This window comes from Drosophila ananassae, chromosome XR, assembly GCF_017639315.1.
Source record: "Drosophila ananassae strain 14024-0371.13 chromosome XR, ASM1763931v2, whole genome shotgun sequence".
In the NCBI taxonomy this organism is placed as follows: Eukaryota; Metazoa; Arthropoda; class Insecta; order Diptera; family Drosophilidae; genus Drosophila; species Drosophila ananassae.
The window spans coordinates 13,619,652-13,741,746 of NC_057932.1; the positions used below are offsets into that span (position 1 = coordinate 13,619,652).

General features: G+C 34.4%; 4 protein-coding genes across 11 annotated transcripts; 1 reads left to right on the forward strand and 3 right to left on the reverse strand.

Annotated features, from left to right (window-relative positions):
• Positions 1–14,852: 14,852 nt before the first annotated feature.
• On the reverse strand, positions 14,853–24,367 carry LOC116654472 (putative protein TPRXL). Of its 5 annotated transcripts, XM_044717538.1 has the most exons (7): positions 24,241–24,367; positions 21,000–21,260; positions 20,342–20,428; positions 19,056–19,273; positions 16,860–17,065; positions 16,125–16,595; positions 14,853–15,155 (listed from the first exon to the last, which is right to left on the reverse strand). In XM_044717538.1, exons 5-7 carry the CDS (start codon positions 16,910–16,912, stop codon positions 15,005–15,007), a joined length of 675 nt encoding a protein of 224 aa, XP_044573473.1. In that variant the 5' UTR covers positions 16,913–17,065; positions 19,056–19,273; positions 20,342–20,428; positions 21,000–21,260; positions 24,241–24,367; the 3' UTR covers positions 14,853–15,004. The 5 variants fall into 5 exon arrangements, 2 of the variants coding, with proteins under 2 accessions (XP_044573473.1, XP_044573472.1); XM_044717537.1 differs by lacking the exons at positions 19,056–19,273; positions 20,342–20,428; positions 21,000–21,260; positions 24,241–24,367 and adding an exon at positions 17,471–17,800 and having other exon boundaries at positions 16,860–16,873; positions 16,968–17,065; XR_006507789.1 differs by lacking the exons at positions 16,125–16,595; positions 16,860–17,065; positions 19,056–19,273 and having other exon boundaries at positions 15,093–15,155; positions 24,241–24,355.
• A 6,101-nt stretch (positions 24,368–30,468) lies between these two features.
• Positions 30,469–31,600, reverse strand: LOC6505289. Its single transcript, XM_001965664.4, has one exon. The coding sequence runs from the start codon at positions 31,419–31,421 to the stop codon at positions 31,185–31,187; it is 237 nt and encodes a 78-aa protein (XP_001965700.1). The 5' UTR covers positions 31,422–31,600; the 3' UTR covers positions 30,469–31,184.
• Positions 31,601–33,937: 2,337 nt separating this feature from the next.
• LOC6505288 (mannosyl-oligosaccharide alpha-1,2-mannosidase IA) lies at positions 33,938–114,104 on the reverse strand. 4 transcript variants are annotated; one of them, XM_001965663.4, is made up of 7 exons: positions 113,875–114,104; positions 111,979–112,769; positions 37,755–38,367; positions 37,047–37,271; positions 36,837–36,975; positions 36,509–36,770; positions 33,938–35,882 (listed from the first exon to the last, which is right to left on the reverse strand). In XM_001965663.4, exons 2-7 carry the CDS (start codon positions 112,603–112,605, stop codon positions 35,736–35,738), a joined length of 2,013 nt encoding a protein of 670 aa, XP_001965699.1. In that variant the 5' UTR covers positions 112,606–112,769; positions 113,875–114,104; the 3' UTR covers positions 33,938–35,735. The 4 variants fall into 4 exon arrangements, with proteins under 4 accessions (XP_001965699.1, XP_032307827.1, XP_032307826.1 ...); XM_032451936.2 differs by having other exon boundaries at positions 113,708–114,104; XM_032451935.2 differs by lacking the exons at positions 111,979–112,769; positions 113,875–114,104 and adding an exon at positions 86,029–87,335.
• A 378-nt stretch (positions 114,105–114,482) lies between these two features.
• Positions 114,483–116,694, forward strand: LOC6504976 (activating signal cointegrator 1). Its single transcript, XM_001965662.4, has 6 exons — positions 114,483–114,653; positions 114,707–115,328; positions 115,384–115,850; positions 115,901–116,022; positions 116,083–116,277; positions 116,335–116,694. Exons 1-6 carry the CDS (start codon positions 114,586–114,588, stop codon positions 116,403–116,405), a joined length of 1,545 nt encoding a protein of 514 aa, XP_001965698.1. The 5' UTR covers positions 114,483–114,585; the 3' UTR covers positions 116,406–116,694.
• Positions 116,695–122,095: the final 5,401 nt, after the last annotated feature.

The following is a 122,095-nucleotide window of genomic DNA, read 5'->3' on the forward strand; positions in this document are numbered from 1 at the left end:
TAGTTTACACAATAAGGCTGACACCTCTACAGGTAGCTAGAATCCAGGACGAGGGGCTTGTGGTGGGTGCATTACACTAGACAGCAAAACTTTGGAGAGGCCTAAGTTTAAGTCCAGTTACTTTTCAATATATTTTACATCTAATATTTAATTTTGACTGTTGATTTCTTAATAATGTAAAGTTATTCTTATATAAAATATATATGAATTATCTTTACTGCTTAATGGTTTAATGGTTTAATAAAAAATAACCAAATTATGTATGTTCAAGTCTTTGAAGAATGTAAAATAAAGATCAGGAAACTTAAATAGTTAAACTAAGTCAGGAATGCTTTAAAGTTATAAGAACTCAAAAATGCTTGACGAATCATTTATTTATTTAACTAATACATATAATACATATAAATAATATATAAATATCTATAGAAATCTTTATAAAACCATCATGTTCTTAGATAGAAAGTTAAAGCTCATACATTTTTTTGTAACTTTTAAACTTTTATTTTACTCAATACTTCATCTTTTAAATCTTAAAACATTTTTGTTAGGCTCAGTCATTTTCGTAAATCTGATGAAAATTACGAATTAATTTACAGTAGAAACAAACAAAATATTTTGTTGAAGCTAATGTATTTTTGGTGCGATAATTTTTAAAGAACCTAACCTTGACTATTCATTTCCTGATTAAAATATAAAGCAACAAAGATTTGTATGGTTTTCGTTTATTTTTTTAAAATCTTAGCAAATATAATTATTTTAGGATAACTTTTAAAAAATAAACTGAGAAAATGTTTACTATTGGACTACATTTGCTAGTGGGATCAATGGCCATTTTGATGCAAAGACTGCATCTCGGCCAAAAGTTTCGAGAGGCGGTTGTTGCAAACTTTTCCCAAACACAATGGATTCTAGGCCCTTTCTAGGCCAGGACGACAGTTGACTGAACAGCACATGCTTCTCCAAGTAAATATATACTTCGCTACACGAATATATAACGAGATACATAGCGAAATATTTATAAACAAGCAGGTGTCAGGGAACTCGAGGGACTGCGAACGGCAGCTAATCTAGAAATTAAACTTTTAGTCGTGGGCTGGCAGTCACTTTCCTGCCTTGCCACTTGCCTTATCCTCTATTATCCTTGTTATCCTTCCCTTGTCCTTGTCGCCCCTGATTATCCCACAAGTGGGCGGCGTGTGGGTGGGCGTGTTCGACATGCCTGGCAGATTATCAGGTCACACAAAAAACAAGCCAACCTGAACGCCTCCGACGCCTGACAAAAGGATAATCGGAGGTTACAGAAATCCTTAATCAACGAGCAATTGATTATGTGCTTGATTTGACAGCTACTTTGCGGGAGAACTACTTTTGCCTTTTGTTCGGCAGCCCGTTCAGGTCCCATTGAAATTTTTAAAAACTTTTCAAAAGTCGAATTTATTGACGGCAAGGACAACTTAATTATTCCTGGGTAACTATAGTTAAGAGCAATTTTTTCTTTTGTGTGAAACTTTAATAATCTTCGAAAAGGAACAAGTTGTATTCTTTCAATCTATATATAACCTAATTTTTATCAGACTCTATAGACTGTTTTTTTTAAACACAAATAAAAAGACTTTTTAAAGTAACTTTAACTCATCCAAAATATATTATATATTGTTATCTAATAAGATAAACAACCAAATAATAACATTTCAAGGTATTTTACTCAATACTGTGAATTAAGTGTGATACAGTAACGAGTTGTAAAAAAAATATTGTATTCTGTAACTCTCTTCATTTCTTCGTTTAATATAATATAATATAATATTATAATATAATCAAAGTATTATATATTATAATATAATCAATAAATATAATCAAAGTATCTTTAAGTCTATAAAGAATAATATTTAAACAAATATTATTTATAACTACAAAAAAATACCATAAAAATAAAATTACAAGTAACAGTTTAAGGGGAAAAAATACAGAAATAACAAATTTTGATACAAATGCTATCAATAAGTTTGTATAAGGAACGAATAACGATTTGTTGATAAAATTTTGTAAACTATCCAAAAAGGGTTATCTAGTTAACACTAGTTATCTAGTTATTTAGGTTTTCTTATCCTGATTTTACTTTACATTTTTTGAGGCAAATAAAAAAGGCCTGTTAACGTGAATCTAGTGAAATGCACTAAAAATATTTGGAAGATGATTTTGCTTTTTATTATCCAGACTTTGACTGTGTTTCAGATCAAGCTTCTACCACAGTAATTAAAGATAACGAGTAACGAAAGGAAAATTCAGAGTAACGAGTAACTAAATTGAATATTCCATGTCCTTGATCGAGTTCACGTTCGCATCTTTACTTCATCTTACAATTAAAGGTTAAGGAGACCCTAGAACGAGCTGGCCTTGAAAATAATCCTGCCAACTGAGTGCCGCTTAGACTAATTGCCTTTGCATTGATTTGGCTTGAAAGGTTTACCTTCCTGTAGCAGTTTGTGCCACACGTGTGTCAAATCAATTCATGACTTGCAATGCACTTGTCCCATTTGGCTAATTTCCTCGTTGCTGTTTCTCTTTGAATTGTCCGACTTCCCTTTGTTATTTTCCCCCCCCCCCCCCTTTTTTTTATTTTATCCCCTTTATTTTGTTTTTTCCCCTAACTGCTGCTGACACTTGCTGTCTGCACTTAAAATCGCATCATTGGCGATTATCTTTTCCTGCTCTTTCCCTGGCATTTGTTGTGTCGACCTTGACTCATGCACGAATTGGAAAATGTGTTTTCCTTATTTCCCTTCTACAGTTTTTTTTTTTTTTTGTGATTTTTTAGTGTTGTTTTTGTTTTGCAGATATTGCTGCTGGCAAAGGCCAGAAGGCGTCTAAGCTGTTTACAAGCTTATGGTACGAAAAAAAAAAAAAAAGAAAAATGGTTTATAGTGTCAGCCTCTGGTTTCCTAATTATGTGGCACAAAGGCAGGCTGGGGGACTGACGGAGGGGCAGGTGGCTTCAAGAAAAATCCAATTTAAGGCACTTGCCTGCTACTTTCTAGCTGCAACATCATCTAAAGCAACCTTGACTGTTGCAACTGCAACTGCAATTCGTTCGCCCTCTCCCTCTCCGCCGTTCGCTCTCTCTCTCTCTCTCTTTCTCTATTTTTTCCTCCTCGTTTTTGTTATCCTTTTCGGCCTGGCTGGCTCAAAGGACCTGCCATAGGCTGGTAGCCGCTTTTTTGGCTCAGCACGTAGCCAAAAAGTGCAAATAATAAAATAAATATATTATACACACATGTGCAGTGTGTGCGAGTGTGTGTCTGAGCACTGTATTTTCTGTTTCCTGTTTTTTTAGCTTGTATTTATTGTTGTATTGTATTTTATTTTTTTTTGTTGTATTTTTTTTAGGAACAACCGCAGCATGGCGTGACACCAACACCGGTCGATATGCCGCATTCCTCTCCGTCGTTCTCTCTATTTTTCCCACACACACACACACACACACCACTCACACCACACTCTCCTTCTCTCTCACTCTCTCGAGTGGGCGGATAAGGAGGAGGAGGCGTGGCTAGGGGGGGCCGTGACCCACTGACGCGCTGACCGGCCTACGGCTACACGGCTACGGTTACGGATACGGATACAGAGATACGCTTACGGATATAGATTTTACGGATTCTGGCTCTCCGGCCCGGGCTCTGACAATTTTCGGGCCTAAATGCACTCGTCCGTGCGAAGTTGAGGTCCTTCGATAATCGATTAACGAAAGAGTTAAGGGGCCGCCGGAAGTAGGGAAGCGGCGAACAGGCAAACAGGAAACCAGAAGCCCCAAAATCAGAGACCGGCAACCGGAAGCAGCCTACAGGATGCCGGATATATGCTACACACTTTAAAAGATTTGCAAATTAAAATAATAGTTCCTAGACAGTGAAGATAATTTTTACTTTAGTGTTTCAACTAAATAAACTTTATGTTTTTCTGGGGTAAGAGTAGTAGTATTTTAGTAGTATGATAGTAGGATAATTAGTAGTATTGTTAGGTAATTATCTATAAAGTACAATTCTTTTAAGAAACCATACTTATTTGAAAAAAATATATTTTTATTCTATTATTTTATATCACTGAACAATAAATGCAAAATTTTTTTTTTGAAAAAGCCAACTAAGAAAATAACTTCAATCTCTTAGAAATATTAGGCCTTTATAAAAATTTATATGCATTTATATGTACATAAATCTCGGAAATTGTAAATCAATAGTTAAAATTCTATAAAGACTTTTAAGTTGTAAAAATATCGAGATTGAAAAAATATATATAAAATAAATATGTATAAAATAAACGATTAGAAATTTTATTTTTGTTGAAGCACTAAATAAATCATTTAAAAAATAGTTCAGAGGTTATACTTCATTCTTATTGGTTTTCTCTACTAAAAAATTAATTTTTTAAGGGCGAAGGATACTTAACAATTATTATAATATAATAATTCAAAAAATAATAAGTGTACAAATGAAGAAATTCGCTTTTAGTAGCTTATTTAAAAAAATATGTTCGTACATCCCAGTCTTAACTCCTTGGAGAAATTATAAAAATGTATCAATTAAACCACAAATGGGAATATTAGAAAAGAAAAGTTCTTATCTCAATCTAATCAAGAACTCTTAAAACACTTTTAATTTAAATTACAAGAAATCAAATTGAAAATGCACTGCAATTAGCCTGAACTATAACTCATTTCAAGTGAATTCAATTCCCCAAATAGGCTTTTAAGTAATATCCATTACTTTGTTTATTTATTTCACAAGTCTTTGGGGGAACACAAAGTGGCAAGGATCAGGGCCAAGGGACAAGGGTACTGGGAGGGGGAGGGGGAGGGGGAGGGAGGTATCTATACAAAAAACTTATGCAATTGCCCATTTTTCTATATCCCGTATCAGCGGCCAGATCGAGTGACACGTGGCATGTCATATTGGAATTATATTTCTCACACGAATCCAAAGTCAAAGTCCCTCGTGGGGCCTTCCTGCCCCATGTCCTTACATTTTCTTTTTTTCTCCTTTCTTTCACTCAACACCCCCCTCCCCCTCCCCCTGGCCAGTACTCAAATCTTGGTTGCATTATATTCCCATCAGGGCCAGGGGGGCGGAGTTAAGTCGAGTCGAGTCGAATCAACAAGGTTATATTCGGGCCCAGGGGCAAGGCAAGGATATGCCCGGTCGGGATATACATGCACACACACACGAATACCCATACATGCACACTTATATGCACACCATTACAGGCAAACCGATTTACAGTAGAACATCAATAAAGAAAATATGAGGGATATCATATCGATTCTAGTGGATTATCTGAAAACTATTCTTCACTAAAATGGTCTTCATTTATCCTTTAGTCTTTGCAGATCTTAGATTGAAATAACTTATTTTCAACTCCATTATTAATTCCGACAAAATCTATGTTAATAGAAAAGAGCAATATAAACACTAAACTTATAAAAAAAAAGTATTTTTATTATTCAAAAATTGTAAAAAGATTGAATTCCTTTGTTATTAATCGATATTGTATTTTATATTTTTATTTGGATTTTATAAAAAAAATAATGTAAGCAAATTACAAAGAAAATGTTACTAGGATGAATGTCAATATAAAAAAATGTTGTAAATTCTATAGTCTATTATTATTACAGTTTATTTATTATTGTTAATTTCGTTACTTAATTACAAGAACAGGTTCTATTTTATATACTTTCCTATTCGAATGAAGAGTCCTTCTACATATTATTTCTATTAAAATTATTTTCCAAGCTTTCTAGCTTTAAATAAGTATATATCCCCCTTCATATAAAAACTTATGAAATTGTTTGAATTACCGAAGTTTGACTGTTATTATCGTTATTGTTGCGCTGGTGTTATTTTTTCTCAGATTTGGTCAGCCCGCCTGTGAACTTTGAGCCCCGATGGTGTGTGGCTGAGGCGGGTTTATCGATATTAGCCGCAGTACACACACTGGCACACTCAAGCCGACAAACACCCGCAAAACACACCAACAGACGGACTGAGAAATCACACTGTGGCGTGACTGGATAATTACTTACTAAACACAATTTTTTCCTGTTGCTGTTTCGGTTTCTTCCACTGAATCGAATGCAATTCACACGACATTAAAGTTCAGCACGCGGAGTTATTGAACCAATTTTTTTGTGGCTCTCTCGCCCATTTCCATATTTTCCCTCGCACACAATCACGCCATTTTTTCTCCCACTGTATGCGTTTGGTAACCATGTTTGGTTTTTGTGTATTTTTGAGTTTTCCCCAAAGAATTCCTCGGGACAAAAGGACAGCAGCGGAAATTAGAGCGTTGACACACATACACCTACAAGCCGCAAACACACAAACACGCAAACCCGACCAAACACACACATGGGAGCACGATTTTGGCACAGATGTTTGCCTCCTGCCTTTTGTTTATAATGATATCCTCCACTGAACTTGTAAGTGTGTGCGAGAGATGGAGAGGCGAACTAACCCAAATCTGCTTAAATTCAGAGTTGTCTTTGGAAAGATGCAATAGTTGTCCATGTTTATGTAAAAACTTGCACAAAAATAAGCAAGTTTTGTATAAAACAAGGTTTTGTTTTAGTTTTCTATACTAACTTCACCGGATTAGACTTTCAAATGATGGCTTTTCCCACAGACAGTCCTTTTAATATAAATTAAAAGCTTAAAACTATTGAAATCTTTAAATTGTATATTGAAAAAGCTTATGAAATTCTATTATAATTCTAATAGTATGGTAAAATTCATATTTAAAAATTTGTTAAGCTCATTTTAGATTGTTTAAAAAAATTAAATTAACATACAATAATTTTTGTTTAAACAAGTTATTTAATTAAATAACCAAGCTGGTATAAAATATCTATTATATTAAATATAAAAAACTATAAGAAAACCCCATTTTTCAGTTTATGTGTATTAATATTATATATTTATCCAGAACTTAAGCTTAGAAAGTTTGACTTTACTATTCAAGAATATTTTTAATAAGACATTAACTCAAAAAATATGTTACATTCATAAAACAACATAATAAATAAACATAAATAAACCCTTTACAGTTTCTGATAATTTCTAATTTACTAAAAAATATTTCACCAATTATTAAAGAGTTTAATAAATAACGAGAGAAAATAGATAGATAGATAGATAGATTCAATCATGAAACACATTTTCTGCTTTACCAATGAACCCACACTGCGTATACGTAACAAAAAAATCAAATATTCCCTTTAAAATTAAAATACATATTTCAAATCAGTTTTGAAATTTCAACAAGATATAACTGAATGCAAAATGCCTACTGCAAGCAAATATGCACACTTATCGCTTAAATCTGAACCCCACACTGCGTATACGTAATAAAATCAGATCATAAACGAAATATTCATCTAAAAATGCAATATAAGTATGAAATTATAACGTATAACGTTTAAATTGGCACTGAAGATCAAGAAAAACTATAGTTTGGACCAAAAGGCCCACACTGCGTATACGTAATGGAACTCGGATTTCACATAAGAAAGATTTCCTTAAATGTGCACTCTTTAAAAAAAAAAATTAAAAACAATTAAAATTCGTGCTGATGAGAAGAAAGCATCACACAAAGTTGCTGGTTAGCCGGAAGCCCACACTGCGTATACGTTATAAATTGGCCATTGGGCCAATGCACACATAACGCATAACGCATACGCACCGTTGCCGTATGTAACGGCAATGTTTACCCACGACAGCCAGCACATGTAATGGTACAACAGCCCCCGACCTTCGGCTGCCACGTCTTTCTCTTCTTCTTGTTTGACAGGCATGATTTATAAGCATATATTGTGTTTATGTGCCGCATTATATACATACGACTAGGTATATAGGTATATGCCATATGCTATATGCTCAGTGCTATATACATATGCAAATACATATAGCGGATACATTCTACATATCTCATATGCAGATATAGTATTTTTTATTTTTTGGCACCAAACAAAAACTAACAACAAAAACCACAAAAAAATTATGGACGAAAAATCAAATTCAAAAATTTCGAATTCGCACTGATTTCTTTTTTTTTGAAGGCTTTTGGCTTTGTTTCATTGATAATTGTGTTTTATATTTTGTATATGTTTTATGATTTGTTTTCTTATTTAATTTTGTTTTTTTTTTTATGTTTACAATTATTTATAAATTGTTATTAAATAATCTCGCCCAAATGGTCGCCGCCAACGAAGAACGCGCGCGACGCGTCCGTCTGACACGCGAAACACGTAACACCGCAATGAGGCCCAGAGCCAAAAACCCAGCCGCCTCTCGCTGTCAGCTCTTGCCACTTTCCACCCGGGCCCGCCATCCCTCCGCCTGGCTCTGGCTTGTGGCTCACTCGACTTTTTTCGGCCCGTTTGCCGAAATCGGAAAACGCAAACGGCGAACGCCCGAAACAGAAACAGTCAGGCTAAAATTGCAAGCAAAGCCAAATGGCGAAAAGCCGCTGACCAAGCGAAGGAGAGAAGCCTTTAAGCCAGAATAAGGAACTTAAAAAATAATGTTTTGTTTTAGTTGATTTTAATTTCAGCCAAAATTTCAGCCATTAACAAACATAATATTAGAATACCCTTCATCAGTCGATCCGGAAAAAGAGATATAATTTTTTGTTACTTTTTTGAAAGTAAAAAATATCCGAATTTTAAAGAATTTTTTAAATTTGGTGCAATAATACAATAACAATAATAAGAAATAGTCAACAAATAAAAAAAAAAAGTAGAATCCTAAAAAATATTGTAAGACTATGAATAAACATTATACTTTTTTATTTGGGATTAGCTTATTTTAAATTTAAAAACTAGTTATTATGAAAAAAAATTTTAGTATATATGCTTATTTAAAAAAAAATTAAAAACTAATGTAAATTAAAAATTTCTTATTTAATTAACATTTAATATTAATTCTCATAAATTGATTGATTAAATACAAATAAAGCAATTTTTTTTACTAATTTTATTTGAAAAATCAACAAAATTGTTGTTTTAAAAATATTAGAAAATTCAGAATTTTTTAGAGAGTTGGCAGCACTGGCGACAGCCGAAAAACTAGAAGCAACGGCGAAAGCTGAAACACGAAGAGAACCCGAACGAGCAGAACGAGAGGAAAGAGAACGAGACATGCAGAAAGTCGTGGGAAAACAGATGGCACTAGGAACTAGGCACTACGGCCGCCGTAACGGTAATCGGCCAATAAGGGGCCGGTGGGCCATGGAATGGGACGGAGCGGCAAGGAGCAGTTGCGGCAAAATGCACGTGTTATTCGCAGGCCGAGAAACAACAAAAACGAAAATAAAACATGAGACGAATTAAAAGTTCTTCAATTCAAACACATTTGGAATTTCATTTTAAGTTTTATATGCAAACATTATGCTTTTCCTATTTTAATATTATTTTTTTTTTAATATTTTAAACATTTTTTTAAGTTTGATACAAAAAATAATATATTTTACAAAAAAATGTTGTTTCAGAAAAAAATTTAAATTTTTATTCATTATTATTTTATAGAAAATATTGCATAAAAAAATATTATTTTTTTTTTTTTGTTCAAAAGAATAAAACTTAATATTTTTTTATTCCAAAAGAAAAGTGTTACATTGTATTTTTTTTTATATTTCTTCAAGAATATTGTGCAAGTATTTTATTCTTTTTTGCACTATATTCGGTTCTAATAAATTTTTTAGCCAAAGGGAGAATCTCTGGGCGAAAGAGAGAGAAATTAGAGAGAAATTTAGAGAAAGCAGCGTGCGCAATATAGAAGCGTGTGAGCTTTTTGTTCAGGGTGCTCTCTGTTTTTGTGGTGAGTTTCGAAAGCGGAGACGGAACCGAACGCACGTGTCCCTATTCGAACCACCATCCCACTCCCACTTCCCTCCATTTCTCGGACGAGCCCTCCCTTTCAATCTTTCACTCGCCGAGTGTCTTTCTCACTCGCTTGTCCCTATCGCTTCACTCTCTAACTCCCGCTAGAATTCTCCTTTTGCGGTTGCTTTTGGGCTGCAAATTGGCCCGGCATGTTTCTTTATTCTTCATGCGAGGGTGTACACTGAGAAAAAATCATACATTACTACATTACTACTTAGGTATCAGGTTTATTAAAATATTAAATTTTATCATTTAAATGTTAAGATCTTGCGTTTTTATAAATAGTACTTTTGAAACACAAGGAGCACTTTTTTTTAACCAATTCAAACTATATTTATTTATATAAACATTTATGAATAAATTTTATTATTTATAGTAGCTAAAATGCAACAGCTAAGCAGCTAAATTTTTATTAAAATATATTTTTCCCAACTTAAAATCTTCTTTCTACATTTTTTTTTACATTCTTATTTTTTCTAAAGCCTATCCTTTCCATATAAAAGTGGTGTTCTGTGTATTGCAATGACAATTCAACCGTGAATGTATGTATTACATGTGTGTGAGTGCCTGTGTGCTAGTGTGTGTAGTACTACAGATGGATGGCAGTGCGTGTTTTTTATGAGATTGCCTTTTCGGCTTATACTCTGGGGCCTACATGGCACTCCCATTCCCTATATTTTTTCACTTTTTTTGTGCCCCAGGATGAATGCAGACACTCACTCTCACACACTTATTTGTATGCAGCACACACACACACTGGCACACACACATATACATTTTACCTAAGATTGATCATTGCTAGTATTTTTGGCATCTTTAAAGTTGCCACAAGAAAGGCATCGGGGTCGAAACTCCGATATCTTTAGGAGCTGCGTTTTATGGCCGCCCCCATAAGTAGGCAATATAAATTCACTTCGAGTGCAATAAAATGCTTGCCGGAAACGGAAACTTCACGCGACAGCACTTTGTATCTCTCGAAGACCTTTAAGTCGTATTTAAGACACAAATTTTATCTTGTTTTTATGGATTAAAATATGTATATGTATTTAATATCCTGTCTTCTATACAACTTTTTTATGGGCTTTGAGTCAATTAATAAGAGAGTGTTTCAATAGCAATTCATTCTTTTCTTCCAAAATAAGTACTCATTTTCATTTGAGTTAATTTGGTTTTATCTTCTTTGTCAATTTTCATTGTCAAGTATTATGTTTAACTTTCTAATTTAATTAACGATGTTTTAAATGTTAAAATTAAAAGTTAATAAAGAGAATTTATAAAGAAAAAAACTTAAATAAAATTAAATTTAAAAAAAATTTAATCGTTCTTTACTTATTATAATTTTATAAAAATATTCTTTAAATTGGAATTTTCCCGAAAAATAAAACAAAAAATTTAAAATAATATAGAAAAATACAAATATCTTTAAAAATTTATCAATTTCAATCAAACTGAAAATTAATTGCTTTGGAAAATGTTTTGTAAAAACATATCCTAAGCTTTTAATTGTTTTTTTGTGTTTATTTATTATGTACAATTTATTTCATAAAATCCCTGTAAAATCATTGTTTCAGTCGCAGCCAAAAAGTAGCCAAAACATACAAAAATGAGTCAACGAAGAAGTCTCAGATTTAGCCTTCAGACTAAGAGGACGACAAAAAAATGAAAAATTAGTGGAGAGATATTTGGTTTTTGCTTTTATTTTTGCAGCAACGGCCCGGCCCCATTTGGAAAATGGCAATCAGCGCCTATGACCAGCAAGGCTAATGCATCGAGCCTGGGAAGCGGACTGGAACGGGTCCAAAAGTTGCACAAATGGCGCCGATGGGCAACGGCCCTGCCCCTGCCCCAGCCACTGCCCCTCTCTCAATAATAATGAATAATGGATAAATGCAAAGAAGTCATTTGCCAAAGGCCATTACAAATACCAGCATAAGAGCAGGCATACACACCTAATGCACATGCAAGTAATATTTAAGTACACAACATTAACACAGTTATGAATGCAGAAGCATACAGAACTACAGAAGAAACGCACTTATTGGAACATTAAAGAACACTTGGCGCGCTACTCTGACGACACTAATTCCCAGGGCCTCTTCAATTATAAGTCACTTACTCAGGCAATTGATACGGGCTTCTGCGTAAATATATTATTACTTATGTGTATGTGGGGATTGTACTTCGATCCGATTGCCGGCACTGTGGACTGCAGACTGCAGGCTGGGCACAAATCAAACACAATAGAGTCCTTTGGTCAAGGTGGAATCGAACGCAAATGCACTGCCCCCTAATGGGGACTTGGTCCTCATAAAAAATTAAACATCTTGGCTTGAGGCCATGCCAACAGCCTGTAATTTGCCAATTTAACAATTAAGTTAGAGGGCCTCGCTCTACCAACGAAAATGATTGATTCGATTGGTTGAAGAAGATACGCGGGCTAGTATACAAAATTACTATGATTTGGCTCCTTAAGGCTCACCCAAGTCCTATAATCAGCCCTCTCAGGAACAAAATAAGGTAACCTAAGAAGAATAAACAAAATTTTCAAAATATTCGACATAAATAAGTCTTAACTTTACTCGTTTACTTTAATGTTTCAACGTTCATAAGAGGGAGGACTTCTTGTTGGGCTTTAAAATTATATTTATGAAACATTTTGCGGATATGTTCGATACAAATATTCCTCCTTTAAATAATTATTTCTTAAGGTCAAAATAATCCAATAAGCCTCTATCGTCGCTTCCTCCAAATCTAAAAGCACATATTTTCTCATCTTTATTTCGTTTTTTATCCGGAATGTTGTCAAAATTTTAAAAATCTTTTTGCGAAAATCTATTCTTCACAAGTCTGCAAAATGCATGTGAAAACACTTTTTGAAGGGCTGCCTTTGAATGTATCTCTCGAATTTGGCTGTTAAAATGGTAAAGATTGTGTAAAATCAAGCTGCTGGTGATAGTTGAGTAAATACTACACCTTCTGGGATCCACAGTAAGGCATGTGCGTAAATTTGTTCTAGTTATATGACTTTTCCAGGTAATCTGAGGTACCTGTTAACTGTTTAAGAACCTAAAGCAGAAGGCGGGCTTACAGACAGAAGTCTACAAGTTCTCTAAGAATTATCCGATCGCTAAATTGTTGTTGAGATATAAATAATTTTGGCTGAAGTACAGACGGCTTAGATATCGTCTTGGCTGTTTATGATGATTAAGAAAATGTATTATGGGTTTAAGAATAAAATATATCTTTGTACTCTACGAGTACCGGGTGTAAATATTAACGTTGCTGACATTTTTTTTCTGAAACTACATATTTTATAAATTTTATAAAAATAACTAAGTTAAATTAATTTGATATCTCATTTGGATCTTGAGTATAAGACTTAAATATACCGGGTTCAGTAATATTTTCATTTTGTTGTGGTACTTTTTATATAGTTTTTATAACATTTTTTAAGCTCTCTATCTGCAATTTATAGATTTAAAGCTAAAATCCCTTTTACAAAAAAAATTCATTTATAGACTCTAGAAAACAACCATTTTTAATAAATTAAAAATTTATACATTTCCCAATGCATTTACATTCTGCATAAGTGCATGGCTGGCGCCATCTTTCAGCATGCAACCGCAACTGCAATCTGGGCCACATGGCGTATACGTGATTTTTGCATGTTATCTACATGCTTTCTACATTCCACCTGAATTTTTCATAGCATACATTTCAGAGCAAACCCGAATGCACTTCTCAGATTTACAGTTTTTCTTAGCTTGGCAAAAGCTTTACTGTTTACTTTTTTCAATTTTAATTTTTTTTTCTAGGGAAAGTTTTATATATTTTTTCCTTAAGGAGTATTTTTAAAAAAGCGGTCACACCTTGAATGCATTTTTTTAAGCTTTCCGCGATAAGAGAGCACTAGATATAGAGTGGGGAAGAGAGAGCAAAACCCAAAACATTGAGAGCACAAAATATGAAAATGGGAAATTCGGAAAATCACCGCTCACCCCAGGCCAAAGGTTGCTTAATTTAATGCTAACGAGCTCAGCTTCCACGATGTAAAGACAAGGGAACTTTTTGTTGAAGAAAAAAGAAGAAGTTGTCATATAAATTCAAGTTTATATTTTAGAAGAAAAATGGAAGCAGTTTAGTGTGGGTATATTAGGACATCAAAATAAAATCTACACTATGAATATTTAAGAAGCTCAAAAGTATATAATCCAAACTTCTATCATTTCTCCTAATTTAAGTAAAAAGGATCGGTTTTTAAGACATATTTAGAGATTTTCTCTTGTAATTTGTTAGGCTTTTAATTTATTAAGCTTTCAACTTAAATGTTGAAGTAAAAGATTTTATTTTAATAATGTTTTTGTTACCTGTTTTTATAGTTTGATTTCTTTTTTTATCTTTTATACATTTTCTAAAACTCATTTATGGTAATTATATCAGTAATAAATATTTAAATACTCCTATGAATATGAATATTTTAATAATATTAGCATTACCATAATTGTGATAAATTTAATTTATATTATTTCTTTATTTATTTGATGATTTATGACAGAAATCTTTATATCTAAATGCAGTTAGGCAGACACCATGACTTCAAATTTTAATTACCATTTCAATGACAACTATTTTTAGTCACATTTCCTTGTAATTTAAAAATTTAATTTAATTTATTTTTGTCAAGTTTATAAAGTTCGAAATTAGATGAATTCTTTAATTTTATTTCCTTATCCCCTTAAAATAAATTCACTTTAGGTAAACAAGAAAACCGAATAAATAAAATCTCTCCTAATCAATGTCACCCTAACCTTTAAACATAGACGTCTAATGTAATCTTAACCGGAAGTAATGCTTAGAGAGAAAATAAGAGCAGTACTCACATGATGCGATGGTAGGCATCCAGCTGGTGGTGCTGGTGGGCACATGCCACAGACTGATCGGATTCGGTGGAATCATCGCGCAGCGTGGCAACGCCGAGCGGCAAGATCGGGATAATGGCAGCTGTGGCAGCTGCGGCCGTTGCCGGCGGCCCCGCCAATGTCGTCGTCGTCGTTTGTCCCGCTCCAGTAACCGCTACTGCGGCTCCGCCCACTCCTCCTCCAGCCGCTGCTGCTGCTGCTGCCGCTGCCGCTGTCGCTGTTGCGGTCGCTGTTCTGCACGCTGCAACTGCGCTGCCGGGAAATGTCTGCTGCGTGGAGGATGATGATGTTGTGCTTTCGAGTTCCTGTTTCGTAATTCGTCAAATAAACAGGATAATTTATTAGGAAACCGTTATTTTTGGAGTTGAAGAAAAATCAATGACACAGTGATCGTTTGGATAATTTCAATTATAAATTACACAACATGGGGGCACAATTAAATCACATTTACAATAAATTTAAAATAGTTTATGACAATTAATATAAAAACAAACAAAAGTTATTTAACACAGTTTGTCCAAATTGCAATCTACATTAGTTTACATTTTTAAAGTAACATATTTTGAAGTTTTTTTTTAAAGAAATTTTTAGGAAAACCAGAAAAGAATAGCGACAGTAATTTGATTTATTTTTTATTTGCATTTCCATAAAAAATGCATAATTTGAAGTAAAAAAAAATAAAATTTATAAAGATATAAAAATCATCAAGCAGTATATTCCTATAAATTAAGTTTAACATAGAAAAATATCTAAATTTTTACACAGCTTATAAAATGCAACCACAAATCCTAATTTTTTATTTACAAAACATTTAGATATATTTACATGTAGAATATATATATTTAAATTTTAATAAATTAATAAATTTGTCACTCAAATAAATCAAGGAAAGCACATTACTTAAATTATATTTTGTAATAAGTCTCATGTAACATAAATTTAAAAAAATAAAAAAAACTCTTAAATATAATTAAGCCATAAAATAAAAAAAATGAGTAAAAATATTTTAATAAACTAAAAACTATAATAATCTTAATTCAAAAGATAATATCTATTACTATCCTATTAAGTTCAATGATCGTAAAATATAAAACTCGATCCAAGGGAAACTGTCAACGATTTTTCTCCACCTCATTTTAAAAAAGGAGCGGGGTGTGGATTGCAGATTGCATGTTGCAGGTTACAGGTTGCAGGTTGCAGGTTGCAGGTTGCAGGTGAGGGTGAGGGTGAGGGTGCAATGTGGAGGTCGTTGGTGGTGAGGGGTGGTGGGACACCTTGATCTCTCCGGGGTCCGGCTGGGAGAATCGCTTCCGTTCGTAGAGGATCTCCCGTTCGATGGAGCGACTCCGGAAGGCGGGCGGCAGCGAGCGATCGGGGGGCGGGGTCTGCAATTTGGGGGTGACGGGGGTGTTGCTGCTGCCGCTGCCCGTCGACTGTTGCTGCTGCTGCTGTTGCTGCTGCAGATGCTGTTGTTGGAGATGCAACTGCTGACGCTGCTGCTGGAGATGCAACTGATGCTGCTGCTGCTGCTGGGAGGTGGACGAGGAGGTGGTGGGCGGGCTCTTCTCGCTGGATTGCTGCTGCTGCTGGTGTTGCAGTTGCTGTTCGCGATGTTGCTGGTGCTGGTGCTCGCGATGCTGCTGGAGTTGCTGCTGCTGCTGGCGCTGCTGCTGCTGCTCGTCGCGCTTCTGCTGCCGGCGGATCTCAAAGTCCAGGAGGCGGGCCTCGCGTTGCTCCTTGTCGCGCTGTTTGCATGCAATTGTCGCAAAGTGCATTCTTACAATCAGGTTAATTGGTTATAACGTTATCGCATTGCCATCGTAATTCTTGTTGCATTTACAAAATCACTGTTGCATTTCTTATTTTTTTCCTGCTTTTTTTTTTTTTGATTTATTTGCTTTTTGTGTAATTTTTTTTTCTTTTTCTTTTTATACGAATTTAATTGCTAATTATTAATTTTTTACGCGCTTGATTTTGGAGGAGGAGGCACACAGACACACACAACATACCGAATTGAGCGCGACTTAGTTGGCAGAGTGACACAGTAGAGAGAGAGTGACATAGACAGAGAGAGAGAGAAAGAGACGGGGGATAGACGCACACACCCACACACTCACCTTGTAGTTAATGGCGTCCTGCTCTTCCTTTCTCGCCTCACGTTCGTTTCGCTGTCGATCGCGCTGCTTTTCCTCGTCCGTTTGCGAATTTTTACTATCTAAATATGGGGAATACATAGAACAGATTCAAAGAGATACAAAAGAAACAATTTTGTTTTTATCCGGCGCAAGAAAAGATAGAGAAACAAATAGAGAAGAGGCAGGGGAGAGAGAGAGAGAGAGACAGAAAAAGAGAGAGAGAGAGAGAGAGAAAGAGAAGGGAAGAAAACAAAGAAAGGTAAGCCGTTTCAATCGATTCTCAATGGGTTTTCAATTGCAATTTTCTCCATCAATTGGCATTTCATGCACCTGCTGGTTGGTGAAAAACGTGAAAAGTGCTAAATGGCAAATAGAAAACTAGCATCGCAGCATGCAACTACAGCACCACCCACACCCATACACCCACACTCACACACATACACACGCACTTCCTTTCAAGGCCACACACCCCCACGCCTACTTACGCTCCCCCTCACGCCCACGAACGGCCATCAAATAGCGACTTAGTCGTGGCGGTGACATTTTCCCGCTTTTCTTCCGTTTCCGTTTGGCTCTCGTTATTTGTTTGGAAAATGAAAAAACGGAAAAGCAACCCAACAAGCAACCTCGAGGACCCAAGCAACACTGACACTGAAAACAGAAGTGAAACTAAAACTATATCCGAAACACTGACCACGGCCCAATTAGTCGGTCGGTCGCGTCTTCGCCGCTCTCATTTTGCAGGTCGCGAATTTCCCATCAGGTGTTAAAGCTCATTTATTTGTGGCAACCAGAGGTGTGACAACAACAACAATTAGACAAGGAAAACAAAAAAAAAAATTATATATATATATTAGTGGGACCATAGTTGGGGAAATTATAGAGAGGTGGTCACACTGGAAAAGGCTTGGTTATCTATATTTGTTTGGAAAACATTTCTCTAAACAAATCTATTAAATATTAACAAATTTAGCTCTAAAACAAAAAAAATATACATATAAGTGTGACCAACGTTTAATAATTTTATATCAATACTAAAATAAAACAGAATGAGGACATGGTAGGGACTAATATTACTAAAAACTTTAAAGAGCTGTTTTTTTTCAATTTTAAAGTAATTTAAAGATAGCTCTTATTCTTAGTTAAATCAGCACTTTTATTAAGACTTAAAACCTTTCAGATTTTACCGGAATAAAGTTTTCTTTCCTGTGCATTTTTGGTTAACGAGCTTTGAGCTTTGGCCTTGGCTTCTCCTACATATTTGACACATGTCAAACGGTTGTCTCCTTAACCGTTTTCTCACAAACTTTCAAAATACAGTCAGTTTTCCTTTTATCATTTCCTGAGATCCTTGAGCTGTCCCAAATGTTGGGCTTAAATTGCATTTTATGGTTTTAATATTGTATTCTCATTTCCTTTAACCTTTGAACCAGCCACAATTATCCCATTGAAGAGCCCTTACGCTTCAGATGTTTGCTCCCATTTGCCGCACCCCCTTGGTCGCCCCGTTTCGCAATAGAATTTCAAAGGATATCACACAGTGGCAGACCGTGGAGGCGGTAAGTTTACGCACACGATGAGTGCACTTTGCTTTCCTTTGACCCCATTCCATTCATACATCATTCACCTGTTCTGTGCACATCAGGGACACCGTCATTATCACCATCATCGCTATTATATTCGCTATATCATCATCATCATCATCATCATCATTGCCAAACTCAAAGCGCTACAAATGAAAATGTTGAAACAGAAGCGAAAAAAACGGAACAGAAAACGTAAAACTAAGGGAACAACTGAGAGCGAAACAACGAACATTGGAACGAAACGAACTACATGGAACGGAACGAATGGAACGGAACTAATCGAATGGAGTTGATCAAAACTTCACTAAGCATGGTGGGTCTGGTGTTCGGGGCGGGTAGGGGGTCTATACTATAGTTTACCCAAAACTACAAGACCAGAATGAAACAGACAGAGAGAGAGAGAGAGAGAGAGGTAGAGAGAGTGAGAGATGGCGGAATGTGTGTGTGTGGGAAAGTGAAAGCGAGAAAGAGTTATAATCCTTACCTCAAAGTGTTTCTGATGTTGTAGTAGCTGTTGTAATGATGTTGTTGTTGTTGTTGTTATTGTAGTTTTCGTGTCGATTAAATTTCGATTTTTTTCTTTTCGATTTTATTTGGATAATTTCGATAGTTTGGAACACGCGATCACGGCACGTACCGAACCGATTGGAATTGGAATCCGTTGGAAGTACCGTTGGGTGAGTGCGGAGTGTTTGTGTGTGTCTTTTTGGGAAAGAGATAGAGACAGAGAAGGAGACAGCGAGAGACCAAGATAGAGAGATAGACAAAGAGAGATAGAGAGAGAGAGAGAGAGGAAAGGATCTCAATCTCAGGATGTTTATTAAATTTGTTTTTTCAATTTATGTTTTCAGATATTATCTTTGTTTGTTTTTCGTATTTGTTATGCTTTATTCCTTATGCGCTCGAAACTGGCTACAATACATGTTTTATTGCAGTGTACAAAATAGAAGAGAATACAATCAAAGAAGAGCAAAGAAGGGAATGACAAAAAACCAATCTAGAATTATTAGCACTTTAATGGAAATAAAATCTGCGGATCGTATTTTATTTTTAAAAAGGATAGCCAAAAAAAATTGAAATATTGTCTATTCCTACTTTTAAATTTTATTAAATAGTAAAATTTGAAGTTCCTATCTCTAACTACTCTCGAAGATTCCAATATCCTAGAACTCAAAATAAATATCTCTCTGCTTCTGGCTCTAGATTGTTGTTGTTTTTGGTCTGATCTACATAATGGTATAACTATATGGCATATTTTACTAGGACTCAGTAATATTAACAACAGAAGGAAACGGAAATCATCGGTTACACAATATAAGATACTTTAAGGATATAGATACATACATATGTAATGCTTACAGATCTAGGTTTGTATATGAGGAGAGGAATCACTTGTTAACAAACGTTCCACATACAGACATATATATATAGAGGATACATATATACGATTATAAATTACAAATAGATGTACAGAGAGAGGACTCACAGGATGGCCTAGGTCATACCAGGAAAATATTATATATATATATATTTATATACGAATAGAACAAAAAATACTCGCACTTCCTATGGACTATGGTTATATTCGATCGGTTTCGATTATATTCGATCAATCAGATTATATAGACACCGAAGGGAGAACAACACAAATGGGATCGATATATTTGGAAGGGGGATTACGGATTACGGATTACGGATTACGATTCCCGGGCTATATATGTAAAATATTTGAAATGATATTCCCAGCATGCGGAAAACCGTAAGACTCACTTGAGGAACCGCCGCCAGCGCCCGGTGGCGGGTAGGAGAACCAAAATTGATGGGCCAGTTTGGATCAAGTCCCAACCGATGGGCTGCCTGCGCAAAAACAAATTAAATCAATTAAATCTGGACGTGTTCGTGGGTGCAAGCGAGTGGAAACTGCGATTAAAAGGCCAAATCGAGTCTAAAATGGCCAATTTGGAAATAGGAAATCAATGAATTGAATAATTAAATATTCTCAATAGATACAATAGGAAACAAAAGGTCAAATATGATCATTTAAAATATATAAATATTAAAATAAAATATAAATACAAACTGTTGATTAACACTTTTATTAAAATAGAATTAATTTAACCAAAATGTCTACACTTTTGAAAAATATAGCACAATATTTCATTTATTTTTTTTTAATTTTAATGTAAAAATTCAAAATTTCTAATTTTCATAAAACATAAAACAAAATAAGTTTTAATCCATTTAGAATTTATTTAAAATAAGACTTTAAAAACTTTATTTATAATTTAAAATATTTATAGTATAAATGTATACTATATATAAAAAATTATTTTCAATATTAAATTTGAAAATATTGCATCCTTTTTTATTTAAATAAAAACCGCTGAATCACTCGCTAATTTTTAAAACAATTTCAATAAATACTCACCGTTATTCAAGTCGTTTTTCCTGCAATTGGAAGCGTTTTTTTTTGTTTTTATTCGAAGGTCCTAGTGGCTTTGAGTTATCCTAGTATCCTGTTGTTCTTAGTCCATGCCCAAGCACGTGCGATAAACGAGTTTTTACAAAGATAAAGTGAGGTTAGGTCCGAGTGGGAAACACCGGGGAATTCAGTTGTCCATTCCAGCGACTTGGGATTTGCCGAGCAACACGGTCATGCTGGTCACCCAGTGGGGCACCAATGGGTTAACTAATAGAAGCCGCAAAAAACAAACAAATTAGACTCGTACGCAAATTGAGGCCATTAACTTACTGACTTATCTTCGCTCATGTGGCAAGTAATCAACCAGTTCCACACACACACACACACACACTCACTCACTAACTTGCAGACTCACTTATTCGACATTTACATATTTGCACTGAGAGAAAATGGTGGGTGTTTAGCTTAAGATTCCAAAGAGGTTGTAACATTTTCACTTGCAGTTTACTTCTTTTGGGTTTTGTTAAAAATTTTATTTGAATAGAAATATTTTAATATACATATTTCAATTTTTGGTTTTCAACTCAAAGGTTGTAAACTCCAAAAATGGAAAAGAATGTGGCTTTTATTTTAATAGGGATTGCTTATTTTAGACGAAAAATGATTTCATTAAAATTATATTATACAAGCGCTTAGGGTTTTTAATTTCATATTTTAATATGGAGTTATTTTTGTTTCTTAAGAATGTTTATATTTCCATTCATTTTAAATTTAATTTAAATTATTTGAAATATTTCAACATATAAAATTGAAAAAATTTGAAAATCAAAGAAAAAATATGAAATTTAAAATAAAAGTTTAAAAATTATCGTGTATCAAGAATATTTTAAAACCAAAAACAAACATGGTTAAATATTTTAAATTGTAATTAGAATTCGAATTATTTCTTTAAATTTAAAACACAAAATTTGCACAGACAATTATCTGAATATTAAATGTAATTAAGAATAATAATTAATAACTTAAGATGATCGAATTTATACCTTTAGTTTCATATAAGAAACACATTTTATGTATTAAAGCCCTACCTTTTTAATTACCAATAAAAATATGAATTGATCATGTCAGGGATAATTGTTTCTCTCAGTGCAAGGACTAGACAAGGACTAGGAACCGCAAAATGCCGAATGGCTGTGGCAAGCAAATCTGGTTAACCATGGCAAATCAAATCGAATGGCATTACATCAGCGAGAGCCACTCGAGGGTTAAGTGGCTGCCATGGGTTAATGGGCAACAAGAGGAACACGACCCACCATAAGGAGCACATATGCACGAGGGCAGGCGAGGAGGGCGGGGAGGAGGATACAACAGGAGGAGGATATATCCTGGCAGCAGCTTCTATGCCATCTAAACATTTTGAACACTGGCTTTGGGCCCCCGACACCCGACACCCCGACACCCCGACACCCCGACACAGAATGCGAAAATGGGTCAAAAACGTGACTCTTTGGCGATAAGAAAAGTGGGAGGGGATCCCGAAGCGGGGGCGGCGAGTGGGCGGAGCTGGCCAAGTGGGCGGTGACTCTCTTTACCCCTCAACCACTATTCAGAAAAATAGAAATAAAAATATATAATGTGTCTCTGCAAAAATGACACATTCTAGAGTGTGTATTTTGTATTTTTTTTACAAGAGCTTGAAGTATTAATATTATTTAAGCAACTAAACTAAACTAAAATGTTTTTTGTAATTAATTATTTTTAAGCCATTTGCTACTTTTCTATCTAGTCTTTTTTCAAGTTTTAATGGCAACATATTAACATTTAATTTCATTTAATACTTTTAAATAAAATTCATTAATTGAACAATAATTTTTTTTTTTATTAACTCGAGCATCATTCATTTTAATATTTTAGTTGTTTATTTTTATTTAGTTTTTATTTATCAAAAATATAATTTAATATGAAATTTATTTTTAAACCAATTTCTTAGTTCTTTAGTAAAGAATTAATTTTTAAGAATGTATTTTTCTATTTAAAAATATTTAATTTATTTGAATTCATTTTTAAAAGTAATTACTGAACTTTTTAAATTATTTTCTTAGTTGTATTGGATAAAGTTTCTTGAAAAAATGTGGTTTCTTTTATTTGGGTCACTTTATCAGCGGAAGTTTCTCCATTTTTCTTGGGGCTTTTTAACTTCTTCTGGCTTTCCAAAAAAAAAGTAGCTTTCAAGCGATTTTTATCCACATTTATAATAAAATACATATATTTTTTTGGCTAAACATTGTTGTTTTTTTTTCTTTAATTAAAAGTACTTTTTTATGTTTTCGAAAAAGTGTTGTGGGGGGTGTGTGGGGCGGGAGGAGGGGCGGCAGAGGTGCTACAACAACCATTATGAAATTTTATTGCACACATAAACACACACTCGCACACACACTCAGATGCACGCATGTAACAGGAACAAAAACAACAACAACAACAACAGGGAACACTGCCTAAGGCAACCTTACACACCCATTTGCGAATACGTGTGACGTAGTTGAAGAGAGAGAGATGGGTGTTGAGGGAGAGGGAGTTGCAACGGGGGGTGGTGGGTGGGGATAAAGATAGAGATAGAGATAGAGAGAGGGGCGGCAGAGAGAGAGAGAGATGGCACCATGGGGGCCTGTTGCGACCCAAGTGGGAAAACAACCGTTAATTAAGGCAATTGTTAATTTTTTTTCTTCTGTTATTTGCTCCTTTTCGGTTTTTGTTTTTTTTTTGGCGCACTTTACCGAAAAAAAATCAAAAAAAAAAACTACTCTAACATCACTCACACACACACTCACACACTGGCAAAAAAATGTCAAATTAAAAATGAAAAAGAAAGCAACAGCAGCAGCTCTTTGGCATTTCAAATGTTAAATCAACAAAATAGAGAAAAGGAGAGTAATTCGCAAATATAGAAAGTGGAATTTGGCACACGCGTCGCACACTGCAATTTACCGTTGTAGTACCACCTACTGCTGCCGTTAGTAATTCTTCCTCTTATTCTTCTTCTTCTTCAGCTGCTGATGCTGATGCTGCTGCTGCTGCTGCTGATGCTTCAGTTTCTCTTTTTTATTCTATTATTATTATGTATTATTATTAGTATTATTATTTATTATTGTGGTGCGAAATCAGGACACGTTTCTAGTGCGTAAAAAGCGGAAACGGAGAAAGGCGGAGAAATGCGGAGAAAGCAAATCAAGTCGAAGTAGAACTCAACTCGACGGAGGCGGCGCCCTTGCAACTGCTTGCTGCTCTGCTTGCGACTGCGGCTGCGACTGTGGCTGCTGCTTGCGATTTTCCGACTGCCACTGCCAATGCGGTGCCTACCGCCGACGCTGCTGCTGCTGCTGCCGCCTCTGCTGCGTCGTGTCCTCGCTGTCGTCGGCGCCTTTCGCGAGTCCCCGAATCTTCAGTGATGCCCCATTTTGGCTCTAGTCTAAAGCTAAAAAATGTTTGCTGATTTTAGTTAGTAATTAACGTCATACTTACTTTATGATACCCGCTACTTATACTGCTTCGAGCATATGCGGCTTTCAAAAATACGGCTTCGTTACAAAAAATTTATATTAATTTGTAAAAACTTTTGTAATTCCATGAAAAACTTTCACAACCCCTTGAAAGGATAATTCCCTGCGTATATTTCTGGATCACAAAAATGGTGTGGAGCACCTGGACTGCTTTTAAATTTATTTTTACCGAAAGTAGATTTAATTTTATTATTTTCTCTTTTAACAGAATAAAAAATTCTGAATATTTATTTTATAAACGTAGCTGGTATCTTATTTCTCCTATGGAAGTAGCTAAAAATATTTCATTGCCTACTTTTAGGAACGATCTTTTCGCAGGGATATGATGAATTCAATATTAATATTTTAAGATTGCCTAGAAAAACCATTTCATTACCATTTACACTTAAATGTATAATCTGATAATGCTACACCCCCAAACAGATCTAAAATCCCGCCTCTAAACTGCCATCACTGCGTCCCAATCCGATGCGATGCGTGCCGAGATGATGAAGAAGAAGAAGAAGCAGGAGGAGCAGAAACGGAGGCTGCGGCAACAGAGGTGCCAAGAAGCAGGAAGAGGAAGAGAAGCAGAGCATGGCACATGATTAAAAAGCTAACGGGTCGCAGCGACTCAGAGAGAGCCAACGCCGCCATGAGAGCCATAAAGGAAGCAGAGAGAAAGCTCTGGCAAAGTGCTGCCAAGTTAATTGAAAGGTTTCTTCCGGTCTTTGGCGCGAAAAATCCTTTCAAATATCTCATTACTTTGTTATCGTCAAATAATAGAAAACAATTTTTTAAAAAACAAGTACAGTTAAGTACAAAGTACAAAGAATCAAAGAGCAGTCATTTATTATTTACAAATTTCCAAAATCTTTAAATCTACGATATAAAATCCATTTTAAAAATGGCTCTGATTTAACCACGGGCGCTAAATTTAAATGATAAGCTTTCATAAAAAGCTGTATGTCAAAACTTCGGCTCTTTATATAATTAATTTAATATTTAACCCAAAGGCCTTTATCTTTTTATGATTTTTGCGTTATTTTTTGCATTTTTCCGAAACTCATGACAACAATACAGAAAATTGCACTTTCGTGATACAAATTTTACGAAAATTGGATAAGATTTTCGATATAGTCTTTTATGGAGAATGATTGCAATCAAAGAACCAAAATTTTGGACCTGCATTTGATCAGGGCCTATACTTAATATATACAGTAATATAAAAAATGATTTGCAATGTGACTTTATAATTTAATTTTTTTACAATGATATAAAGAAAATTTAGCCACATTAAAAATTAATTTGAGTTGGTATGATCGCTGAGATATAAGATATAAAATAGACTTCAGCCTAACGTTGGATTCACGAATATTATTCGTGAGAAACGTAACTATGGCACTGATGTGTCAGAATTTGTATATTTTTAATATTCCGAGCTGTAAAATTGGATGTTCTCTAAAAAAAAATGTTTAAGAATTATTGTTTCATAATAAAATTTAACAATAATTTATAACTTACATTATAGACAGCAACGAGCATTCCCTTCTGCCGAAATATGTTATTTTCTTGCATGTCCAAGTCACTTTGGATGTTCCTCGTTATTAGGAAGACATAACCAATTATTTCTCTAAGATTCATAAAAACAGTAGCCATTCTATCTAGACGCATTCTGTTCAGGGTCTAAAACCCGCGCCTCCAGTTCCATCCTTTCCCTTCCATTTTGGATATCTTCCAGAAGGAACTTGAACACGTTTCCAACTCGGCAGTTCGGTTTTGGGCAGCGTTTATTAGGGCTGGATCTGGAGATAAAACTCAGGCCTTATCGAACTCATTTGTAAGAAGGTTCCATCCGATATCCCGCAGCACAAGAGATTCAAAATGTTGGAGGAATGCGTTGAAGGTAAAATTGCCACTCTACTTTCAAAACAGCGCTAATGAAAGAAATCAAGTGGCCTATCATGGTTCGCTCCCTTATATTTATACACAAGCAGGGAAAAAGCTTGATTTTAATAATTAAAAATCATGGAAACTTGGAAATAGCATCTGACAATATTGATATCAAAAATACAACAGGAATTTTGATACAATCGCGACTTGGACATACATTTTTGGAGATTTTATATGCAGCTTTATAAGAAACGCAAACTCAATGTTATATTAAATGAAGATGTCACTAATCTCTATTAGCCTTTAACATCACAGCTCAAAGTTTCGCATAATTCTTCTGGTTACTTCTGCAATTAAATTGTTAAATATAAGGTGACCTTTATATCATTTCAATCATTCTATTGACATAAATAGATCAATTACAATGCACAATGCACATTTACAATAATGCACAACAATTTAACAATGCTCATTGTATATTCTTTAAGTCGACTTCTCTGTATAATTATTCAAATAATAGTAAAAAAAAAAAACCCAGAACAAATGGTATTTTTGCCAAAATCAATTAATTTTATTCAAAATCTCCTTCTGCTTCGATACAGAGTTTTACACGGTCCAATAGATTGTCGAACGAGTGTTTAAGATCGGTGGCCGGAATGGCCGACAGAATGCCATTTCAAGCCTTTTGAATGGCCTCTTTGTCTTCATAACGATTTCCTTTTATGGACAAATGCATTTTCGGAATAGGAAGAAGTCGCACACAGCCACATCAGGTGAATACGGGCCTTGTTGGCTTAATAGTTATAATTTTTGCGGAAAAAACCGTGCAGACACCTTCATTTGCTGATCTAATTTATTCAGACCTTTGACATCGTATCCATATTCATTTGATTTTTAAAAAAGTTTTTTTTAACGTTTTTATAGAAATGCACTTTTAACCCCAATTTCGTAAAAAGCCCTCCAATAAAGACTGATATTCTTATCAGAAACTTTCAAGCTCAAGCTAAAAGTTGGACCTTCTGACGACTTGATTGTTGAATCCGGTGAAGGAAAGAAAATTGCGACAGCTTTGTTCTTGGCAATGAAAGCGAAGGATATGTGGTGAAAAATATTGGAAAATTTACAGGACAGTCATGGCTGGGTATCAAGCATGGCACCCAATTTTGACGATGAAGAACCAGATCATAATTTGGAAGAGGAAGGACTGGTGTTGCTACAACTTATATGAAATAATAATTTTGAAGTTCTCTTTACCCGCCCTCTACGCCCCCTCCGGGATCTCTAGATAAAAAAAAAAAGATGCGAATAAAGGATTAAGGAACTGGACTTACTTTAATTTTTAATAAAATTTCAGAGACAAAACAGGAAAACAAAAACTGTATCTGAAATTTCAAAATTAGCTCCAAATCATTTCCGTTGGACGTTAAAAAAAAAAGTAACAAGGATGTAAAGCTGAAAACTGGTCCTACAAAGAGTTTGAAACATTAGTGCTTCATATTACCTTTTAAAGGAAGACTCAACCTAAAGGACACAACCAAAGGAGGATATCTTAAGTCAAAGGAGGAAGGCAATAGAGGGTATCCTTCCTCAAAGGATAGAAGGATGTGTGCCAAGTTCGAGTCAATGGATTTCAACTTGACCTGAAATACTACTTCGCATACTCACAGACACAAAAACGGACATTTCTATATTAGAGATAATTTGATGCTCGCACACTGCTTCTGAGGAAATGCACTGCTTACTGAAAGCAGTGCGGTGACGTCAGAGAATCATGACACTAACCACCATATTATATTTTATATGGGGGAAAGGTTATTATAGTTATTAGCAATTCCATAAGGGGGACAGACAGGCAACATAGACAAGTAGAGTTTATCTAAAGATGGAGGGTCTTGGCACGCAACATCTCTACTCACGCGAGCCCCCAAATCGTGACACGCAAATTCATAGACAATGATAGTTCTCGAACAGCTAAGATCAGAAAGATATATACTTTTCGATCGGACATTGAGGTACTATCCGATTTATGGAAAATAAAAATTCCTATCTTGAAAAGCCAGCTTTTTATTAAATATTTTGAAACTTTACATTTAAGCTTGATGTTTATTTAAATTGTTCTTTTCAGGATAAATGGAATTGGTTTTTTTTTATCTCCATGACTTCTATACCGGCTTGTTGAACCAATTTTGAAAATAATTTTAAATAAATGTTATTTCTCTTAATATTTGATGTTATTTATGTGTTTGTTTTCACTTTTATCTGCACTTTTTTCAGATTGCATATCTCGACTCGGGTATATCGGTATGGGTTTCAGTGTGTGTGATTTTTAGGGGGCACGTTGGCCAGACCCAGATACCCAGACCCAGATAATGCCTGTACCGGCCCAGAGATAAGCCAGTCCGAAATCGGCGGCCATAAAATTATTAATTAGAACACACAATGCCGATATGTGAGGTCCGACAATCGAAATCGATATGTGTCATTTCCAGTACGCTAATGTCACCAATCAGCCGATCCACCCGGCGAGAGTAACACGAACTAGTCGGCTGCTTGCTGCGATAGTATTCTACTCGTAGTATTTGCTCAATATCATTATTCGCACACGCATTCGCGAACTCACGCGATAAGGTTAAATATAGCACAGACACAGACATGTGTGCCCAGCATACCAGCCCCAGCACATCCTTACATAAATACATGCATACACTGTGCCAAAAGGGGGGCAACTTCCTTCTCTCTTTCAAAACTATGTCCAATAAAGTGTTTGAAATATAACTAATATAATATATTGATAGATCATACTTTAAAATTAGTCGTGTAATGTACAATAAAATATTTATATTTAAGTATATGCAAGAAAATATATGTAATATGTAAAATATATATGTAAAAAAAAAATAAAAATAAATATCAAATGAAAATAAGCGATAAACTTGCAATTTTAAATACTCATTTTACGATACGATATCCGATAAAAGCAAAAACATTGATTAATTCATTTTCACATTTATAATAAAAGTACAAATGTTATGTACTATTATTAAATAATATATACATAAGATATAAATAAGTTATATATGTAAATAATTCTCAAGCCACGATGTGTTTTTTAATACTTTATGATTACTAAATCAAAAAATGTAATCGATTTTTTGCCAAGACTTTTTAGTGGAGTTTCTTTGTCGATTTTTTTTTACGAAAACTAAAAATTGTAATGAATTGCCTTCAAAAATATTTATTGATAATTAAAAATAACAATTGGCTTTAAAATCTTCCATATAAAATAAAAGGAATTTAAATGAAATCTTTATTATTAAGAATTTTATCTTACTTATTATTTAAAAAAAAAAAGAATAATAGTTTATATTTAAATTTAAATTTATATATATAATATGTTTGCTAATTTTAAATTTTGTTAGCTATTTTTTAATTAAAATAATTAAATTAAATTATTTTATTTGTTACAAATGATTGGCGTTGAAAGATTTGTAAATTAATTCCAATTTTTTTTGAAAAATCAAAGAAAAACTTGTAGATGGAGTAACTGGCCCACACTTTCTGCCAGTGTAGGTGCATCTTTAGCATGCATATAAATGAACTCTCCGAGAATTGTGCTCAATTATTTTGCATGCGGCGAGCGAATGCAATTATTTCAACCCACCCATCTTCCGCCCAGCCCCTCCACCCTACACCCTCCACCCTTTTGCCCCCTTCCATCATCGGCTTTCGCTTTTAATTCGCCTCGCTTTAATTCCAACAGTTTGTTGAACTTTCTCACAAAATACTTGACACTTTTTAAAGTCGAATGAAAAGCGGACAGAACCGAACGTTCCTGATTTTTCCAAAAAATCAAATCTCAAGCCGCTCTTATCGCGTTTTCGGTCTGCGACCTTGAAAATAATTGATAAAAACAAAAACAAAACCAGAGGTAGGCAGAAAGAACGAAAATGAAAACAAAACCGAAAACAAACAACAAAGCCAGAGTTGATGTCCAAAAGAAAAAAAAAAAACTATATAACTCACACTACTAAAAAATCCAACATATGTATTCTATGGGTATATGAAGTATTTTTGTATTTGTGTAGAACTCGTTTTTTAAAATGCGTCGTGCGTTTATTAGCGCTTCTTATACAGATATTTATTTATATATGTATATAGGTTATATCAAAAAATATCATAAACTGTAGTCTTTAGCTCTAAATACAACTTAGATAGATACGTACAAAAAACTCTTAAATTAAGTATAGAGACGAAATTAAAACAAAAAACACTTGATCAAAAAAAATATTTAAAATGGAACATGTGCTTAAGTTAAATAATAACTAAGGGTTCTCTTTTTTTCACAAACAAAAAAATATATTTTTGGATTTTTAAATTCTTCTTCAGCTCTCATTTGAAAAAAATTAAGAACCATATTTAAGGTTTCTCATGCACAGAACAAAAAAAAAATGTCATAATTCTTGTTGAATTTTTTCTCATTTTTGTTTTAGTTTAAATATCATTAAATATTTTGTGTTTTTATTTTTATGTATTAATTTTTTTGTATTTGTTTTATTTTTTAAGCACTCGTGCGGGGAAAGCTAGTGATTCCATTGTCCTCTGGTAAGTGGATTGATTACAGGTGATGGCTGATTATTTCATTGATTACTTTGCTGATTACTTTCGGAGTACTCCAGTGCAATGTCACCTTTTCAACGGGTGGCTGTTGAGGGTGAAGTAGAGTGTTTTTGAGTTTGGGTGATTTTTCCCCATCTTCCAGTGTTCACTCCCGGTCGGAGGAGTTGCCGTTGGCCACCTCCTTGCCGGACGTCTTGCACTGCAGACAATATCGGTAGGAGACCGGCTCCGGCGGCTTGTTGTTGCCCTGGGACGCCTGGGCGGCGGCCGCTGCTCCGCCCACGGTATCGAAGGGATTCGGCTTGCTGTCCACCGGACTGATGGGGAAGTGCTGCCAGTGGGGGCAGGGCATTTGCTTGGGCGGATGGATGGGGAACGGCATTTTGCAACTGTATCTGCTGGACTTGTATCTCAATCTGGTCACTGGTTCCAGGTCCCTGGTATCCGTATCTGTAGCTCACACTCTATCTGAATCTCTATCTGGACTTGTATCTCTATCTGCAACTGCTGCCGCTCTGCTCGAAGTCTGGATGCGAACTGTGCGGACTGCTAGAAGCAACGCCGCAACGTCAACGACCAAAACAAAAAACACAAAAAAAAAACAAAGCACAAAGAAAGGCCATAGATCAGGTAGCCGACTAGAGGATGCCCTGGAAGATATATTTTTGAAAATTGAACTAGGTTATTCTAAAAAAAATGTGAGTTAAAAGTAAAAGTACTCTTTGGTCATAATTAAATTTACGAATTTTTATTAAAAATTTACTAAAATATTTACTTTACATCAAAGAGTTCGAATTCTGTTAAAAAAATATATTGACATTAAGATTAAATTTTTTGTACAAATAAATAAATAATACTTAGAAAATATTAAAAAATAAATATTTGAATTTTAACATTGGTCCAAAAAAAGGTTAGGATGATTTTTTAAAGCTTAAAGGTTAAAACACACAAAGATCAGTTAAAATATATTTCAATACTGTTGAAATGGTTAAGAGCAGTTCGAGTATGTAAATATTTTGTTAGCAAACCTTTTTTTGCAACCACCTGAAATACTTTTTTAGGAAAACTTAGGGTATGCCAGCGAGAGGCACACAGATACTCACGCACACCACCGCACAGCCGGTCTGGCGGGCTCGTCTAGTCAACAAAGAAACCAACAACAACGAGCGACAAAAGAGAACAACAACTTCCAGGGCAACAACAACAAACAGAAGCATTGTTGATCATTTAGCTTGCTTATCGCTATATTTAAGTATTTTATTAAAGAAAATAAAAAGGTTTTATTTTATTCACAAAGATTATTTATAATTTATTTTATTTTATTTTAGGAATCAATTTGTTAAGTCAACAACCATTAATTTTGATATTTAAATCTTTCTTTAATCTTTCTTTAAATAAAATTAATAAAATTAATAGAATGTTCTTGTTGTTTTAAAATAAAGTTCATGAAATTAAAAAAAATATTTGAAATTGTTATAACTTATAACTTATATAAATTGAAACTTAGTTTTCGAACATTTTTATGTATTACAAATTAACATATTTTAATAATTTTTACATCCTATATAAAATATTTTTAAAATCTAGCTATTTTTGGCTAATTTATGTTTTCAGATCCCCAGTAAAGCCATATCCAAAGAGAGAGAAACCGTGGACAAAGAGAGGCGGACGAGAGACCGGTCTGCGATACTCCGGATTCCAGGCTCTGGAACTGTCTCGTTCCTGGTTTCCCACTCCCTTGCTCACGTGCTGCACCCTCTCTTTGTGCGGCTCCCGGCAGTACTCTCTCTTTGTGAATCGAGTTGCAAATTGTGGGAGGCGAAAAGTGGGCGTTGGGGCTTTTAATGCAATCGTCGCTTGGCTCTCCTCCGTTTTATGGTTATGCTTTGTTCCCATTCGCCTTATTGCAGCCAGTTGGCAAGTTGGTGCACGCAGGGAGGGGATCTTATGCTCAAAGATTTCGGACTTTGCTCGCCGAAGAGCTTTTAACCCTAGAATGTCCCGGGGTTCTTTATTTACGGACTTAATTGCAGCGAAAAGAATTTCCAAAATACATACATATGTATTCCTTTATAATTCTATCACATATGTATTAATTTAATACTATCAAACACTAGATTAATAAATATATTATACAATATTATGTACTCCTTAAAATTAAAACCTTTTTATCTTCAAAAACAGGAAAGTATGGGCATTTTTTATTTATTAATATTTATTTATTTATATCTTATAGTCTACTGATCCCAACAATTTTAACTTTAAAATAGAGATACTAGTTTTGTGTGGAGCAGATTTGCGGACACACGGACAGGCGGACAGTCGGATCCGCCAACTCGGGGGTGATTTAGATCGAGTATATTTATATTCTGGATATATTTAAAGGTCCGAAGATCTCCTAAAAATTTTAAGAAAAAATAAAAATAGTTTCTCAAGAAAAATATAACTGATTTAAAAGGGTTAATCGTTGAGGGGTTGAGGGTGGTTGATTGGCTTTCCGTCTCGACGTACTGTCCCTTTCCTTTCCGGGTTCTCGAACCGCCGAATTGCTGAATCGCCGGAGAATGTTGTTAACCTCAGTTCTGTGCTTTGTGCTTGTTTGCCTTTTGTGCAAGTTTCTTCATTAAGTATACGCACAGTTGACACGCGCAGTTCAAGTGCTCATTAATTGAGATTCGAGTGCCTTATGTGGCAAGATACCTCTATCTGTATTTGGATCTAAATGCATCTGTATTAAAGTATTTGAAGGAGGAGTGCTTGTTGAAGTCATATAGCTATCAAGATAAATGCCCAAGATGTTTACAAAATAAAATTAAAATCAAACTGAATAAGTAGATATTCTCAGCTAAGAATTAATATTTGTTTTAGGCCCCTTTTAATTAAAAACACTTTTAAAACTTGTAAGTTAATTATTAGATCTTTATTAAACTTATGATTTAGGCAAAATACAATTGTCATCTTCAGCAGCTCAGGAACCGCAGTTGATGGATAATTAATGCATTTCCATTTGCTTTTTGTTTGTGTTTAATATCGTCAGATCAGAGCATCAGATACGTTCTATACCACATATATGCATGTATCTAGATACTTGTATTTGCCTCAATTCTAATTTGATCTAAACAAAAAAATATGTTTTGGTGTAAATTCTAAGTTAATGCTTAGTTCTCTTTGTTAATCATTTGAATGTTAATTAATCTGTTTGTTATTTAAGTTCTCTTTATTGATTTCAAATAAGTTGATCATTATTTAAGTTTTTGTGTTAAAATTTGTTTTTAAAATTCTCTTCTTGTTGTCACATTCATGCCTTAGCTGCTAGGTATTATTAATTTAATTTTACTGTTATTTAATCACTTTACACAGCCCTTGGGCTGTGCATGTTTTATTAATAGAAAAAAAAAAACAATTGCATAATTTCTAATGTTCATCTCCTTCCTCCTCATGCGATGTGTGTTGCCTTACGGACTATGGATTACACTTCTAATAGAATTATAAATATGATTATTATTGTTTTTTTCCGTTTTCTATTTTCTGTTTGCTGTTGCTTGTTGTATTATAAAAAAATCATTTACAACTACCACAATCGATCGAATGCTGATCAGCTGGGTGCCATTGTATAATTATTTTATTTTAACAATTGCCTACGATTCATTTGATTTAATTAAATACAAATACGAATACAAATATAGATTGATTTTCGTACATTTAAATATTTCATTCATTGATGTTTCGAATGCATCCTCCTCTCGATTCCCATCAAGTAAGCTAGACTCTAGATTTAGATTTAGTTTAGATTTATATTTAAATATTTAGACTACAAAGTAAACAATGTGTAAGAATATATGCATTTATATATTTGTATAAATATCAATTCGATTTTCTGCCGCCTTCATTTTGCGAGGAAAGTTGAGAAATTATTTACAAAACAAAGTGATCAAAGATTCGAATTGGAAGTCAGCAGAGTAGATCCAACTATCTATTCAAATGCCACCCGCACTCTGCTCTGAGATATAGTCAAAGATATAGTCGTAGATCGAGAATTGCTTGATAGAATGCTTCAGAGATAGTTACGTAGCTGGTTGCTGGTTGCTGGTTAGTTAGTTATTTAGTGAGAAAGTGCCTTGTGAATGCAAGGAAAATCATATTTAGAACACCTGAGTTTTACATTTACACATATATCCGTAATCCATATATATATATATATATATAATATATCATTATATTTTTAATATCAAGAGTGTTTCGCTAATGGAAATTGAGGTCACCGCCTTCGTCATTGTTCTCACCACACCTCTGTCACTATTTGGATTATTATATTTCAATAAAAAAATATTCAAAAAAAAATCGTATGTGGGAGAAACTTGTGCAGAGAGTTAAAAACTAAACTACGATATATCCGTTTGGTTTCCTACATATATGTGTATATATATCTATATATATATATGTATGTGCAAGCTTTATAAATATGTTACATCGAAAGGTTCTCGTGTGCCTCGGCTGAGATTACATTTTTTTTGTTGCGAACGCAGTTGTCATTGCATTACGCTAAGCTACCTACTAACGAAAAAAAAACCCTATTAAAACGAAACAAAGACACATAAAGGTCCTTCACACATATAAGTATGCAGATGTCCGGGAGCTAAGTAAGGTGCATCTTGGCCAGCAGCAGGAGGCCAACTAGCGGCCATCGGTGGCCCGCTTACGAGGCATTCGAGGCCGGGAGCGTCACGGGCGCCTGGCGGTAGAACGCGTTCGCCCCCTTGATGGGCAGCGGATGCGCCTCCGTGTTGAACACCCACTCGTCCAGGGGCAGCACCGAGTCGTCCGAGAACAGCAAGTACAGGTACTGAAAAGGAGTAGAATATTAGTCCAGAATCCGACATGGGGGGTTCTTAAAATATTAAGGGTATTAATAATCTTTTTGGGAGAAACAAAAAAAATTCCGCAACTATAAATATTTAAATTGTTCTCATTTTTTATAAAAAATATCAATTTAAAGCCTTTAAGCTAATTCTAAAAATATTTTTATATAAGCAAGGAAACATTGTTAAACGTCCATCAATGTCTATTTCTGAAGACATAAGTTGTATCAATAAGAGATCATCAATATATATTAGAATGAATATTTTAGAAAAACTATTTAAAATCTAACTCCATATTTTTACAAAATATCAATAAAGCAGCACTTTAAAATTGTTAGAAGATTTTTAGTTTCTCGAAAAATATACTGGAGTGACGCTGTCAATTAATGTACGGCTTACAGTGGGACTAGATTTGAAAGTGAGATTACAAAATCAAAATAAATATTTATCTTTCTATGAGTATTTAAGAATATAATAAAATACACTGATCATAGTTGGAAAATAATATAAAAAAAAGCAAATTCTCGAGACAAGTCTACGATGACTTAAAAAATATATATTAAAGCTATCTAGCTGGGCTCCCAACATCCTATTTGATCCTTTAGCTCACCTTGAGCGTTTCTGCGAGGAAGAAGCTCTGCTGGACATCGTCCTTTTGCGGCTCCTGCTGGTAGACATTTCGCAGGCCGCAGTAACCGTGCGCCGTGCGGCAGTGCTTCTCCAGGGCGAGTACCGCCTCCCAGCCCCAGTCCCTGTACTTCTGGTCGTGTGTGAGTCGCCACAGGACGAAGTAGCTCTCAAAGGTCTCCGGTCGCAGGATGTAGTACTTCTCCTGTGATCGCAGGGCACGTGCCTCCACGGCATCACTGAACCTGTTGGGTGAAAATTTTAAATTAGTTGAAGAATAATTTAGAAGATTTAAAAATTCCAGAACGCACCGGAAAGCCTCGGGACCCAGTTGAGTGGGCGTTCTCACGTAACTCTCGTGGCAAGTGTTTGTAATTCCCTTTCCCACTTCCATGTACTTGTTTGTGTGATCATTTTGACGCGTGGCGGCTCCCAGAGCAAATAGACCACCTAAAAGTATAATAAATAGTACATTTAAATACAAATAATTGTTCGAACTTGAGTAAACTTTCAAGACTCACCCGAAAAGCAGGCCAGATGATCCATTTTATGCTCCAACCGATCGAACTTCAGATCCGAGACATAGGTCAGTCCATTGGGACTGGTGCGTACCATCTTGTCCATTATGGCCAACATGGCCTCGTCGTACATTTCCCGGGCCTCTTCGTCGGTTTGTCCGGATTGGAGCCAGGCCTTCAGCAGATACTCGTAATAGCTGTCGCCCAAGGCGCCCAATGACATGTGCACTGAAAATTATTAAGATATAATTTATTTATAACTATAAATTATAAATTTAAGAACTTTGAAAGTTTTAAAATTTTAATCTATTATCTGTTTTTTATGTGTTTTTCGAGACAAAGCTATTGTGAGATTTTAAATAGATTTATGATACAATACCCGGTACTTTCTTTAACATAAATTAGATATGAAAAGATTTTCTTAATTTATTTATTAATAATAATGGTGATTATTAATATCCAGGGACCCAAAGAATCTGTATTATTTAAAATATCTTATTTGAAATAATTACCCGGTAGTTAAAGGGATTCTTTTCTTGTTGAAAGTTTTTAAAAGAACATATTTCGAACCATAAACCAAAAATTAATCATTTAAAATTTGTAATATAATTTACCTAAAATAATTAGAAAATTCATCTAGATTGCTAAATCTCACAAAAATATCTTCAAAAATCTCCCTAAAACTAGTATAAAAATACTTATGAAACTCACACTGTCCCCATTTGCCCGTCTTTGGGTTCAGGAAGTTGGGATAGAGTCCCTTTGGCTTCTCAATTTCCTTGAGCACCTGGCGAATGGTCTGGACGCGTTCGCGGTACAGTGGGTTTCCGGTAATGTCGCTCAGGTAGGCGAACTCCAGGTGCAGAGTGCCGAACTCCGACAGAATCGAGCTGCCGCCGGAGGCCCAACCGTAGTTTTTGGCCACGCCAGTCTTGGTGTTCACCAGGGCATAGGGTATGCCCGTGGGCGTTTGGAAGGCGGGCAGCAGCTTGTCGGCAATGTGCTGGGCCTTCTCCTTGTACAGCGGATCCCCCGTGAAGGCGTACAGGGTGAGCATGCCGCCCACAAATCGGATATTCGTCTCAAAGACACTCAACTCGGCACTGATATTATCCAGCGAGAATTTCCGTTCGATCCAGTCGCGACCCTCGCGGTACTCCTTCTCCAGACCCATAATGTACAGGGTATCCAGTCCGTCGACGATCGTGGCCCCCAGATCGTACGACCCAAAAATACTGCCCACATGAGCCCGTTGCGACAAGGGGCGCAGCTCGTTCTTGCCCCACGCGTACAGCTTGTAGTTGTGCCACGCGTGCTCCATCATCTGAAAAATAATTAAATAAAAAAACTTATTAAGATTCATCTCATATTATATAAATTTTTTTAAAAATTATTATATAAATCTCATACCGCATAAATTTTTATAATAAAATGTATAAAAAGGTTACTTGAATTGATCTTCCATTCAAAATACTTTAAAAATATAGTTTTTAAATTATTTTTATTTATTCCAGATTCAATGTTAATTTAAAAACCAAAACCTGATTATTTTAAAAAATATCAAAAATGTCAACGAAATCGTCAACGAATATAACTAAAGCTATATTATTAAAAATTTATACAAAAAGTTCCTGCAATTTTAAAAGGTTTCAAATTGCTTAAAAAAATTCTTTCCTGAGCCTAATAAAAAGGCATTTTCAGTATCAAAACATAACTTGTAGTTCTGAAACTATAAGAAACATATACACTGCGTTTCACTTGAATAGCACACTTTTATATGCAATTTCAAATCTTGAAATCTTTTAACCAAAAAGAAAACTCACTGATGTTTAAGTTTCTTTTTATAGTGTAATCAATTTTAAATATAAGAAAAGTAACAAAACCTAAATTAAATTAACAATTAATAAATGTTAACAAAAGAACTTAAAAACTTAAAAAGTTCCTCAACAATTTTGTTTCACATGAATAGCACATCTTGTTTTTAAAGTATATTTAACGAACTTAAACAATAGGAAATGTGTTTTTATTTAATAGTGAGTATTCTAATATATATTTTTGTTAATTTAATAATGGGTTATGCCCCCCTTATTCAATATAACCTCGTAGATTCTGTTGGGCACCGAATCATATAGACTTTTTATATAGTCTAGGGATATTGTAGCCCAGGCTGATCTGAATGGCTTCAATAAGATCTTCTTTGTTTTAAAATGGTTTGCCAGACTCATTAACCTTTCTGACCAGTCATCCCCAAACATTTTCAATTATATTCAGATCCGGCGAGTATGGTGGCCAATTCAGACTATCAACATTTTTATCTTTTAAACAAGAAAGGAAAGCTAACTTCGGGCGGAGCCGAAGTTGATATACCCTTGCAGTTCAGTCGCAGTCCGCTAGGTGGCGCCACGCATCTTATATTATTAAATATATAGCGGATCGTATATAGTCGGCCGATCCTTATGAAATTTGGCATATTGAATTATTTTGCCCAAAGAGTAATCTGTACCAAGTCCCATCTTTCTAACTTAAAAAACACCAAAGTTATGCCAATTTCGACCGTTCTATGACAGCTATAGGATATAGTCGGCCGATCCTTATGAAATTTAGTACATAAGATATTTTGGTCAAATATAACATGTGTGGAAAGTCCCAACCCTCTAACTTAAAAAACACCAAAGTTATGGCATTTCGGATCAATCAGTTATATGGCAGCTATAGGATATAGTCGACCGATCCCGGCCGTTCCGACTTATATACTACCTGCAAAGGAAAGAAGGGTGTGTGCAAAGTTTCAACTCGATAGCTCAAAAACTGAGAGACTAGTTTGCGTAGAAACCGACAGACAGACAGACGGACAGACGGACAGACGGACATGCTCATATCAACTCAGGAGGTGATCCTGATCAAGAATATATATACTTTATAGGGTCGGAGATGTCTCCTTCACTGCGTTGCACACTTTTGACCAAAATTATAATACCCTCTGCAAGGGTATAAAAAGATTTTACAATACGTGCAGTATAAATTGGGGTATTGCCGTGCTGGAATGTCTAACGCAAATTATTTAAAAAAATTTCCAATGGTGGAAAAGCTTTTTCCAGGACGTTTAGGTACGCTTTTGCGTGCATGTTTGAGGATAAGAATTGGAGTTCACAAGTCCCATAGTAAGATATGGCTCCCCAAACCATAAATCCGCCTACTCGACTATGTAAAAGCTCCAATTGATGCGTCCCTTTTCTCAGATCATGAAAGTAATAATTGTAGCCATCTGGCCCCTCCAAATTGAACTTTTCCATCAGAAAAATCTACGCGCTTCCACTCGTTACACCATGACATATTGACGCGGCAAAAGGTCAACCGTGCTTCCTTTCGATTGGGGTTAAGCGGTGGTTTTTTTGTTAAGTTTCAAACGCTTAAGATGTTTAGCTTTCAAAATAACTCGCCAAACAGTAGTTTTGCTCGCGTCAACACCTGCTTTTTCCCTTATCTTTCTCACGGAGTCATAAGAATTCGAGGCTTCCCGCAGAATCGCACCTTTATCTGTGCCGCTAAGGACATTACTTTTGCGACCTTTTATATTTTTTCCATAGTTTAATTTGTTGTTGATAAAATTGTATACGACTTTTCTGCTTCTTCTAGTTTTTTTCGCAATATTAGCTACAGAAAGGTCACAATCAATATAGCTTTGTATTTGGATCTGTTCTTTGTGACTTAGTGACGTTCCACGACCCCTAGTTGCACAAAACGATTAAACTATGTTTAAAATTCACAAACTAATCAAAAAACGTTTATGATTCAATCTCCTTGACCGCTGAAATGACACTAAATCTAAAATGTGCTATTTAAGTGAAATAAAAAAGGTGCCAGTTATTGAAGCAAGTTGAAAAGAAAATTATGGTAAATTTAAACGTTACATTTTCAGACTTCCAATTTTTGTTTAAAGAGAGTAGATAAGGATACGAATTAAAAAGAGCAACAATCATTGCATTAGATCAAGCAATTGTTGAGAGATGAACAAGTAATTATGAAAAATTGGGTGTGCTATTCAAGTGAAACGGAGTGTACTTATCCCTCAACACTTTAAAAATGGTACAATAATGACCTGAAAATAGAAAATAATTTAAGAGAAAGTTTTGAAGCTTGAAGTTTTTATTATAAAAACAAAGTATTTAAAAGTGCTTTATAATCCGTTTTAGATGAAAGTGGCTTAAGATTATTAAAATAATATTTTTCTGCTTATTATTAGAAAAAACTTTTTGTTTTTATTGAAAAAAGTTAATAAAGTGTAGAACAAATTACATTTTAAACATTTTAACTGCTGGACTCTTTAGAGTTCATGCTTAAACCAATTCAATTGAATTCAATTTCCATAAACTACACATTACTCTTTAATATTTTCAATTACACAAACGGCCGCCCATAAAATAAGGAAATAAATATCCGCACATTAAGAATTCATCTCTTTTTTGCAGGATTTCAGCAGTTTTTTCCTTTGAACCTATATTTACTCTGCTTAATGTTTGGCCTTTAGTAGAATTTATTTCATGTTTGGTTTCTCGCTTCCAATTCGGTTTGCAATGTTTGCAAACGTAAAAGTTGATTTTTCACCCATATTCTACCATTTTTTTTTTTCTGAAAATATGTGTGTGTTTTTTGTAGTTTTTGGTGCGGCTTCAATTGAATATCGCCCACTCACAGTCCGCGCACCTGAAAAGTCACGTAGTTTCGCGGTAGCCACAGAAATGTTAATGAAATGGACAGCGGAAAATCCTTTGCAACTGCAATACCCTAACATAGGGTATGAGGGATATTAGGACTTGAAGATATGGACAATTTATAGGCAGTACAAAAAAAATGGCATTTCATTAAAATGAAAAAGTAATTCATTTTAATATTTTCTGTAATATAATATGAAAATTAAATATAGAACACATTAGCTTTAAAATTTCTATAAATAATTCTTCAACGAAACTTTTTTAAAAAACCAGACAAACATAATATTCTGAAAAATCGAGATTTTTTTAGGAATAATGGTGTTTTAAGGAATAATAAAAGTGTAATAGTTAGGAATAACAATACAAGATTTGTATCATATTTTGTTTTGGTTTAAAATAACCCACATTTGAGTAAAATTTTGAAGAATATGTAAAATTCTTTTTTAATATAAAATCCCAAAATAAATACCACAAATTCCTAGGAAATTTTAATATTCGACTTTATACTTCACCCCTAAAAACATCAAGATTCATTTTAGTTTTTTTTTTAGCTTCCATTTGGTTTAGTGCAAGTATTTGGTTTTGCATTCGTGTGCGTGTTTTCACATGAGTGTGTGTGTGTGTTTTTTTGTGATGGGGTAGCCTCTGCTGCAGGCATTTGCATTTCGCCTTGTATTCACATCCGTTCGCACACTCACACCTGCACACATAGCATAATTTGGCATTGCATACTTTCGAGAGCCCCTCACGTTAAACTCTTGCCCACTCGCTCGCTCCCGCGCCTCCAGAGCCCACTTCCTGTTCCTGTCCCCCCTCCCTCCTCCTCGTTACGGTTTGGGTTTCATTTGGTGCAATTTTTTTTTCTCCATTTTTGCGCAAAAATTAAATTACGACCGCACTACAAAGCACACAGCACTTGAAAAATTAAGCCAACGAAAGGTTTGGGACTTAATTATGAAATTTTACTAATTATTTTTTAGGAATCTTAAAAACTAGTACTTTGGAAGACACAAAAGTTCAAAATTTATGCCAAGATATATAGCATAAATATTAAAATAATATTTTATTTTAAATCACCTATTTAACTTTAAATTACTATCTTAATTAAGAGCCTCTATAACCTCTATAAGTACCGGGTATCGTATAATGTTTATTTAAATTCCAAAATATATGTGTAAAAAATATAAATAATTAAATTTCAAAATATATTATTAATTAATTTATTCATAAACATTTATTTTGTATTTAATACTATTGAATAATATTATTTTCTCCTGTGTACTTTGTTCTACCTTTCTCTTCTCAGTTTCCCCACCATTCGCTTTCTCTCTTTCTTGATGTTTGCTTTTGTTTTTGGCAGAGAAGAGCAAAGGAAAGGGCTGAACAAATATTAACAATTTTCCCGGTAATTAATTAAAGTCCAACGCGTTGACATAACCTACTGAACGGCCCTCCACCCACTTAACCCACTCGGGCCAGCCCCTGCCAACCCTTTAACCCACCAGCTTAACGCCTTAAATCAGAGGCACTCCGGTCTCTTAAATTTTAAACCTTAAATTGGGTTTAGGTAGTATTTATAACTTTAATTATTTATTTCTCAAACTGAAAACTTTTAAGTCACTTGACTTTAAAGTCCCAAAATCTCTTATTATCGCTGCCCTCCATTAGCGTATTATTTTTATTTTCACCCCAAAAAGCTAATTAGCAGCTTTTTATTTGCGAATTAAACTCTTAGCCGAAAAAACATTTATTCGGGGACAGAACCGGGACCTCCCTGGGACCGACCACCGGATTCCGGAATCCGGCCGCAATTCTCCGGAAAACCTCAAAGCCGGTGGTCACCAAAAGAGATGGCTATACATCAAAAGACAAAGAGAGAATGATAGAGGGGCAGACTGGGGGACTGGAGAATGAAGAACCGCTGTCAGTGAATTAAAAGTCGAAATGTTTACAACCCGCAAAAACACTTTAAACGGATTACAACAGCTGTGTGCGGAAAAGTGTGAGAAAGGGGCTTAAAAACAGGACGAAACAGTGGCGGCCAAAGGACGAAGGACGAAGGGCACAGGTCAGTCATCAAGGCGGTCAAATGGAAGCAACTTTTCTGCTGCTTTCTCCACTTCTCCATTCTCCGCCCGCATTTCCTTCCCATTTCACCCTCCGCCGGCTGTTTGTTCTTAGCAGCTTCTGTTCTAGCAGATTTAATGAGCCGCAGAGCTCGGATTGATGGATGACATTCAGGAATGTCAAGTACGAGAGCAGAACAAATTTAAATGAAACCGAAAACGAAAACGAAACCCAAACTGAAACCGAAACGGAAATAAAATACAATTAAACGCCAGGTTAAAGTTCATAAAACAAAGATTATGTTTTGTTTGTGGTGATATGCAATTTTTAAATGAGCTTTTAGATTGGAATGGACTTTGAGTTATACTCTTAGAATGGGCAGACTTAGTTGAAGACAATACTTGTTATAAACTTCATAAATAAACTGTTTTAAATTTATTGGGGTTTTCACGATTGCACGATTATTTAATTAATTATTCATTATTAATTTATTATTATTATTTAATACCTAAAAGCATATATTCATACATTTTTTGAAAATATTTAGGAATTTTAAACAACCTTTCAAATTTAAAATAATAATAGTTAATTAAGTTTCTTTTTATATGAGGGACTACTTTGATTCCTGATTTTGAAGCAAAATAAATATTTTATTTACCAAGTAAATAAATAAAATAAAATAATAAATAATAAAAATATAGGGAAAAATCCTTTGAATGTCTTTAGATTTGTGTTTTAAAACCAGTTTCAAAACAAATAACACTTAAATTCTAAATTGACTTAAATAAGATTCAAATAAGAGAGAATTTTATGAATTAAAAGAATTCAAAATGACAAAATTATCTATAATCATAAACGAGAAAAGTTATATTTATTCAAAACCCTGATAAAATTATGTAATTAACTTACAGTTAAACCCCCTTCAAAATTTCCATTCTACAAATAGCAGATTATTTTAATTTAATAAACCCCAAAACCCCCCAAAAAAAAAAAAAAAAAGCACAACACGTCAAGGCGATACCCTTTTAAGGATTAAATCACAAAATCATCAGGTTGCCCAATTTACGGAAGCTGCTTGATGGATTTGACTGATTGATTGAGTAATTTTCGTATTTTTGTGGCATACTTTTAGGCAAACACACGGCACACCGAAGCATGCCTTGTGAATTTGTGTACTTTGGTGCTTGTTGTGTGTGCCACCGGGTGTGTGTGCGAGTGTGCGAGTGTGCCTGGATGTCTTCATTAAGCATCAAGTTATATCCTGGCAATGTGCAAACGTCGCACAAAACGTGCCACAGGCGCAGGAATGTCAGTTTCAAATGGCTGTGCGTGAGTGTGACATCCCAATGAAGGTACAGTGAATAAACCAATTGAACAAAATCAAGAAATCGTAGAAAATCCATTAATCTAATGGAAATTTAAGTAAAAAAATCACATTTAAAGATAATTACAGGCGTTTCAATAAAAGAAAAACAAAAAGCCACCACACTGTTTTAAATTTTTAGATTTAATTTCCATTCAAAATTTCCCCTTTGAGCATTAAATACTGTACTTGAACGTATATGTACTGGGTATTGGTATGTTGGAACATAATTTCCGCAATGGAATGTCCCAACATGGTAGCCGAAAGAGACAAGAACATTCAATAAGAGCGAGACAGAGCGAGAGACACTCGTCATATGTCACAATGTGTCCACATCCCAGGCGGCAGGTGGTACAAATACACTGCGAGAAATGTATTTAGAATTGAAAAATAAAACTAAATAACAAGAAAAACTATTATATATTTCAAAAGACTAATTAAGCTATTAATATAAAATTTAAAGCCGCAAAAAAAGTGTGAATTTTTATAAAATATCTAGGCTTAGTTCTGCACAATTTTTCAAGTGTCGAGCGGTGTCACATACCTCTAGTTTGAGGCATGCCACAGCTGAATGTTGGCACTCGCTGGAATTGTTTTTCGTCAGCCGCCGGCACGTGACTTTCGTCATTCACTTGATGGCATTTCATTTCAGTCGTGTTCTCATTTTAAAAGCATCCCTCTCTGTCTAATGCCCCTCGTGCCATCTCCCTCGGCTATCTCGGCACGGCTTCAAACTTTAATGCCATAGCCTCTTGAGAAATGAACGATTTACGAGCACAATCTTTACAGCCAGAGCCAAAAAGCCCGAAAGATATTGCACCAAAAACTCAAAAACCCGAAACCCGACTTTTGAGCGAAAGAGACAGGGTATAAATTGGCGAAAGAGATGGCAACACACCTCCTCCTATCCTATTCCCTGTGGCTGCATCTCTCTGGCTTCGCTTTGGCCATAATTGAATAATCCAAAATATTTTCAATGCAACTTCCCCGACCTTAACTTTTCGCACAAAGCTCAAAGTTTTCTTCCCCAAAACAAAAGGAGAACAAAGCCGGAGATAAAAAATTCAAAAAAAATAACACACAAAAATAAACTGCACAAAAAAGTTACAAATTGTTGTAAAAAAAACAAGAAAGGAAAGCTAACTTCGGGCGGAGCCGAAGTTGATATACCCTTGCAGTTCAGTCGCAGTCCGCTAGGTGGCGCCACCCATCTTATTTTATTAGATATATAGCGGATCGTTTATAGTCGGCCGATCCTTATGAAAATTGGCAGATCAGATTGTTTTCCCCAAAATAGAATCTGTACCAAATCCCATCTTTCTAACTTAAAAAACACCAAAGTTATGCCAATTTCGATCGTTCTATGACAGCTATAGGATATAGTCGGCCGATCCTTACGAAATTTTGTACATAAGATATTTTGGTCAAATATAACATGTGTAGAAACTCCCAACCCTCTAACTTAAAAAACACCAAAGTTATGGCATTTCCGATCAATCAGTTATATGGCAGCTATAGGATATAGTCGACCGATCCCGGCCGTTCCGACTTATATACTGCCTGCAAAGGAAAGAAGGGTGTGTGCAAAGTTTCAACTCGATAGCTTTAAAACTGAGAGACTAGTTTGCGTAGAAACAGACAGACGGACAGACGGACAGACGGACAGACGGACCGACGGACAGACGGACAGACGGACAGACGGACAGACGGACATGCTCATATCGACTCAGGAGGTGATCCTGATCAAGAATATATATACTTTATAGGGTCGGAGATGTCTCCTTCACTGCGTTGCACACTTTTGACCAAAATTATAATACCCTCTGCAAGGGTATAAATATGCAAAAAGACTTCCAAACACACACACACATAAACATCAACTTCCCTGGCAGTAGAAAAGTTTAACCAGAAACTCTCCTGCAAAGAAAATAATTTGCTTAAGGCCATAAAATAATGCAAAAGACGAGGGCCAGTAGCTATCCTCCCTCCTTTTTTAGCTTCTGTCTCACTCACTCTCCCATTTTGTCTCTGTCGCGTAATCTTCCGAACGTGTTTTGAGAAAATCACGGGGGACTCTACGGAATTTTTAAAGGATTTTATGAAACTATATATACCCACTAACTGACTTTGTTTAAAAAAAAACGAGATTTTATTTAAAAATTTTTATATTAAATATTATGGTTTATAGCTTAAAAAAGCGAAAGAATTTTTATAAATATGAATTTTATGGATTTTTATTAAGAGAAGAACCACCTATTTATGCAGATATAGTAACTGTGTCTATACATTTTGTAATTGTATCGAAAACAGAGACACATTTAAAATGTAACCCCATAGGGTATCTGCCAAAAAAACAAAAGAACAATCCAACTATTTGCATTAAGGTGCCAAAGGCTGCAGTGGCTGTGTGGGCGTGGCTGCATAACCAAATAACTTCCAAATTTTCTTCCAACAAAAAAATAAGTAGCAAGGAACAAAAAATGCTAAAGAAAATATCAAGAGAAACTATTAAAGAATTTATGAAAGCAGAAGCTCTGAAAAAAAGAAGCAAAAATATATTTAAAGACAACTTTGTTTCTTTGACAAGATAGAGAGTTTTCTGGTTTTGGTTCAAAACTTTTCAGTAATCCAGATTGAGTTCTAAGCATACATATTTCTGTTGAAATCTGTTTTTGAAATATTTCATTTTCTTAGTTGTCCCTAACGAGCTGCGTTAACCCTTTGGTGACCCCGTTCTATTGACAATGAAACTGGTCAGCACGGTCAAAATGCTCAAAACATGGCCAGCAAGTGCATCATCACAAGCCATTGGTCAAACACACACACACACACGTGTAGCAATGCCAATTTGGCTCACACAGACATCGATCCAATTGGAGGACATTGGATTCCGAGCTTCGAGCCAACTGATGACCATACAGTGGTCGCAAATCAGTAGAAAAGTGAAAAAAAATGGAATTATTTTAATTGGAAAAATATTGAAGTAAAAAAATGATTTATTTTTGATATATTTTTATACAAAAATTGTTTCTCTTTAAGGCCTAAATGAAATAAAATTTTAATTCAAAATGAATGAATGATATTTATACCCGGTACTTGTAGAATGTTCAAGTGGGAAAATAGCCAAGAGTAAGGCACATAAAGGCCTCACTTTAATATTTGTTTCTGGTACTATTCTTCACCAATTTAGAACTTCCAGAGCCCGAAACATCTTCTCTATCTTGTGGTTTTCTTTATCTTTCCTATCACCCATGTATGTATCTAATCAATAATAGAATTCCTAGGAACTGCATCAATTCGACATCAATAATGAGTCACTGGCAGTCATAAAGTGTCAATAAAAGCAAATATAACCTCTTACTTATCAGATTGTTTATAGTTGATAAAAAAAAAAATAGGGACATATCTAACTAACTATTCGCAAAAAATCAAAAGAACAGTCAAGGTTTCTGTTTAATTACTTTTCATGAATTGCGACCACTGTTCTGGTTCTCTGGTTCTCTGGTGTTCTGGTATTTGGGTATTTTCCCACTTGGCTTAGCCAGCTTTTGGCGGCCAGTTGAATTGGTCAATGCTACGCAGTCCTTTTTCCACAACCTCCCCCCTCCCTTCCTTCTTCTGGCCCTCTCCAGCAGTTTCCCCGCAGTTTTCCCAATTTCCCGCACCCGCTCCCCACTTACTTTCACCTTGAACAAGTGGCTCAGTTGTCTGCGTTTGGCTTTTCAATGCTCCCCGTTCGATTTATTCTGCGTTTTTCCTACTCTTTCCTCCCCTTTCTTCTCGGGCTTTTCTTTCTTTTCCAATTTTTTTTTTTTTTTTTTTTTTGTAATTTGCATGGTTGTGGGTGGGAAATTGTGGGTGGTCTAGATTAAACAAGGCAGGGCGGACAAATGGCTGAACACAATTCGATTATTAGCTGCCGACATGTGTAGAACACGAGAACCAAAACAAGACAGAACCAGAAAGGAAAAGAAAACAAGCCAAAGGTAAAGAAAGGCCCAAAAGAAAACACAAGACTCGGAAAATCGCCTTCAATGGAAATTCCCAGCCAAGGCTAAGGCTTCGCCAAGTCCGACTTCTGAACTTGAAACATAAGTAGCAGGGAAGGGCTTATTAGTTGGAGCAGAAAATTCAATAGAAACTGTACCACTAAACAAACATATCAGTTACTCAATAAATATTTATATTAGGATACTAGCTAATAATTTCCTATATATATTAAGGAAATATATATCAAAATAGTAGCAATAAACATTAGCCAACAGTTAAGACTAATTGGTATATTTTTTAGGTAATTCAAAAGAATAATTTGCTTTAGCTTTGGAATTATTTTCATATGTATATGAATACCTTAGGGAAGATCTCTTTCTAATATTATTTAAATTCATGATGCTTTAAACTTAGAAATATACATTTTGAAAAAGTTTTTTATGTTTTTTAATAAAATATTATAATAAGAGATTGCAAATAAATGTTGTGTTAAAACAAACTCCCATTTCTCCTTTTTCTTTCACCCTTTTCCTAAATACATAAACCTTTTCAAAGACATAGTAATATTTTTAAACTTTAAACAATTATTAATTAATAAAAATTGAAAAAAGCGAAAATTGATAATCAATTGGATTGATATTTTAGACATATTATTTTTATTTTATTATTTTTAATTGATATTCGGCAATTATATTATTTAATATTCGACTAAATAGTCTCATAAAGTATAGAAATTCGGAGATATTTTTTATAAATTTTTTTAACACTATTGGAATACTTTTTTCTTAAATTACTATCCCTAAAAGTTAAAAAAAAAGTTAAGTTGGCTGAAATATAACACCAACTTGTAGTACTTTCTCAGTAGTAGTTTAAATTGATTCACCAACTCTAATGGCCCGAATAAACAAGCGTAATGGCATACATACTTTAGTCGAGTCTTAAACAAAGTAAGAGGAACCTTGCATTAGCCATTGCAGGGGGGGTCGTCATCAATATCGAGTTAACTCACCTGAAATGGAAAATAATCGGAAGAGAACAATGAATAAAACATGGAAGGCAGGCAGGGCGCTGAAGTGAGTAAAGAAAAGTGAATTCCGAATAGATGGGAAGCAAGAGCAAGAAAGTTAAATTGCAACAGATTGTTTTTCCGCCCTCTCATTTTCCCAGGGCAGGGAGGAGAGTGCGAGGAAAGTGCCACCACCCCAGGATCGATGTGCATAAACAAATATCTCCATCTTTTATTCGATTTACCCCCTCGACTCGACCCGGCCACCACCACAAATGGTAATCGTAATCACACGAATGAATGTATTCACATTCACCTGCAATATTTGCACTCAATTTTTTCCCCCTCCTCCCTCACTCTCAACAAAGTGCGGCAAAATGGAATAGTTTCCCCTGATTCTGATTCTGATTTCGAGTCTGGGTCTGATTGAGGAATTACCTGCTTCAGTTGGTAAATGAAAATCCAATAGAAAAGTCGATGGAATGCAATTTGATTTCAGCCCCAAGACAAAGTTTCCCTTCCGTTCGTTTCGTTTACAATTTCAATTCAATTGATCAAGCTGCCAAGTGTCCTTCTTGTTCAATTATAAAATAATCCCTCACAGTTTAATCACCAATCTATGGTCCTATGGCCCTCTCTCTTGTCCCACAAATCGTTTATCTAATATTTCATTTAAAGCTTATGGTTTTCCCGTTTATTGTTTTCAATGAATAATACCTGTGTTGATGAATAAAATAGTTTTTGGCTTTTTCATTTTGGATTTTTAAATTATTCCAAAATTTAATTGGTTTCATGGCTAGAAGAACACTTGCAAAAATAGCTATACTTATAGACTAGGAGTAAAAATAGTAATATTTGAGGTAAACTATATAGGATTCCCTACCTAAAGTATTTTTCTCAATTACTGTTTCTTCCTAGAAACTTTGCTAAATATTTAATTCCATATGTTTAGCCTCTCTTGAAGAGTTTAAAGAAGTTTTATTGCCAAGTTACAGTGTAGTTTCGTAGTGCAGTTCTCGCCTCAAGGTCTCCCCTTTCGCCATCTATCTCTTGCCAGTTGTCACGGGCTTTTGAGCCGTAAAAGCGTAAAGAAATTGGCATAGGACACCCAAGTCCCTGCACCCCCCTTGCACTGCGCCCATGCTCAAAAGGGGGCGGCACCACCACCACCACTATGGCCAACCACGTAATGGCAATTGTATGGGAGAAGGAGCCAAGTGAGCGTAATAAACGCCAAGATTTAGATCACATTCACTGGCTTAGGGGGGGGGGGCTCTATGGCTCGTGTACTTGACACTTCTCCCAGTTGTTGTACATGTTCTTGATGTTGTTCTTGTTATTATTATTATTGTTGTTGTTGTTGTTGTTGTTGTTGTTGTTGTTGTTGCCACGTGCTTGTTTATACGGCTCAATATCAAGCCGGGTCCGTGTTTGCTGTTACTTGCCACACTCCTGTTCGAAATCCTTCAAGTGTCCACAAAAGTGGAAAACGGAGTTGAAAATGCCGGAGAAGGAAAAGAAAATAAAAGGCAAGAGGGGGGGAGGGAAGGAAATCAAAAGGAAAATTCTTATTTCGTTGGAAATATTTTTTCCTGGAATTTCCACCGAGATGATCTAGAAGTTGACGAGGACAATTAAATTGTCGAGAGTCCTGGACAAATTCTTGCCAATACAATTCCTTAGTTTTTGCTTCTCATGCAAATAAATTATGTTATCTTTTGTTTAAAATTTAAATATTTTAAATTACAATTAGATATGAATTTAACATAGAGAATACATATTTAAGACTTAGTTTTATATTTAAGTATTACACTAGTTTACAAATTTAAATGTAATCGAGTGAACCTTAAAATTGATGATTGTTTTATAGTAATTTGGGGTCGGAGAACACGAAAATGACATCCGTTTATTTTTCTTAAGAACCGTTTTTGAGATATTTTTGAAAATCGTGTTTTTGAGGTCCTTTTTCAGTTTTTTGGTAATATCTCATGAAAAAAACTGTTTACAAACAAAAAAAGGATATTGATTGACAGGTATTGAAGTAACGTTTACGTGGATATATAATATGTGCAGATTGAATCAAATCTCTGTAATGCACAAGCGAACAAAGTACAAAAATAGTGTCATTTTCGACCAATTTTGAAAATTTCAATTTTTCAGATCGATTTTTGCCAAAAAAAACAATTTTTTTTCTAAGGTTTCAATATTTGAGGGAAAAGATTTATTATTTACCAACAATTTAAGCCTAAGATTATCCAAATTGAGTAAGAAGTTTAAAAGTTATAGTAATATTAACATTTTGACACTTCATAAATTAGGTCGAAAAAAACATTTATCACTCAAATTTGTTCGTTTGTGATCAATTTTCTCTTCACGCACTTGCATCTTGCAAACATTTTATCTGAAATCCAAGACATCCAAGAAGAGAAAATTGATCACAAACGAAAAAATTTGAGTGATAAATGTTTTTTTCGACCTAATTTATGAAGTGTCAAAATGTTAATATTACTATAACTTTTAAATTTCTTACTCAATTTGGATAATCTTAGGCTTAAATTGTTGGTAAATAATAAATCTTTTCCCTCAAATATTGAAACCTTAGAAAAAAAATTGTTTTTTTTTTGGCAAAAATCGATCTGAAAAATTGAAATTTTCAAAATTGGTCGAAAATGACACTATTTTTGTACTTTGTTCGCTTGTGCATTACAGAGATTTGATTCAATCTGCACATATTATATATCCACGTAAACGTTACTTCAATACCTGTCAATCAATATCCTTTTTTTGTTTGTAAACAGTTTTTTTCATGAGATATTACCAAAAAACTGAAAAAGGACCTCAAAAACACGATTTTCAAAAATATCTCAAAAACGGTTCTTAAGAAAAATAAACGGATGTCATTTTCGTGTTCTCCGACCCCAAATTACTATAAAAAACACTTTTTTATGGAGGTTCATTTTTGGTGTAAACTAGTGTTATTGGTTAGTAATTTGGCAATTATATCTTATTAAAAAAATTATTGAATAAGTATACCCAATAAAATAAAAGAAATTTAACTAAAGTTGTTGGAAATAAACACAAGGACGAATGAGAATCAGACCGCTTTAAATCATAACTCAAATAGGAACTCCATAAATTTTATTTTTCCACATGTACATAGGAGCGTTAAATGGAAACTATTTATCTTGTTTTTCAATAAAAAAAAAATAATAATTTTTTGAGTTTTAAGCCAAAAGACAATTCTATTTCAACAAAAATAGAGGAAGTGCATTGATTCTTAATCGCATGAATAAAAATATATATGTACATGTTTTGAATTTTTAAATATTCATTGTAATTATTATTAAAAAATAATGTCATGATTATTTCTGAAATTACTAACAATTTTGATAAGAAAATCTTAAAATTCAAATAATTCTGAATAACAAGGCTTGCTATTAGCACTTTAAAAGTTTAAGGACTCCAAATGCTTGGATTAAATTAAATATTATTTTTTAAATAATTAATAACAAAAATACAAAAAAAAATAGTTTTGAAGAATAAAATAGAGCTATGAAAAGAAAAGCTTTATTTTTTGCTGATAAATTATGCTTTTTTATAGAGTATAATCCATAATAGTTATTTTTTATGAGAAATATAAAGAAAAGAAACTAAACGACTTTCTTAGTGCGTCCGAATTGCTGGCTCATTTGCGTGTCAGTTTGTTTCCGAAAAAAGGTCAAGAATTTGAAATGGATACTTGATGGGAGGCGAGGGTTAAGTTGCCACCTTAACCCGCTTGTCCCAGCCCTTAACCCTTGACTCACCTGGACGACGCGTTCTCGCTTCTCGTAATCAATCAATCCGGCGGAATCGTTGGACTTGACCCCGCCGAAGGGCAAGGGCGGGGAGTCCCCCGTGAAGGGCGAGAAAGTCGATGTGGAAGCCAGAGTCTGGCGCTCTCCCTCCCGCCCAGTTGGCAATTGATTTTGGCCAGGATTATCTTGGCTGAAAGGAACGCCAGGCAATTGCTCCTGCTCCCTTTGCATCTCCTCGTCGCCCGGCATCGCCCGGTCCTCCTGCATGTCCTTGCTGGCATTCAGCTTGGCGTATATGTTCCGCGGATGATTGTTCACGTAGTTGAGTTCCTTGATTTGATTCTCGTTGTTGGTAACACTGTCACTGGCCACCTTCTCGTTCAGCCGGATGATATTCGACAGATTGATGTTGTTGATCAGGGTTATCCCAGTGATGCCCACCAGGACGATCACAAAACAAATGCCGGCGATCAGTAGCAGCGGTGTGGTTTTCGACGTTTTCGGGCACATTTTTGTAATTTTATTTAAGACTTTAAATGTTTTTTAGATTCAATTTAACTGGGCATTGCTTTAGGCCTTTAATCCTATTTTTTCAAGTAGAATTAGCAACAGTTCTTAGGGTCTTCGATTTTTGAGAATATTTTTAAACTCTAAAATGTAATAATTCAAAGTAGAAACCCAACTATCACTATTCGTTTACCCCCCAAACTTGCGAAATTGTACAAGAAATGCAGACAATTTTCATTCCTATTTATATAAATATATATATATTTTTATTGCTTTCCAAGATTGCATTTTTGCCCCCTTTCTCGCTAAGGATACCTTTAATTCCCCCTCGTATTTACACCACTTAAGGGAATCTTCTTGCCCGATTTTTCTTTTCCTAAGTACTTCACCAGCGGAGCAATATAAAAGTTGACAAGGTTTTATTGCATTCCTTCTTCTTTACTTTTTTTTTTTTTTAACAAAAACCAAAAGGACATCCCAACCAACACACACACACACACACACAGAGACACACAAGCAGACACTGTCAGTTAAAGTAAAAGAATTTCCTCAAGTAACAAAACGAAAAGCACAACAAATAAAAATTTCTTGAAGGAAAAATAAAAGAAAAGACGGAAAGTTTTTAGGTGAGAACTGGACCCGTGTAATGTCTAAAGTGTTCTTCACTTTCCTTTCTCCTTTTTCCCCATTTCTTCGTAACTTTTCCTACTTTCTATCTGTTTCTCCGACTGTCTGTCTCTCTTACTGTCTGTCGCTCTGTCGTCGCTTTTCTATTCGCCGTGCATATTATGAATTTTCAAAGTTTGCTTTTAGGGCGCACGACTGCACTCTAAATTCGAAACAATCAATGGCAAAAGGAATAAAAATGCTAATGCGGAAAATTGCAACATTTGCCGACTAGAACTATTCAAAAAGAAAGTTCAAATGTTGTACACCTATGCGTATACGTAATTTAAAGTTATATTGGAAACAATATTACGTATACGTCACGTGTGAAATAACATAATTCTGACTAAGGACTCATATTTCTATAACCTTTTATAAATTAGTTTAAAAAGTAATATTTTTAGAAAAAAAGAGAATTCAAGCAATGTATAAAAAATAAGTGGGACAAAAATAATATAATTACAAGAAAAATAAAAAATAAAAACTAAATTATTTATAAAAACGTTGTACTATTTATTTTAAAAAAAGTTTGTAAAATGCTTAACTCTTTTTGCAAAATGCAAAATGCAAAATTTCATAAAAGAACAAATTAAGTATACGCCTTGTAGATCCAAAAAATACCAAATGGTGTTTTGGGAACTTAATTATTTTAGCTTTATTTTCAAAATTTTAGAGGATATCAAAAATGGGGCCAAAAAAAGTATATTTAGAAAAATATACTATAGTTTAAATTATATAAAAAAAAACCAAAATTACGTATACGCATAAGGGAACAAACTAATATCATTCAGTTAACTAGTTACTTTAACTAGTATTTTTTAACTAGCTTATTTAAACTAGTTATTAAAAAGGTAGGGAATGACGAGATAAAAGAGTAGAAATTTTAAGAAAAATTCCATAAAAGTATAAAAATCACAGAAAAAATTAAGTATACGCCATGTATATGCCAAATATGCGGAAGAGAAAAAAATGGGTCAAAGAAGGCATGAGCCAAATATTGAAAAATTCTTTTGCGACCATCTAATAATTAAACGTTAAATTCCTGAAATGTAGTAAAAAAAAAAAAACTGTCCACAGGAACTACAAAAAAAAAATAATAACTTTACTCAAAGTTGATAAAAACAAAAAACTGTTACATTTAAGACACATTATAGACACATGAGTTCCTGCAATTAGCTAATAAAAAACTGAAGCTGTATTTTTTTTTAAATATATACCCATTTTTTGAGCAAAAAACAAATGAATAATGAAAATAAATGAAATCTATTAAATAGCCGTCATAAAAATGCATTTAAAAACCAGATCATATGAGATCAATCCGATAACAGAAGCATTTTCGTTCTGTTCATTCATTCGATTTTGTTTACAATCCATAATTATTACCCCCTTGACCCGCATCCTTCTTTCATATTTATTTATTAGAAATGGTTTTTTTTTTGTTTGTGTTTTTATTATAACCCGCTAGGAAGTCAGACGCCGACAATTTTAATTGAATTCACATCAATTCAGAGCACGCTATTCAACAAATGATGCCCATGATGCCCATGGTACACAGTATTTTTTTACAGTGAACCAAATCTGAAAAACAACTAACTGGGGGTTTTTTATTTTCAATCTTATTTCTTGGGAAATGGAAATAGAAGATTTTGTGATAACGATGCGTTGGGAAATTTGAAAAGTGTGTTGGAAAAATTTCCATAATGTATTTAGAAACTTTCTAAAAATAAATAAACAAAAACTGATGAAATTTTTGAGAGATTGGTGCCTAAAAATATATACATTTTTGATTTAAATAAGGGTCTAACTAGGCTGCTAGTTAGTGGCAAGCTCATTGAGAGATGCTCGGGCGGTGGTGGGGGGGGGTGTCGTGCACCAAACCGAAGAGCAAGTGGGTGGGCGGGCGCACAGGCTCAAGGACGAGTTCTCGGGGTAGGCAGTTGGCAATTAAAAGAAACACGAAATGAAAATAAAACATAAACACAACAACGTGACACACACACACACACACACACGTGGAGAGCTTCTCTCGTTTTCTCTGCGAAAAATGCACTAGAAAAAAAAACGTGTCAAGCGCATCTTGCGGCACTTGGCGAGAACTGAAGAGCAAGACGAAGCCTCGGGCCTTTGGAAAATCTTATGTTCACCACTACCAACAAAAACAAAACAAAAATCAACAGAAAAATGTTGCCATCCACCTGGCAGGTGAAAATGGAGAAAATTTTGCGGGGAAGGCGAGAGGAAATTGCCAGCATCCCGCAGGCAACTGACTTTCATTTATGTTTTCCGAGGCTCTGCATTTTAAAGTGCATTTTAAAAAATTAACAGTCGCATTGTTTCTTTTTCATTATTTTGAAGCTTCAAGAGTGTTTCGTAAAGGTTTGTCTTATTTTTTTAAAGGTTCTTAATCATTATTTTCACTTTCAAAATCATTTCTAGTAATTTATCTGTTTGTCAGAAATTTAAATTACTATTAATAAAAACAAAAATTTATTGTAGCTTTTAAAACTTAAAAAAAATTAATTTGTAATAGTTTTTAGTTTATAATATTAAAATTTTATTGATATTTAAAGTTAAATTGTTTTAAATTTATTTTAAATAATGAAAAAATTTATGTGCAGCTTGTTGTTTTATTTTATCCGAAAAACTCAAGCTAAATTTTATAACAAAATTCTTATTAAAATCATTAAGAGTATTTTCTTCGCTCAAATAAACTTTAAATATTTTAGAATCAAATAATCTCCACAATAATTATTTTTCTCCACGAAATAGTTATTTTTTCTAAAAACTTTCAACATATTGCTTTTCAGAAATTCAAAGTTCGACCTAATAAATGGGATTATTTCCTTCTCATCTTCTAAAAATATGTAATTTTTACTTTTTAAATACTTCAAAATAGTTTTTAAGCCCTCAAGATTATTTATTTTTTTTCCTAGGAACTGTTGCTTGTCTTCTGTTTTTATTTATTTTCGGTAAAACCCAAAATAAAATTAATTGTCTTCTCAATTGGTTGGCCTGAGAATTCACTATTTCAGGGTTGGGACTTCGTGACACATTTTATTTATAAATAAATGAATTTGCTTCGCCTTCGATATTGCTAATAGTTTGTCGTCTTTATTTTTATTATTATTTATTTGGGATGCTACTGTGCGTCTCTTTTTGTTTTCCTTTTCAGGTTCTTGTTTTTTTTTTTTTGTTTTTGGTTCGGCTTCCCCTCTACTGTTTTTTCTCGGAATTTTTCGCGCGTGCACGAAAAACTTGACGGAAAACAGAACGAACCGAGTGCGGTGACTGAGGCAACACCAATGGGCCGGACTAACAAAAATACGGCGGAAAAAAACAACAGAAGCCGAAATCCGAGAGCCGAAAGCCAAGAGCCGAACCCCGAACTACGGAACTTTCAAGCGACGGAACCGCAAAAAGGTCAAGAGATGAACACTCGGCTTCTTTTTTCTATAATATATTTATGGTTTTAATTAATTCTTAATGTATATATGGATTAAAAATTTATTCATTTAAATTATTAAATGTTTTAAAGTTAAATTTAATAAATAAACAAACTTTTAAACATGTAATTTATATATGTAGTACAATTTGTAAGCTTAATGTCAGAAATGTCATTATTTCCTTGAATTATTTTGAAGAATTCTAATTAAAAGTAACATAAGTATAACATATATAATGTATTTAAAAATTGTATTAGTATCGGAATACTCTTAAGTTGAAATTAAATTTAAACTAACTAAGCTTTAATGTTTTTAAAAAAAAATGTATAAAAATTAATATACAAAGATATTATATGGAGCAATAAACAAACCTTAATAAATTAATGAAAATATCTTTGATTTATAATACTTAAATATTAAAACATTAAATAAACAAAACAAAAAAAATAGCGTTTTCTTCTTGAGCATCACTGAAAAAAACGATGTACATGAAACGAACGACAAGCGACAAACGACGAAATCGACGAAGTGCATCCAAAAAAAAAATAAATAAAAGAAAAACAAGCGAGCGTTGAAACTTTGCCGTAGCGGTAAATGGAATGGCAACAGGCGGAACGGAACGGTATGGGATGAAACACGCACCCACAGAGGCACACACAAGCGCTGCAATGCGCAACAATTTGGCAATGGAGAACCTTCAAAAAGCTCCACACCAAAAAGCTATAACGGGAAACTTAAAAGGAGATTTACGGAAAGGGTGAATTTTCAAAAATAAAATAGAATATAACATTTAAATAAAATTCAAAAAGCATGTAAAAATGTCCTTCACATGCTTTTATTTTTTATTTTTAATTTTTCCAATCAATTATTTTACAAACCCATTAAAACACAAGCTGACTTTTACACAAAATACCAATTAATCAAAATAAAATGACACACAATTTTTTATGGCAATTAATGTTTCGCATTTAATTACCCTAAAGGCATATAAATTCAACAAAAAATATTAATAAATTCGGAATGCTAATTGGAATTTTATGGTGTTTGTGCTTTTGTTTCACATACATTTTAATTATGTTTCATTTAAAGCTGACACTGAGAACGCCAAAGAGGAAATAATACCCAAGCCGGAAAGTCAAGGCTTTAAAACAATAAACAAATGCTTACAGAAATTAATAAATAATGAGCTCATTTAGCTGAATTTATGAGTGGGTTTCTTCAGAGCTCGTTAAAAAATATTAAAGAATGCTGTAAGTAAAACAAATTTTTATGTTTCTCAAGAATATCCTTTCGTTTTTATGGTATATGTATGTAAAAAATTTGTAAAGAAAAGCTGATGCTGAAATAAGTGGAATTTGGGATACACTTTTTTTTAAATAAATTTAAAATAAAAACCAGGGGTCGAACTGTGTTATTTTTGTAAAATGAACTAGCCAACCAGTTCGAAAAAGAAAATAAAATCTAAAAAACTAAGAGTAAAAAAATTGCTTTTTATGAGTTCGGTTTGATTTCGATTTGGAATATACTTATTTTAATACTACTACTAAGACTAATTCTTTGCTAAATTATTAAAGATAGTAATTCTTTTACTATTCTAATATATTATCTAATAATATATCTAATAATATTTTAGTATTTAATTCTTCATATTTATTCTTTAAGTTTAAAATATTTAAAATTGCATCGTTCTTGTAAACTCTGAAATCCTCTCGGAAAAATTTGAGTACCCAACGAAAGTATATTAAAATAAAAATGGGGTAAGGGGTATTCACAAGAAGAAGAAGTGGCGAAGAAAATGCCCATGGAAATGGCAGGAAAAGGCGAATCATAAAAACGTGTTAAGTATACGCCCTGTATGCATGAGATTAAGTAAAAGAAAGTGGCTTAAGCTTAAATGGCGCAGGAGGAGAGAGCCTCGGGGGCCAGAGGGGTAACTGCGATGCTAAATGGCACAAATTTGTAAAGAAATTGCCAAAGCTGGGAACTAATTAGAAAAAGAACTGGGTTAAAAAATCTTTTCATCCGTCTAACATTTTCTTTTTTTTTTTTTCTCCCTTTTTTCGTTCTTGTGGGTTACTTTCTTAAGTAGTTTTCTTTTTATTACATTTTATAGAATTTTCCAGGATATTTGGGATGGGGATAATTAATGAAGGTCTTAGATATGTAAAGGATAATTCTTTATTTGAAAGAGGACATATATACTACATAGTAATAATTAATTAATAATAATTGATTAATTCAATTTTTACAAAATAAAAAAAACTAAAAAAAAGGGGTTTTATTATCCTCTTTTTAAATTTTTACCCAATTTTCCAACTATTATTAGATCCAGAAATACTAAAAGATATTTCCTTCCGTAACAAGCACATATTTTAAGCAAACTTGAAGAATTTTAAATTCTATGAATATATTCATATAACACTGTAATTATTCTGAGCCCAGAGATTTCGTCTTTTGGGATTGTTTTTATTTTTTGTGCAAAACATTTCACTCCTTTCCGGGACCGCTCACCTTTCACTCCTGTCATTTTCTAACATGCCTGAAAAATGTGCTCCACTAATTCCCTGTCAACTTGGTTAATGTCCTGGCCCCATGTCCTTCCACGCCCACACCACTCGTCCGTCCCCGTATATTGTTCTTTTTGCTTTCTGCCAACATAAATTAATTCGCTTGCATTCCATTCCCCGACGGTGTTTGTCTTGGTATTTTCATAACAATAACTTATTTGGCCATAAGCCCCACTAAGTAAGTTACTAACTGGGTAAGTGAGTAAGTGAGTAAGAACGAGGGTAACATTTTAGCACTTGTCTTGGAAAAGAAACAAAGGCTGCCACTGCCACCGAGCAGATGGAAAGGCGGCAAAAGCGGGAAAACAACAATAGAAATTTCCACCGAGTGTCAAGACAAGGCAAAGTAATGCCGCTAAAGGAAAAGTATCTGTATCTGAATCTGTGCGGTGTTTGCCGAAAGAAAAATAATAACAAAAGGTCTAAACAAAAGTTAAAGACATAATTTGTATCTCAAACGATGTGGTTCAACATAATTATGATTTCAAAATATATATTTAAGAATACGATCTTGTAAGTTTTTTTTGTTTCATTCCTTCTCAAAATATTTTTCTGATTTTAGGAATATTTTTACGACACAATAGACTTTAGTTAAATATTATATATTTTTAATGATACTATTTTTAAATGCCTTTCTATTTATATTCCTATTCGATTTTTTTTAAACCTAATTCTAGAAAAATATTTCTTTTCTTATTAAATTCTAATTTAAAACATTCAAATTATGCTTATATATTATTAAAATTAATTCTATTCATTTTTTTTTTGTAACTCTTCTGATAAATACTCTTATTTCTGAATCATTAAACATTCTTGAAATTTTTTTTAAATTATTATGCAAAAATGCTGCCATAAAAAGCGTTTCATTTTTAATCTATAAACTTATTTTATTTTAAATTCAAATCCCTGCAAAAATATTCTCTCATTACCATTATTTCTCCAACATATCTCACTTTTTATATTATTTTTTTATACAATAATTTCTAATTCCCTTTGCTTTCTGCTCCATAATGACCGCACAACCAAAGCATTTATCTAATTAACTCTTCTTTATTACTTTGTTGTTTCCCCTGATGCTTTCTCCTGTCTCCTGTCGCCTTTCTTTTTCCTTTGTTTTCTTTTTGTCTCCTGTCTGTTTGCATCCTTTTGTCTGCCTAAGGAAATCACGTACAATGCCGCAAAAGAAAGTGCAGAAAGGCTGAGAAAGCGACGCAGGGAGGGATCTAGGATTGAGATTTGCATTGTTGTTTTGTTTTGAGCGCTTGACGCCTTCATAAAAATATCTTTCAACACTTTCACTCGGCTGTCACGGTTCCACTTTCACTTTTTCACGCTGCCTGTGTTTGTCCTTTCTTCAAATGGAAAACAAACGCACAAAAACTGACGAGAAAATAAAGACAAAAAGGTGAAGATGACAATAACTGAGGGAAAATAGAACAATCTTCCCAAAGTGGAAAAATAATCAAAAGCCATTTAAGAGATACTTTTGAAGATTTAATTTCGGGGAAAAGGGTTTCTTTTAGAGAAATATTAGTGTTAATGGTAATTATTTTCTAAACATTTTGTTTAACATTTTTTTTTTCAACTTTTTTAAAAATATAATTCATTAATTCTTTTTTATATATTTAAAAAGAAAAACTATTCATACCCGGGGAAAAGTCTAATTTATTTTTTTCTTATTTAAACTCTTAATCATTAAACTCTAATTTTTTTTCTAAAGATAGTAACAACTTTTTAATTATTTCCCTTAAAAATTCTCTATTAATTCTTATAGATTTCTTTCTTGATAATATCATAGAAATAAAAACTTTTTAAAACTCTAACAATTCATACCAGATACTCAAGCTACTTCAGCAGTACTTTTTAAGCAGAAAGTATTGCATTACTTTCCATCGAAATGACATTTAAGAAAAAAATAATAAAAACTCAATTTAAAAATTTATTTAAAACCGGTACTCATAGATTGAAATATATATATATATATATCTACATATATATATATATACGATATATATATACGATCAGAGTGAACCCCGAGTTTATAAGATCTAGTCTACCATTAACCTTTAGAATACAAAACTAATAAAATAAAATGAAGAAATAAGTACGGGGTATCCCTTAACTATCTATTAAGTTTAAAATTTTATTAAATTATAAAAATTTTATAACTGCATATCATAACCTCTGCATTCATCTCCTCATATTTATTACCATTTTTGTTAATTTTCTATAAAGAGTCCCTTTTAAAGGTTCTCTGCCAGTTTCCTGCTGGCTTGCTAATAGAATTTGCCCCGACCAAGGCGTAAATTAACCATGATACATATAGAACATATAGGAGTGGAAAGAGATGGGTGCTGTTTGAGTTGAAAGAGACAGCCGTAGCTGGGCTTTTCCAGGACTCAGTCCAGGACTCAGTCCTGGTTGAGCTGCCTGGGCCAGAGCGCATTAATCCATTTACGAGTAATAACAAAAGTGGACAATGACAACGACAATAACCCGCAGAGGAGCCTCGTGGTTCTTATGGCTTCAGCTAGCCCCCCATCTGGGCGTGGCAAGCTGCAACCAAGTTAAATTAGCCCCCCCTTTCCACGCCACTGGCTCTCTTAGACACTTTTAGCGAATGTCAAAAATAAAGTGAGTTAATGCAAAGAGAAATTGATCTTTCAGGGAATATGGCAGTCACTTCATGTCCTGAGGGGCTTCAATTTTATTTCAATACTTTTTGGCTTCAATGAAAATATTTGATGGTAAATTTCAGGAAAATATTCAAAATAAATGGCCAAAAGTTTAAATACATAAAACATTAATACATAAATTTTAAATAAACTTGAATGAAATGGAGCTAAAAGTTACACAACTGGATTATTTTTAAATATAAAGAAATAGAGGAACTCAATTCACAAAACCAATATATAAAAGGGAAATAAATGCTTCTGCCAAAATGAAATAGAGGAGAAATTCCCATTTTTAGGAAGTCACTGCAATGCATTTACTTCAGCCATTTTATTATATTTTTTTTTTTTTACATTTTTTCGCAATTCCCTTTGTAATCGAGTGTGTGTGCAGGCCATAATACACACTCACTCACATGCGAACACACACTCACACATTAAATTTATGGGCTTGCAAAATAATATAAAAAAAAAAATAATAAAAAATAAAAAAGAAGCGAGTGAAGAGCCGAAAATGTAAAGAAAATGGAAATAAAATAAAACTCTTTACAACAAAAGGCACTAAACATTATGCCCACTTTGCGGCCGACAAAAAAGGGGGCGGGACTTCTGCTACTGCCACGAACATGCGAACAAAAAAAAAAAAAGAAAAGAAAACAACAAAATGGCCCAAATGTGTGGCTTAAAGTAAGCGATAAAAACCAAAGCCAAAAATAATGCAAAACAAGGCCAGGAAATTAAGAAATGAAATGGTCAGGGAAGTGTATGTATCAGAATAAATTCATAAAAATATTAATTTATACATATTCTTCATGAATTTTTGATCAACAAAAATCATTTGGTTATATTAAAAAAAAATATATGGGAAAGAGACAAATAAAAACAGGATAATTTGCCATTTTCGTTACCGGGTATTAATATTATAATACTCCCAACACTTAAAATTCATACTTATAATTAAATTTTTAATTAATATAAAGTTATAAATTAAAGATAAACGTTAAATGTTTTATCTAATGAATAAAACAATTTAAAAAAAAAAAATGTAAATGTAGAAAAATAATAGAACTGACTTATGTAGAATATTTTTTAATAAAAATTCCATTTTCTTTAAACTCAAAAGATGAAACAAAATGTAAGAAGAAAAACAAAATATCCTTAATATTCTCCTGTTCAGGATCAGCCAATAAAAATCAATTATTATGCAATAAGCTCATTAGACGGGGGTGTGGCCATCTGGGCGGGACGAGATGGCTGGCAGGGGCGGGTGCGGGTGCAGAAGGGGGAGGGGTCCACGGGTTTCGGCCTCCACTTTATTAGCCTCATTAAACGCACTCGAAAAGCGCAAAACTCTCTCCTCTGCAGGCTGAGGAAAAATTCTGGAAATGAAATGAAATTGTGCTCATGATTGCGATTACGGTTATGACTGCCCCGAGTAGGGGCGGAAGAGGGGGAGGGGTATCAGGAGTGGAGTGGGACGGGGCGGGGCAGTCTGGAAATCGAGGGGCAAAACTTTTTGCCACAAGGTTCGTTAAACGCAGTTGCAGCACCCAGATCTAATTACCAGCTGCAGCAAATGTAGTAGAAGCAACAGCATCGAGAATCAGCACTACACGGAGAGAAAAATTTATGGTGAATGAGAAATGCTGAGAAAAATTTGTAACATGAAAATATTATATAAATGGGACTGTTTCACATGTTTAATTCTTACTCTATATCTTACAAAAAAAAAATCTTATAATTACAGTTTTACATAATCACGATGATTTCAAAAATTATAATTTTTTAATTTAATTTTACTTATTTATTTTTTAATAACAAATAAAGTGAAATTTACTAAATTATGTAACACGTATGTAAAAGTTATGATTTTTTGAGAAAATTAATATCAAAATTACTGCCATTATTATGAAATATTCGAGTTTTTTAAACAATTTCTTTCGAAATAATATATTTATATAAGTTAATATAAGTAAAGTTAATATAAATATAAGTAAAAGAAATAAGAAATTCTAAGTAACTTAAGCATGGTCACACTTTTCCTTACATCTTGGTAACACTAAAATTCCCAAGCTGCTAACTAATTCCCAAGGCAAGAGCCTACGACTTCATAGATACTACGATGTCCCTGAATTTAATTTAAAACTTTTTCTCCTAAAAATTAATTTAAAATGGTAAATAGAAAGCAGTCGAAATTTTTCTATGTTGATCATTACAGTGCTGGCCAAGCAATTAGGAGCAAAGTGAACCCAGTGAGCGAATCAGCCGCAAATCAAGGTCGCCCCTTCGACTTCGATGTGCTAATTGTCCCATTCCCACTCATTTGCACCGCGAATGTTTGTTTGGTTATTTGCGATTTATCTGCTAATTGAAATCTTCTCGCAAATAAACAAAAAACGAGAAAAAAATAAAAATAAAATAAATGAAAAAGTAGGTTGAAAGGCAGCAGCAGATACCAAGGGTGAAAAGTAGAGCACATCAGATTCAAGTAGCAAATAAAAGTTTGCCTCATTATATATTAAAAATGGGAAGCTCTGGGCCAAACTGATTATCCTCGGCAATTATGCGAAAGCTGAATTGAGTTTAAATTAAGCCTCCCCCTCTCCGCCCCGGACCAACATCCCCGCCGTCGATTTCCAAGTTAAAGATTTACATTTTCATCCAATTGGGGTTAAACTGCGGTTCACTGGCGGAAATTATGCTAAATTCTTAAGACCAATTGGGAGAAATTTGCAAAAGGCGCCTTCTCTCTTTATTAGATAAAAGTGAATTAGAGGGTGGCAGTATTTGTTTATTTATAATATAGTTTATTTTTTACAGATTCTTGCCTTTTATTATATTATTTTGTTTTATTATATTATTGAAATGGCATTCTTCCTATGAACTAGTGTTCATTTCATAGACAATAATACACAACAGAAGTATTTATCCACTATTTTATTATTTCCAAATTTATATTAATTATTGGTTTAATTTAATATTATTGGTTTAAATAATATTTTCAAAAATATATTTTTCATTTCAATATTTCAAAGTTCATCAAAATAAACATTTTAAATTATACCTGGTGCTTGTAGAGAATGTAAGTAGAAATGCTAATCTTAATGGTCAAAATAGAAGTGTAAATTGTGTAGATTTTCAGATATTATATGATATGCTTTATATTCATATTTATAGTTTTATTCCCGTTTTTTTTTGTGTATTACTCTTTAAGAACTACATAGTACTATCATCATAAAATAATTATTTTTATCTAAAGAAAAAATCGTATATCGTATATTAGATTACGTTAAGAAGTTTATGAAATAGAAATAACTTTAAAAATTATAGTTTTTACTTTATGATACCCGATACTCAATATTTCATAAAATATTTACCCTTTTATCATCATTTAAAATATTTAATATATATTTTCATAATAAATATATTATATGACATTTACACAAAAATTACCATATTCAAAACATAACAAATGTTTGAATATTTATATAAATATTTTTTTTTATAACTTTTTTAACACTCAAGCAACAATAACACACTTTGCCCTAAATTAGTTTGGCTTTATTTAAAATAGTATATGTATAACCCCTTTTTTTTAGGAAAACCCTAAATAGTCTCACAGAAAAGATGTAAAAAGATGCAGGCAATAAACACAAAAACAAAGGCTAATAAATAACCTTTTTTTTTCAATTTGGGAAAATGAGATTCAATGATATACCGCCGAGCCCTGAATTATCCTTGAACCAAACAGGATGTGAGTGGGGGGGCAGCCTGGAAACTCCCAATGCGAGGCCCGAAAAGCAGTTAACCAATTTGAGCATTAAATCTCGTCATTCAATTGGCTAATCTGTGGCCAGAAGAGGGTCGGGTCAGGGGCGGCGATAGGGGGGGTTTCGGACGCCATCGATTGAATTGCCATTTGCATGCGTGTGAGTGTCTCTCTCAGTGTGTATGAGTGTGTGTGTGTGTGTGACATTATCGCAAAATGGCCGCCAATAATCATAATTCATGGACATTGTTTGCGAAAATTTCACGGCCCAGGACCAGGACCAGAAACGAGAAGCAGAAGCTGATTCAGAGCTGGAACAGCTGCCTATATCCTCATTCGGCACGCCTCCCCTCCCCCGCTATTGTCCTGTGCCCCTTTCACGCCCATCCCTATTATCATCATTATCATTATCATGGTTATTAATGATCATCGGGGGAAGCAGCAGCAGAATGGCGTGTAAAACCAATTTTTCATTTGTGTGCCCGTCGAGCCATAAAACTTTTTACGTATTATTATTATGATTATTATTATTATTTTTTTTTTTGCCGCCAGCCTCTGCTTCTTCAACGCTGCTATTTTATTATTATACTGGTTGGCTGGTTGGTTTTTTTTTTGTGTTTTTTTGCCCATTTTTATGCGCCGTCATAAATAAAAATATGTTTTATTCTATATTCATGTTCGAGTCCTTTGGACTGGCATTAAAGCCTCTTAATATGAGGACTTTGGGGCTTAAAAATTGGAAAAGTGTAATGGCTGGAAAAGTGTGTGTGTGTGTGGGTTAAATGCAAAAGGTCAAACTACTTTAAGTTTCTCTTTTTGATGGAAGTGTTTGGCGCTGATGCGGTGTGTTATTAATGCATTTCGAGCTTCAACTTTGGCTCTTAAATCTCCTAAATACTAAACACTAAGCTCTGCTTGCCAAAATGGGTGCGAAAGCTAATTAAAAGCAAAGTTGCATTAACTCGCCTTATTGATTGTGTTTTATGGGCGAATTATTAGGAGTTATTAGCCTAATATTAAAAAAAGGATGAGATATCTTTGTGATACTACTGTAAAAAGTTCAGTAAGCAGTACAGTAAGTGGAACAGTAATTAGTGAAGTAAGTACAACAGTTAGCAGTACAATAATTAGTACAGTATGTAGTACAGAACATATAGTAAGTGGTACAGTAAGTAAAACAGTTTGTAGTACAATAATTAGTAAAATAATAAGTAGAGTAAGTGCAGTAAGAAAGTACAGTAAGTACAACAGTAAGTAGTACCATAAGTAGTACGGTATGTAGTACAGTAAGTACAACAGTTACTAGTACAGTAGGTAGTTTTCAGTGCAATAATTAGTACAGTAAGTAGTACAGTATGCACAGTAGTACAGTAATACAGTAAGTAGTACTCTTACTGGTACAGTAATTATTACAGCTAGTGGTACAGTAAGTAGTACAGTATGTACATTAGTAAGTAGATCAGCAAGTACTACTTAGTTATTATAATTTATATGAATAATTTATGTGGTTATACCCGGTACTCTTCCTAGGTATTTCGACTTCAAAAATGTATAAACTTCAAAAAAATATAAATTAAAGCATCAAATACTTATAAATCTTAAGCTCACATAAAATACTCATACATTAAGTGTATTATTGATCTGTCTTTTAATTTTTTTCGATTTTGCTGATATGACTTATAATACGAGTGATTATTAGCTTTTGAGAGCACACTTTTCCAAACAAAAATTCCTTTATGACCAACTTGTGTTCAACAAAAAAAGCCCATAAAATATAATAAAATAGAAACCCTGCTTTCCACTTCCCTCCTAACGAAAAAACCAAAAAAGAAAGGACCGGCAGGAAATTCCTCGAGTTATCTTTAAATTTGTTGTTCGAAAGCATTTCACGCCTTTTTCACTAAAGACCCTAACTGCCACGCCCTCTGTTCGGGGGACCCTCTATAAAAATAGAATTTTAACTGCTTCTGTTGCCAGTCCCTCCCCTCCCGCTTCCCCCTCCCCTGTGTGTGTGTGTCCCCCATCCACCGGCCGACCATGTCTCGGCTGATGGGTCGTATGCGTAATGTCTTTTATGCTGTCAAAGTCAAAGTTAATTTATGAGACTCCTTCGAGTAAATGGGATGCGGGTTTCCAGGAGCTGGTTTTAGGGGGGGGATGCGGGTTTCCTACAGAGGGGCGAAAGGGGGGGGTGGGTTAAATTCAATAACCTTATGAAGTTAACGCGTATTAAATGCGACCAGCCAAAGGCATTAAAAGAGGGGCGCCAGGCTGAGAATCCTTGCTCCCGCCAGCCGCCCCAGATGACTCATACGACCCGTAAGCCAATAAAATAAAATAAAATAAGGAGGAGGCCTCCGCCACCAAGGACTCTGACTCGCTACTGGCAACCTGTTGCCTCTGACATTTTTATTTCATTAAATTGATGAATGTCTGCGAATGCGCAAAAAAGCATAAAAATAGATTTTTCAAGACGTTGACTTTGAGTGCTTTTTGGAGTTTTTTGTTTTTTTTTTTTTTGATGGATACAAGACAATCTTTAAATATTTCTCCAATTAAATAATATTATTTAATATTTAAAGGGAGATATTTAATTAACCCAGAATGTCATAAAAAGCCACTAGAAATTGCCAACATTTATTAAATTTTTTCTGTCATTTCCCGCATAATATTTTAATTTATTTAATATGGAATCTCTCCTTTTTTTTAAAGCTTTGTAAATTCACATTTTCATACCCAACATTTAACTTTATATTCCATTTTCATGTCCTCACTCTCGCCTTGATATGTGTGAGCCATTTTATCAAAGTTTTCAGTTCGTTGCGTTTCCTGTCGGGGATTTTTCATGGCTACTATTCCGACACCTCCATATATTTAATTGTTAATACACTTTTTTCCAGTCTTTTACTTTTTGCATTAACAAATATTGACATTTTTCGCAATAAAGAAAAATTATGACTGCCGTTGGGCAACAACGTTTTTTGAGATAATAATGGAATTTAAATGTAAATTTATATTACATTTGATTTTATTTTGAAATTTAATTATTTAAAACATGTTTTAGTTTAAAATGAATATGTATGTGTATATGCAATTAAAATGAATCATTCGTTTAATAAATAATATCATAAATGCTTATAAAATAGTACATCAAGAAAGAATCTATTCCAATAAGTTCCAACATGTTTAAAAAAAAAGAGCCTTTCTCCGCGCTTCTCATAAAGTCTAGCTAGGCGAATTTAAAAAAACGCGAACAAAATACTAAAAAAAAAAATAACATAAATGAAGTCTTTATTTATAATCTAAAGAAGAAATATCTAACTAATCCTATTTTCCTTTTATTTTGTATTTAAAAGCCTCAAAAAACCACCTACACACTAGAGCAAGAACAAGGTTAAAAGGAATTCTCGAGTAAAGTTCGAAGCCATGTGTGGGAAATACATATCTTTTTTTTAATTGAATTAAAAGGACAAGGGTTTCAGTGTTTTATGCAAATTGCGCAAATCTCTGAGCTATAAATTTGATTTGTGATGTCCCAGCTTCCTGTTACACTTCAAGCCAAATTTGCATAACAAATTTGAGCAGTTTGCCAAAACATTAATGAATAAGTATGCAATGTAATTGCAAGCCAGCGTTCAGCGCCAGGACCTTATGGCATAACTAATTGAATTGAATTGAATTGAATTGAGTTGACGTCCATTGAGAGGTCCTTTTGATGGTGAACTCTGAAGGGTTGGATCATCACCCATGGACCTGTCAAGCTGAAAACACAAAACATACACACAGTGGAGAATAGAGAAGTGCCATTGCCAGGTTTTGGGGCCAAAAAGAGACAGGAACAATGGCGCTGGAAAGAGAGGGGGATAGATAATGCCACAGGATTGACGTAATTCGGTTCGGGCGGGTCGGTCGGTATGGTATGGTCGGGTCATTTTCATGAATTGGCATATTTGATGAGGCCACAAACAAAGCCTACACATCGCATACTATAGTCCCTGAATTTCTGAATACCCCCATACCTTTTCGAGTTCGATTTTGATTTTGATTGAGTTCGCATTTCGGCGACCGACAATTTCACAAGAGCAAATATTGTTATAGGACACACATTGTTTGGCGCTATGTACCGATGCCTCCTAGCATTCCTTGCCATATTTCTTTCACATTATATACACACAAGCATATACCACCCGTGTATATTGTATATTGTATGCCCATAACCATAATATCAACAAGCATAAAGTGTATTAATAACATGGTCTGGGGTTGACCACAAAAACCATCCGACTGGAGCAAAAATACCCTCAAAGCCGAACACTTGCTAGGTGAACAGTTTCCCAGCCTTGTTAGTTTTCAGGGACGATTTGTGGCCAAAGGATTGTGGATCATTTATGGAATTTCACTTAGGTGTTTCTAGCCAGGGATTTTAAAGAATAAGTTATAAAGGAAGTGGATTTATATTATTTCTTGAAAATATATAGATATAAGATAGATCAGAAAGGTATAGTTTTTACTATTTACCAATAAGTATGTTGAGAAGAATAAGTTAGCTTCACATTATTTTGGTATTCATACCCGGTACTGAAGGATTCCCAGACTATTCCTTAAATAACATCTTATTTAAGGATTATAATTACAAAATATTTATACCCGGTACTTGTAAGATGCAAAACTTTAATCCTTTCTTAAAAAAGACTAATCCCAATTTATTAAAAATCCCTTAAGACACTGCCCCCAAATAAACCTCATCAATTTTTATTAAGAGTATCAACAAGTCACTGGTGAAAATTTCCCCCTAATATTTCCACTCCTACTTTTCTGTTTTGTCAATCAAGTGATTGAGCTGTGAAACCTCAAATTTGGCCCTGTCCCTATCCCAGTCCCTCTGGCTCTGGCCCTGTCTCGTACTTTTTGGACACACCCCCACAATTGCCCCAATATTTGGCCCCGATTCTATTATCAATGTGTCATCATCCCCATCATCTTTATCGGACGCAGCAACTTGTTTTGTAAGCACTTTCGGGGGCTAATACACCCAAAGAAAAAATGATGCCATCTTGAGTCAGCACAAAAAAATCATTCCAACCTTTTCTCCCTTCAATTTTTTTTTTGTCGTTTGTTGGCCGCTAACTCCTAAACGCCCGACCGGATATTCTACAAGTTTGGTGCCTGAAATTATGCAACATAAACTGAAAATTAAACAGCTTGAGCTTCTGCGCCAGCAGCCAGCAGCCGGGCATGAGAGGTGGATTTTTGTGTGCTCTGGTCAACCGCAAAGCCAGACGTAAACACTTTTCCCCGAAATGCCACTGTCACGGCTCGTCTCACTCCCTCCTGTTGACCTTTTCTTCTCGATGATTATCAGCAAGTTTTTCAAAGAGTATATATATACATACAATATATTATATTATATGCATTAAGTGACTGAGAAGCAGCTGTTGGCGAAGAAGATGGCTTATGAAATGGCCAGAGATATAGAGCCACAAAGGCACTCTGGCCAAGTTGCTGTCAAATAGGTAGTCTTATGTTATGGAGAGTATAGCCAATTTTTGGTTAATACTTTCCCAGGATATTTTCAAGTTTAAAGTGTATATTTTCTGAATAGAACAATATACAACACAGAGTTTTAATTTCAGTTACTTGCCCAAAATAAACAATATTAAATAAAATTGCAGAAAATAGTCACAAGATGACAGACGGACAGTTATTAATTTCTTTATTTATTAATTGAATTATGTTTATTATTTTTGTATGCCAAAAATATTAAAATTGGGCAATATAATAAAAATGTAATACAATTAAATATAAAATTTAAACTTTGTTTTTCGAGACTTTTGAATTTTTTTTATAACGGACAAGCAGACACACGCACAAATACCAGTATTTTAATACTTAAAATACCAGTTCAGTAAGCCCCTCTATTTTTATCACTAAGATTTATTTGAAAATACACTTTTTTTTCTCTTTAGTCACTTGGTATATATCCCAAGCCAAGCGCACAATTTTCTTCTCCCCCTGCTGCAAATGAATCCTAAATAGAGTGCTTTAGTCGAGTCGAGCAAAAAGTTATGAAGAAGTTATAAAGCCAGCTGATTACAGTCCCCCACCAGCTCGGTTTATATTTGTCAGATATTTCACGGGCTTATCCGACTCACTCCCACTCATCACATATTTATGATTCATTTCATTTCGTTTCGTGTGTTTCCTGTATTTTTTTATGGCAATGGGTTTGTGCTTCTTTTTTTTTTTTATTATTATTTTGCTCTCTTGGCAGTCACAGCTGCTGGCTGACTTTTCTTCAGACGACACTTTATCTGTCACTCCTACTTTCAGGGTCCTGCCCCGCCCCATGCCCGCTGGAGGGCGGCGGAGTGGGGTTATCCTGAAATCCCAAAAACCCAAAAATTTAGCCCACAAACACTCAAGCACTTGAGAAGCATCTCCTAGGCGATTCAATGGACTAACTCAGCTGTGGTCCGCGCAGATTTTAAGAACTTTACTTGAGAAGTTTCTGCAAAAGGACATCAACGGGAAGTGGAGTACAGAGGGGGAAACTAAAGTGGCATTTATAAATGGCATTTTTTAAATAAAGTTTTGTAAAATATAGCTATTTGAAGTCTTTTTGTTGCTATTTTAATGATTTGTACTGTGTTTTAATTATCCTTAATTTTTACTAAAACAAGTTTTTATTTTTTTTAATTTTTTTCAGTGCAGGTCTTGGCTATTATTTAACATATAAATATTCAAATCTATACCCTCTGGTGTTGACTAAATAAAAATAAAACAAATATGTAAATAGGCATTTTGTAGCTGAGCTGTTGGGAGAATGTGGCTGAGAGTCTTAATTATTTGGAAAGTTTGAAAATGGGTTCTATAAAAAAAAGATTTTTCTTTAAAGGTTATTTTGAAATCTTTTGCCTCTGTTTTATTTAAATTACTTTTTTAGTATAAGTGCAGTATTAGATTATATTAATTATATTAGAGAATATTATATGGACAAACGGATAACTATTACAAGTTGATGCCCATAAGTCGAAGGGGTATACAAATATTATATTTGTAAATATTATTTTTTAAGGAGATAGCTTATAGACTCCACTTTGAGTCCACTTTTAATTATAGTAAGCCTTTTAACTTAATTTTAAAATTTATTTAGAAATATTTCTAAGTAAATGTTTATCTTAGAAATTACTTTAAACTTTAATCTAAAATTAGTCCTTACTTTAAGCAAACCAAACATCATTTGAACATAAAAGATACAATGGATTTTACGGACAAACGGACATTATTTTTATAAAATGTCCTCATGGGCCCACTATTTATTCCAGACAAATACGGATTTTAAGCACAATTCCAACTATTTTTCGTTCATCCATTTAAGAACTTTGTGCCATTCTAGCTCTTTTCTTTGTAGAATTTTGCTCTCTTTTATTTTCCACTGACCAGCCAAGCCACTTCCCAATGGACTTTCTTCTTATCGATGGCAATTTCCTATGCCTTATTTTCGTTTTATTTTTTGCAATTGAGCTTGAGAAGAGTGAAGTGAAGAAAATGCCTCGGAAAGCCAATAAATAAAGGACGAGGCTGCCTGCTTCCTTCCGGTTGCTGTTAAAGGGGGCGTGGTCCTGGTCGTAGTACTAGTCCTGGTCCTGGTGGGCGTGGCAAATCGAAAGAAAGAGGAAGGTAGAGCACCAGTATCCAGGACCAGTATCCAGTACCAGTACCAGTACCAGGCAATTAGAAAAAGTCGTAAAACAAACGATGGCGAAAATGGATGCCCCCGTTGCTTGGCTCGTCCTTCGTCCTTAGAGCTTCCACTTCCTGTCGGACTTGTCCTCTCATGTATTTCCCCCAAAGCAATTGCAATGTACAAATCCCCATGATCTATGGCAAAATGTTTTAAGAGATTTCCCGAGGAATGTTTAATCGTTTATCGCCCGAAATTGACTGCCCAAGCCCCCATCTGTCTGTTTTCGCCATGTAACCTCAAACCGTTTTGGTTTTGGCCAAAAAACGATAAGAAATTAAATAAATAATGCACAGGGAGAAAGAATCATGAACTACAAAGTTAATATTAATAAAGAAATTCAAGTTTTTTTCCAATACACTATTAAGACACTATTTTATGCTTCCTTTTTTCTAAGAAATTTTTAACCAATTTCAAAATTTAAAATTTTCTTATAATTCCCAAGTTCTAGGTAGGAGTTCTATTAAATAGAAACTGTTTAAGTTGAAGTTAAAAAATAATGCTAATATTGAAAGTTTTTAAATATTTCAAAATGGTATTTCCTTTTTATTCCAATAATTCCCAATTTGTTACCAAACCAGATAATATCAAACACCACATAATGAAAATTTAATTGAAAACAGGTCTCATTTTTCTACACATTCTAATGGTTATATTCAAGTTTTAGTATTAGTAATTTAGTTAAATAATTTAAATATCAGCCAATAATCCTTATAATTCCAAAAAACCGCTGACATTGCCAGTTATTTAGGCAATGATTGAACTCTTTTTCGGTGTATCCGTAGCCAGGTGAGGATAAATAGCAAAGTGTGCTAAATAATTGAATAAGGACAATTGATTGATAGCCAAAAGCTTTTTATACCAGCGCATAGTTAACGAAGCGTAACAGGTAAGAGGACGAGGAGGTCCAGGTGTGCGCGGCAGAGAAGCTCCAGAGGCAGAGGGCTCCAGAGCGGTAGAGGTGGGGGAAAATAAACCCAGGTGAGAGGCCAAGAAATTGCAGACAACAGAATTGACTTCTTCAAGTTGGAGGACCTCTCCGAACGAACATGTCCTCGAGCAGTGCAATGCAAGACAAAATCAGCTTAGCACACAGGAGGGACGACGAGAGATGAAAAGCGGAAATAGGAAGCCAGGAAAATGGGGGGAAAAGCCGGAGGGCGGCGAAGAAGATGCCGGAGAGGAGCAAAGCAGGAGGAAAGCAGCTTCTTCCCCGAAAACCAAACATCAACAAAGTAAGTCAACTCAGGGCTTTTCCTTCTTCCTCATGATGTGGGCAAAGAAAACTGCGGATGGGAAAGACTCCCGCAGGCGGAAAATCCATTGAATGCAGCAGGAAAATTCTACACACCCATACACACACACACAAGGTCCTTTAAGATGTCTCCCACATCCTAGCAGGTCTGATAGAAAAATCAAGTTCAAGCCAGATAAACTTCAGCTGTCAATTTTCCTTGGAAAAGTAACCCAAATATTTCGAAATGAATTCTCAGTAAATACTAATAAATGTGATAGATATGCTCTCGGAGGGAGTGTATATACTCCCTATTTCTTAATAATATTTGATTAAATTTAAAGCAAAGTCTTAGGTGGACTTTTGGGTGTTTAAAGCTCACAGATGTAGTGGAGCTGCCAGGAGCTGCCAGGATACCGCTGTCATTGCCAGAATCTCGGGTTTCCAGAGTCCTGGGCCCCGGCTACACAGCGTATTCTGGTGTTGCTTCCATTTCGCCGTCTATGGCCATGTTTTGTGCACGCTTCATGTCATGCGGAAATTGAATAGTTTCCGGTATTGAACAATGATTACTTACGCTCCGAGCCCCAAAAACTTTGACCCCCGAACAGCGGCAGCCGCAGAAATTCAATTCCGAAGCCAATACCCTGAATGCAGGCAAGGTCCTATAGATTTTGGCTTCAAAAATACTAGAATTCAAAAATTGCAACTATAGTTACTACAACTATAGTTATAAGCCTTGAAACTACATATAAGCTGTGACATCAAAAAATATTATATTTTATATTTCTTCGAAGCAATTTACTCGGCCAATATGCGGAAAAAGTATTTCCAAGGACATGCTACTGTTCGCAGGACAGTACAGGACATCATAATTGAAAGCATTCAGGCATTGCCATTTTCGCATTTGTCCAAGTGAGGAAAACTTTGTCCAGGCCCCGGCAGATCCTTTTCGCCTTTTAGGTTTTCTTTTTTTTTTGCGTCCTGTTTTTTCTCTCTCTTTTTTTGAGGATATTTTAATTTTTGTCCAAAGCAGACATAAAGCTCGTTTTGTACGCCATCTTGTCCGCTTGTCCGCCTGTCCGGTTGTCCGTCTGTCCGTTTTTTTTATTTTCTGCCAATTTGGCACAAATCCCGTCTATGCTAATCCTATATCTTCCCATTTATTATATCCCTCAGTTAGCCCCAAAATATTATAATATTAAGAGAGTATATGGGCTTCAGTTTTGTCCAAAAAACTTACTGAACCTTAGTCTCCCTTGGCGCCAAATTGAAGCTTATTGTAACGGTGATTTCTTACTTTTCTAGCATCATATTTTTCAGCTGATAGCGCGAAAAAATATATACTCTTTTGGCCAAAAACCTTTTAGCAATGCCATGATATTGCAATGCCAAGAGCGTTATCTTCAAATCATTCACTTGCAACTCACCTGAAAATAAACGAAACAAATAGAACAAGTACATGAGTACACTGAGAGAAAGTGGATAAGAATATTAAATAATAATTCAGATATTAAATATTAAAGAAAAATTATTAAGAATATCTAAAGGGTGTAATAGACTAAGTATTATTTGTTCTATATATTATTTTATATATTTATTATTCTATATATTATTCTTATATGTACTATTTGTAAGCTATTATGATATATATAATTTTAAATGAATATGTATAATAATAAATTGAAAATTTATAATTTATATACATATATGAATATATATTTGAAAATTTATAGAAATGGCTTTTATAAAACTATTTTAAAATACTTTTTTTTAGCAAAATAAATCATAAATCTACCCACACTTTTCCATACCCCAAAACCATAATATTTCCCATAGAGCCTCCCCAATTTTTCGCAGTGTATTGGCACGTTCGAGATTGCGAATTTATCAGTGTATGTATGTGTGTGCGAGCAGCAGGCGCGTGTTTTCCATATAAAGAGGCTGCTTTGCATTGCAATTGTTGGTTATAAATTATGACCGGGCCGGGCCGGCAGCTCCCAGACATGACAGATGTATAGCAGAGTGGACGGTCGCGGGGCGGGGTTGGGGGGGCGAAAACCGTTTATCAGCATAAAAAATAAAAAAGTATAAAAAACGAACAAGAAGCAAGAGCATATTACTTAGAGCTGGAAAAGTGCTGGACTTGATGGGGAAAATGGAAAAGGGAAATGGACGATAATTGTTGCGACAATGCCAGAATAAATCAAAACTAGTTTCCGTTTTCGATTCGTGTTTGAATTGTAGAGCAAGGATAACACCATTTCCTAGGATGTGTTTGGGTTTTTAAATTTCAAAGGAAGGTATTCAAATAGGAGGATATGAACCATTACAAGTCAATGTTAAAAGGACAAAAAAGAAGGAATCATAAAAGTTTCTTGATGATAAAGATCTGGTATATTGAGAAGTACCCAGAAGCAATGAAGAAAATTATTAATTAATTTTTGATTAGTCCCTAGACATCATTGGCTTAAGATCGAGGAAGATCTAAAAGAGCTGGACCCTTGAGTTTCGAAGCATCAGTTGATAGTTGATATTTGTCTAATGGTTCTTTAACACAAAAGTTTCTTTGAGGCAAAATAAAAAAATTAAAAATAATTTTTTTGAGTTTTTGTTTTTAGTAATTTAGTAAAAATTCATGTTATTTAAGTAAGTAAAATTATCAGCAAAATTTGTATACCCACTAGAAGAGAATTTTGATTTATTTGAAATAAATATACAGTGTATCACATTAATATTCGGTTTTTTTTTTTTGCAACTTTAAACGCGAATAAAATGTATTATACTAAGAAATCACGAAATTTTAAAAATGGTATTTTAAACTTTGAAATATTGTCTTTACGTAGGTATATATATGTTAGCACTTTATTAAAAATTAAAAGAAGAATCACAACGAAACAAAAAAAAAGCTTGAAAATGGCTTTACTTTAATATTCGGTATTTTTATAAGTATTACGTTAAAACAATGTGGCAACTTCAGATCCGCCAAAAATGGGTTTCCCCGAATTGCACACATATGACTGGTATTCATTTCCTACAAACAAGCCAAAAAAAAGCTACTACGAGCACCGATTTTCGAGATGGGCCGCAAGGGTAAAAATGCATCATTGGAGCAGCGAAATCTTGTCCTCAAACTTCACTTAGAGGGCAAGACCTACAAGGAAACAGCCGAAATGCTTGACATGAAGCCCAACACAGTCGGTGACATCGTCCGACGCTTCAAAAATGAGGGAAGAGTGGCTTTAATAAAGCAAAAAGGACAGCCGAAAAAATTGACTGATCGAGAAGAAGCCGAAATAGTCAGAAAAATAGAAAAAAATCCTCGACTTAGTGCTCCTGAATTGTCGGCTGAACTCTTTGCCGATCATGGAAAGGAAGTTTCGGCGCAAACTATTCGGCGTACCATAAAAAAACAGGGGTACAACGGTAGAATCGCCCGTAAAAAACCTTTGCTATCGGAGCGCAACCGAAAGTTGCGAAAAAACTTTGCCCAGGAGTACTCCAAAAAGGACGAAAGCTGGTGGGACGATGTCATTTTCCTTGACGAAAGTAAATTTAATCTTTTCGGGAGCGACGGCAAGCAAATGGTATGGCGGAAACCAAACACTGAGCTGAAAAAAAATAACCTTAGGCCAACAGTTAAACACGGCGGGGGAAGTGTGATGATTTGGGGCTGCATTTCCACAAAAGGAGTGGGAAATTTAGTATTTATTGATGGGATAATGAACCAAGATCAATACTTAAAAATTTTGAAAGAAAATTTGAAGCAGTCGGCGGAGAAAATGGGCATTGCGAACTCATTTAAATTATATCAGGACAATGACCCAAAGCACAAGGCGCATAAAGTGAAGTCCTGGTTGCTTTACAACTGCCCAAAGGTCATGGAAACGCCGCCCCAATCACCTGATCTCAATCCCATAGAAAATTTGTGGAGTGAATTGGACCGCCGTGTACACCAAACGCCGATATCTTCAATATCGGAATTGAAACAACGGCTTCAGGAAGAATGGGTCAAAATTGGCGGCGAATACACAAAAAAAATTATTCGAAATATGCCAAAACGATTAAGCGATACCATAAAAAATAATGGGTATCACACTAAATATTAAGATAAATTTAATTTTAAGATAAAATAGTTTTTTTTTAGGTCTATAAGGAAATACCGAATATTAAAGTAACGCAAATTTTGAGTTGTTTTTCGTTTTTGTTTAATTTTATTTTTAATTTAAAATAAATTCCTGTGTTATGTTATTTCTATGAATAGGTAATAAAAAAAGCTTTACTTTGCTATTTAAAATTTTTGTTTAAGTCTTTTTTTTAATCTCTTTCTTTTCATTTGAAATTGAGAAAGTAAAAAACCGAATATTAATGTGATTCACTGTAAATGTATACACATGTATGGGGAATAAAAAAAAACACTAAAGATATATAATTAATTAAGTTTATCTCTCAAAAAATAAAACACGTAAATTTCAGGCTATAAATAAAATAAATAGAAGGCCATTTCCTTGCTATATCCTTTCTCACCACCCCTCGCAAGATTAATTTCCCCGAAAACGAAAGTTAGCCAACTTGTACGATAAATTATAATTTAACAAAAGCGAATACAAGACTCTAATCATTGGGGGGAACTAGTTCACTTAGCGGAACTAGTTCAACTTTGTGGCGATAATTACAAAACGCCCAAAGGGCCAGGCGTTTTTAGTTCCAGCCTTTCAACTCTCCTACTGCCTACCCGCCCCCGCAATTATTTTAATTTCCAGAACAGGGCAAGTTGCAAGTCTCATTTCGCTACTACATCTCTAGCCCCATCTCTTTCGCACGGCCCATAACCTCCCAATAACCCCTCTCTTTCACGCTTTCGGGGCAACCCGCACGTGATGAGCCTGCGGCGAGTTGAAAGCCAAAAACTGTGCTGTTGTTTACCTAAAAAGTTAAGCAATTTATTATTAAGAAAAACTTTTACACCAGAACGCAAAGTGAATGGTTGGGGGGAAGGAGGGAGGCGGTAGCTCAAGAGGGCCAAAAAGAGGGCAACGGGTAAAGGTTATGGCCCTCATGTTCTCGGCCAAAAAGGGAGAATTGTGTTTGATAAATGGAGGATATTAAATAAAACGCGTAACGAGCCAGGCACAAAATAGCAATTGAAGGAAAATCTATAAGGCAAAATGGAAAACAATGACAATAAAAAGGACAATTATTTTATTAGTTTCAATTTTAAACAAGAAGAGAGCTATTCTATGAGAAATTTCAAAAACTGGCCACACTTTTCGACTCATGTCTTTAGTTAGTAAATACTAGAACCACTTGAGAATTTTAGCAAGGAAATTGTATTGAAATTCGATTTCAACGTTGATTTCTTTATTTTTTTCTCCTATATTTTATATACATATATTTTTTCTATATATTTTATTCATTTAATCTATGCATCGTCGAATTTCTATTTTAAGCTCTGAAAAATGAATAAAATAAACCACTAACTATGTAAATCAAATGCAAGCGGAAGTGAGAAAAATTAGCGTTTCTAAATAAATGAACTAGCCTCATATAAAATGCATCAACTTAAATTCTCTCACTCTTCTCTCGGTTTTCTCTATTTATCTCAGAAAAAAAAAATAATAAATAAATATAAACTAAAACATTAAAAACAAGGCATTGAAAATCAAGTTGAAAATTAATTTCACACGGAATAAGTTTGAAAAGTTAATTGGCTTTACGTTGGCTTTTGACTGATTCTGACTGATTCTAAGCTTTAAACTAAATAAAGTCTGATTTATTCGACTATTTAGATACTTAGTGTTTTTTTTTTTAGAAATAATACATCACAAGCGAGTGTAGAGAAAGTTTATTTGATGCATTTAAATAAATTAAATTGTGTGTGCTTATTTTTTAATATTAAATTTTAATTCATAAAGAGTCAATTTTTTTTTCCAACCGAACTGAACTAAACTGAACTCCCACTGCATTAAAAATTCATTTCAACTTTTTCACTATTTTCTATTAACTTTTTAGCTCTTTTTTGTTGGCATTTTTGAACTTTGGCTTGTATGGATTTAATCGCATTAGAGAAAATGCGCGATTTACACGGGATTTGCAAACTAAGGACCCAGGAAAGGGGCCTGGGTCTGTAAAGTGGTGCCGGGGCGGAAATGGAAATTTTATTATTGTTTTGCCACAAAATGAAGTTTATTTTTTCAACGACGCGATGCATGTGCAGTTGCAGAGTGCGGCTTATTGCATTTTGATTTCCCAGCGCTATTAGAGCTATGTTAATTATGGTAATCTGTAATCTATTTGTTGTAATGCCCCCGGGGCCCAGAATTGTCGGATGATATTGTTTCCGTAATTGACTGCCGGACGGAGAACGCTGAATGTTGCAATTACGCCCACTGACCCGTATTTAAGGGGTTATATACAGTCAGGATTTTCAAAAAAACGATTTTTTTTTTTTTGCATTTTCTTAAAGAATATATATTTCTCTGTTGTGAAATTTTTATGAAGATTCGAGAAATATTTCCCAAGTTACAGACAAAACTAGAAAAAATTTTTAACTCAATGTAAACTGTTTGTGAAACTTTAAAATCGTTTTTCTCAAAACTATGTTTCTCAAATCGGTGAACACGATTTCTCGAAAACCACTGAACCGATTTAGCTCTAATTTTCACACAAAATTAATAACTACTTTTTGCTGTCTTTAATCGAAGATCTTTTAAATAAAATTAAAATTATAATTTCTATCAACATTTGAAGTCGATTTTTTTTTCCATAAAAATGAACTTTTTTTTTTGGAAGCTGCCATTTTGTCAAAAAGTGATATTTTTTTAATTCCTTCGATTAAGGACTACATTTTTTAATATACTAAAAGCATCTTTTTGAATTTTTGATTTCTGATGATTCTGCAAATAGTTATTATGTTCACCGCGAGACACTTTTTTTTCGAAGACCATTGGGAGATAAGCTGCAGAGGCCAAAGGAAATAATATTTTTACAGATATAATATATTTTTTTAAACTTTAAAATATGTAAAATAATATAGAAAAAATTCAACTTTAATAAATAAATATTTCCTTGAAAAAAAAAATACCCAAAAACTGCATTTTTTTGACCGCCTGACTGTATATAACCCCTTAATTAAATGTGCTAAGTTTTTCGGTCTATTTTTTTTTTAATCAGTAGTTTATTTTATATCCTTTTTTTGATAACTTCCATGTAACTCAAGTAATTAAGTGTTTGTTATTTTTAGAAACTATTGAAAAGCATACTTGACTGCAAGTGGATTAAATAATCGAGTATTTAAATAATATTAATTGCGAAATCTGAAATTTATTATAATATTATATTATAGTATAGTTATATTATTATATTAATGTACAATAATGTGCAATATTTATTATAGTTATGGTTAAGACCTAGTATTATCTCCTTTTTACTCAAAATATTGAATTAAAAGTGTCTTAAAATGTCTAAATAAAGAACGAAAATTTAATGTAAGTTCTGGTGTAATATATCTTTTAATCCTTTCTTTGGAAAAAAGTATGTTTTTAAAGTAAACGTAGAGGAAAAAGTCAGAATTTTATTTATACCCGGTACTTCTACTGCCTCTTGTAAGACTTTTGACAGAAAATTCCCAACTTCTCAAAAGAAGACTTCTAACGAAATGAAAAAGCCTTACAAAAAACAATGTTTTAAATATTTAAGGTTACCTTTTTTAAATTTTATATAACAAATAAATTATTCCTAACTTCTTAAGAGATTTCCAATGTAATAACCTTACATTAGAAAATGTTTTAAATCATTTGGGTTATCTTTTTTTAATATTAAACAAAAAATATTTATATTATAAATACATTTTACTTTTTTATTAAATGGTATGATTATAAATAATACAAACATAAATAAAATATGTATTTTAATTTATTAATTTATTTATTTTATTAATTTTAAAATATATATGTATGTAATTCTAAGCCTTGATAGTTGTTTTTTTTTTTTAGCTTTTACATAAACAACCTCTTAATATTTCCTCCTAATGTAATAAACATATTAAGCTGATTGATTAATGACTAATATCCGCATTGAAATTAGCAGAAACTGTAACTGGGACGGCTTTATTGCAACTTTTTCCTTATGTTTCCCCCATTAGCATAAAGCGCCAAGGTTCCGATCTCTGGGTTTTGAAAATTTCATTGGCAGAAAATGGAAACCGGCTCGCGAGTGGGATTCGGTTAGAGCTAGTTCGTACTAGTACTACTATAAACAGCTCTAACTAAGGGCTGTGGGTTAAACCCCCCATCCTAGGGGATATGTAAACTGTGTAAAGCTGCAAGGGTAAATATGTGAGCAAACAAAACGTGACAAATTTAATTGGGGATATGGTCCGCACGCGAGTAATTCGCCAACATTTTTTGGCCAGAGGGATAGATCGAACTCGCAGCTCGAACCGAAAAACAAATGCATTTTTGCAATTTTCATGTGAAAGTGTGGGGGATATGGTTTTGGGAGCGAGGTGGGGCGATGATAAAGCGAAAATTCGTGTTTGCCGCCCATCGTGACAATGCAGGCAATGATTAGCCAGGCCAGGCCAGACAGCCCAGGCCTGGCCGGGCTAGACAGCTACTACTGTATAATAACCAAAAAGCTGGAAAACAATAGCTGGGAATAGAAGGGGGCAAAATGCCGGGTGCAAAACGTGAGCGCGACCAACAAACAAAATAAAGTTTGCAAATTGAATTTTTCAAATAGCAATTGTCGGGGAGTTGTACGAAAAAGCATCCCCCCCCCCTCCGAGTTTGGTTCAATTTGTAATTGCGAAAATTACACGACAAAGGCAAATGGGAAATATATCTCATACACTTGCCAAAAATAAAGCCCAAAATAATAACAGTTTAATATTTATTCACAAACTTGCACAACTTAAAGTTTTAAATTTTGTATTCTAGATCGTACATTTCGTAAAAACTCGTATTTTTTGCACTTTGAAATTGGAAATAGTTAAAAAATAATATACTAACTCGTTAAAAAGTTAATTAAATAAGCTTTAAAAGCTAAAGAACACCTTTGTTATTTCACAAAAAATTATGATTTAAGGGGATATGGTTTGGAATGAAATTTTAATATATTTTTTTAATACATTTTTTAAAACAATTATTATAAGAACAAATAAAAATAAAATATTTAAAGAGCTTCTTTAAGCTTTTTTTCTTTCATAAACTTCATAATTTCATAAATTTTATCATTAAAAATATAAATTTTATACTTTAATTATCAATTATTTAAAATTTAAAAATAAACAAAGCTTCAAAAAACTCATTTAACTTAAATTCTTATATAATTAACATAAATTATATACAATTTTAAAATATTTTAAACTGAAAACTACTATTTTCACAATTTCCTATCGCCACTCAATCAAATCTTTGAGTCTCTCGTATTTTCGCTCAGTGTGTACCTGCTTGACGTGGTCCCGCCTCTCGAACTGTATGCCGCCGGGATTGTGATCGGCGATGCCCATCAGGTGTGGGGGCATGGAAGTCGTAGTGCTGGCAGATCTATTAGCTCCCGGGGCACTGCTTGCCGGCTCGAAGTGCCCATCCTCCTCGCCGCTGCTGCCGTCGGGCATGCTGGGCTGCTGCTGCATCAGCGGCGAGGCAGCCGGCAAGGATATCGAGTCCACGTTCCCCTCCATCAGTGCCTCGGCGGCCTGCAGAATCGGTGGCGCTGAATTATGGCCGGCAGGATGGTGGTCCGGGTAGCCGGGTGATGAACTGCTTGCCGCACTGCTTGCCCTGGGGCTGTTTAAAACGCCGGCACTCGCGCTGTTTAAACCGCTCTCATTGCTCGGCCGATTATTTAGGCCGATTTCAATGACAATTTTGTTCGATTGTTGCTGCTGCTGCTGCTGTTGTTGTTGTTGCATTTGCAACTGCTGCATCTGACGCTGGAGGTTCTTGGGATGGGTGGCCGCCTGTATGTAGTTGAGATCGCTGCGGGACAAGTGGTGCTGCTGCAGCGTCGAGTACTGCTGCTCGACGAGGGCGGCGCGCGTCTGGGCCGCCTGGTGGCCGCCATTGGCCGCCGCCGAATCGCTGGCGACTTTTTCCCTCAGCTTCACGATATTCGAAATGTTAATGCTGTTCGTTAAAGTGATGCCCGTGATGCAGACCAATATGATGGTCAGCACGACGCCGCAGATGACAAGGGTGGGCATGCGGAAGCATTTCCGGCTGCACATGGTCCTCCTTTGCTTGCCTTTTACGGTAAAAAACGCATTGAAATCGCTTCTGGCTCGGGCTTTTACAAAAAATAATAATAAAAATTCACAAAAAAAAAAAATGTTTTGGCTCTAACTCGTTTAAAGTTCAGCGAATGGGTGTTCTTTCGTATTTACTAGTCGCCCGCGATCGTAGCGCGTTTTTTGCGCGTTTCGCTCTGCTCGCCAATGCAGCTGAAACGCGAGTGCAGTGCCGTTAAAATCGCACTCAAGTCGCTTGGCTGGTGCAGTCTGCGGCTTCCCTTCGCTCGCTCCCTCACTGCTTGCTCGCTCTCTCTTGCTCCCACGCTGCTTATGTCGTTCACCTTGAGAGAGAACACCGCTGCCTCAGCTGACGCCGCTGCAGCTGCGCAGCTGGGACAAGCGGATTTGCATGATGAATTGTTTTTGTTTTTTTATATTTATTTATTTTGATTTACTTTTATATTTATTTATTTGTTTATTGTTTTTTTTACAGCCAAGTTTTTATTTGCTTTTCGTGAATAATAGTTTTCAGATTTTTTTTTTTTTTGTGGGATACTGTTGACTTTTTCTTGTTGTATTTTTTTTTGTTTTTAGTTTTTGTTGTTGAACTTGTTGTTAGTTTTTCTTTTTTTATTAACATTAACTATTATATTTATTTATTTATTGTTTCCTTTTTTTTGTTAATAATTGCTTTCAAGCCTTTTTTAGGCTTTTGTTGCGTTTATGTTGTTGAAATTATTATTTTTTTATTTTGTTGTTGAATTTTTTTTTGTTATATTTTAGGTTTTAATTTATTTTTAAATATTTATAAATATTTATTTTCCTTAATTTTGCTTAAAATAAACCAGTTTGATTGTTTTTTCGTGTTGGAATTCTGTTGTTGAGTTTTTGTTGTTGAACTTTTTTTTTGTTTGAATAATAAAGTTATTTGATTTCAAAACTCTTGACGTTTCCAATATTTTTTGTTGATATTGAATTTAGTTTGATTTATTTTTTAATATTTATTTTTACAGTGTCTGTAATATTTGGCTAGTTTTTTTTTATTTGCCGAACCATTGCAATTGGATTTGTGATTTATTTTATTGCCCAGACCGCCTGCCGGCCGTTTTGTTTATTTTTGCACTGGTTACCTTCTGTTTGTTTTTTCCTTTTTTCTTTGAATTTTATCTCGAAAAAATCCACACAAAACACACTGGAAAACAAACCCAAAAAAATCGTAACAAAAATGCAGCTCGTAAAATTTTTAATTTGATCTTGCAGTTGCTGTTGCTGTTTTGGAGGTGTGTCGCGAATATATTTTTAAGTATTTTATTCACCAGATTTTTGCCAAAAATATCTTTCAAGTTGAAAGAGTACAGGCGATTAAATGTATCCTAAGCTTAAGAAAGGGGATTTATCCACGTCTTTAACGTTCTCTTAATTAATTTCTATTGCATCTTCATTAATCCATCGATTTTATTAACTTATAATTCGCCTCGCATAATGTTAATGAAATGTCCGCCACACCTTTCTCTTTTTCTTTCCCCCATTCACTATCCATTCCTATTTCCTGAGCTGTTCAGCCTTGACTATCTGGGGCTCTCACTTTCTATATGTGGTAATGCGTCCAGAAGTTGAGTTTTATAATGCCAATGTAATACCCTATTATACCAAAAGCTTTGGAGGCAAAAATACACAGCCTTAAAGTGCTAGCTTTGTCGTAGAAGTCGAATTTTTAAAAATTAAAAGACATATTATTATTAATCGAGAGCTTTTAAATTATATCGATAAATTATCGATACATTTACAGTTTTATTTAATAGTTTCATTTAGTAATTTTTTTTAATGAGAAACTATAAGTAATCTGAGCACAAGTTCATGTTAGGATAAGCTATAGTTGGTGATGAAAACATGAGATGTAAGATTCTATGAAAAATAAATCGATAAGAAATCGATATACTTTATTTTTAAAATAAATCTGCACAATCGATAGCAATATCTCTTATATATATATTTTAAACCCGAGAGAACATCTAAGCTTGCTAATAAAAATATCAAATATGAATTTTATGAAACAATCATCGATAAAATATCGATAAATTGAACTTTATCTAATATAGAGTATTTCAAGTTCTTTGTGCATTTTTTATATGCTTCTGTTTCCTTCGCTTTTGTGCCTTTGTGTGGAATTTCTTTTTCTTTTTTCGGAGGAGGATTTAAGCATTCATTTCATGGGATCTGCACACGCGTCTTTGGTGTTTGGGGGCGAAAATTCCGGATGGTTTTTGGGGGCCGACAAGGGGACACTTTGCGGATTTAATTGAGCCGACACGCACGCCCACACACACACACACACACCCACAGGGACATAGGCCCACACACCGATGGGGTCTTGCGTGTGTTTGATGGACGAAAGAAATTTCATTTAATTGCATATTAACGCCTGTTGCCTAGACGAATTCCCATCTTTTATTTCCATGCGCCTTATACTTTCTTTTGTTTTTTGGCCTAACCCTTAAATAGTCTGTATTTTTTCGTCGCTATTTATTTCAATTAATGAAGCTGCGTCTTTGTCGCTTAATTAATTCCAAAACAAAAAACAAAAAAGGGGAAGAAGAAAGGGCCTCCCAACACTTTTTCGGGTCTGATGGATTTAATTGAAGGGTTGCGCGGAGGTACATACATATATTGGCGCTTTTCGGGCATTAACGGATTACATTTTCAATTAAACATGTTAAGGCATTTCAATTAGTCGTAATTTGTGACAAATTGCCGGGCATGTGATTAAGGGGCAACCGGCGGAGTAGAACAAAGTGGATTTGACATCGGAATTAACTTGGGATTACATATGATTTCAAATTTCGAATGTAATGAGGTCAATTGCGAAAAACTTGAACCAGAGTCTCCAAGGATTTGACCCCATTCCCAGGACCTGAAATATTTTATTTTGTATTTAAAATGGAAACGAAGCTAATACATGGAGCTGCCTGAGAAGCTCTCTCTTCACTCTGACATGGAAGACATTCTGGCATGGTAAATTGCAAAATAACAGCATCCATCAAGTGTAAGAATGGACAAAGTAAAAAACCAACGGGGGGCTGGGCTGGGAGGCGCCTCCTCCTCCCCAACGACGTGGTAGCTAAAGAACCTGCAGCTGCAAGTGAAGATATACGTACTGGAAGATGCGCCGCAATCTTTGGCGTTTCATCTTAATTATTTTCAACAGCTTTTCATAAAATTTCGGCTCAAGGCAAACAGCAAACAGATTGCATTACAACAAGTTGCAGTTGAGTCTTGCAGGAGCGAGAGGGACGGCTGGAGCGGCAGTGAGCGAGATAGGAAGTGTTGTACATTTGATAATCGAGACGGCAGGAAGATGGCGGCGAGGCGATGGCAAACTTTATTAAATTTACGCAAGTAAATTGCAATTTATTCCCAGCTCCCTTACCTTTCTTCCCCTTTCTTTCCCTTCTCCCCTTTGCCATTCTCCTCTTTTTATTATTCACCCTGTTCCCTGGTTCCCCACCCTACCCCTTTCCTTTTCGCCCGAGTCGTCTTAAATTGGATGAGGCGTGCAACGGTGCGTATGCGTAATGGCCAAAGGGTTGACCAGAAACACCCGTCGAGTGCCAAGAAATTAATAATAAAGAGAAGCACTTTCAGAAAAAATTATTTTTATTTTTATACTTATTCTGTCACTGTTTTTTTTTAGCCAATTTATTACCTAATTGCTAATTTCTTGTTTAAAAGAAATATTAAAAGAAAAGAACAACTGCATATCTATAATTTTTTGAACTTTTTTGCTTATTAGAAGTATAATAATCGCAACATATTTACAGTCCAAATGGTGGAAGGAACTATATCAATTTAACTTTATGTGCTATTTTAAAACCCTTACTTTTATTTTAAAAATACAAAATATTACACAAAATTGTTTAAAAAAGAGAAAAAAAAACTGGCTTCGGAAAATTTAAGAAATCGAATATACATAATATTTAAATGTTTTGAGTGTAAAAAATAATAATAAGTAATAAGCCCAAAAAAACTTTAAAAAAATATTCATTTTTAGTTTCTGTATTAAAAAACGTAGATCATTTATTTTTATAATATATAAAATGTAAATCAAATTTCTTTTTAAGCATAAATGGAAAATAAATTCAACAAATGACTTGTCTATTATTTAATTAAAATTTAAAAAAAAAATTTTATTTTTATTTTTAAAGAGAATAAAAAACATGTCGTAAAAAAATTTGTTTGCGTTTAAAAAAAAACGTATTTTTTGTATTTTCTTCTTTTATGTATTATTTAGATATTTATTCAAAAAAAAAAATTAATTTTAAATAATATTAAATAAAATTCTATATTGTTTATTGTTAAAAAAATTTAAAATTTCTCAGACTAGTTCATAAATCAACAAAAGAAAACGGTCTTTTCAGTGTTTATTTCCATCCTATTCTCACTTAACATTGACTTAATTTTTTTTCTAGTTTTAAAGGACATTCCTAAACATTTCCATTCCCTTCCATTCCGTTTGGATTCAACGTTTTATGGCTTTGCCCTTTTTAATCAATATTCAGCTTGGCTGATTATGGCTGTATTTCATTTTCCTTTGCCTGTTTTTAGGTTGCAGCCACCAAATTGGGCTTATTGCAACGCACAGTGGTTGCGCCCATAGGCCAAAAATAAAAAAAGTCATAACAACAAAAATATAGGAAAAGTAAACAAATCGCTTCAAAATTGTCCAAACTTCTTTGAGGCTTACTAAATTTGTCCGGAAAATTAACCGTTCTTCTTAAAAATAGAATTGAAGTTGAGTGAAGGTGTTTATTTTCACAGCGCAGTTTGCGCGCATCGCGAATTTTTCATAACAAAACCGAACTTTGAAGTGGTCAGATCATTTATTACGTATCCAAATTTAAAATATTTGTAATGGATTTTGAAGTTGAAAGTATTTTCTAAAATTTGAGATATTATAAAAAATCGTACATGTTAAACTGTTCTTGTTATATTAATTTAAAAAAATACATGTTTTTTGTCTATTTTTTGAACGTCTTTTTCATGTTTAGTTAAAGTTTTAGTTGTGATGCCACAAAATGCCACAATTAAGTTATATACCAATGTGTTCGTCTGGCCCTTAAGGTAATAAATGTGTAAATTTTTGTTGCAGAAATTTGCAGATGTGCTTACTATCGTGAAAATTCTAACACCCTCTTAACTTTTTCAGGGTCAGTTTTGCACTACAAAAATTTATTTTCGCTTGTGGGGTTGATGTTCTGTTGCTTTGTCCTTCGTCTTTTGAGTTTGTGTTTATTAATAGATTTGCATATAATAGTTTTGATTTATTTTTTGTTTATTCCATTGCTTTAAACTTTATTAAGTTCTTCTTATAAGTGTGTTTTCTCACGTTTATATGCTTTTAATGTATGGTGCAGTGAAGAGGGCTTACAGAATTTTATGTTGATAAAGTCTTATAACTCTTTCTTTATACAAATATAAGTAAACATCAATATTTAGTTTGTTTTTTTAATAGTAAGACTTCCCTCAACTTAATAGTTACGTAAAACTTAGGGATTACAATTTAATGCTTATATTTAAAGGTCAAATATTTAATTTTAGTATTGGAAAAAAAATAATTTTATGAAAAATCGCGCCATTGGTTTGTATGGAAGCTATACGATACGATTTTTTTACAGTGTGTTTAGAATACTTTCATAGATTTTTGGAAAAAATTTCATTGCGATATCGCCACTAGAAATATTTTTGGCGCGGCACCATACAAGCCCAACCACTGTCGATGGTTCAGTTATATGGCAGCTATAGGATATAGTCGCCTGATCCTTATGAAATTTTGTAGATTAGATATTTTGACCAAATATAACATCTGTGGAGAGTCCCAACTCTCTAACTTAAAAAACACCAAATTTACGGCATTTCCGATCAATCAGTTATATGGAAGCTATAGGATATAGTGGTACGATCTGGTAAATTTTTTTTATAATATATTTATAATACTTTTCTAGATTAGTGGTGAAAGTTTCATAGCGATAGCACACCTAGAAGTATTTATGGCCGCGGTTCCATACAAGCCCGACCACTGTGCAACGGTCACTTGCCACAGCTGCAGCTTGGCAGTTTCCACCAAAACATTTCCCCCCCCCACCACCGCCCTACCAAATTTTTCCGTTTTTCCTATTTTTTATTTGTACCCTGCCTGAACGCATTATTTTGTCATTTGCATTTGGCTCTGAGAAGCGAAAAAAAAATGTGTTTTTCATTTCGAAGCACGTCGAGGCTGTGGATTTCTATTTTTTTTTTTTTTTAGTATTTTTTTCTGCTGCCTTTCCTGCTACTGCTCTGCCGGGCTTTCAGCTTTGTTCCTTGTGCCCCGAAGGCTGGGCAGATGTTTTCCTTTGGCTGCACTTCCCCAGCCCCAGAAGAGGCAAAAATTCAAATCCCAAATTCAATCCCAAGGCTCTTTTTCAGAGCAGCGGTGTCCTTGGGCCAAGTCGAAGTTGCGGAGGCTTTCTTCCTTCTTTTTCCTCCCATTTTGGCCTGTCAAATTCCGCACAAATCGAGTTAACTTCTCGGCGCCGAAACACGAAAAGAAACACAAATTCTCATTCTCATTCTGTATGCAGCCTTTGAAACTGCCAGGGAGAGCTGCCACACTAACTAGCTAACTAACTGGAAATTTTTCTCATTAGTTATTCGGAGGGATATAGCTCGTTAATTGTTTTAAGGGGGTTAATGAATATTCCTAAATATTTGAACAATGGTTTCTAATATTTGCATTGATTTTTATAAATTATACCCCATAAATTGTATGCTTTTTATGCTTTATTTTTTGCCATTTTATGATTTAAATAAAAATTTAGATAAATATCGTTTAAAAATGCAAGCTCTAAATTTATCGATAAAGCAAGACTTGTTATATCGATAAACCAACAGGAAGTATGGAATTATTCCTCTTAAAAATGAAATAATAATAAATATTTACAATTAAATATATTTTAATATTAATATAAATATAAAATAAAATTAAAATATATCTTTAAAATCAAATTGTTAAAAAATAATCGAAAAATATCGATATTTTCTTTAAAAATATCACAAATTTGCTTAGTTAGAATAACTAGCTTGGTCAATAATAAAATCAAATATTTAAAATAAAGAAATATTTACAATTCTATAAATTATCAAAAAACTATCGATTACTATCGATATACTTTTTACTTCTTATAAACCGTTAAGAGCATTGTTAATTTCCTTCAGCAAAATACTATAATTATGTCATGTATCTTATTAATAATATTATGACATGTGTTTCTTTTGAAAAACTTTCTTATATAATATTTACAAAGCGATGTTATCGTTTCTTTGCGTTTCTTTACACTCTCAGTTGCCCTGTGCCGAGTTCCACTCTATTCGTCAGTCGGGCTTACCCGCACCGAGCCTTCCGGCTAAATCAACAAACAAGCTGCGACATCATCCGCATCCGCATCCGAATCCGCGTGCCCTTGCAACCTGTCTCTAATTAGTGGAACTATTTGCCCAGCCCCGCCCCAGCCCCGCCCCTTGGCCCGGCCCCAGTGCAGGTTTCTTTGGCAGCGCCCCATTTTTCGGCAGCGATAATTATGCGCGCCCGAGATTGAAGGGTTCTCCTGAAGATGTTGACCAAATTATTTCACTTGCAAGGTGATTAATTGTGTTATTTTCTTTTTTTTACCAGCGAACTAGTACAGAAGAAGCCTTTGTTGCACATTTTTCTATTTATTTTAATTATATTCTCTGTTCAGTGAGCTTCCTCATGGATAGGGACGACTTTGTGCCTCTTTCATTTGGCCATTTGTTTAATGGCGTTTGTCTGTCGACAAGATTAATAAATGTTTTCCCTTTTTTGCCCGGGCCGCTTTCCGGGAAACACAAAGAGTGAGAAATAGCCTCGCTGTGTATTATCTGACAGCTAAAATGAGGGAATCAGCAAGTCAATTATGAAATAATTTCATTATAAATGGCACTGCCAACGATATTGATATTCAAAGAAGCATATTTTAGCCAAGAACGCTTCGTTCTTTAAAGACAAATATGCCAGAGCAACGATAATATTAATAGGAAATTTATTTGCTTTGAGCAATTGACTTTCAACGTTCTGATGTGTATGGCACGTGACGGTGACAGGACAAACGAAAGGACTCTGTCATCAGGGCTACCTTTTAGTCCAGCAGTCCAGCCGTCCTGAAGTCCTGAAGTCCAGCAGCTGCTGTTGTTTTTATTTCCCTGCAGTGCATTCGTATACGGGGCGTATACGTAATGTGCCCTGCTGGGCCGCACACAAGTCCTATTTTCTCCCCATTTTCCCCGCTCTTCTGCGTAACAGTGTGTGTGAGTGTGTGTGTGTGTGCGTGTGCATGTTCACTGTACAGTCTACACAGTGTGCTGTGTGTGGTGTGTGCGGTTTTAAAAGCCAAACAAAAGGACAAGGACAGGCAATGAGCAGTAAGCAGCCCGTCTATTGCAGGCACTTTGAATTATTAAAACTGCACCACAAGGATAACAATAACAAGAGCAGAAAGAATCTAAAGCCCCGTGTATCCTGTGCGAATACGAGCTAGTGTCCTTTGTGTCGTGTTTTGTGCATTTGACAACACAAGAATAAAGACACAGGACATTCCTAAAAATGTTCCACAAAATATTCCATTCTATTTTTCTTTTTTTTTTTTTTCTTTGGCCAAGAAAAATGAATATTGAACGTAAATTGATGGCCGATTTGTCATTTAATTAATGATGTGGGATATTATGAGAATGTTTTGAAGGATATAAGCATAAGTACTGTATATCCTTTTTTCAAAACCAGAAATCCAGATGGGAAAATTTAATTAGTGAATGCCAACTGTCGACAACGAAACTCGAAAATCAAAATCAGAAATCGAACGGAGACAGTCGAAGGATCACCAGATGCAGTTCTGTAGTTTGTAGTTGGTAGTCCTTCGAGGGCAAGATACAAGATACAATAAAAAGGGAGATGGCAGCTTGCCAGGACATGTTTAGTGCCCATAAAGAGAAGCCTTCAACACACACACACACACACACCACACATGTGCCACACACACATATCCCTATTTTATTCAGGTGCTGCTGCGTCATGACTTTCCACATTTATGCATGTGTGTGTGTGTGTGTGTGAGTGTGTGTCTGTGCTGGCGAATAAATAATTTAGCATACTTTGCTGCGCCTCTCAGTCTACTATTTTTTTCTATTTTTACTAAACGCAGGGCTGCCTGCATTCGATGTTGCAAATTGATCAGCCATGAAAGGCTCAAAGAACTGAATTTTGCACAAAACAAATGCATTTCCAATAAAAGTCACCATGTTTCAGACCATTTGATCAATAATAGTAATGAGTTTAGTCATTTCTATTCAAATTAAGAAATTTGTAACTCATTGTAACTCGATTGTAAATCGCATAATCAATCTTATCTAGGAAAAATAATATGTCAATGGTATTTATCGATAATTATCGATATTCTCTTTGTTTCTTTGAATTTGGTCAGTTCTATTCAAATTTCAATTTTAAAAATTGTATTTATCGAAACTTATCGATAGTTACATAGTTTGCAAAAATAAAAATACTTTTTTAATTGTATAAATAGGATTAGTATTGGTGGAAAATTATGAATAAAGAAAATACTTAAAATGAAACAGACTATTTAAATTTTATTTATCGATATTTATCGATAATCTCTTTAACATCTCCCTTTCAAAAACTTAAAAAAGGCTATTACTTCCGTCTTATTATAGGTATCTAGTTAGTTTTTGTTTATAATTTTTAATTCTTACAAAAATGAAAAAAATGACATTTATTTGATAGTCACATATATCGATAATCCCTTAAAATAGATCCCCTAATATAGCGACCAGTTAAATCTAGCCACTATTTTAAGTCTCAGATGTCAACCTGTAACCTGTCAAGAGTAGCCCTTTTATTATTCTGACTTATTACTTTTGGCAACCCTTTTAAAGTGACGATGAAATGGAATCTTCTGTATTACTTTCTTTGCCGGCTTTTGGAATGGCAACTTTTGCAACCTTCTCGCTTAATTGCATTTCGGTTGTCCATTCCCTTTTTTTTACACAAAAAGACACAAAAAGAAAAACCGTAAGCCCCACTTTACCCGAAAAATATTTAATTTAAATCTGGTTTCTCACACATACCGAATAACATTTTTAAAAACTTTGACAAGTGTGATGGGTTTTGAGTGAAATATTAAACATTTGGGGGATATTGGGAGGGATTTGTTTCCTGTGCTTTTCGTCCTTTTTAAAACAAAACGTCCACCAACTACAGGGGAGAAAGAAAAACCGCATTTGCTTCAATTGTTGGCTGACAAAATGGATTGTCTGTGTTGGCCGCATCTGACTTTGGCAGTCTTTTACAAGAACTACAAAAAAAAAAAAGGACAATAAAACCAATAGAAAGATATGTCCTGAGCGGCCATTGAAAAGAGACAGATCGAGCTGGCCAGAGTGAGATAGAGCACAAGAGGCATCAATTCTGTTGACTGCCGACAAATAGGACAGTTTTTCCCATGCCCATTGCCATTCCCAGTAAACCCAAAAATGTAACGAAATAAAACTAGATTTTGCAATTAAAATGCAACATCTGACTTGGCTCTTAGTGTTAAAGAAGGACGGAGCCTGCGAGGAGGGAAAGAGACGGCTACAATGGAGACTACGTGGAAAAGTTTAGCGGCAAAAAGTCAGCAAATGATTTTTACAATTTTACTTCCAATGCAGTTACACTAAAAAAAATACAAAACCTATATAATATAAGGAAATATGTGCTTTTTTAATAAATATAATAATTATTATTAAAATGAATATTTAAATGATATTAAAATTTAAAGAGTGTGGCCTCTGAAGATAAAACTTATTTTAAAGAAAATATTAAAAATAAAGTATACAATTTCTTACAGTGTATTTCCCCATAAAAGTTTTTAAGGCCGCGCTGGACTATAAAAAAAAGAGAAACAGACAGCATAAAAACAAAAACAACCGCAAAAAATACAGGTAAGGAACAGCAGCTAAAAAAAAAAGGGTATCACGATGCCACGCCCTCTTTTTCTTCTGCCGCCTCCTTGCATGACCAATAAATCGTTTGTTGTTTTTTTCCGTGTTTTTTGTTCGCCCTTTTTATCCAACAGGCGGCGCCACAAGAATTATGGCTGGACACAAGAAAAGGCGTGGAAAGCCCAATGAATTATTAATCAACAAGACAAAAAAGAGAGAATAGAAAGAAAGCGGGAACAAAAAACGTAGAAAGAAAGAGTAGGGCCAGAAGAGTCGGAAGTGAATAAATGGAGAAGGTGAAGCCTTCCATCAAAATAAAAACAAAACAAAAACCCAACAAGAAAATAAAAAGAGGAACTGCCATAAAAAATAAAAGGACTTTTTTTTTAAGCCCAAAGCAAAGGGGAAGAAAAGGCTTCAAATGTGCTTCAAAGGATTTTACTTTTGTTCTTGCAGAAATTAATGATGCTGCAAAATGGTATTTAATATTTATACATTTTTATGACGGTGTTTGAAGACTTTTAAGGGGGCAGGATGGTTTGAGACTTCAAAAAAATTTTTTTTTCAAAAATTTTTTATATAATAGAACATTATCTCAGGAATATCCTGTGAAAGTTTCATATCGATCGGACTAAAGCTCGCTGAGATACCGATTTTCTAGTTTCTTTCTCTCCATATACTTTCAATTGCTTTTAAAACTTTAGACGCGTTTTTCTCAAAACAACTTTTTCAAGTCGGTGCGTAACGTAACTCAAAAAGTAATGCTCGGATCTAAATAAAATTTTGCACACATCTTTAATACAATAAATACTTGCGGATGAACGAACGCTTTTTTTTTTGAAATTTTTTTTTTTTTTACCATTTTTACGGGAAATATTGGGCTGATTTTTATGAAAAAATGGTACCTCCGACTTTAGAACCGCGCCAAAAATTCAAAATCGCATATTTTTCAAAATGGTTTCGTTCATCCGCACAAGAAACTAATATTTTAAGTAAATCAATTCAATTTTTTCATTTCCGATAACACTGTAAGGCCAGACTTTACGCACCGCAAGAGACCAATTTTTGGAAGCGACTCCGGCCGACTGCCCGTCACGGGATAAATAATAATTATTTCTTAACAAAAAAATTCCTAGATACTCTCCAAATATAGCCGTGTATCGTGTAAAAAAATTGAATAATTGTAATCACTCAGAAATGAAAAACAAAATCGCAAAAATCTGCTATTTTTCAGCCTCTGAAACCATCCTGCCCCCTTAATTTAAATATTCAAATATTATTTTAATCAGCCAAAAAGTAGGCTCTAAAATATTTACTTTTCAAGATAAAGGACATTTTGTTAAGCCTGTTATTTAAGATGAAAATTATGACCAAAAACTTTTAAATTTAAAATTTATTTGTTAATTTTTTTTAAGACAGAAAGTAGGCACTTAGTATTTCTCATTTATAAATTTTTATCCTTTCTATCAAAACGTATGAGTGAACAAAGTGCTGGGAGGGTGGCTGGCTGGCTGGCTTGGTTGGGTGGTTCGCTTCAAGTTCTCGTCAAATGTCGGGAAAATGAGGAAAACGTTGGGGCAGGTCAACGCCAGTCACCGCCAAAGGAAGGAGACAGCACTGCCGGAGCACCGACAGAGATGGGTAGAGAAAAGCGAGTTGTTTGACAAGTTCTTCACCATTTGACTGGGAATTTCTTAAAATTCCTCGTTATCTCTGCCTAGAACTTTACTTCCTTACTACTGTTTTTTTTTCTCCCTTCTCTGGATTTATACTTTTTTACACAGAAAGAAAAATTATTATTTTTAGTCTAAATTGGTTAAGAGAGAAAGGAAAAAATACATTTATTTAATTTTTAGAAAAAATTATGAAAAATCACTCACAAAAACCTATTGAAACATAAACAAATATCGGAATATAACTCACTTGAGTATTTTTATAGAAATCATTTTAAACTAATTTATATTTATTAAAGATTTTACTCTACAAGTACCGGGTATAAATATTAATAAAATGTTAAGTATTTTTAAAAAATGAAAAATGTTTAAAATATGAATAAAATATTTACTATTTAAAATTGTAAACAACTGCTCAATAGAAAATAAATAAATAAAATCCATAAAACAACTTCCAACCAATACCCTATAAACTCTCTTATTTAGCCAAGTTTTTCTCAGTGCACATATGCTGCATGTCAGCATCAAGTAGATTGTCCTGGTCTAGCCTGGGCCTTAGCTTTTCTCTACTTTTTCTCCATTTCTCCATCGCTTTTCTCTCTGCTCCCGTATCACCGCTTAAGTGCACTCGAGTTGCCTGTAAACAAACACATGACTTTGCCCCCAAAGGGGCGAGAGGGTGGCGAGGCCGAAGCTGCTAGGAAAAAAGAAAAAATTTTATATAAAAAAATAAGGGTTTCGGGGGTGGCTACAGATTGGAAGGTTGGCTGAGAACATGATACGCTTTTGTCTAGCCTCAAATGCGTTGCCAGAGCCGAGTGGAGAAAGATGCTTAAAGATGCACTTTGGAGCTCAGAAAAAAAAGTAAAATAAAAATAAAATAAGAAGGCTTGGAAAACAAATTATCTTTATTCTTTCCACATGAAGTGCAGTGAAAACCATCTGCTGGAAAATTTCTTCATCGCAATCGCATTCCGATTTTCCTTTCACATTTTTCTTTATCAATATTTATATGTGATTCGGTTCGTCAATTTTATGATAAGCGAAAAGATTCAAAAAGGATGCTTTTTGAGACTATATGATACCCGGTACTCTTTATTCTTTATGCAAGATATGTGCGGTTTTTCTACTCTGCATTCTATTTTTCTTTTTTCTTAAACTTTTAATAATAACTTAGTACTTATTTTATATTCAGGACTCTTGATGATATGATACCCGGTACTCTTTATCGACGAGATTACAGTATGATATCCGGTACAAGAAAATTAGAATGGTTATTTATTCGATTTATCCAAAAGCAATAAATATAAATAAGCAAAGAATACAATTTCTGCCAAAACAGGCATTGTCTTCATTTAAAACTTGCATTTTGTAAATGAAAAATAATTAAAAGCAAACATTTATGCCTGAATGAAATAACTGTCGGCAGTTGTTTAACATTTTTGGGACTTCAATTCCATTGTCACATTCTTGGGAGAAATGTATTCAGGCAAGCATTTATACTTTAATTAAAATTCCCATTGAAAGGCAGACTTCTTTTGGCTTTTAATCTAGATCTCCGCCTCCCTTGGCCAAAAATTGAAAGGGTTCTCCCCATAGAAACGACTTCCTTCATTCTCACTAATTTTCACCCATTTTGCCAGAGCATTCCTTTGATTTTCCCGCATTTTTTAGCGCTGTCTTCCTTCACTGCCTGGTTATTATGTTGCTCAAGTGAAAAATGACGCATTATGCGTTACTTTCAATGTGTTTGTATGTGTGTGAGTGGGCCTGGGATGTATGAGTGTGGGAATCTGTGTAGTCAAATGTAACCCCTTGTGGCCACACACACACTCAACACAAACATCCATAAAAACACAAGACCCATGCAGAGTTTGTCTAGGACCGAGATTTTTATGCGAAATTTTCAACGTGTTTTTATTTTCGTACATTTCATAGAGCCATCTCCCTTCCTCAGCTCCCTTTCTCGCTTCCTCCAAGCCTTTTTTATGCATCTTTTTTTTTTTATTTACTGCCGCTGCAAAAATTCGCGCGTGTAAAGAATTTTTCTTTTCGCCTGCTGCGCGTATTTTGGATTTAGTTTTAGCTCTTACTTATATATATATATATATTTCTCGTATTTTTTTCGACAACATGCTGAGAGTCCCCAGTTCCCAGCTCCCCAACATATACATTTTTTTTGTTGTATTATTACTCAAGAGATTCGCACGCCATATTCAAAGTTATTTCCCACTTACTCCCCGTGTCACATAATTTTTAATGGAATTTCTCTTGATTAAAATCCGAACAATTTTTGGCATAAATCAGGCATAACTTTTTATAGAAAATGTGTAAATTTTTTAATTTATTATAAGCGTTTATTTAGTCAAGGGACTATATCTTATTGGTGGATATTTGGAGGTAACATATAAAAACGGCAGTTTTTGCAGACTTTCTACCATTTGAAAAATTTAAGAAACAATTTCAGAAGAATCTAACAACATTTTAAACTTTAGCTTTTTAAGAAACTAATTTTTTTCCCCAAAAACACCGTAATCTAAACAGTCTTGTATATTACTCGATTTTTTAAGTTAAAAACTTTCAATTATAAACCCAATGCACTAATTATTTTAGGGAAGTCTATTAAAAACTATTCAAAATCTTTTAACAATTACTATCAATTACTAACTATCTTGTTCTATTTTGTCACATATTTTTTACACACTAAAAAAGTAGCTATAAAAAGACGGTGTCATGAACACGTTGCACTTCCGTTTCCGGTTTGCCAACATGGCCACAATTAATGGCCAAGCAAACAATAAGTTGGCCTTCTTTTTCTTTCGGCCGCAAAAACAACAGCAACTGTTTCTTTTTCTTTTTATTTGTTTTTATTTTTGTTTAATTTGTTAGTGGAGAAAGTGCAGTGACAGCAATTAATAAAGTACTTATTTGCGTGCATCAGTTTTGAACTATAATTTGGAAATCTTAGTAAACTATTATCATTTTAATTTAAAAAAAAACAATAAGAAACCGTTTTCTCCTTTTTTAAAGATTTTTTAAAATTAGTTAAAAGAATGAAATAAAATCCATTTTTTTGAATCATCAGTTTAAATTGATTATTTTTATAAAAAGGGTTTTGTTTCAAATTTATTATTGAAGAAAATTTAGACAATTTTTAACAAATTTTTAACAGTTTTTTTTACAATTTTTTTAGAAATATCAAACGTTTTATTTTATTTAATCATAGGGATTGAAAAATAAATCTTATTAGCCCAAAAAAGTTTTTTGTTAAAGTCATTTAAATAATATTAAATTATTTCACCACTAACATTATTTTCTTTATCTATGTTTATATTTTTATTAAATGCTTATATTTCTCGTTTTTTTAAACTTTAAATATTATATTTTTTATATTTTATATTTTACTCAATAAATATAAAAGATTTAACTAAGAAGCTTTGATCTTTCATACTTCTTTGATTAATTTTTCTTAGAATTAAGGTTGATATTTAAATATTATATTTCTCTTTTAATTCTATTTTTATAAAATTCCTTTGACTGTTTTATTCTTCGCCGCTAATTATTGCGAATTGTTGCGGAGTAATTGCAAAATTAGGCAGCCAAGCCTGTCAATGTATCTGCAGAAGCTGCAGTTTCAGTTGCAGTGGCAAGTGCCGCAGTTGCAGTTTCAGTTTCAGTTTCAGTTGCCGTTGCAGTCACCTGCAGCAGGTGCAGCCTTGAACACAAACACCAAACAACAAAACAGACAACAGAAAAAAAAACACGCGCGTTCCGCAGGATGCGTAAGCGGCAGCGTAAATAAACCGAGCCGAAACTACGTGGCGTATACGTGATTTCGTTGCGGATGCGTGCCGTGCCGTGCCGTGGCGTTGCGTATACGACGTGTGGCGCGGCCCAAACAACAAAAAGGAGTTGACGCTTCCAGCGCAGGCGAGACATTAAACGCGCCAGAGCCAAATGGCAACAGAAGAAGCCCAAGTTGGGAAGCAGACGCCGCCGCAGCAGCAGCAGCAGCGGCAGCAGCACCAGTAGCAGCAGCAGTGGCAGTAGCAGCACAAATTCAGAATCAGCAGCGCAGCCAGACAGTTTGGCGTAGGCACCTCTACAGGCGAGCGGCCCCCTCTGGCGCACGCCCCTGAAACACTCCTCCAATCCCGGCACAGCCGAAGGGACTCGGCTCCAGTTCGGTGCGACTCGAGTCCCGAAACGAAACAGAACCGAACCGAACCGAACCGAAATCGAAATCCAAACCGACTGCAAGTCGAGAGCTGTCGAAGGAGGAACAGTGGGGATTTCGAAGATCCATCTCAACATCGAACTCCTTATACCCTCTCTGCTTATGATATATGGTCGGTAATTCCCAAGACATTCCTAACTAAACTTTTAGTCCATTTTCATTCTATTTTCTTCTTGAAGATAATCGAAAAAGTCATAATCAAATAAGCGAAATTAGAAAAAATTTAGAATTTTATTTAAAATATAAAAAGTCTTTAATTCTATTTTAGTTTTGTTAAAAAATTTAAAACATAAATATAGAAATTAAATTAAATATGCTTCCGTAAAACATATTTACATAACATATAGTGCACATCACAAAATTTACAAAACACCTATGTATTTTTAAACAAATATAAAAAATATTTATGTGCCCATTTTATTTAATATAAATTGTTTTGCGAATTTTCGTGATGATTTTCGTGATATAAAATATAAAAAAAAAGTCTTGTATTTACAATTTCTTTACCGCAAATTTAATAAATTTTTATAAAAAAAAATCCAGCAAAACATTTAATTCTTCGCAATATAAGTCAAATACCCTCTCAATACTGAAACCTACAAATGGGTATTCCAAAAAAATATATAAAATACAAAACTTGTAAAAATTCTCAAACACCCTTTCAAAGGGTCTCTCCATCTTGGGCCCCACCACTCTTCCCTTCCATAAAAAAAACACGCTTAGCATTTTTTTGGCGCCAAAAAAATTCGCATAAGCTTCAGAAAGCTTTCCAAATCGCGAAGCTTTTCGGACAAAGTTCGGCGCTGCAGCGGAACGAAGTGGGAAGTGGAACAAAATGCCACCGAAGCCAAGCAGAAATGTGTTGATTTTAGTCGAAAGCGAAGAATGACGAAGAAAGGTTCTGCTTTCTTTTTATAAATCCGCAGTCGCTATGTTTTATTTTATTTTTGAGAGAATAATCAGTTGAGGGTTTAAATATATTTTATGGAATGGAATTTTATGTATGGAATATTATTTATCAATAAAAAGAATTAATTTCTTATTCAGTTTAGAATATTAACTAACTAGAACAATAAAATCTCATATATAATATTATAAATAGCAAAAGTAATAAGTTTTCTCACAAATTTTTTTTTTTTTTAAATAAGCTTTCTTAAACTCATTTTTTTTTATTAAAGTTAAAAAATATTTAATGAAAACTTTGTTATTTAAAAGATCTTGTTGATGAATTTTAAAAGAAAGGTATTTTTTACAAGTTTGATGTATTTAACGATTAAATTATATATAATTACAAAATAAAGTAATGCATTAAAAATACATTTTGTTAAAAACATATGTTTTTTATTCCCATGTCGGCAGCTAGTTTGGCAATATTATAAAAGAAAATTGCGGAATCTGCGACAAAATACTGTATCTATAAGAAGTGTTTGTTTCATTTGTGACCCAGTTACTGAGGAATTTTTGGGGAAAAGATTTGAAACAATTTGGAAGAGACAACAGGTAGACAGGCTATAAGAAAATATAAAAAAGAGTCCTCTGTGTGATATATTTACTGACAAGCCCCGTTCGCAGATAAAACTTTTATGCTCTCAATAAAATGCGGTACACAATAATGCAATTTTTTAACAAAAAGAAGACATTGGGTGTTGCGCTCGGAAAACATGACATGATAATGGCAAACATGCGAGTTTTATTTCGCTTCTATTTGTAGATAAACACACAAACATACATATATATATACTCTTATGTATTTTTTCCATTTCTAATTGTGAGTCACAACACAATGCCACCTACTGTGGCAAGCCCCGAAATGCCCGCTGGACATTTGCCTGCTTATTGACACATTTGCTTCTATTTTGGATCTATTCTTTATTCCTCTACTCTTTCGTGTGGCTCTTTCTCCTCGTTTTGGTCTGTTTTGTATGCACAGCACGGAGAATTGGTGAAAGCCAGGCCTGGCAGAAAAAAAATGGGAATCGGGGGAGTTTTCAAACAAAATAGAAATGTTATGGGAGGGAAGCTATATTAGAAATAGATTAAAAAATTCCTAAACTAATCAAGCTTTCAAACAAAATAATTTAAAAATAACTTGATAAAAATTCAATTATTTTTTACATAAGAATATATTCCAAGAATTTTTTCAGGGAAATTATCTATTTTTGTGTACTGGGAAGGAAGCCTTATTAAATATAGAAAAGATTAAAAAATTAATGAAATATTTGGAATAATCTAAATTTTTCAAACAAAACACAGATATGAAAATAGCTTCCAAAACAAATTAATTAAAAAATAACTTGATAAAAAGTAAATTATTTTTTACAAAGTATTATATTCCAAGAATTTGTTTTTCAGGGAAAATATTTATTTTTTTATACTGGGAGAAAAACTTTATATCCAAATAATCCAAATTTTGAAACCAAAAAAATAATTATAAAATAACTGGATAAATATTAAATTTTTTTTTTTTTAAATAATATATTCCAAGAATTTTATTATCTATTATATTTTTTTTTTGCCCAAAACTTGATACACTTTCCTGATCCAATATCATTTTCTTTGCAATGTAATCCGTTTTTCCCCACCGTTTCCATTGCACTCAATGTAAATATGTACGCAATGACTAAATTAACAAAGCGGAGACCTCGCCCAAATAGGTCAACATTGTTCTAATGCCCCTACCGAAATTGTTCCATCTTTTTTTTTTTCGTCCACACTTTGCCCCCCAAATAGCCAAGCAGCAGCAGCAACTAGTGGCATGAATAGAAATTGTCTGGTTTGCTTCGCAATCATAGTTTTTCGCTTTCAAGGACACTCGAGGCCCAAAAGCCACCAACGCACATTATCTCAATATGGTTTCAAAATAATTGAAACCGCCAAGTGATAAAAATAAATATATATTTTTTATGGGCATACATTTATCCACAAGACACACGTTTGATAAATTTAAAAGTATCGGTTGGCTACCAGATTGCAATTACAGTTGAGGGGGGAAGCGGCTTATGGCGGTTTGAAAAATAATTTTTTGAAGGGAAAACATGAATTTGTTTCAATTATTCTAGCACTTATATATTTTATGCAATTTTTACTTTAATTCAAAAATGTTTTTTAGGTAAACATTTTTAAAAAAGTTGTAAGGTTTTAAAAAATGTAGATTTTTTAGTTTTTTTTTTTTAGAAAACATTTCCTTCTTCAATGTGATCTAAAAAATAAACCAAAAGTCATCTAATAATCTCTTTATGACTATTCCAAAATAAAAATGCGATTATTTAAAAGAAATAAATGTTTAGTCATTAATCATAGTTAAAAAATCAACTTTTTACTCAAAAACTTATTTAAATTAAATGCAATATACTAGAAATTCAATAGAATAGAAAGAAAATAGAATAGTTATAATAATAGTTATAATAATAACAGAGAAATAGATTTTTCAAGAAAACTCATTGCAGAAAACTGATCTTTTTTAGGTCCTTAAAGTAGCCTACCCCCTTAAATCGTTACAAAATGCCGAGTCATTTTCGGGGCAGACAATGCATTGCAAATTCAGCGTAAAATTTAATGCTCAACTAGCCCTGAAAATGATTGAAATTATAAACCCCGATTAATGTCTTTATATATATATTGGCTCTCATATACTATATAAATGATATATTATATATTGGGCAGATCCAGATTGTTGTATGTACATGCTAACTGATGATGGGTTTTTAATGCGTGTTTAAATGGTTCGTTGAGCTCAGGCTCCCTGTCTGGGCTTTCAACCGTGCACGTCAGTGGTGTATAGTTTTCATTTGGCTTTTGTTTCCCCACAAAGCCCGTAAATATAAACGCAATTATAATGCAGAGTGACTCTGTTCTGATTTGGGATTGTCGTTTTTATTGATTCAACTGAAACACTTGAGGCTTCTGGTTAAATCGCGGCATAGAAAGGCTCATTAGTTTTTAATCTGTCACGGAAGTTTAAATGTGGTTGGAAAAGTTGATTATTTCAATTACAATGAAATGTTTACATTAAAGTTTAAAAATAGGTTGCAGAGCTTATACATTGTTTCTTATTGGCTCTGCTAGGAAATAAACAATACAATGCATAATGTGTAGGATTTTAGACTGTCTTTCACAACGGTCATAGGCATGTCTCTGAGATTATAATATATAGAGCTATAGGATTTTTCATATAGCTCCCCTATATTGTAGGTTTTTATACCCTTGCAGAGGGTATTATAATTTTGGTCAAAAGTGTGCAACGCAGTGAAGGAGACATCTCCGACCCTATAAAGTATATATATTCTTGATCAGGATCACCTCCTGAGTTGAGCATGATATGAGCATGTCCGTCTGTCCGTCTGTCCGTCTGTCTGTCTGTCTGTCTGTCTGTCTGTCTGTCTGTCTGTCTGTCTGTCGGTTTCTACGCAAACTAGTCTCTCAGTTTTTGAGCTATCGAGTTGAAACTTTGCACACACCCTTCTTTCCTTTGCAGGTAGTATATAAGTCGGAACGGCCGGGATCGGTCGACTATATCCTATAGCTGCCATATAACTGATTGATCCGAAATGCCATAACTTTGGTGTTTTTGGTTAAGTTAGAGGGTTGGGACTTTCCACACATGTTATATTTGACCAAAATATCTTATGTACTAAATTTCATAAGGATCGGCCGACTATATCCTATAGCTGTCATAGAACGGTCGAAATTGGCATAACTTTGGTGTTTTTTAAGTTAGAAAGATGGGACTTGGTACAGATTACTCTTTGGGCAAAATAATTCAATATGCCAAATTTCATAAGGATCGGCCGACTATATACGATCCGCTATATATTTAATAATATAAGATGCGTGGCGCCACCTAGCGGACTGCGACTGAACTGCAAGGGTATATCAACTTCGGCTCCGCCCGAAGTTAGCTTTCCTTTCTTGTTTTTTTAATTTTTGTCATGTCCCCTACTGTTCCTAAAAACAGCATCCTTTTGTAGCGCTACTACCAAGAACAATACAAAATTCCCTCAAATCGGGCATTTATATGCTTTAAAATTTTTGTTTTAAGAATCTGCTTCATAAATCAAGTTAGTTTAAAAAAAAAATTGCAAAAATTTGAGAAAATGTATGGAAAGCAAAGGCCATGGAATGGAATAGAAGAGTACCGGGTATCATATACTCGTGAAAACTAGATCCTTTATTATAAAGTTTTCAGTGCAATTTACAGATATTTTTATAATTTACTTAAGGTGTGAATTACAACCGCAGTTTACAATATATTATTTAATTATTTTATTATTTATTGATTCACTATAATTTGGTATTGGTATGTGGAAGAAGTTTCCCACTTTTATTTCCTAAAAAGACTTCATAGGTCAAGGTAATACACCCAAAAACATTTAAAAATTCTAAAATTAACTATTAAAAAAATCTATAAGATAACTAAGACATAAAAGTAAAAAAAACAACTTAATTTGAGTTGAAACGGTTTACTATCCCCAAGCCGATCAGCACATTGTGGCTATCTTCGATCTCGAGACCCTTTAACCTTAAAGCAAGTTTTGGCCAAAACGGTTCCACCAAATACAGAAGTCAAGAAAACCAAGAAATCGGCTGAAAAGAGAACCGAATAAGAAGAATCGGCGGAGAGGCGACAAGCCGGATTAATTTCGTTTAAGAGGAACACCCAGAGGCAAGGCCAGAACCCGAAATGTATTTTATTTTTTGTCGTTTGTTGGTGTGCTGATCGATTTGAAAGCGAAACTGGAAATGATTTGTCTCTCGATGTGCGGGGTCGATGATTTGATTACACTGCACCCAAGCCATTCGCTTTAATTGAATGATTTGATTGACTGAATAATGGAGAAGTTGAGACAATTTCCAACAATTTCCCAGCCCCCCAGTCCAGTCCAGGAAGCAAGATAAAGTTACCTTGTCACCTGGCCTGGCATTTCCCAAGAAACTTCACTGCAATTGATTCGCCTTTTGTTTCGAAGCTATAAATTAGAACAACAATAAAAAAGATCGCATGAAAAATAAATAAACATACATTCTATAGGTGTATGGTGTTTAAAAAAAAAAAAATAAAAATAAAAGCAAATGATGACGACGCGATCGTTTGATTTTTTATTCGCTCTTTTATTCGTGAGTGTTTGTTTTTGTTGCTGATCTTAGCGATTAGTCCAGCTAGATTTTATTTTCTATTCCCCGCCCCGGGGCTATGGGCTACGATGGCAACAGACCCCAACCCCATCTCATTCAGATTCTGGGTCAGTGGAATCAACCGAGACAGCGAAAATAAAAACCATAAACGAGACTTGCCAGTTCGTAATGGAATTCACGAATGCGTTAATTGCTGGGCGAAAATGGATGCTCCCAAGAATTTCGAATAGTGGAGCTAAATGCAAAGCAGTTAGGCAAGTCAGTTAGAGGGTCATGCCTCTATCACATACAATTTTAGAAAAATATTTATTAAGGGGTTTTTTTACTTAAAATATTTATAAATACCTTTAAAATTCAAGGTTCAAATTGGCTAAAAATTGGCAAATTATGACTTTTGTTAGTTCCGTTTTTAGGGCTTTTAGAAAAGGTTCAAAACTTGAAAAAAAAATTCCAAAAAATTTATTTCATTTTTTTTTTTATTTCTTCCATAGACCCAAAATTTCTTTATCGACTTTTTATTTTTTTTGACACAATTTCCTAATACAATTTAGCTGGTAAACGCCATCGAATTTTTATAACATTTTTTATGTTTTTTTATTATAGAAAATAAACCAATTATAGAGTTTCCACTAGGATTTTTCACTATTTCCCAAAAATTAAAATATTCCACAAAATTCTTCAAAGATCATACTAAAATAAATTTATTGGAATTCATTTCCAAAAATAGCTTAAAATAGTAAAATCGCAAGCATGTTACTTTTTTAATAAAAATTTAATACTATACCTACCCCCTTGACAAAAACCTTAGCCGCCCGATACACGTCATCGTTTCTTCATAAAATAAAATATAACTTTAGAAACAACTTATTCCTTCTATTAAATTGCAAAAAACAAAAAGCCCAAAAAGACACATTACATAAAAGTTTATTAAAAATATTTCATTTACTTTTAAATTGGACCAAATTGGTAAAAAAAGCATCCTAAAAAATAAACTCAATCCAAACAATTAAAGCCGTACAATACACGTCAGCGCCCAAGCTCTTTTGGGCGGCAAAATGAACTACACATGCTCTAAGCTCATTAAAAACAATTTTGACTTCTAAAGCATAAACATCCTCCATAAAAATGTGTCCATACAAAATTGTAGGCACTGGCGTGTTAAAAAAAAATAATAATAATAATGAAACCAGGGGCGCACTGGCGGAAGGGGTAGAGAGAGAGTTCAGTCTACGGAAGCGCCAAAAAGGCGGATCGCAAGTAGCGGAATGTTGATAATTGCTCACGTTGCCGGCTTACAAACAAAAAAAAAAAAAGAAAAGAAACAAAAATCTCAACGCAGGCCCACATACAAATAAATAAATTCCGAAATTAGAGCAATGGGGAACCGAAACAAAAAAAACGAAACAAGATCGCGATTTTTCGCTGAATTTGTAGAAGTGGAAGAGCGATAACCCCCCAAGAGGTGACTGTCGGCTGCCCCCACCCCGACTTTCGGAAGTTTCAACTTAATTCTTGAAACTTTTTATGAAATTGTCATGAAGTTTTTGTTTATTATTTTTTAGCAAGCACTTAATTTAGTTGCCAATTGATAAATATTTAAAATTTTTGGCATCAAAATATTATCCCAGAATATTTAATTCAGTTAATTCATTTATTTTGATATGAGTTTGAAAATAAAAACGCTGTAATACATAGTAATATATAAAATATAATATTTGTATGATTTTTCCCTGAATTTAAAAATATTTTATGTTTAGTAATATTACATTTTTTTTTTTCCTAAAAACTCTCAAAACACTCCCCAAAAAATTAATTATTATTATTTTAAACTGATTTTTATTGTTTAAATAAAAATTAGAAAAATCAAAGACTAAAGTTTTAATTATAAGCAAGGGTTTTAAGAGGCAGCTTAATTGTAGAATAATTTTATATTATTTTTACACAATTGAGATATAATAGAGAAAGATAATAAATAAATAATTAAATAAACAACTTATATAATACATGGCAATTAATTAATTAGATAAAATATTTTAGTGATAAAAATATAAAACTAAATTCGTTTTTTTGACTCACCTCTTTGACCTTTTGACGTCGCTCCTCCAGCGTGGCATCCAGAGTGTCCGGCGCCTGTTCGTTCCCGCCTCCGCCCAGGGGCAGAACCGACTGCTGGCCACTGTTGGCTTGCGGGTGGGAGGACTGGCTGCCCGCCGCTGCGCCTCCTCCATCGCCCTGGACCGGAGCCGCCAGGACGGGATTGGCGGCCTGGTGATCGCCGCCCGCCGCCTCCCGCTCCTCCTGATGGTCCGGGGCCGGAGCCTGGGCGGGTGCCGGGGCTTGTCCCTTGCCGCCGCCGACGCCACTGTCACCGCCACCTTCGCCGGCGGCCGGTGGCTCGTCAAGGATGTCGCCCAGCTCGGCACGGATCTTCTGCTCCAGCCGCTGGCGATCGCCGATGAAGTGGGGATCTTCGCTGCGGTGGGGCGCATGGGCGGCTAGGGGCGGGGCCGGGATGAATATCTCGGGCCCGGCCTTCTGGAAGTGCTTGTAGACGCGCAGCACGCGATCGCCGCCAAAGTTATCCGGCAGGAGGAAAATGCCGCCGAAGCAGAGGAAGCACAGAGTTACCAGCACGAGTCCAATCAGACATTTCTCGCGCGAGTGGAAGTTCGATTTCCGGCCAATGGGGCTGATGCGATACATGGCGGTGAGTTCCGGTTTCCGGTATGGATTATTTGATCTGCTAGCTTGGAATTTCCTTTTCTCCTGATTTTTATTATTGATTTTCGTTGCAGAAGACTGTTGTTAATTATTAATTTGTATTGCTTTGGTGGCCAGGTTCTTGTATTTTATTTTTCTTATTTCAACTGTTTAAGGAAGAAATAAATTGAATATTTACAAATTAATTTAAATTGAATAAATACATTATTTTTGTTTGTTTTTTTGATAAGAAATGTAATTTAAGATGTACTGTTTTCAGTGTTTATTTAATTTATTTAAAGGAGTTTTAAACAGCTGTTTTATTTGCAATTTTTGTTTTGTCTAGCTTTTGCCGGTCTTTGGCTCTCCTCTCTCCCGTTCACCCGTTCTCCCGCTCTCCTGCCCGCCTGCAGTTCTCTTTCGAAATGCCAGTGCACTGTTATTGTTATTGTTATTGTTGGCTATTTTTGGTCATTTTTTTTTTTTCACAGAGCACGCACATACGTAAGCACTTGAATTGTGTCTTCAGTAAAATGAAATGAAAACGAAATGCAGAAACAAAAAAAAACGGCAAAAACAAAACAAAAACAAAAAAAAAAGGTAATTCGAGGCGATGTCGCTGCGTGGCGTACACGAAGAGAATAGGAGGAAGAGCAGGAGACACACAGACACAGGGTTATACACTGCGACAAAAAATCATGATTTACTTTCAAGTTTATTTCATAACTATGAGAACAGGTTATACATTTTTTTTTATTTTATCACCAATCCGAGCTTAACATTTCAAATTCTACACTCTTTTAATGATTCACTTCATTAAATCGCCAGTAAATCACGATTTTTCGGCAGTGCATGAACTGCAAGTAACACAAAGCCAGAGACAGAGAGAGAGAAGAGAGAGGCTAAGAGAAAACGGGGGACTCGAGGAAATCGTCAACCTCACACGCAATATTTGCAAAAACAAAACAGGCTAACAACAATAACATTTATTATGGAATACCGTTAGCTGGCCCAACAACCGTACCGACACAAAAACAAAAACACTGACCAAATTAAAAAAAAAAAAAAACGTCAGAACTGTCTCTCGCTATGGACTCTCTCTTACAGCTTTTACAGCTGATGACAAGACGCTTGAAGGGCGGGAGGAGCGAAAGGGATGAATCTCAAAGGAATCTGAGGCGTCGCTTTGATTTTTTCTCTCTCTGTGTCTTTGGGCTGCTGCGTTTGCTTCCTCTTCTACTTATGATTTTGTTGTTGTTTTTGGCATTTCACCTGGCACTTTCTATTCGCACAATTGCCCGTCGCCGCCGCTGCAGCAGAAACCGTTTACTCGGCGGGCACTCATAACATTATTTACAAAACGAATTTCACGCACGCCACGCTCGATTTGTTTCTAAGATCACAGCACTTTCAGTTCAGTTCAGTTTGGTTTTTTGCTTTGCTTTGCGTTTGCTTTGCATTTGTGTTAGAGATGGCCAAGGGCAGCGAAGCCCCGTCGATAAGTTTGGCGCTATAGCTATCGATAAGTTTTCTAAAAATAGTTAATGGGGTTCCATCTCTAAGAGCTTTGACTTTCATTTCTTCGGACTTTTTCTCGTTTTAAAATTTAAATATTTATTAAAATAACTTATTCGACAAATATTTCTTTAATTAGATTCTTTTAACTATATTTGGGGTTTCTTGTCAAGAGATTAATTAAAAAAATATATATCTTAGTTTCGTATGGCGCTATGAAAACATCGAAAGACATTTTTATTTTTGATGAAATAACTATTTACTTATTAAATATTCTAAGTTTATCTATAATATATTTATTTGAAACATTCCAAGCAATTTTTTGAATTCATCGGAATATTTACCAGCACTTCCAACTATCGCGGGCAACTTTATCTGATATATTTTAGCACTTCCCAGCACTAACCTCCAGCTGTCGAAATAAAGTTTTCCTTTAAATTTCACAACAGATTCGAAGATTTGAAAAAAATGGAAAACTGGGTGCGGGACACGCTCTCAAAATGCCTGGACTGTGTGGTCACTGATCAAATGATGTCGTAGGTACTGAAAATATATTTAAATTCGCCTGTTTAACTATAATTTTTGGCAGAGCAATCTTAAACATCAAAGATGACTACGACTTCGATCAGTATTTTGGAAACCTGCTCAGCGAGGACAATGAGGAACACCGCATGTTCCTGCTTAATTGCCGGCGAATGCTCCTCAGTGGAAAGCAACCAAGAAACAATGGAAAAAGTCGCACACCCACAAAGCAGACTCCGCCGCCTCCCAACACCCAAGGTGCCAAAGGAAAGTCCGGAAAATATGTCAATCTTTATGCCAGCGATGGTCGTGTCCAAGGGGATACTATTCTACTGAAGGGCCGGCGGCACTGCAACTGCCAGGCGGCCCAGCATAAGCTTATCAACAATTGTCTCGGTTGTGGGCGCATCGTTTGCGAGCAGGAGGGCAGTGGTCCTTGCCTATTCTGCGGCGAGCCCGTTCGAACCCCGGAAGAGGAGCAGCAGCTGGCCAAGGCGGCACGCGAGAAGGGGGGTGCTAGTGGCAAACAGACTGGCAAGCAAGGGAAGAAACAAGCTAAGGAATCGACCAAAGAACCGTCGAAAGAATCGCTGGAAAAGGCTCTGGCCCAAAGGGATCGGTTGCTGGAGTATGATCGGAACAGCGAGAAGCGAACCACGGTCATTGACGATGAGCTGGACTACTTCCAGGTAATGATTTATAACTTTTCCCAAAGTATAGTTTTTAAAGAACCCTTTTTTTTAGGAAAACTCCGTTTGGCTGAGCGACGCGGAGCGTGAGAAGTTCGAGAAACTGAAAAGCGAGATGCACGACATGAAGCATGGTAGTCGGATGAAGCGCAAAATCCGCGTGGACTTTGCCGGAAGAGAAATGCCCGAAGAACTGCCCATTTCCAAGGAATACGAGCAACAGGTGATTAGCGAACTGGCGGCTGTCACCAAGGCATCTGGCAGTGCTAATAACTGGAGTTCATCCGGCCTCACAGGACACTCGGCCATGTCCCTGGCACCCAATCTGGACATGGCCAAGCCGCCGGTTTTCAAGGCCAGCAAAGAGGCTAAAAGCTGGCCAGTACCAACCGCAGCCAGCGATGGCCTGGAGAGGATTTACAATCGAGTGCAGGATAAGGAGCTGCTTGAAATGCAGGATATGCGGCAGTGCTTGTCGATGCACCAGCCTTGGGCTTCCCTGCTTGTAGCGGGAATAAAAAAGTAAGCTATATCTATTTGTACTTCCCCTTCTAATCAGTATTCTTCCACAGACACGAGGGTCGTGTTTGGTACAGTGAACACCGTGGCAGGTTGTGGATAGCTTCCACCGCCAAGGAACCACATGCCGACGACATAGCCCAAATGGAAGAGTTCTACCGAGTGCTCTACAATGGTACATGAGAGCCAGAGTAACAAAGTCTGCGATTCTCAACTCTTGTTTGCATATTTTCAGATCCCAATATAAAGTTTCCAAGTCACTATCCCACAAGCAGCCTGCTGGGCTGTGTCCAAGTGGACAGCTGCCTGCCTCAGGAGGAATACAGGGATTTGTACCCCAACGGGGAGTCGGATAGTCCATATGTTTTTGTCTGCACCAAGCCGGAGCAATTGAATTTACTTCTTCCCGTCCAAGGAGAGCACAAGATTTGTACGTTTTTATTATTCCTTTTTTAATTATTTCGAAATAAACTGTATTTTCTTCCAGATGAACTGCCTCTGAAAACCCACAACGCGGCTTGCAAAACTCTTTTGAGAGCCCGGGCTAAAAAGGGTTAGGAACATCTCACAACTCTCAAAACATTCGTCTTCATTTTAAATGATTAGCAAATTCTACAATATAGTTTTTATAAAAATTCCTTTTTTCGAAACTGAAATTTAAAACAAAACAAATTAAAAGTACCTTGAATCCAAGTTATCTTAATAGAAAAATCCATGGAAATTGTCTAAAAAAAATGCAATTGTAATGCAGTCTAAAAATAGTAATTGGAAAAATGTCAAACATTTTGAAATCTGCCAATAGTTAGTGGTTTTTTTGAAATACAATAAATAGGAAACCGAATCGTAATACGAAATTCAAGAATTAAATGTACATTTTAAACCACTTTTTATTTTAATTTAATAAATTTTTTTTGTGGAAAAGAAACTACATTATTTTAAATTTTAAATTATTATTCTTGAGAAATAAAAAATGTATAGTTTTTCATCTAATAATTTAGACAATTTAAGATATGTATAAATTACATAAAAAAAGTTAAGTGCACTATCACAAACTAATTTGTATTTAAAGAAGTCACTATTATTCTGTGTAAAACAAATGAAATAAATAAAAATTCTGTAACATAAAATTAAACTATTTTTCGCTTGAAAAAAATTATTAATTTTTATTAAAGGTTTGCATGCATTTGAATGGAATTGAATTTAATGAATGCAAAAGACAACGAGTTGAGTGAGTTGGAATGAGAAAGTCACAGAACATTCTCATTCTTGGCGAGTCCGAGTGAATTGGAGTGGGAAGCAAATAGAGGTCTTTTGGAATTCATTAATTGGAATTCATTCATTTATTTATTTTAGTTAGGGCTTAGTATGAAGTTAGAAATAATAATAAAGGATATAAAATATATTTTCAATTTCAGGAATTAGCACAACCTCTTCGAATATTATAATTTTGGTCAAAAGTCTGCAACGAACTTCCACACATGTTATATTTGGCCAAAATATCTTATCTACAAGATCGGCCGACTATACCCTATGGCTGTCATAGAACGATCGGAATTGGCATAACTTTGGTGTTTTTTGGTGTTAGAATGATTTTCTACGGATTCCACTTTGGAAAATCTAATCGGATCTGCCAAATTTCACAAGGATCGGCCGACTATATCCTATAGCTGCCATATAACTGAACGATCGGAAATGGCAGAACTTTGCTATTTTTAAAGATGCTTGGGGCACCATTGATTCCATGGGGAAATTCTCAAAGGGTTGGGCTAACTAGAAGTGATCCGATATACGATATATATTATAATATTATTAGCTGCTACCTAACTGAATGGAATACCTTTCGGAATTGCCGAAATGAGTGATGTGATCTTATCATAATGAATATTGGTCTGACATGGTCTTGTATTGCCTGTAGAGATATTGAGACTGAGATGCCAACTTTCATGAAGCAGACGATAAATGGTTTTCTAGATGTCCTTAAGCACTTAATGAGCAATTCCTTACACTTGAGACTCAATTTCTTGGTCCTAAGTTATTAAGGGAATCTCCAAGGAGAAAAGTTCCAAACAATAACCCGATGGCGGTCAATTTATTTGGTACACCTGCTTCTCATGCGATACATTATCGCTTACTGATGTTCCTGTGGAAGTGACCAAGTCAGCCAATGGAATTGTCAAGGAGTCTTGGTCCACCTATCGTCTTGGATCCTCCATCGTTGGAAAGCCTGCAAGTTCCTGTTGTACCGTCTCCAAGACCTCACACTGGTGTGGCGCCTGAAATAAGATCTTTTTGGCTTTCGCCTAGAGCTTTTGCAGCCGGTAAAGCCATATTTTTATCCCGCATTTTGTCGGATGTCACTGTGGATTATGTCAGGAGTCACCTCTTAAACCATCTTAACCCTCTAAGACTACTTTCCAAAATAATTGAAAAAAACTATGCAAATAATTTTTTTTTAAGTAAATGAATGCTTCTAAGCTCAATTATGTGCTTAAAAATATCGTAGAATCTTCGGTTCACCTGTAAGGTGAGAAGAAAGGTAAGCGGGCCTGAAGGCACGCTTGGGGCTTTGAGGGAAAAAAAACATTTTCAAGTAATGAATTTTTTTTTTATTTTTTCTTATGCTATTCTTCAAAACAGTTTTTATTCGCTGTGCAGCATAAATAAAGACTGCATTCCCTGCATATGCATTGCATTTTTGAAGTTTTACAGGGATTGCAACTGTTTCGATCCAACCAATGTGGGAAATGGTTTAGGTATAATATCAATTAGGTGATAAAAAAATACGTGTTGCGGCATCCCTAATTTTTGCTCTGATATGATAGAGTCCCATTAAGCCGTGCATGAGATCTACGTCGCCCATGTGAGCATTATACTCATGCACAATTTGGGGACAATCAATTGAAATGTGTCGTTTAGCCTTTCTGTCAAAGCGAGAAGCCTTTCCAGTTCCTTCACGAGGGTTTGTTTTTTCGAATGTAACTCCAGAGTACATTGGTTCATCATATGAGGACCCAACGTACTCAGCCGAAAAACTCCTTGCAATTTGTTGATGGCAATATCGTTTGATAGTTTGCAATAGGGGATACGGTTTCCTCGCACCGTGCCAAGGCTATGAATACCTATCGCTCTTAGATAAACCATCAATGGCAAAGATGTATAAAAATTATCAAAGTTAGTTATGCGATTCTTAAATCTTTATACGGTTTTTTTTAAGCGCGATACAATGTTGGGTGAAGCACCAAGATTTGGGTGACCAGGTAAGACCACATTATCACCTGCACCGCTGTAGATCTCAAAGCGGTATGCGTATACGAATGAATTGCACAATACAAATAGTTATACCGAACCCGGTTTGCCATTTTCTATAATATTTTTAATTCTTTTAAGTAAAATCCTTCCATAAACAGACACAAACACATAAATTGCAATGAATTGTGAGGTTATCAGTTGGCAACAAAAGTTGTCTTGAATCCCCAAACGGGCCTCAAGGCACGTATCGCTCTTTCGCTGTCACAACGCATGCTTTTTATATATTTGTAAATCTTCAACTTAATTTTAAAAGTAAATAAAATTACATCTCAAAAAAAAAATTATGAGCTGGATAGGTTTTATACATTTGCTACTATTCGAACAGCAACACACAACATACCGCCGACCAAATTTTACGCGGGAAAAAACATATGCTTTATGTATTCCTAAGCATAAGTGCCGTTAAGAGCTTCAAAGATCTTTAAAGCTGAGATTTATAATTCAATATGCTTTTTATCAACCGCCAAAAATTATTTAATCGATTAAAAAGCTGTTAGTTTATTTTTTAGGGCCAAAAACGTAATACGTGCCTTCAGGCATGCTTACGTCTTAGAGGGTTAAGGTAGCTCCTAACGAATTAGCGGTTTTTAAGTTTAGCTTTAAACATAAGCGTAGCATTTATTATTTCAAAATAGTAATACCTGAATGCTACCTTGAAAAATCACTTGATCCGTCAGCCTGGCCTGAGCACAGTATTATTCATGAATTTTTAGCCAAAGACCCTCTAAATCCCAACTAAGTCAATTCTGCTCCAAAAAAAACTGATTAATAATGTTTTCTTGCTGCTACCGAAACGTTTGAAGTATGTTGGGTAAACAGGACTTTCTGTATCTAGCGCCATCTATATGTCGACTGATGCGTTAGAATGTGCGATTTATTATCGATAGTCCAGTGATATTTCATGACATTTGATCGATTGGACGTAAAGTTATTGCGTTTCAAGTGCCAGTATATTAGTGTTATTGGTGTGAAAATGAGCTTCGAATAAAATGCAGTGTTTTTAAATTGGTAAATCTTTTACCGAAATGTTTCCATGAATGAAACAAGTTTATGGCGATGCTTGTCTATCCCTTAGCGAAGTGCACGACTGATTCCAACATTTTCAAAGTTGTTGTGAGGACATATGTACATGACGATCAACATGTGGACCAATCAAAATTCGTGATAACCGAAAATTCCATTGATATTGGCGTGAATTCACCAAAAATCAGTCGAAATCATCATTGACATTGATGGGAATGGAATTCCATCTCCTCCATCTCAAAACATCGACTTATCGCATTTTGACAAAACACTTGGACCTACGAAAGTTATGTGCTCTGTTTGTTCCGCACAAATTTGAAGTCATTGCGCTCAACATAAATTAATTTGTAGCCTATGGATATTTCAATGATCCATCTTGCAATTTGCATACATTTGAAGACACATACATACAAGGGATTTGTTAAAATAATTTTTAGCAAAATATGTACATATAGCAAAATTGAAACTTTCTTTGCCAACTCAATAGATGACAATTTCTTAAAAAAAAAAAGTTTTAATAAAAACTGGTCTCGGTGGAATTTTTTTTAGGGGAAGTTTTTTTTTTCATTTTGTTTTATGTAAAAAATTCATAGAGGTCATAGGTATAGAAAATGGTCTCGTACAGGTATCAGGAATCCTGACAGATCAAGACTATACCAATATTTTAGCTATATTTAAGAAAATACTAGCGATTTGAATAAAACTTGGTTTAAAATAAAGAAAATTAGCAGTTAGAAATTGTAGAAGATTTTTTGCTGAAATGCAATTTCAGGGTCGTTGGTCGCCGAACACTACTCCAACTAAATTTTCAGACAGCGTAGAGTTAGTCCGATCTCCCAATCCGTTTGATGAAAGCCATATTAAGGATTCTCTCAAATGCATCAGAAAGAACTGCCAACTTAATAATGTTAGCTAAATGTCGATGTGAAAATGGTAGAATTGGACCCAAGTCGGATCCTTTTACCCAAAAACATTCCACATTTGATAGGAAGTTTTCAAATCGAAAATTTCAATGAGCTATCAGAGATATTAATTAAAAAATTTTCAAAAAAAAAACATTTTAGAGCACTTGGTTAGAAAACATTTTTTTGCTCTTTATAATGCGTGTTCTCTTAATTTTAAGTCGTTGCGACTTAACAAAAACTCACTTGTTGTCTATGGATAATGCAATGATCCATCTTGCAATTTTTATAAATTTAAAGGCACATACAATGGGTTTGTTAAACTGCAGTCTCGTGAAATAGGTATAACTCATTCCCTTGGAATTCAAAAGATATCTCAATGGTGAGCTATAAACCGATATATGGCCAAGCAAGATATCAAGGGCAAAAGCGCGTTTGAATTCCGTAGTCACCTTGTAAAAAAGGGCTGATAAGGGAAGAACTTTAGTAGGAAATAAGCAAATGTTGAACAAACATTTGTCTTATTATAGGAATTTAATATCGGAAGAATATGCGAAAGACGATCTTGATAAAGATCCATTTAAAGATGCGTTTGACATGAAATTCACCTATTTTTCGCATTTTATACAGCATTTATCCACAAAGCTAGAGGTATTCCTGTGAAACAAAGAGCATATTTTTTTCTTCATACACAAATTTCTAAAAAATACATTGCATATTGATGCCATAGGTTGTGTCATGTAACCAATGAAATTTATAGATAAACGCATTTATCTATACACATCAGCAGCCCACAATACTGATGAGCATATTGTGTTCCCTCTAGCTTATGCTGTTCTTTCGAACCATACCGCTTATGATATTGGTAACTTTTTATGCGACCTCAATAGATCTTGCAAATCCAATAAAATAAAGTTACCAATTTGTCAGCGGATTGTAACAGATGTCAGTTTTGCTACAATCCAAGCTGTTTTGAAAGAATTCAATAATACAGATATTATTGACTACAACAGG

Bases quoted from the DNA above. Each gene is read 5' to 3' on its own strand.
- LOC116654472 (XM_044717537.1), bottom strand. From the start codon at position 17,528: ATGTCACCGCCACGACTAAGTCGCTATTTGATGGCCGTTCGTGGGCGT. The intron at 17,066-17,470 runs GTAAGTAGGCGT...CCCCATATTTAG, and splicing joins TCGTGGGCGTGAGGGGGAGC to ATAGTAAAAATTCGCAAACG. The intron at 15,156-16,124 runs GTGTCCCACCAC...ATTACGAAACAG, and splicing joins CGGACCCCGGAGAGATCAAG to GAACTCGAAAGCACAACATC.
- LOC6505289 (XM_001965664.4), bottom strand. From the start codon at position 31,421: ATGCCGTTCCCCATCCATCCGCCCAAGCAAATGCCCTGCCCCCACTGG.
- LOC6505288 (XM_032451935.2), bottom strand. From the start codon at position 86,811: ATGTGCAGCCGGAAATGCTTCCGCATGCCCACCCTTGTCATCTGCGGC. The intron at 38,368-86,028 runs GTACACACTGAG...ATTATTTTTCAG, and splicing joins GGCGGGACCACGTCAAGCAG to ATGATGGAGCACGCGTGGCA. The intron at 37,272-37,754 runs GTGAGTTTCATA...AATAATTTTCAG, and splicing joins GACGGGCAAATGGGGACAGT to TGCACATGTCATTGGGCGCC.
- LOC6504976 (XM_001965662.4), top strand. From the start codon at position 114,586: ATGGAAAACTGGGTGCGGGACACGCTCTCAAAATGCCTGGACTGTGTG. The intron at 115,851-115,900 runs GTAAGCTATATC...ATTCTTCCACAG, and splicing joins CTTGTAGCGGGAATAAAAAA to ACACGAGGGTCGTGTTTGGT. The intron at 116,023-116,082 runs GTACATGAGAGC...GCATATTTTCAG, and splicing joins CTACCGAGTGCTCTACAATG to ATCCCAATATAAAGTTTCCA.